This window comes from Staurois parvus, unplaced genomic scaffold (assembly GCF_062004578.1).
Source record: "Staurois parvus isolate SC_StPar_1 unplaced genomic scaffold, SC_StPar_1.0 ptg000476l, whole genome shotgun sequence".
Taxonomy (NCBI): domain Eukaryota; kingdom Metazoa; phylum Chordata; class Amphibia; order Anura; family Ranidae; genus Staurois; species Staurois parvus.
Window position 1 is genome coordinate 3,248,038 of NW_028318272.1, and position 109,561 is coordinate 3,357,598.

The window sequence follows — 109,561 nt, forward strand, 5'->3', positions numbered from 1 at the left end:
TCTACACAGGCTTGTTTATTTGGTGAGGAGATTTGCAAACTGACATGTTAAGTCCAGGAACTGTGTGTGTAAATTCAGTAACACCGGAACCAGTGCCCAAGGTTAATCTACCTGATTAAAAAAATATATAAAGAAATGCGCTAAATACCAAATCACATGAAAATGCAGATAAATACATAAAATAAAAAATATATTTATAAATGTCCGTAATTCATATATAAGTCCAAATACCAAAATAAGTAATTAAAAAATCTGTTAAACAAGAAAAAACACTGTGTAGCAAAATCCACCACCAAATGAAATGGGTAAACTCACCAAAGCTATTTGCTTATCAAATTATAAATCAGCAAAAATAGCAATTGCTCTGGGAGCGATGATCTGTTGGAGTATCCAGGAGCAACAGACTGCAATCAGCCAAATCAGCACACATGGAACAGCCTTAACTGCAAGTGGACATCATGCCTTCATAACTTTGGGAATGCTCGGGGAATCAAAGAAGAGTATCATGGTGCAGTATATTAAAACAAGGATAATTTTTATTGTATCCTTAAATATGCACTCATGCCGCCGCTTGAAGACGTCGGATGATGAAACGCGTAGGGCGGGGCTTAGTGGATGGGACGTCAGGACGCTCCTCGAGACTGTCGGCTGTAATCGCGGTGAGCGAGGCTCGTCCCTGCTTTAGCTTTTTGAGACTGATATTGCTGGTGTCGGTTGGACACCTTTCTTGTGAGTGCATATTTAAGGCTACAATAAAAATTATCCTTGTTTTAATATACTGCACCATGATACTCTTCTTTGATTCCCCAAGCATTTCCAAAGTTATGAAGGCATGATGACCACTTGCAGTTAAGGCTGTTCCTTGTGTGCTGATTTGGCTGATTGCAGTCTATTTTTCCTGGATACTCCAACAGATCATCGCTCCCAGAGCAATTGCTATTTTTGCTGATTTATAATTTGATCAGCAAATAGCTCTGGTGAGTTTACCCATTTCATTTGGTGGTGGATTTTGCCAGACGGTGTTTTTTTCTTGTTTAAGAGATTTTTTAAATCACTTATTTTGGTGTTTGGACTTCTATATGAATTATGGACATTTATAAATATATTTTTTATTTTATTTATGTATTTATCTGCATTTTCATGCGATTTGGTATTTAGCGCATTCCTTTATATATTTTTTGTCACTTTCCTTTTCTTTGGTTAGGTTTGGAGCTTTATATATAATGTATTGGCGCTGTTTCTATATATTGTACACTAATCTACCTGATTGTTTTTCTGGTGACCCACATATGTTTTCCAGCTTTAAAAACAGTTGTATACTATACTGTACTGTACGCCAAACTCTTTTGGTTCTGAAGCACATCAGGCTGATTTGATTATTACATTGTTGCAGGGGGACCCCCAGTCTTGGGCTTTTAGTCTCCCTGCAGATGACCCGATGGTCAATCAAAGCATTTTTCAAGGCAATGGGTTTACTCTATGATGATCCTGACCGTGCCCTTTCAGCAGAAACTAACCTTAGGTCAATACGTCAGGGTGAACGCACTGCTGAGCAACACTGTTTTGATTTCCACCTCTGGTCACCTGAATCTGAGTGGAATGACCCAGCTCTAAGAAGCCAATTCAGGTTAGGCTTATCAGACTCCATCATAGACTCCTTAGTACACTACCCTGAACCAAAGACATTGGATGAAACCATGCAAGTAGCCATCCATATAGCCAGGTGTTTACAGGAAAGGCATACAGAGAGGTTTATTCCTCTTCCGCCTAGTACGCTGCCCACTTCTTCTCCATCAGACCTTCCTGGGTCCTCTAAACCTCTCCAAGAGGAGCCCATTGAAATTGGCGGTTCTCGCTTATGCTCTAGGGAAAACACAAGAAGAAGATCCCAGGGACTCTGCTTATACTGTGGGGACCATGGCCACTTTGTGACCAGCTGCGCCAATAAGCTGGGAAATGCCAAGAGTCTAGTGTGGGTGGAATCTGTTCTCTAGACTATACGATGACATGTTCCCACACACCCCACCAAGACAAACTATTTGTTCCTGCGCAACTTGGTTCTAGCAAGTTCATTGTTGGTGACCTAGCGCACAGTCTGCTTGATAACATCTCCTGCTTATCCCCTTATGTTAGGTTATCCTTGGCTTAAACTTCATAACCCGCACATAGATTGGGCTACAGGGGAGATAAGGTCCTGGTCCCATACCTGCCACTATAACTGCATTAAGTGTGACTCTACATAACCATTTGCCTTTATACAATTCTGTTGTAGAAGATACAAGTTTATCGAATCCTCTAAAGAGTACCTGTCCAGTCCATTGTCACAGTTTGAATCTTTTCCTCCTAGAGGCCAAACTTACCCTCTGTCTTGCAGCTTTGAGTCCTGTTTAGAAATTTCTTCTAAGTTTCACAATATCTTTCCTCCAGCATAACTAATGAGTGCCATTTCCCCTGACCATTTCGACTTTATTTTTAGAGTTAGTTTGTTCCCCTCAACCTTAGCATCATGTGCTTCTGAAAGAACTCTAAGCCTAAGATGGCTAGGCACCAAGGGATTACTAAAACTTTTTTTTTCTCGTGGGCTTTAGTGGCCCTTCCTCCATAAAGGACTCCTGTTCCTATGTAAAAGCTTGCCAAACCTGTACTTGCTCTAAGTCACCAAAGTAAAGCCTTCTGCCTTACCCCTACCTTTGCCTGTCCCTAGACGCCCTTGGACGCACATCCAAGCTAACTTGTCCTCCGGTTCTGCTGCCTCTACACTTGCCAACTTGTTTCTGTCTGCCATTACACTAGCTATTCCAGTCCAATCTATTCCACTTGAGCCTCCTGCTTTTTCAAATTTTGGGACTTTCAGTATCCTGGCCTCACCCTACTGCCACTACATCTGCTCAAACCTGTCTAAGAAGTTCCATCCATCCTTTGGATAGACTGCCCCATTTGGCCAGATGGGGCTCCCAACTTTTTCTTCAAGCCACTCTGCATCTAGCCTGTGTTCCAGCTATCCAGCTTGACTCCTGTGACATATCACCTGCTATTCAGCCTGACGTTACTGGTTCTCTATCTGCTGTCCAGTTTGGCTCCATAGACTCCCTGCCTGCTAACCAACCTGACCTTGCTGATCCCCTGACCATTACCCAACCTGAAGGTCTGGTACCTGATGTTCACCATGCCTTTTAAGGGTCTGTGAGCCCCTTCTAAGAGGGGGAGCAATGTCAGGAACACTAGTGCTCCTGCTCCATCACAACTACTGGTCTCATTCCAGCATCATGGCTTTGGCTGTGATGTTTCTTCCTGTCTGTCCACCTGTGAGGTGATTGATGTGGCCAGATTCTGTGTTGAGACCAAACCTGATTTTAAGCCAGCCAAGCATGCAGTCTCCTGCTTGTGATAGCATGTGTAATTTTATGCTCAACCTCCCTGTCTGTTTGTCCTGCTCTGCTGTTTGGATTCACGTTTATGACCTTTGATCAGATATTGACTATTCTCTGAACTCTGCCTGCCATTGACTAAGGATTTGACCCTGACTACTCTGAACTTTACCTGCTTGTACCAGGACTGTTATTGAACTACTCTGCCTGTCTGCAAACCACAAGTACCTGTTTGCTCTGCTCAATTTGCGCCTGCTTCTACGTGGTGGCCAAACACTATAGCATTGTGTATAGGGCCTGGGGGCAACTGAGTACCAGAAGGGCCTGCTTGACGTATAGGGAAAGGGGCTGCTATAGGTGAAGAACACAGAAGCCAGCTATAGTGCCTGATCACCTGAGTTAGGGGTAAGCGTGATAGTCCTCCATATTATGACACATGAAGATGCTTCTGGTTAGTTGAGCTTTGAAAACTTGTCATGTTTTTGTGACAGTCACTACCTTCTTAACTAAAAACAAATTATTGTTGGTTGTTATTGATTAGACAGGTTATGTTGCTATATCAAAAGCCTATTTCTGTTCACTTTAAATATCCAGTTGTGCATGGATGTTTTTCACGCATTTGTATAATTGAAGTGAATAATCACACAATTGTATTTTTTTTTTTTTATTTTGATGTCACAAAAAAGATACTGATTCTAGCATAATCACAGTATCGCACAGCGACATTTTCCAATATGAACAAGTAAGGCTCCATGCACACTAGCATTTTTTAATTTTTTTTTTTTTTCTTAACCACTTGAGCTCCTGAGGATTTACCCCCCTTAATGACCAGGCCTTTTTTTGCTGTTTAGCGCTGCACTAATTCAAATGATAATTGCGCGGTCATGCAATGCTGTACCCAAGCGAAATTTACGTCCTTTTTTTCCACACAAATAGAGCTTTCTTTTGGTGGTATTTTATCACCTGTGCGCTTTTTTTTTTTTTTTTTTGCGCTATAAACAAAAAAAACACGAACATTTTGAAAAAAAAACAATATAAAAAATATATCGTAAACTCAAAGTTAGTCATAAATTTAAGCCAAAATGTATTCTGCTACATGTTTTTGGTAAAAAAAATCCTGTGCATTAGCGGGCAAACTGGCGCTATATGGGAGGGGCGCTAACACTATCGGAAGTCACCAGTGACACTAATACAGTGATCAGTAAAAATCTGTTTACTGTAATCAATGACACTGGTGACAGGGCAGTGAAGGGGTTAACTGGGGGGGGGCGATCAAGGGGTTAGATGGGATTACTGGTGTATTAGCGGGAAATCTGGCGCTCTCTGGGAGGGGCGCTAACACTATCGGAAGTCACCAGCGACACTGATACAGTGATCAGTAAAAATCGGTTCACTGATCAGTGACACTGGTGACAGGGCAGTGAAGGGGTTAACGGGGGGGAGGGATTAAGGGGTTAAACGGGATTACTGGTGTACTGGCAGGCAAACTGGCGCTATCTGGGAGGGGCACTAACACTATCGGAAGTCGCCAGCGACACTGATACAGTGATCAGTAAAAATCGATTCACTGATTGGTGACAGGGCAGTGAAGGGGTTAACTGGGGGGGGGGGGTGATCAGGGGGTTAAATGTGTCCTAGGTGTGTTCTAACTGTGGGTATGTACTGTTTTACTCACTGTTTGGATGTCTTCTTCTCTGTCTGGAACGGAATGTGTCCAGGCAGAGAAGAATGACATCATATCCTGTCCTGTGTAAATGTCAGGACAGGATAGGACAGGGACCGATCATCTGATTTCAGCCAGACATCACTGGCTGAAATCGAATGATTGATCCCTCCGGGATCAAATGGTGTCACCCGCGGGTCGGCGGGAGCGCGCGTGCGCCCCCTGCCGGCGAAAACGTCGAGAGAGCGGAACCCCTTTTAAAACGTGGTTTTGCGCCCCAGTGCTGCCCTGCACACGTATATATACAGTGGCAGGGCGGCAAGTGGTTAAAGCTCAAAATGCCAGATCAAAAATGCTGATAATAGTGTTTTTTAGTAGCTTTGATAAGTATTTAGGAGCATTAGTGTTTTTTATTAGCATTTTGCAGTATATGTAGAGGAAAAAAATTTAAAAAGCTAGAAAAAAGTTGTTAGGGTAGTTTTAAGGAGCATGGAAGAACACTCCAAAAAAACTCTACAAAAACATTTTTTTTTCTACTCCTAGACGCTGAAGCTCAAAACATGTTCATAGCCTAAAGTAGTGTGCATCGTCACAAAGGATAACACTATTTAGCTTCAACAGCAGGAGCAAAAATATGTTGATAATCGCTTCTAGGAGCTTAAAAAAATTCTTGTGTGCATGGAGCCTAAAATAGTCAGAATTACGACAGACTTGGCATAGGCAAAGAGATCAACAATATAGTTTATGAGAAGTAAAATAAAGATAAATGTGTTTGTTTTATCTGATTTCATTACAAACTTTGAAAGAAAAGCTGGCCATAGATGGATCAAAATTTGGCTGGTTCAGCAGGGACTAGCAGAATTTGGATCTATCTGGAGCCATCAGGGAGAGGTGGAGGCTGACTATGGCGTGGAGCGAGAGCCTGATGTGAGGGCTCTCGGCTCTCAATACCTCCGTGTGCCCTGCCCTTAGAGTGAGACTTACCGGTGGGAGCGGTGGTCCCGGTGGAGAAGTGTGGGCCCTGTGGAGTGGTGGAGGGGATCCTCGGTCTGGCCAGCGGTGAAGAGAGAAGGGACTGGGGATCTCCCAGAGAGGCGGCTGCTGCTGCTGGACTACCGCGCTCCTGGTCTGGTGCCGTGCATGCCTTGGAACATGGAGAACGGAGGGGCGGTCATGTGTCCCGCCGCAAGGAATCATTGGGAGGTGGGGAAGCCGGCCAGCGTTCTCTGAGGGAAGAAGATGCCAGATCCCCCCCTTGCACATGAGACTGTGGCTGCCAGAACTCCATGGAAGTTTGGAGAACCCCCCTTCTCCCTGAAAACTGCCCAAATAAAAAGGGCCTACTGGAACCCCCAACCGAGGAAAATCGGCTCTGCTCACCCAGGAGAAAGTGAACGGTGAGTGAGAGCTGCAGAATGTTATGATGGAAGAAATGTGGGGGAATGGAATTGAAATGTGAAACTAAGGGGGGGTTTCACCCAGCGGGTCTAAAGGAGGAGAGAGGAAGGAGAAGGAAATAAAAGAAGAGTGGAAAGAGCATAAGGAGAGAGAGAGAAGGAAGAGAAAAGAAAAATAATAAAATAAAGCCTTTGAAAAAGTGGATCCTGGTGGGAGAGAGCAGGAGAGAGAAATCCCCCTGGAAGAGAGAAAATAGAGCATAATTTGGATACTTCGCTCAAAAGGAAAAGGGAAGAAAATAATAAATCCCCAAAATCTGGGAAAATTTGAAAATATTACAGACAATATGAAAAACAAAGTACCTAAAGGAGGTGGGACTAAGCCTTCCCAAACAGGATCAATTAATTATATACCCTCACAGGAGAAACAGACCCCAGAAAGACAACAAGAAATATCAAGGAGCAATATGGAAAACAGTGTTGGAGAAAACTCCAGACTATCCCTAGGAATAACCAATAGTAGTCAACAAGTTGAAGAAGAAGTGGGGATGGAAAATGTGGAAGAACAAGATAAGATGACACGCCAAATAGAAATAGCAGAAATGTTCAAAAGACTGGAGAAATCCATAAAACAAGAAATGGTTAAAATACACAAAGATCTGGGGGCAAATATTGTCCAGAGTGGAGGAGATGGAAGAAAAGGTGGACAAACATGCTCAAATTATCCAGAAGTTAGAAAAAAGGATGATAGACATAAGAAATGAACAAATAAATCTGCTATATAAAATAGATCAGGAGAACAGGGATAGGAGAAGTAACCTAAGGATACGAGGTCTACCAGAGATCTCTCAAAAAGAAGATCTGATGGGAATAGTAAGGAAAATGCTGAACACTATAATGGACAGATCTATATTAGAGACTCTCAAAATGGACAGAGTATATAGAATAGGAAGACCTTAACAAGAAGGTAGAAAAGAAAATATGAGAGATGTAATTGCGCAATTTCATAATTATCGAGATAAAGAAGAAATCTGGAAGAAGATAAAAGGAAGAACTGTGATAAAATATGGAGAAATAAATATACAGATCTTTGCTGACTTAGCAGCAGAAACATTGACAAGAAGGAGATCTCTGAAACCATTGTTAAGAACAGATGAGAAAACAAAATATTCGATACAGCTGGGGATTCCCGGCATGTTTAAATGGATGGAAAAACGGTCCTTCAGCAAGATTGAGACACCCGGAAGACTTAAGTGACTTTTGTGAGAGACTTGATTTACAAAAAGTAGATATTCCTGCGTGGGAAGTAGAAGGGGAGATATGGGCTAAAGGAAAAGATGGGTGGCAGGTGGTGTCAAGAAGGAATAGGGAACAGAGAGATGGTAAATAGGACCTAATTCTGCCTCCCTTTTAGGATTTTGGTGTTCCTCTTTTTTTCTCCCCTTCTCTTCTGCTTTTTTGAGTTAGGCGGGACATGGAGGTTTAGGTAGAATACTAGAGGGATGTACATGGTCAGAGCTTCACTCTAAAGTTGAATCAAAGGTGGGGTTAGGACCACAAATGATTTATAGGCAAGAAAGTAGCCTAAAAGGGGACAGGGGGGAAGAGGTGAGGGCGGGATGGGTGAGTGGGGGGTTGGGACATAGGCTCACTAAAGGCCTAAATGGGGGGGGGGGTGGGGGGGAGATAGGATGGGGAGGGGATGTGGGCGGCCTGATATTATGCAGGATAATAAGGGGTAAATCGGTATGGAGAAGTTTTAGAGAACAAAGGGGAAGAGATGGGGAAGAAAGAGAGAGAAAGGAGAAGGGAAAAGGATGAGAGGTGGTGAGAAAAGAATGGAAGAGATTCATTTTGTGACCTATAATGTCAAAGGTTTAAATAGTCCGGGGAAGAGATTTAGGATACTGAAAGAATTTCAGCACAGATTCTCTTCAGTGGTGTTCCTACAAGAAACACATTTAGTACAGGAAAATAATGTAAAGTTACAATCTAGATATTATCCTGAGTGGTTCTATGCAGATTCCCCAATTAAACGTGCTAAGGGTGTGGCAATAGGATTCGCGAAAAATATTAGATTTAAGTTGGAGGAGAGATTGGATCCAGAAGGGAGATTCCTGTTTTTGAAAGGAAGACTGCAGGAAGTAGAATGTATATTAGCAAATATTTACTGCCCGAATAAGAAACCGGAGGTATATTTAAAAAATGTTTTGAGGAAATTAATGGATTTTTAAAAAGGTAATTTGATTGTGGCAGGGGATTTTAACTTGTGTATGGATCCCCAGATGGATGTGGCCTCTCCGGAGCAGAGAGAGAGTAGTAGGACTTTGAAAAGGTTAAAAAAGATGCTATTTCAATGCCAGCTGGTGGATATATGGAGAATTGAGCACATGAAGGACAGAGACTATACGTTTTACTCTCCTGCACATGGGATGTATTCAAAACTGGACTATATAATGTTGAACCATAGACTTATTGAGTCTCTGGTTAAAGTGAGTATTGAAGTTATGTCGATTTCTGATCATGCTCCTGTCACAATGCAATTACTATGGGGAAATGAGCAGAGGAGTGGAAAATTATGGAGGCTAAATGAGACACTTCTACAGGATCAGGAGATTGATCAGAGGGTGAAGAAGGAAATTGAGCAATTTTTTGAGGAAAACGAATCTGAGGAAGTGACTGTAGCCACAGTGTGGGAAGCTCATCAGGCCTATATTAGAGGAATTCTAATGGACGATAAAAGCAAAAAAGAAGAGAGAAGAGATAAAATAAACATGCTTTTAGGTGAACTCTGTGATCTAGAGCAGATACATAAAAATAGAGTAACAAAGGAGACTATGCGGAAGATAATATATAAAAGAGAAGAACTAAATAAGTTCCTGGAAGAGGATAAGAGGAGAGTGTACCATAGAATGACAACTGAGAGGTATAGATGGGGGGACAGACCAGGAAAGTATTTGAGGGCTCAGAGGAAGAAAGAAATCTAGGAATTCTATAGAGAAAATAAGTGATCATAAAGGAGAATTAGTATATTCAACTAAATATATAGTAAAAGTGTTTAAAGAATACGATAACAAGCTATATAATATTGAGCCTTATGGTAATATAGTAGAGGAGGAAGAAAAATAGAAATAAGACAGACATATATAAAAAAGGTGGGATTGCCAAAATTAAATGAAGAACAATTAAAATCCCTTGAAATACCAATAACTCGGGAAGAAATACATATAGCATTAAAAAGTACTGCTGTTGGGAAAAGTCCAGGCCCCGATGGATACACAGTGAGATATAAAAAATATGAAGAAATACTATTACCCAAACTGAGGACATATATGAATGCTTTAGGAGGAGAGATGGAAATGAGAAGGGATCCCTACAAGCTCATGTGGTACTCATACATAAGGAAGGTAAAGATGATACTCACTGTTCAAGCTGTAGACCGATTTCCTTACTAAATACAAATACTAAACTATATACAAAAGTTTTGGCAAATAGACTGAAAAACCTAATTCCAGAATGGATACATATAGATCAAGTAGGGTTTGTCACAGGGAGGAAGGGTAGAGACAACGGATTAAGATCATTGTTTCTTATACAAAAAAGTAGGAAGGAGAAAACCCCTGTGGTGGTTCTTTCGATAGACACCGAAAAGGCATTTGATAGAGTAAATTGGAAATTCATGTTAGATACTTTGGAAGTATTGGAAATGGGACGTAGAATGAGAGAATGGATAGGGAAATTATACAGTCAACCATCTGCAGCAATCGTGGTTAATAGGGAGTTATCAGAATACATCGGGATGCAGAATAGAACTAGACAGGGATGCCCGCTGGCTCCATTGTTATATGTATTATCTCTGGAATCGCTTTTGGCTACCATCAGGAATAATATAGATATACAGAAGGAATTTGGGTAGGAGAGATGGAGCATAAGGTGGCAGCTTATGCAGATGATATGTTTTATGTAGCAAACCCAAGGATAACATTGCCAAATTTAATGAAATCTTTCAAAGAATATGGCAAGGTGTCAAATTTAAAAATTAACCCACCTAAAACAGAGATTTTAAATATAAACCTTTTACAGACAGAGAAAAAAAAGTTACAGGAGGAATTCCCCTTTGTTTGGAGAGAAAGAGAATTAAAATATCTTGGTATAAAATTAACTGTATCTTTAAAAAACCTATACAGAATAAATTACATCCTGTTATTAAACGGGATTAAGGATGAAATAAAGAAACTAGGATGGGGATTTCAGTCATGGGTGGGACGGATAAACCTGATAAAAATGATAATTGTTCCAAAAATTTTATACAAATTTCAAATGATACCTTTCAAAATACCAGAGGAGTATTTTAGAACAATTAAAAAATTTTTAACAAGATTTATATGGAGGAGTAAGAAGCTTAGAATAAGTTATGAAATTTTGAGTAGAGATAAAGAGAAAGGAGGCTTGGGAGTACCAGACCTGAAAAGATATTATAACGCAGTAATTTTGGCGAGAATTTATGACTGGACATTTAATGCACAGGAGAAAAGTTGGGTAAAAATAGAAAATACACTAAGTTATATGAATTTAAGTAGAATTATTTGGATACCCCTCAGTATCGCGGATTAACAGAAAACAAAAGTTTATTTACACGTAATGTTTTAAGAGTTTGGGATGCTTTACCTAAACAAGTAGGATGGGAATATAATTCACTGTTAATGCCCCTAGGATCCACAGAGTTTTTTCCACCGGGTAAAGAAAGTATCACAGGGAAATGGATAAAGAAGAAAGATGTCCAATTAAGAGATATAATGAAGGGGGAGGAAATAAGCACACTTAGTGATTTAGGAAGTAAGAGGGAAATATTCTCCAGAATGGATGAATGGCGATATGGTCAACTAAAACACTTTTTATAGGGAACCTCCCAAAGCCAATAAGAAATAAAGAAGATTGGAACCCCTTTGAGCACTTAGTAGATTCACGGGGAGATGGGACGCATGGGAGTTCAAAAATCTATAAGATTCTCACAGGATTAGTCATGGTTAAAGACCCACCATTTATAGAGAAATGGGAAAGGGACATAGCAGTAAAAATAGATGAGGGAAAGCAAAAGAAAATATACAGTTTAATTCAATATATGAATATGAAAGAGGTTGAAATGAATTATAAGTGTTTGGTAAGATGGTATATAACACCGAGTGTAGTACACAGGATAAGTGGGGACAATTCACCTTTGTGTTGGCGTGTCCCTGTTGTGCACACCGACCAACCGTGTCCTGAACTGTCCCTGTTGTGCGCACAGACCACCCGTGTCCTGAACTGTCCCTGTTGTGCGCACAGACCACCCGTGTCCTGAACTGTCCCTATTGTGCGCACCGACCACCCGTGTCCTGAACTGTCCCTGTTGTGCGCACCGACCAGCCGTGTCCTGAACTGTCCCTCTTGTGTGCACCGACCACCCAGGTCATGAACTGCCCCTACTACACGCCTAGACTACCCGTACTTGAACCGCCCCATGGCGTGCCCGGAGTATAGCTACCTGTGAGTGCTTGAGCCATCGCTACCCTTTGAGTCCCAGTGAGCCCGATGTCCCTAGAAAGCTGAGTGGGAGCTGTGCTAGGCCAGACTCCACAGCTAGAGTTCCCATGAGCCCGATGTCCCTAGAAAGCTGGGTGGGAGCTGTGTTAGGCCAGACTCCACAGCTAGAGTCCCGTTGAGCGTTTTATTCAAAATACAAAGCCATTATTTATCACTCCTTTATCCTAAACAATTAAACCTTCTACATTATATTATTACTTTGATCATGCAATCTTTATATCAAGTTACAACTGAGTTAAATAAAAAATTGGATTTTTTTTCTATATACCTATCTGTAAAAACCATTTCTTGTAGCACACCATGGGACACAGACCAGGCTATAATCATGACTATGATTATAGTCATGATTATAGTTATCTTTAATGTGGGGCAAAAGGGGCAGCTGCCCCGGGCCCATTCATTGTTGTGGGGCCCAAAGCAGCTGCCCCTTGAGCTCTTTGTCTTGGAGGGTCCTGGTGGCGGTGGGAGCAAGGGTAAGGGGAGCATCAAGGGCAGATAGGATTGAGAGCCTGTGAGTCGGAAGACTTCCACTGACACCTGGAAAGGCGAGCAGCAGCACGCGCTGCATCCTTGATGGTGGTGCCTCCCAGGGCTTGGACTCCTCTAACCTCAAAGCTCGCAGCTCCGAAAACTGGAGGATAGGCTGACCAGGGGCCTGGAGGACAAGGACGGGCGGGAGTGCAGATAGCCAGGGACTGCAGAGCAGAGGAAGGAGCAGATCAACCAGAATGAGAATGGACTCAGCCAACTGCTGTTATGCCAGGTACCAAGCATCACATACATCTACTGGCAGACAGGGACAGGGAGGCACAGGCGGAACTGCAGACAGGGCTAGGGGTCTCTTTCTCATCCTTTCTCTATCTCTCTCACACTCCTTTCCCACCTTTCTACCCCCTCTCTACCCCCCTTCTCCCCCTCTCTCACCCCCCTCTCCACCTCCCCCCTCTCTCTCACCCCTCACTCTCTCACAACCCTCTCTCCTCACCTTCTCCGCCCTCTCTCACTCCCCGTCTTCCCTCTCTCTCTGTCACCCCCCACCTCTCTCTCACTTCCCTCTCCCCCCTTCCCCCCCTCTTTTTCTCTATCACCCCTCTCTCACCTCCCTCTCTCTCTCAACCCCCTTCTCTCCCCCTCACCCCACTCCTCTCTCCCCCCACCTCTCTGCCTTCCCACCCCTCTGCCTTCCCACCCCTCTCTCCCCTCCTTCTCCCTCCTCTCCACCCTTTCTCTCACCCCTCTCTCTTTCCCTTTTCTCTCACCCCCCTTTCCCACTACCCACCTCTCTCACCCCCTCCCCCTCCCTCTCTCTCCCCTTCAACCCTCTCTCGTCTCCCTTTCTCTCTCACCTCCCTATCTTTTTCTCACCCCTGCTCTCACCCAACTCTCTCTTTTACCCCTCTCTTTCACTCCTCTCTTATACTCCCCCTCACTCACCCCCCTACCGCTCTCTCTCTCACCCCCACCCCCCCTCTCTCTCTCACCCCCTTCTTTCACCTCCTCTCTCTCTTTCACCCCCTCTTTCTTATACTCCCCCTCACTCACCCCCCCACCCCTCTCTCCCCCTTTTGTCTTTTACCCCCTTTCTCTAATCCCCTCTCTCTCTTTCCCTCACCCCACTCTCTCTCTCATTCCCTCTCTATCTCACACACCCTCTCTCTTTCTCTTCCCCCCTCCCATACAGGAGTGGACACTAACCGACAGATGACAACAAGTGAATGTCGCTGATCCCATCCCCGAAGCACTACCACTGATCCCACTTCCCCTCCCCCAGCACTGTCACTGATGTCATCAACACCCCAGCACTGTCACTGATCACACCCTCCCCAACTCTGCCGCTCATCCCATCCCCCCAGCACTTCCGCTCATCCCATCATTCCCATCCCATCATCCCCCACCACCATCATTGCCACCGATCACACTCTACCCCCTAGCCCCAGCATCCAATGGGTGAGTGGTAATGATGTGCAGTAACCTCTAGCAACTAATCAGTGAGCAGTAATGATATGCTGTAACCTCTGGCAACCAATCACAATTACTGCCTGATCTGCTGCAGTAAACTGATTTTGAGTCTAGCTGCTATTTATTGTATGTCTCAGGGCAGGTGGAGACTGCATGTGGGGGGAGTAAGAAAATGTTTGCCCAGGGTCCAATCAATATTAAAGACGGCCCTGACAATGTGGGTTATATGCCACCTATAGGTAAATGGACACCAGCCGACCAATCAGAGAGGAAGTCCTCCCTTATATAACCCCTCCTACACAGGAAGTACTTCAGTTTTGTAGCAAGCAATAAAATTCCAGAAAGAGGAGAGGGACCTCTATGTCCCATGATATACTCCAAGAAATGGATTTTACAGGTAAGTATGTAGGGAAAATTCAATTTTCTTTATCGTATATCAGGGGACACAGAGAAGGCTATAATCATGAGTATGTGGGATGTCCTAAAGCAATAGAAAAATCTAAGGGATGGGTGACAACATACTAAGCACCACCATCAATCCCAAAGGACCTACCCAGCTGTTCATAATACACTGCAGCCAAAGGCACAATCCTTTGCGGCTCTGACATCCACCTGGTAAAACTTTGTGAATGTACAGTATGTACCAAAGACCATGTAGCAGTCTTGCAAACTTGAGCAAGTGACGCCTGATGGCGGACAGCTCAAAATGCCCCCACACTCATGGTAGAGTGTGCTCTCACTCAAAAGGCTGGGACTTCACCTGTTAAACCATAGGCTTGAAGGATTCGATGAGAAATAGTTGCTTTGGATGCCCTTTCCTGGGCTCATCTGGTAGAAAAAACAAGAATCCAATTTTCTGATTTGTGTCGTTATTTTCAAGAAGACCCTTACAGCCCATACCACATCTAGGGCATGCAAAGATCTTTCTCTTGCTGACTGAGGCCTAGGAAAAAATTAAGGCAGTACAATGTCCTGATTTAAATGAAAACTAGAAACCACCTTTGGCAAAAAAGATGGATGAGGCCTCAATACCACCTTATCCTGATGCAAAACCAAAAACGGCTCTCTACAAGAAAGAGCTGCCGGCTCTGACACTCATCTTGCAGAAATGATTGCCACCAAAATCAGAACCTTCTGAGTCAACAGAAATAACAGAATCTCCCTAATAGCGTCAAATGGTGGTTTCTGTAATACTGTCAAGACCAAGTTTAAGTTCCAAGGACATAGGTGCTGTCTAACAGGAGGAACTATACACATTATTCCTTGCAAACAAGTATGAACCAAAGAGACGCAATGGGTCTCTGGAGAAAAAATGGCCAATAGTACCAACAGCCAACTAATTTTCCAGCCCCGATTTGGAGAAAAGACAAAATCCTACCCAATCACATATTTCCGCTGATGCCATTTCCAGGCCTCACACCAGGAAATCTAAGCCTTCCAAGACCTGTAATAAATGTTCCTAGAAACTAGCTTTCTAGCATTCAGCATCATGGCCACGACTAAATCTAACACCCCCTATCCCTCAGGATTTGGGTCTCAATAGTCATGCCGTCAAATTCAGAGACCGTAAAGCTGGGTGCAATATTGGTTCCCGAGACAGCGGGTCTGGCCAGTACGGCAGAGGACATAAACTGTCCACTACTAGTTTCACTATGTCCGCGTACCAAGCCAGGGGGATCACGCTGGGGCAATCAATATCACTGGAATTAACTCTTCTTGAATCCTGGCCATGAGACGCAGCAGCAGCTGAATCTGGGGAAAAGCGTAAATGAGGGAAAACCAGTCCCAAGGTATTACCAAGGCACCCTACTGCAAGAGGGTCCCGCATCCTGGACTCAAACCTGTCCAACTTGCTGTTGAACTTGGATGTCAGTAGATCTATGTACGGCTCCCCCAATGCTGGCAAATTTAGTCAAAAACCTCAGGATGCAAGGCCCATTCCCCCAGAACTAACTGCTGGCGACAGAGATAATACGCCTGCAAATTCTTCACCCTCAGAATGTACACGGCTGGGTTGGGTCATGCCTTTCTGCCCAAGTAAGAATGTGGTGCACTTCCTCTTGAGCCATCTGGCTGCTGGTACCGCCTTGGTGGTTGATGTATGCAACCGTTGTGGTATTGTTGGACTGAATCCTGACTGGCCAACCATAAAGCTTGGTTGTCCAATACCTCAGGTCAATCTGCACTCTCTGAAGCTCTAAGATAGTGATTGGTACTAGAACTCTTTTATGTGGAAACCAACCCCCCAACCCGAGAGGCTGGCATTGGTGGTTACCAACTTCCATACCACTGGCAGAAAAGATCTCCCTTTCTCCAAATTTCGATCTTCCAACCTCCATTTCAAGCTCCGCAGTACCCCGGGGGACAGAGATTGTGCAGCAATCCAGTGCTAGAATTTTCTTGTTCCAAACAGACAGAATGTTCCTCTGCAAAGGTCTGGAGTGAAATTGCTCATAAGGAACAGCCTAAAAGGAGGACACCATTTTACCCAGTAATCTCATGCAGAGACGTATCGAAAGATAATTTCTGTTTCTTAAATTTGGAACCTGATCTCTCAAGACGCTACTCTTTTCTGGAGGCAGAAACACTTTTGCCTGATCCGTGTCTAGGACCATCCCCAAATATTCCAGGCTTTGTACTGGCTACAGGGCCGACTTCTCAAAGTTGAGCACCCAGCCCAGGTGTTCCACAGTGTGGACCACAAGGGTCATATTTTGTCTCAAGCTTGGAGCAAACTGTATATTAGTAGGTCATCCAGATAACCCACGACCGATACTCCCTGAGTTCTGAACAGCCCCAACACTGGAGCAATAACCTTCAAAAATACTCGAGAGGTTGTGGCCAGTTCGAAAGGTAGTGCCACGTACAGAAAATGCCAAGCTTCTACTGCAACTAAACTTTTTGATGAGAGACAAATATCGGCACATGCAGGTATGTGTCCTTGATGTCTATGGATGCTAAAAAATATCCCTCTTATAATGAGGCCACTATTGACCAGACAGATTCCAACCGAAAAGAACAAACATTTAGAAACTAATTCAGCCCCTTAAGATCTAGAATAGGCCTTACGTCCCTATTTGGCTTTGAAACTGTGAACAGGTTTGGATTGAAACCTTGGACTTTTTTTGTCTGCTGGAACTTCCACAATCACCCCCTGGGACAACAGTTGGTCCAGTGCTTGCAAAAGAGACTTTGTTTAATGGATTCGTGGGCACATTTGACTTTATAAAATGGGGAGGGGGGAATACTTGAAATTCTGACTGGCTGCCCTTCCCCAGGGAAGTACGCACGTGCCCTCCGGAATAGCCTGCTCTGTGTTCCGGCTGCCTCATAGGAGCTCAGCAGCAGCCCATGAGCGCCCAGGAAGCCTCACACCTACATAACATGGCCAACTTCCTCTTCCGGCACCCACTGCTCATGCACATACGTTGTGCGAGCTCCTGCTGTATGTGCGCAGCCAAGGGCTGGATACATAGAAAACCATAGGAGCTGACTCAGTGCTCCCTCTAGTGGAAAAAACTAAGAATATCAGGCAGGCACAGGTGACACTGAGTACTTCATTTGGTGGCCATTATTGGCCATCAGACTACAAACAAACTCCTCTTTTTTCCCCTCCATTTTTTTTTTAAAGAAAAAAAAAAAGGCAAACTTACCAATCCTGCCACAGGCCCCTGACCTCAGCCAGGCACCAACCTTCACCCACCACAGCAGGCTTTGTCATGCAGACCTTCAAGGACTCTGTCCCCTCTGAACTGGGTCCACTGACTCGGACCTGTACAGCACCCTGCCGGAAAGTGCCTTGGTCAGTACTTTACTGCACAGAGTTCTCTTACGCAGGGTCCAGCGCTATAAGACTGCATTACATCCACCTTACAAACATTGGCAAAAAAAAAAAACTGAAGTACTTCCTGTATAGGAAGGCTTATATAGGGGAGGACGTTCTCTCTGATTGGTCAACCAGTGTCTATTCACCAATAGGTGGCATATAACCCACATAGTCATAATTATAGCCTGCTCCGTGTCCCATGATGTACAATAAAGAAACTCCATTTAATTCCTGTATTCATCTTTGACATTAGGTGCATAAGATAGGATGTGCACTTTTGCTTATTTTGCTTAGATGCCCATTATCAACAGCCCCCAAAAACTATATACTTTTCCCCACTGTACTGAGATCTACTATGTACAGTCTGCTTGGCAATTCACTGCCTTTACTTAAGTCTACACTATTGGGTTTGGCACCTGCACCACATGCAAGCTGCAATCTTCATTTATTCCAAAATAAAGTTCAACTAGTGTGATTGAAACACATGAAATCACAGTTAGTCCTCATGCACACTGGATGTTTTTACAGCTGCTGTTTTTGGCTTTTGACTTTTTTTTCTACAGCCAGTAAATTCCCCAGCATGTTATCCTATGTGTCCATGCACACATAGGCTTTACTCAGTGTTTTTTGGCTGGGAAAAACCCCCAGAACAAGTGAGTTTCTAGAGCAGTAAAAAATGCTCTAATGCTGGTAAATGCGGAAATACGCAGTAAACGCAGTAAAACACCGCAAACCTGCATTTTTAGAAAAAATGCTAAAAACCGCAAACGTGGAAAAACGCAGCTAAACGCTAATGCAAAAAACATAGAAAAACCTCACATTTTTAACGTGACTTTATACAGCTAACGCTACCAGTGTTTTTAAAACGTCCAGTGTGCATGAGGACCTAAATTGAAGGCATTCTTTGTTTATTCTAATACTCAACACTGGGGAACACAAATCTTCCTTCTTCATTAAATCTTTAGATGCATTGCTCATCAAAGAAACGGAAATTGAAAATGTGAACCCCTGGCATTTTAAGTGTTTCATACCCTTGTGTAAGATCAAATAGAAATAAAATGCACACCAAATCATGAACGTCCTGCTCTGGCACGTGTCTTAGGAGAAGAATACAAGGTAGAAGACAGCAATGATGCTCTAGCAGAGAAAACCAAGGTCCTATGTCTCATTAGATTAAATAGCTGTAGCCTAAAAGCCTATTCTGCTACCAGTATTCATGTTCTAAAAAAGGTAAAAAAAGCCTTCTCTCAGGCAAATGTCAATTTGCTAAGCTGCCGAGTAGAGAGCGGCAATGTTCAAGACTAGAATTCAGTTTACTATGACTGTAATCTTGGTTAAGAAGACTTTTGCATGTAGAAACAGCAAACGGATGTATATGATGATGTGTTTAAGCAAATAAAATTGATACTGCTCAAATGCCCCAATCTGTTATCCTACTGACTGGCCACAATGTTGGCAGATGCTGACTGAGTTGAATGCTGGCTTGGCAGAACATCAAGGACTACAACAAAATGGTGCCTGTCTACACACTGCCAAAGCTCCTCTTAGTAAAAAAATGGTGTCAGCCTGGTCTCCTACCCCCTACTAGCAGATTTAGATGGACTTGACTAACTAATTAAAGTCGAACTCCTGCTTACATTTTTAACCATATACAGCAACAGTTTTCTTTTTCCGTTTGATATAAAGGTTTTACACAAATTAATAAAAGCTGACCAATGTAAGTAACCCTGTCATTGATAAATGGTTTGCATCTACCCTTTAGCTGCCACTTTTGCTAGGCAGCCTGGTCTGTTAAAATAAGTTTATTTGTAGGAAAGGAAGTTTTTATATTTCTTGGGGTGAGGGGTTAATATACTCTATTTTAATGACACAGAGACCAGCCAAAATCTTTTTTCAGCTTCTGTGCTGTAGAAAAATGTTACAGAAACAATGGGGATGTGAATGCATACATCCAGTACATTTAATTCTTTCCTTCTGAGCCAAGAGAATTGATTTTCACAATTCTCTAGAGTGAACCTCTCTACATGGGAATGGCACCTCAATTGTCAAAGTATTTACTGAAGCTTCCTCTGGCTCACACCTCAATGAAATGTGGTAGAACCTTCGACCATGTGTATCCCACAGTAAAACACACGGTCAAACGAAAAGGGAGCCTGAATTATCTTGGGAAAAAAACTGGTGTCAGCTGTTTACTCAGTGGAGCTGGAAGAATTCACAAACATGATAGGCCGTGAGAATTGAAGTCTGTCTACAGTTGCAAGTTTATGGAAAATGAACCATAATGCAGCTAAATGTTTCTTGTCTGTGTTTTAATAATATACTGTCTTGGTAATTGTTTTGTTCTTTATTAAATTTAGATGCTTAAGTATTTCTACAGGGACAATAGATTAAGAATACATATCTGCAAGTTCATGCTGCAAAACAATAGGCTGTACTACAAGTATTATATGCACCTGTCATTTAGCTATAGACTTGCAAACTTATTTAGTAAATAGGGCAAGGAAAAACTGTGATAAACCATAATTACTAATGAAACTGTACTTTCCTGGACTCGATCTTGTCAAAGTGTCCGCCAGACTTTGACAAGATTGAGTCTTTCACCTGGTATTATTGCACTTTACTTAAATAGTATTACTTATACTTTTATTCTTTTACTAAATAAGACTGATTAATCTGTAAAAGACAAGGGTAAAGAAAGTAGTCCTTTTGGAACTCCCTTCTTCTGTTAAAATAAAACCCAAGTGAAGCATGGGCCTGCCTGTGAAAGTATGGCATACACGCTCCTTTTGTCAGTTTCAATATGGCACATGGAACTTGCTATGTATGAACAGACAAGGACATCAAATACAACATCTCCTCCAGCCCTCTTCACTGGCAACAATGCTTCCTCCTACATTTAAGTGAAACTTTACTCATAACAGTTTGATAATGATTTAACAAAAGAACATACATTCCACATTAATAATTATGCTATTAAATGAGTGCTGTAGATTGCCCCCAGCATTGCTTCTTTTTCTTCTTGTTGGAGGCTGCCATTTTGTTGAAGCTCAGACCAGTCATTTCTTTATTGGGAACTTTCTTCTTCATATCAAAAAATATATGTTACTATGTGTACATTTGTAGCCTTGAATCTATGTCTTGGTTCAGATACAGAGGAAGGCTGGCAGAAGCTTTACAGTGCTAAAGGTCACTGGGTGTTAATGAGAGAGAAAGGAGATAATATTAAGGAGTAAGTGTAACTCTTTTGTGTCACCTCTCCTTCTTTTCTTGCTCCTTATTCTGTGTTCCCTTAGCACAGTATGTCATTGGTGTTGTTTTCTTCTCCCTTCAGCAACAGTAAATCTTAAAGCAGTCAGCTGATCGGCCTCTAGTGGCTCTGATTGTAGGCACAGTGCTGAGAAAAGAGAGCAACTGTGCATGTGCGGAGCAGGGGTGGACTGACAACTCATGGGACCCCCGAGCAATAGGGGATAATGGGGTCCTGTGTCCTTGCCCAAACTCAAAAAAGATACCAGGGGCATCTCATGGGGCCCCCTACTGACCCCGGGCCCTCGGGCAGTGCCCGAGTTTCCAAATGGTCAGTCCACCCCTGGTGCTGAGCATGGTGAGACAGTGTATTACTGGGTTTTAAACAGTACAGGTACTTATTTTTAATGTTTTACATAACTATAATCTGCAAAAGGGACCAGCAACTGATCAATCAGGACTTACTTTTCTGACTAAAGTTCCACTTTAACTCTCTACTCAATGGCAAACTATTCACTTGCAATATAATGATCACACTTAGTTATCTCGCACTATTCTTGTTAAACTATGAACTAATTTCAGTCATTAATAGTACTGGTTGCTTGTAACTGAAATAGCTTGTTCCAGCATCCTTCCAAATCAGTCTTTCCAATCTCAGAACTTGACACGCTTTGTAAAAGATACAGTACCACTCTTGTGTAACCAATCAACATGCACATAACTATATCCCAGTAATCTCTCCATTCCCTTACTATGCTGTATTAACTGGTTCCCACCTGGCCTATAGCAGAATGATGGCCGGACGGGACCATTCTCATTCTCAGAGAACGTCATTTAACATCTTCTCAGACTTGCTGCTCATGGACACAGCACATCACTGATCATGGTACAGAGCCAATGACAACAGCTCTTTACCACACGATCACTGTGTCCAATCACAGCCGATCACAAATGTAAACAAAGAGCAGTAACTCACTGTTACCAGCCTCTTCTCCTCAGACAGATCCCAGGAACATGTGAGACTGAGTTACCAATCTAAATGTACTGTGCACACCATCCTAGAATAAAGTGAACCTGTCACACACTGCCCATCAGCAGTGTACCTTTTGACCCACCAGTGCCCATCACCAGTGTACCTGTCACCCATCAGTGTCCATCAGCAGTGTAAAAAATAGAAGAATGCCACAAAATTGGTGGATCACCCTATGTACTTATTCTCTGACTCATCAATCATATAGATGTGGGTTAATAGCAAAAATTTAAAGCATATAAATAAACAGCCCTAAAGAAATCCTGTAAAGTAATGGTTTACATTAAACCCCAGCAGAGTAGTTAATGGTACACAAATTGCTTTATTGTGAATCTCGCATAAAAAAATGTATGAAACCTTGCAAGGTGAAAAATACCCATCAAAATAATAAAACCTTAAGCAATTTGGATTGCAGAAGCCTAAAGCAGGTAAATGGGATCATATGGACCCCACAGAACAAAAAGTAATCATATAGGCCCATGTGCAAGCATTATACCACTTATAAAAAAAAAATCCACAATGAAATATGGCACTATATAATCACAAGGGGTAACAAAATTGACCATACTGTATATTATACATATAACTAATAGGCCTGGTCCCATTGATAAATTAACAGACTGACAATAAATCATGTGTGTAATTTTATGGCCTGGTATAGAATAAAGCATAGCATTTGTATGAAATAGTACCAATCATCCCCAAGTAGAAGGGTAGTTAGACAGGTACAAAGTCCAAATGCCAATCTGCAATTCAAACTGACCAGCATAAATGAATATAAGTAATGAACATCTGCTGTAGTGAAAATTTTTAAAAGATATTGCAGGGATTGACCCCATAAATTTCACTGACATGTAGGCCTTAATGCTGGTATGGAAAGTCAAATATTGTGGGGATTGACACCGTGAATTTCACTGACACGTAGGCCTTAATAATGGTATCAAAAGTTGCAGGGATTGACCCCGTAGGTATCACTGACATGCAGGTCTTAATGATGTATACAGAGTCAGATGTTGCAGGGATTAACCCCGTAGATAATACTAACATGTAGACCTTAATTGCTTCAGATGACCCAGAAATATAAGTGTGCCAGCCTGTAGAAAATGTGGAGTAAGGCATAAATCATATGTTGGAAGTCAGATGTTGCAGGGAAGGATCCCATGAACTCCCATGGTGGTGCTTCAGATCACACAGGGATATGGATACTTCAGCGTGATAAAGGCATGGAAGACACTCCAATAAGGAATGTGCGTTGCGAGATCGTGATGGCGTCACTCACCAATGATCTATCCAAAATAGCGGGACTTAGCAGTGAAGGTGAACAATCTTGGGTATGTCCTATTACAGCCTTAGTTGCTGATCCAATCCCCGTTGAGGTCTGGGAGAGATCTAGGAGCGACCTTGTGGATGCTATGGTGCAGCAGAATGGTTATTGTGGAGCTGTGTGAAGTCGCAAGTGAGCAGTTTCACTTCCAGTGCGGTATACTCACATGGTGTGAGAACGCCTTTGGGCATCGCACCTGGAAGCGATGCCCTAAACTGAGTCCAAATGCAGCGAAAGTAGTGGATCAGCAACTGAACTGAATGCAGAAACAGTTCCCCCTAAAAAAGATAAGGTGCTCTGAAAACCAGGCAGCCACTAGTAGTGTCATATACTCCAATGGTGAATTGGCAAACACCAACAACGCTAGACATCTCTGGGGCATTTGTATGGACCCTAGTTCTTGGGGTCTGATGTGATACCCCAGTACTAACTAGTACTGGGGTATCACATCAGACCCCAAGAACTAGGGTTCATACAAATCCCCCAGACGCACTTGCGAACCCATTATTGCTGCCCTCCATCTCGGGATCAGCGATTAAATCACTTTCACTGTACAGCCAGGTGTTCAGGCTAATGCTGAAAATTTTTCATAACTTGATTTTTTACATTTTATTTTTGCCTAACAGTTTACTTCAGTTCATTGTGGACCAGACCAATCTTTTTGCCCAGCAAATATATTAAAAACAACCCCAATTCATCCTATGCCTGTCCTTTTGAATGGAGAAGTCAGACAGTGGAGGAGTTGAAATTATTTTTGGGCCTCACAATTACCATGGGGCTTACAAAAAAAAAATTAAGGACATGCTTACTGGTCCACCCACCCCTTCCATCACATGTTGTGAAATGATCATGCATTTCCTCCATAGTGCCCTCCCCAAGATCAGCCTGGCTATGATAAGCTCTACAAAATTTACCCACTACTTTTTTTTCCCCCAGAGATTCGCTGAATTGTATGTCCCTGACAAAGAAATCTGTGTAGATGAGTCCCTTGTCCACTTCACTGGCTGGCTGGGAATCAAGCAGTACATTCCCAATAAAAGGATCAGATATGGAGTAAAGTTCTACAATCTGTGTGAAAGAGTCACGGGGTATTTGTATGCATTCCGCATGCACAAAGGCAAAGATTCCCAGCTCCAGCCCCGAGTACCCAACCTACATCTGATATCTCCATGGAAATTCACAAATGACCTGGCCCCATCCAAAAGCCTGCGTGCATCCAAGATTATAATCTCTACATGGGGGGGGGGGTTTGATTGCAACGATAAGATGCTACAGCCCTATTTAGCAACAAGAAGATCCTGTTTTTGGTATAGAAATGATTTTTTGCCTTTTTCATTTGGCCATTTATAATCTGTATGTCACCTATCAGAAATCCACTAAAAGACCCAACACCTTTCTCAAGTTTATAGAAAATATTGTTACTTCCCTTATCTAACAACAAGGATCTCAAACACAAAACATTTGCTCTGATCTTGTGAGCAGACTTCATGAGCTACATTTTCCAGAGAACATTCCACCAACAAAAGCAGCCAAAGACACAAAAAAAAAAAATGTGTATGCAGCAACGGAGGAGTTAGGAGAGACACCAGTTGGCCCCAATGTCTCTAAGATATTAGTGAAGATATAGTGCCCAGATTTTTAACAGCCTGACATTTTCCCATTTCTAATATCTATACTGATCATTTGCCTGCTGCCTTGACTGACTATACCTCTGCCTTCCACCTTAACTAACCCTGGCTTGTTTATCGACTCAACCTCTGCCTGCCGTCTGCCCTGTTTATCAACCACATTTCTGCCTTCTGCCTGGGCTGACCTCAGTCTGTTAATCGACTATGTTTTTTGCCTGCTCTTGGACTGATCTTTTGCCCTGCTACTGTAGTAGTGAGATTCAAGACTACATAGGGGTCTCACATATGTGTGGGGTTTCAGAGTAGTGTTCCGAGTAGAGAAAACCAGTGTTTGTTTTGTCATTCCTGGATCAGGGTCTAGAGTCCAAAGGCTTCAAAAAGATTTGCTTGGGAAGAAGCCTCTCCCCTTGTACCCAGGTCTTACCTGACCGAGGCCCTAAGCATGATGCTCCTGCTTGCTGCCCGGACCAATACTTTGGCTGTGCTGACCATATCTGTGCCTACTGCCTGTAATGACCCAGGACTTCTTATGGACCATGTTCTTGCCTGCTGCGTGGACCAATAGTTTGGCTGTGCTGAGCTTATGTCTGCCTGCTGCCTGTAATGACCCAGGACTTTTTATGGACCATGTTCCTGCCTGCTGTCTGGACCAATATTTTGGCTGTGTTGACCATATCTCTGCCTGCTGCCTGTACTGACACAAGAGTGTTTATGGATCATGTTCCTGCCTGCTTCATGGATGTCAGCCTGCTGCCTGTAATGACCCTGGCCTGTTTATGGACCATATTCCTGCCTTCTGCCTGGACAATTCCTTTGGCTGTTACTTACCATGTCTCTGTGAACAACTGCTCTACTAAAACCACAGGTAATCTTTTGTTTACCCTTTGTTTAGCCTCCTATACTTTCTAGCCAATGAACATAGCATTGTGTTATAGGGGCAGCCGCATATCAGTAGGTTAGGCTAGCTTGGGTTCTAGGAACAGGAACTGCTATAGGTAAAGATACAGTATGCTCTATTCACTGACCACTCTTACAGAGGTGACCATTACAGTACATTGTTTTCTAAACAGTGTTGATTTTTGTGTTACACAGGTTGCATAGTTGGGTGCATAATCTGTTCAGACACTAAAAAGGTCTTACACATGTGATATCCTCATAATCAGGAGGAGTAGAAGAATGTATTTTGGGATGTAATTCTAAGTATGTCCAACTTTGTGTTAAAAAAAAATACATTTTCATATTTTTTCCACAAAAACGTCAATGTTCAAAAGACTAATTATGCCTCTTAGTAAATAGGTTGCGGTGTTTGCTTTTCATACTGGGGTAATTTGATGGGTGTTTCCACTGTCTTGATGCTCTAGGGCCTTTAAAAATGTGATAGGTTGTCAGGAAATTAGATGTGTAATTTATGCCCCTAGAACGTCTGAAGGTGCTACTTGGATGTTGGGCCCCTCTATGTGGCTAGGCTGTGGAAAAGTCTCACACATGTGGTATCCCCATACTCAGGAGGAGTAGCAGAATGTATTTTGCGGTGTAATTATTGTTGTGTAAATGCTGTGTGCTAGAAATATCTTATAAATTGACAGCTTTGTGTAAAAAAATTCATTTTCTTCTCATATTTTCCAAAAACTTGTGGGAAAAAAATGACATGTTCAAAAGACTTATTATGCCTTATAGAAAACATGTTAGGTAATTTGCTTTCCAAAATAGGGTCATTTTGTGGGTAATTCCATTGTCCTGGTATTCAAGGATCTTCAAAAATGTGATAGGTAGTCAGGAAATTAGATGTGTAATATATGCCCCTAGAATGCCTGAAGGTGCTGCTTGGATGTTGGGCCTCTCAATCTAAGAGATGAGTTGTTTGGACATCTGAGCTCATCTCTATATCTCTAAATGTCTCAAAAAACAAATGGTTAAAAGCCTTATTAATCGAGTGTAGGGACAGGAGGATATGCCCTGCTGCCAATGCTTCAAAGCTTTATTGGTCATACTTCTTATCTTGGTCACGAGTGCACTTACTTTTGCTAAAGGCTGCTGTCAGCTCAGATCTCAGAGTAGCTCCATGCTCTGGATGGATCCTGACCATAGTGTCAGGATCCACCCAGCTGCCTGCTCTCAGCAGCTCTACCTACCCCCTCTCCAGCCTGGCGCTCTAGTGAGCATTGAAGGAGCGGACCGCAGATTGGTAATTGACAGTCTGCTCAGAGGTGACTGAGAAATGAGCAATCAGCAGGCATGTGATTGCTCAGTTCTCAGGCTTATTGCCAGCAGGCGACGGCGACAGCTGCAGCATAGAGGTATGTACTAAATGTTTGTTTTTTTGGAACTCCAAATCTTTCATCCTTGGTGTATATTTATTGCTAGATTTCACAGTTCTGTCACTAGAAAGATATGTAATTTGAGACACGTTCACTTGAGCCCAGCTCCTGTGTGTTCCTGCTTCTCTCACTACTCCTGTCAGCATTCTCAGCACTAGTGACTACTTATCCTCCCTTCTATTGCTTGGCTTTTGGTGTTTGGCTATCACTCTTGGATCCCCAGCACTCCTGCTGACACAAATTGCCTCCTCTTGTACTTATTGCTACAATCTTCCTCCGGGGTGGGGATTGTGATAAAATAAAAATGGAAGCATGGCATCTCCTGCCATCCCTACATTGTGAACTTATCAATTCTTATGGCTGTTAAGCTTTTGTTCTTTTGGGACACATTCTTTGAGGAGTGTAAAGGGATGGGGTATAGTTGTGTGTTTATTGATCAGTTACACAGGAGTGGTACTGTATCTTATACAAAGTGTATCATGGTCTGAGTGGGGAGAGACTGATTTGGAAGGACACTTGAATAAGCCATCTCTTCTACAAGCAACTGGTATTGCTAAGTGCTCATTCACATGAAAACTTGGCCCTGAACAGCACAAGACCCATTTGTTTACTCTCCTGCTGATTTACTCTTGTATCTAGGGTTCAAACATGTACGGAGCAGGGGCGGACTGACCATTGGGAAACTTGGGCACTGCCCGAGGGCCCGGGGTCAGTAGGGGGCCCCATGAGATGCCCCTGGTACCTTTTTCATAGGCTTTTTTGAGTTTGGGCAAGGACACAGGGGCCCCATGATCCCCTATTGCCCGGGGGCCCCATGAGTTGTCAGTCCGCCCCTGGTTCACTCACATCAGTCCCTGCCCTCAAAGAACTTACAGTCTACGATCTCTAAATCAAATGCATACACCCACATACTAGGGCCAGTTTAGACAGGAACCTAATAACTTACCAGCATGTCATTGAATTATGGGAGGAAACCAGTTTACCTGTAGGAAACTCACACAAGCACAGGGAGAACATGCAAACTCTAGGCAGGTGTCACGTACCTGGTTGGGGAGCCTGACATGGAGAGGAGGCGTCCTCTTACTACTCCCGCTCGGAGCCCCTGATAGTAGGAACAGAGGGCGCAGAGCCAGGAGTGATACAAGTGCCGGGTGGGTCTGGAGCTGGTGGCAGGCAGGTGAAGACCCAGGAGATCCGGATGCAGGCCTGGTGTGGATGCAGGAACATGAGTTGCCCCCTATTGCCCAGGGGCCTCATGAGTTGTCAGTCCGCCCCTGGTACGGAGAATGGTTTTAATAGAAGAGGCATCAGCACAAGGGACTCATCCTTCTGACTAAAAGTCCCTTGTGCTGATGCTTCTTCTGTTAGTTAAAACCATTCTCCATCCATGCCCAGCCTTGCCGTTGTAATCTTCCCAGGTGGCAGGAGTTAATTAAACTAACAGGTTGCCACTGGTTCTCTAAACACACAGCAGTGACTTGAGAATAGGAAGGCAAAAAAGAGCACGCCTGATGATACATGGGCTACAAACAAGCAACTGTTCAAATACAAGGGCAACAAATAGGTAGTGCTGACAATGTGCAGACAGCAATCAGCCAATCATGACAATAGGAGAGCAACAAATGGATAATCATGACATATGCTGGCAATAAATGGGCAATCATGACACTATAAGGGCAACAAATGAGTAATCATGACATATGGGCCCTGATTTACTAAGAATTGAGTCTACCAGCAGACACTGAATATTCAGGCATACTCAATTCAATCAATTAAGACCTTTCAGTGTTCAGAAAAGTGCCTAGCTAGCTGATTGGAAAGAGTCTACTTTATAGACACTATCCTGTTCGTAAATACTAAACCAGCTTGGGCGTATTTCTAGAAGCAATGCCGGATATGGCTGCTAGGTGGCGCACAAATGCGGGCTTTGTCCAGTTGGCATTTATCTGTCTGCATATGAGAATACTTATAAGTGTGCTTTTTATTTTAAATTATATTACAATTTTTTATTTTATTATTTTTTTGTTGCTATTATGGTTGCCTTTTTAATTAAATTAAATTAATTTTCTTACCTTTTTTTCTCCAAAAATGATCGGCCAACTAATGCATTTCCTAATGAATGTTACAGTCATACATCCTATTTTCAAATGTCAAACATTTTCAAACATATCTCAAATAATTTGAATGTCTAGTTCTAATTTCCCAATATAATTATATATCTTCATTCTCTTTATTCATGTAACTATTCTACATTCCAAATCTGTCTGTTACAGTGGCTTAGTGGTTAGCATTCAGGACTTGCAGCACTTGGGTCATGGGTTCTAATCCAAGTCATGGCCACACCTGTCTGGAGTTTGCATGCTTTCTCTGTATGGGTGTGTTTCTGCCAACACTCCAAAGACATGCTGTTAGGTTAATTGGGCCTAGTATATGTCTGAGTTTCTGGCCTTAGATTGTAAGCTCCTTGACATTACAGACTATTGTGAATGGCCAAAATATGGAGATTAATTTCCAGGGTTCTGTCAGTGTCAGGAATATTAATCAATCAATTAAGATTTTGGCTACTGACTAGAAAGTGGAGAGGGAGTGAATCTTACTTGCGTCCTGTTCTTCTGACAAGTTTGAAACTTTCAATTTTCCTTCTGTTTATATTTGATTGCAACTTTGTTTCACTTCTCTTAAACCTGTCTCCTTATACAACTTGACCCCCTCCCCCACCCCACCTGTCATCACCTCTTCCATCTGCAAACCTAAGTATCACCGCCCCACTCTATTTACTAATCTTGTTGATGTATCTCATTTCCTATCAGCTACAGCTCAGATCTAGCATTATTATAAGATTCATAATTGTATCTCACCACTAGTCCGATTGAATTCACAATTCCTGGTCAGTCTCGTTCCCCTACCTACAATAACCTTTAGGGCCAGTTCACACTACATGTGTTTCAGTTGCTTTTCTGCATCCAAAACGCACAGAAAGAAGGTTATATGGTTGTCCTAGTTCACATCAGTGCTTGTGTTTCCACTGTGTTGCAGGTGCTGCCAAAAAAGTCGATTGTTTATGCACAGAACTGTACTGGAACGCGGTAATGCGCACTAAAACGCACATGTCCCTAATTAAATTGAAGAAAAAGGGGGAAAAATTAACTGGAATGCATAAAAAAATGCACTGGAATGCGTCAAAAACGCATCCAAAATGCACTGGAACATGCTATACATGTATCAAAAAAGTGCATGCAAAAACGCATCTGAAACACATCTAGACTGTTTATATAGTGTGAACTGGCCCTTAGGACTAGTTCACACCATTTGTGGTTCAGAAACGCATGCACGAGCATGCATTTTCCTGCACAGCAAAGAAACGCAATGCCCTTTGCAGATGTACGCAGGTGCCATGATGCAAACTTAATTGCACCTCCACATGTCTAGTAAACAGACGCATTCACAGCCACCAAAATGCATGGCACCACAATACTGTGCAGTTAGGTGCAACACACTTTTAAAATAATATGCCTGCAGTATTTTTGCATGTTCCCACACGTTAGGCAGCCCATTGAAATTAATCAGCCGAGGAAAAAAAAGTTAAAAATGCCACATTCGCACAGGTCCTCTGGCCTGTACAGCATGAATGAGGGGGTTGTTTATGTGGCTGGAGCCACCTGTTACACTATGGGGACACAGCAGCTGTATGAACACAGGTTTTAATCTGACAGGTGTGAAGGCGTGGGGAAGTGGCCCTGAATGCTCACTGTCTGTGTTCAGGGCTGTACACCTGCACCCATATGCCTGTCAAATTAGGACCTGCAGCATTTCCATAGTGTAACATAGGTTGCCTGCAAACAGCGACAGCTACAAAAACAAACCACTGATTCCCACTCTACAGGCCACAGCACCCATGTGAATGAGCCCCAAGACCTCAATTACACACACAGCTTTATTTATGAATTCAGTACAGTTTTATAATTTAGATTTAACAGGAATTTGGTTGGGATTGTGTCCATTAATAATGTTTTCAGTGTATTTTTACCATAAATATAATTTTGATATTTTCTCTGGTGCTGTGGAGCCTGTCAGGTAGGCTATATGGGGCCCAGTGATATCTAACAGTGGCCCTGGGTGTATGCTTGTGTTTGTGCCACCTGTATAGTTAGGAAGAACAATAACTTCTATGGAATACCTTGAACCTCTGCTATGTACCTCAATGTATCTAGGAATCAGACACGTTTTCAACTGAAAATACAACAATTATTAGTAATGTTTCCCCTGAAGCAAGCATGAACGAACCCCTTAGTATTATAAAGCATCCCAAATTCTCATTTTCCAGAATGTACCCAATTATGCATAGGCCAGATCTGTGTGCCCAGATAGGACCTCCCAGTGGCTATTCTATGGACAAGGTACACTTTTCTTTATGCCTGATCCATGTTGAGTTGCATTAGTCAATACATTGCAATGGCCAGAAATATTTGGATCCAAACCGCATGAGCTCAGGTATCCAAATGTGAAAGTTCCTTCATAGCAAACCTACATTATGTACCGTATGGGCCTGGCCCACTCTAAATGAATGCATTGTTCTGGTAGGTCCTCCTATTACAGACTTTAGATACAGGTTGAGCCTCAGTGCAAGCTAGCTAGAGCATCTTTTTCATTTGTTACCATTTCAGGAGTTGAAGTAAACATTCTTGGAGCATTTACTGTGTTTGGAAAGGCACAAGGTCCCCCCTCCCCTAGGCACACTAATGCTTACTTGAAGTTGAACCCCATCCTGATCCCCTGATGTGCTTGAAAAGCTTGGCTCTCTGGGCTCCATGGCTCATGAGTGAGAATTCTTGGGTTCACACCAGAACAAGGTTCTTGTTCTGGGGGCACTGGACAGGAGAGAGGGACCAAGGAATGCTGGCGGGGGAGCAATGAAATGAAGGATCTGAGCTGCTCTGTGGCAAACTGCTGTGCAGAGCAGGTAAGTCTTACATGTTTATTACTTTATTTTGGAACAATTATTAAGATCACTTTTCCAAACGCATTGTGCACTAACACAGGGCTTGAAATATCAAGTCCTGAGCTACTAGCCAGGCCTTAAGAGTTACTCGCCACCAACAAACACACACAGAGACACCTGTACACACAGACATGTACATACACACATACACACACAGAGACACATGTACACAGACGCACAGAGACACATGTATACACACACAGACATGTACATACACACAGAGACACATGTACACACACACCTACAGACACATGTATACACACACAGGCACATATAGACACGCATACACACAGATACATGTACACACGCACAGATACATGTACATACATACACAGACACATGTACATCATTGGTGTCAGTGTGTGGGGGGAGGGGAATAGTGCCCCATCATTGATGTCAGTGGGGGGGGGGGGGGTAGTGTCCCATCATTGGTGTCAGTGGGGGGAGGAATACTGCCCCATCGTTGGTGTCAGTGGGGGGAGGAATACTGCCCCATCGTTGGTGTCAGTGGGGGGAGGAATAGTGCCCCATCGTTGGTGTCAGTGGGGGGAGGAATAGTGCCCCATCGTTGGTGTCAGTGGAGGGGAAATAGTGCTCCATCATTGGTTTTAGTAGGAGGAATAGTGCCCCATCATTGGTATCAGTGACACCAAAGATGGGGCACTATTCCTCCCACTGACACCAATGATACTTACATTGCTGACCCCTGCTTCAGCCTGGGCTCGCTCCCTCCCTCTCCCATCTACAGCCAGCATACCTGGCTGCAGCAGCACCGTCTGCACGGCACAGCCACTTACCGGTCAGCTGTATTCCTTCTCCAGCCGCTCTCTTCACTTGCGCCGGATGCTCCCTCGCTTCTTTGATCTTCACGCTACTGCTCGGCTCCTCCTCTCCAAGCTCCTCGCCGGTGATTGGCCGCGTGTGTGCCTTTCCTGAGCTACAGTTCTGGCGGCCAATCATCGGCGAGGAGGCAGACCTTGCAGAGGGAGGGACAAGCTGCCATAGGCTGTTGAGTGATCCCGGGGGTGTGGTAAGATGACAGGGGCAGCATGTCATCCCGCCCACAGATTGCGATCCAGAGATATGAAGACACTGGACCCCCTGACAACCTCCCTACCCCTCCTCCAGCAGCGCCTCGTAGACCGGATCGACATGGGACTGGGACACGGAGTTGCGGACCCAGGAAAGACACAGCAGCCCGCCCCTGTACTAACTGTCCCCTCCGTATTAAAAAGGGGTGCGGCGTTGCCGCTGCGCAGTCCCCCTAAAAAGTGCCGCCCTAGGCAAACGCCTTTTTTGCCTCGCGGCAAATACGCCCCTGGGGGATACACTCGCCCCCACCATAATTTCCACTCGCCATTGGCAAGCAGGCGAGTGGAAATTTCAAGACCTGCACTAACGCATTGTACACTATTGCACTATACACTCTAATGCATTGTACACTAACGCATTATGCACTCTAACGCATTGTACACTAATGCACTGTACACTAACACATTGTACTCTAACGCATTGTGCACTCTAATGCATATCACACTAACGCTTGTGCACTAACGCATTGTACACTAATGCACTGTACACTAACCCACTGTACACTAACGCACTTTACACTCTAATGCATTGTATATTAACGCATTGTACACTTACACACTGTACACTAATGCATTGTACACTAACGCATTGTACACTAACGCATCGTGCACTAACGCATCGTGCACTAACACAATGTACAGTAACGCACTGTAGACGCTAACGCAATGTACATTAAAGTAGTGTACACTAACACGTTGTACACTCTAAGGCATTGTGCACTCTAATGCATATCACACTAACGCATTGTACACTAATGCACTGTACACTCTAACGCATTGTACACTAACGCATTATGCACTAACGCAATGTACCGTAACATACTGTACACTAACGCATTGTGCACTAACGCAATGTACAGTAATGCACTGCACACTAATGCATTGTGCACTCTAACCCATTTTACACTAATGCACTGTACACTTTAATGCACTGTAAACTCTAACGCATTTTGCACTAAAGCAGTAAAATGCGTTAGGGTGTACAGGGCCTTACAGTGTACAGTGCATTAGTGTAAAATGCATTAGACTACAATGCGTTGGTGTACAATGTGTTTGTGTATAATGCGTTAGTGTACAATGCACTGTACACCATCGCATTGTACTCCAACACATTTTACACTAATGCACTGTACACGCTAATGCATTGTACCTAACACACTGTACACTAAGGCATGGTATGCAGTATACATGTACACATATACAAAGATTAAACATGAAGGCCTAGCTGCTGGGATGGTTAATATCGGTGACACATCAATACCCGCAAGCTAATGTGCAGATAAACAGGAAGTAGCATGTGTAGGCACATGTGCGCTAAGTGACATGCTACTAGCCCCCCAAAAGCTGCACATTACCTGTTAAGCAAAATAAAGCATCAAACTATCACATAAACCCCACCCCCCCATGCTATAAACATAGTTGCAATGGTCATACTTACTTTGCAAATGAGTATCAGCTCCTCGGTCAAGAACAGTGATCTTACCATGTCCAGATGTGATCTGGAATTCCACAAAAGAACGATCAGTGCTGCCTGACAGTGCCATATATGAGTGCTGCCTTTCAGTGCCCATCAGTGATGACTGTCAATGCCCATCAGTGCCACCTATCAGTGTCCATCACTGCAGCCTCATTAGCGCACATCATTGAAGGAGATGCTGCCAGCACATCTATGTTAGGGCAGCTGCCCAGGAAGAACACGCAACTTCATTGCCGTGGTTCGGATTCAAACCGACAACCCTAGTGCTGTGAGGCAGCAGTGCTAACCACTTATCCACTATGCTGTGACACCCATCCAGCCTGCATTTCTGTGGTGTGAACAGGGGCGGACTGACAACTCATGGGGCCCCCAGGCAATAGGGGATCATGGGGCCCCTGTGTCCTTGCCCAAACTCAAAAAAGCCTAAAAAAAAAAAAAAGCCTCGGTTTACAAATATTTAATGATTTTTTTTCACAATACAAAGTGTATGTCGGTGCTGATTTTTAAATGTAAATGCCAGCTTTTTTTCTCTTCACTATAGCTCACAGAATTAGCTGTCACTTTCCCGGAGTTACAGGAAACTTTGTTTCTTTTTAAGAAACTAAAAGTAAACATTGTTTCTTTTAGGGTAAATAAACTCAAAAGAAAACATTCTCTTTTAGCTGGGGCAAAGTGACAGCTGAATTTCTAAGTTATAGCAAAGAAAAAAAAAGCAATAATTACATTTAAAAACCAGCACCATAATAAATAAAAAAAACGGCGTGGGGTCCCCCCTCCCATCCATAACAAGCCCTTTGGGTCTGGTATGGATTTTAAGGAAAACTCCCACGCCAAAATTAAAAAAAAAATGGCATGGGGGTCCCCCCATAATCGCTACCAGACCCTTATCCGAGTGAGCGCCCCCCCTCCTGAACCATATCAGGCCACATGCCCACAACATGGGGGGTGCTTTGGGGCAGGGGGGCTCCCCCCAAAGCACCTTGTCCCCATGTTGATGAGGACAAGGGCCTCTTCCCCACAACCCTTGGCTGTGGTTGTGGGGGTCAGCGGGCTAGGGCCTTATCAGAATCTGGAAGCCGGGACAAGGGGAACCCCAGATCCCGCCCCCCCCCCTCTGTGGATGAGTATGGGATACATGGTACCCCATACTCATTCACAAGAAAACAAAACAAATAGTGTAGTTTGAAAAAAGACAGGACACGGTCTTTGACAAGTCCTTCATTAAAAGAAAAAAACTCAAAGAATGTCCCCCGCAGTAGATCCAACTTCAATCACGATGTCCGCCGACCCGAAAAAACAAAAAAAGTTCAGTTCCCGACAATGGCTCCCGCTGCGTGACAGCTCTGGTGATTTGACAGTTCTTAAATATGTAAGGGGTGGGGCCAACCAGGGACATCACACATGTGATGCGGGGTTACTCAGATGATGTCCCCAGGTGGCCCCGCCTGTTACATATTTAAGAACTGTCAAACCACCGGAATAGTCAAATGGTGGGAGCCATTGTTGGGAACGGAACCCTTTTTTTTTTTTCCCTTTCTTTTTTCGGGTCGGCGGTGATTGACGTTGGATCTACTGTGGGGGACATTCTTTTAGATTTTTCTTTTAATAAAGGACTTGTCAAAGACCATGTCCTGTCTCTTTTTACACTACACTTTTTGTTTTTCATGAATGAGTAGTGGTACCATGTACCCCATACTCATTCACATGGGGGGGGGGCCGGGATCTGGGGGCCTGCTTGTTAAAGGGGGCTTCCAGATTCCAATAAGCCCCCCGCCCGCAGACCCCCACAACCACAGCCCAGGGTTGTGGGGAAGAGACCCTTGTCCCCATCAACATGAGGACAAGGTGCTTTGGGGGGAGCCCCCCTTCCCCAAAGCACTCCCCCATGTTGAGGGCAAGTGGCCTGGTATGGTTCGGGAGGGGGGGGCGCGATCACTCGTCCCCCCCCTTCCTGTACCAGATGTCATCAATTACAAGAGGTGTGCAGAGATTTGTAGTCATACAGGTATTATGTGTCATTATAACATGCGATGTATAAAGGTCTAAGTGTTCGGACTTCGGCATTCTGTTCCCAGATCTATCCTTGCACTGATCTCCTCCATCTGTAGCATGTTCTTACAATTGTTGATAAAGTTCTTTGGAAAAAAAAAAGTGGTCGGCTGCCATGACGTTGTACGTTGAATGAAGTTGTCGGCCCCGCCCTTTCGCAGTGAACATGGGGAAGAGCCGGGCTCGGAGGTTTAAGCCGGTGGGCTATGCTCCGACTCCCGCTGTCAAACAATCGGCAGAGCCCGAGGATCAGGCGGAGGGGGAGTCCATGCTCTCTGAGGATCTTCTACATAAAGTGAGTGATCCGGATAGATCGTCCTCCGGGGTGACATGTCCGCCGTGTGCGGGGTCCATGTGTGATCGGAGGGGTCCATTGTCCAGGGCTCCGCAGCTGTGTCTGTACGAGGCAGGATTACATACATGTTGTGGACGGTGTACAGGTCGCTACGTAGAAGACTTGGAACAACTACACATGTGATCGATGTTAAATCGCAGACTAGCAAATAAAGCTTGATTTAGAAAAAAAATGAGTGGGCTGATCTAGGGAAATAGGAGGGTCGAAGATCTGCGCTCACCGGGTATTGGCAGCTGATTGTTCTAGATGTGTAGAAATGTGTGAGCAGTCTGGTAGATGAAAGTAGAAGAGAGGGCAACACTTTGTCATTTTACATTAAGGGAGACTGATAAACCTGTTTGTTTATATTTGTGTCCCTTTGGAGAGATTTCCCATCACTTCCTGTCCCAAAGCCAAAACAGGAAGTCAGAGGAAATCCCCTCAAAGAAGGAATCCCTGGCTGTCACAGGAGTTAGTGACCCCACTGGAAGACTTCCCCTCTGTTATTGATTTAGAGACCACTCAAAATGTTGGATTTGCTTTCACTTTCAATAAAAACCATAAACAAGACTAATAGGGTGAATCTCTAGGGGGCAGTGAAAACTGACAGGGGTTCTAATCCCCATCCACTCCATCAAAAAATACCTTTAATAATACTTCAACCCATTTTCTCCAGAGTATGTTTTTGAGCAGATTAGTGGCCCTTTATTCACCCAGTGCTGATCCGAAATGACACTGAATAGCCAGCCATAAGGTGTTCCGTCCTGTAATCACTGTGCACCCAACTCTACATTCTACAGCTTGGCACACAGATACAACGTACCCACCAATCCAAGGATTCGGGTAATGTCATGGCTGTGATTGGTCATCACTAAGATCACATGGTACTATTTACAGGGTTGACTCCTCCCCTTACAACTGGGGGAGGAAGAGGGATGGGGTATCTGGAAACAGAGACAGAATAAAAAGCTCAGCAGCTGCCGGCTGATTCATTCTGTTCAGTGACTCAGGGTCCTCTTTAGGCTACGTTCACACTAGCTTTGTCAGCAGGTGTCAGACAGGCAGTTGGAAAGCGTTTTTAACTCTTCTCAAACGCCTCTGAAAATTCTGCACATGGCAGCACAGGGTGCTGTTCACACGGACGTGTTAGCGACGCAGCAAAACTGACGCCTCTGGTCGAGTCAGGAGGAGTTGAAGCTTCCCATTCAAGTCTATGGTGCCGCTCCTCAAATGCCTGGCCGGCATTTGCGACGCGGTTGTGAAGTGTTTGCAGAGAGTTAATACCATTTAACTACTTGTCAACCGCAGATAGCCGAATGATGGCTACACTGCGGCCGGCCAGTTCTGGGAGGGCATCATATGACGTCCTCCCAGAACGCACTCTCCTGCGGGCCCCCAGCGATCTCCGTGATCGCTGTGTCCTACGTGATGTGGTAAAAGGCCAATCACAGTGGCCTTTTACCACGTGATCAGCCGTGTCCAATGACACACTGATCACCAGGAAATGCAATTGCCGGTTCTTGGCTGCACTTTCCTCACGCTGTCAGAGCATGAGGAAAGTAATGCAGAGAACTGGTAGTTGTCAGAGCAGGGATCGGCATCGATCATCAGAGCACTGATCAGTGCCCTGATGATTGGTGCCCAGCAGTGCCACCCACAAATTCCGCCCACCTGTGCCCACCAGTGCCACCCACCTGTGCCCACCAGTGCAGCCCAGCAGTTGTGCCAGTCAGTGCCCAGCAGTTGCGCCAGTCAGTGTCCAGCAGTGCCGCCTATCCGTGCCGCCTCATTAGGGCTGCCTATCAGTGCCGCCTATTAGTGCCCATCAGTGCTGCCTCATCAGCGCACATCAGTGAAGGAGAAAAATTACCTGTTTGAAAAATTTTATAATAGAAACAAAGAAACTTTTTTTTTTTTTTTAAATGTTTTGCATTTTTTTGTTTATAGCGCAAAAAGTAAAGTGCCCAGCAGCGATTAAATACCACCAAAAGAAAGCTCTATTTGTGCGAAAAAAATGATAAAAATTTCATATGGGTACAATTTTGCATGAGCGCGCAATTGTCAAAGTGCGACAGCGCTGAAAGCTGAAAATTGGTCTGGCAAAGAAGGGGGTATAAGTGCCCGGTAGGCAAGTGGTCAAACTTCATTATAGGCGTTTGTGGTGCTGTTTTAACGCTTGGCAAACGCCTATCAACAGTCTCAAAACCGCGCATTGGGCTTTTTGGGAGCGTTTGAGGAGCGTTAAAAACGCTTCACAAACGCCTGTCTAACGCTTGTCAAATGCTATAGGGGCATTTGGCAAGAGTTAAAAATATAGTCAAGTGTGAACGAGCCCTTATAAAACTGTTCATGCCCCTCCCCTTATATATATATATATATATATATATATGTGTAATTAGTGTCTCCTTGTGACCTGTGTAATAACCCTTTCACCTTACTCTGCACATCTTCACATTAACCCTTTCATCTCCATCCTGCCACTGTGTGTGACCAGTACATTAGCCTCTTCACTTCCTCCTTCCTCTGTGTATGACCTGTACATATAGGTCTGGTTCACACCACAATGCATTGTGGCAGAACAGCATTAGTGCGCATGTCCCGCACTGCATTCAAAACGTACTGCAGTTGCGATCTGTAGCAGGTGTCAGTGTCAAAGTGATACACCTGCTCTGTGTAGTGGTTTTGCACAGAGCAGCCCAGATCTTTCTCTTCTCGGGTCCCCCTCCAGCACTCCTGTCCCCTCCCTCCTGTCCAGTGCCCCCACAGCAAGCAGCTTGCTGTGGGGACACCCGAGCAGGCATGTTCCCAAGCTGCTGCTCGGTGTGTCCATTCATCCATGGAGCCTTGGTTCAGGCCTGCCCCCCCTCTCTCTTGGCCCACTGGCTGTGATTGACAGCAACGGGAGCCAATGGCTCCCACTGCTGTCTCAGTCGATGAGAAGAGGGGGTCCCGGGATAGCTGAGACTCCAGTGCACATCGCTAGCTTGAGAGGGGGCTTAGGTGAGTATTGGGGGGGGCTGCTGCACAGAAAATAGAATGCATGAAGGTAAAAAACCTTGAATCTTTACAACTATTTTAAGTTAATGACACCCCAAAGGGAGGATGTAAATGCAATGCATTTGCCTGCACCAGGTCACATATGCCCCGCTTACTTACCTCTTTGGGTGATGAGCTGTGTGCCCATGCAGCCAGTGTAGTGGTCCACGGTTTTGAAATCCCCTCTGTTCCTCTTCTTTCTGAAAGACTTCAGGAACAGATTAGAGCGTTTCTCTGTACCTGCATTGCCCAATCAGAATTTCTCTGATCTGTCTCAAAATCACTGCAGAAAGAATGGAGAGAAGAATGGGGATACAGATTCTCAGACCACTGCACTAGCTGTGTGTGCACTGACAGCTCATCACTCATGGAGGTAAGTACAATGGGGACGGATGGGAAAGGAAATTACACTTCAAGTTCACATTTTCTGATATTTGTTGTCATTTTCCACCCTGCAGGGAGTTCTGATTTCTCTGTTTTCTTTCAGTTGCAGAGCCCCTGTCCAGAAGTCAGAGAATTTGCTTGTGCCAACATCTCCAAGCTTGTCCAGCAAAAGCAAGTCATCCCTTCTTTTCTACAGAAAGATGCCGTTCGATGTCTTGGACCATTGCTACTTGATAAGTGTATGGCTGTGCGTGAAACAGCAGCTGGTGCTCTACGGTAAGGACATTGGCTTGCTAGCTTTTACTAAGAGGGCAGTGTGGTCGAAATTGATATTTAAAGCTTTATTAAACCCAAAAGCCAACATGTATTATAGTGCAGCTTACCATTTCATAGATGTGATGGCTGCATTTGTTTCAGTTTATAGGCTTTCTTGCCATTATTTTCATCTGGTGATCCAGCCAGTAGGTCTGTTGTTTTTCAACAGAAGTGCTTTCTCGCAGTGACCATTTAACACTAGCAAGGGTGTTGAAAATGAACATCTTTTATTTTTTATGTAAAATTTTTATCCCAAAAGGGAAAAAAAACTGCTTGCTGTAACTTATTATTATGTATTCGCTGGAGTTCAGCTTTAATTTGTTACTTTTTGCAAATCTGTTAGTACATATAACGCTCCCCTCCAACACAAGACTGACAGTGCTGCTGTCCACTGGTGCCCCTGTGCTCCTTACTCCAGAGTGGAGGCGCTTTAATACAGGAGGTTTGTTACTGGCCAGATCAACAGATGTATGACTTTTGTGGTTTTGGGGTTAATACTGCTTTGATTTGCTGAAGAAAGTTGTAACTTTGCATTTGTTTCTTTGGTTTATGTTTCCTAAAGGAACCTAAGCACATGCGGAGGATTTGAAGTGTGTGATGACATGGTGACCAGAGATATCATGACCCCGTTGGTGGCTCTTTTAAGAGAGGTTTGTAACTGAGAATTGCACTTGCAGGCTTAATGGATAATTTTCCATAGCTTTGATTTGTTGCTGGGCTTGGAGTTTCAAAGGTGGAGGCCTTTGGATCACATAGTGTTTGGTGGTTAAAAGATCAAACCTTCAGATAAAAAATTCTGTTTTGAATTAACAAAGACAGATCTGTTTTATTTTCTAGATGTGGGAGATATTTATGTAAGGTTAATGTAATGATGTGCTTTAGAATTTCAGTTCTTGGGGTTAGGGAGAATACTAGGTAGTGGGAGTGCAGTAGAAGAGCCAAACCTTTTAAAACAGGCTATTCCTTGAATTGGCATTTGATGAAAAAATGCTTTAAGGATTGGTTCACTTTTTAATGACATTTCTTTATCGTACATCATGGGACACAGCAGGCTTTTGATGACTGTGGGTTATATGCCACCTATAGATGAATGGACACTGGGCGACCAATCATAGAGGAGGTCCACCCCAAATAACCCCCTCCTACACAGGAAGTATTTCAGTTTTTTGCCAGTGTCTGTAAGGTGGATGGTCACTGAAAGTGTTGCTTGTGCTCCTGGAGCATACCTAAGGTCTGGTATGGTTCCCTTGAGAATCATGGACTTGAATTGGAGCCATTCAGAAAGCTGTGAACCAAAATGGATGTTACCCGAGCCTCACTGGATAAGGAGAAGAACCCTTGGGTTTTTGCCTGTAATTCAGCTTTATGGAGCTGGACCCTGCACCCTGTGCAGTTTTAAATCTGGCCAAGGCGCTTTCCAGCGGGGTGCTATACAGGTCCGAGGCTGTGGCCCCACATTATGGGGACCGGCCCTTGAAAGTTGGTGCCTGGCGGAAGTGAGGGACCTGCGGCGGAACTGGTAAGCTCTTTTTTCTTTTCTCTCTCTGTAAAGAAAAAAATAAAACAACAAAGCTCAAACTCTGAGGGAAAAGGAGAGGGATTCCTTGTTTGGCAAAGTTTCCACCAGGGGGAGTGATCACAACATTTTAGCCCGGGACATGCTTGCCTGTTGTTTCTTTTGGGGCCACTAGAGGGAACATTTTGGTAAGAGTGCGACCGGGCATCGGGTGCGTGAACGGCGTGGTGTGCGTGCACGAGGATCACATGTGCATTAGCGTCTGGAAATGGAAGTTGGAAGGAGGCCTGGGCAAATGTGGCCTTTTCCCTGTGCCTCTGAGGGATTCATGTGGCCGGGACATAGAACTGGCTATTCAGTGGGGCACGTGAGTACTTGGGTCAGCCTTAGCTGGTTTAGAGGATAAGATTGCAGGGATGATTGCATTAGTTTCTCAAGAATAAGAAGTGGGAGAGAACCCCGTCACTAGAATCATCAAACCTGGAGCAGGAATTGGTGGAACCTGAGGAGAGGAAGAACTGGGGAAAGGTCAGGCAGTAGAGTCTTTGAGGAGTCACAGCCTGAGGAGAAGCAGGCGGACTCCTAATCTTAGAGGTTATTAGTCCAAGACCTCACTGATATGGTACGATCTAGATTCCGACAGAAATCTATGAGATTACTTATTTTTCTCTGGACTCTCTGAGGGCTCCACAGAGAGAAAATGATGTATGCTGACAGGGATCACCCAGACAGGGTTTTTGTTCCACCAAAGAGATTTTCTTTTTTGTACCCTATGGAAGAGAAGTTTAAGAAATGGGGGTATGCTTGTAGTGGATGCAGCTGTTTCATCCCTGAATAAGTCTTCCACATGTACTGTGGATAATGTACAGCTCTTCAAAGATCCAGCGGATAAGAAACTGGAGTCCTCCTTAAGGCCTCCTTCTCTCTGGCAGGCTCTGCCACACAGCCAGTGTTGGCTGCTATTGGCATTTGCCAGAGTCTTTCTGACCGTGTCAAACGACTGCTTGGAAGACCATTGGTGCAGGGGTAATACTAGGCCAAGGATTTGGAGGATGTTCCATGTAGTTTGTTTTGGGGATGAGGCTCCTAAGGATTCAATTCAGCAAATTTCTTCCTTGGCCCTCTTTATCCAGTACACATGCGCAGGGTTGTGTGCCTAAAGAGTTTGTCGCAGAACTGCCATGCAAACGATTATTGGCAGGTTTTCCTTTTCATGGAGAGTGGCTGTTTGGGGAAGATTTGGATAGATAAATCCAAAAGATTTCAGTTGGAAAGAGTTCTCTTCTACCCTTTAAAAGGAGATTCAAGCGTCCTTCTTTTTAGATGTCAGGGGCTTTGGTTGCTGGCCCCTCATCTACTCGGCAGTGGTTTCGCTGCACACAAGTCCCAGCCTCCCAGAGTAGAATTTGGAATCAAAACCCGAGGAGGCCCTGGGTGCAAAAGTCATCCAAGGCAGAACCAAAGTACGCCTCCTTATGAAGGGGCGCCCCCACTCCTTCGGGTGGGGGGGAAGGCTTTTGGATTTTATTTCTGCCTGGAGGGCTCTAATCCAAGACAAGTGAGTCATTTCCATGATTTCTCTGGGGTACAGACTAGAATTTCAATTCTTTCCCCCTCCCCGGTTTCTAAAATCAAATGTACCAATGAATCCAGAGAAGAGCTTTATTATAGACTCTCGATCGCCTATTGTCTCTGGGTGATCATGGAGGTTCCAGTGGATGAATGGTTTCAGGGGTTTTCTTCAAACCTGTTCACAGTCCCAGCCAAATGGGGATGTAAGGCTCATTTTTGACCTCAAGGGGCTAAATCGGTTTCTAAATGTCAGGTCTTTTCATATGCAATCGTTTCGGTTAGTAATGACCTCTTTACAGGAAGGAGATTTTTTAGCGTCCATAGACATCAATGAATATCTACATGTGCTGATATTCATTCCTCAACAACGATTTCTGGGGTGTTCAGTAGGGGCTTAGCAACCGCAGTTCACAGCACTACTGTTTGTGTTGGCCACTGCTTCCAGAGTTTTCACAAAAGTTCTTGCTCCAGTGTTGGGGCTACTCAGAACTCAGGGGGATGTATCTGTCATAGGGTTATCTAGACGATGTGTTGCTCAGAGGTCAGTCGTTGGTGGGTCTGAAGCAAAATGTGGTCCTTACACGTTGCGCTCTGGGGAACGAGGTTTGCAGTTTTAAAGCCAAGAAGTATCCTTCAATTTGCCTCTCTATGAGGTTGCTGAGGAAAATGGTGTCCTCGTTTTGAGGCTGTTCCTATGCCCAATTCCACTCCACACCGCTGAAAAGGAACATTCTGACTGTTTGGAACAAGAAGGTTCCAGCCCTGGATTACGTATGTCTCTGTCTTTTGAAGTACTGCGAAGCCTGAATTGGTGGTTGATGACTCACAGTTTGGAGAGAGGGAGATCCTTTTGGCCAGTGGTGTGGAAATTGGTAACCACCGATGCTAGCCTCTCAGGTTGGGGGGCTGTCCCGGAGGAGTCCACAGTTCAGGGGACGTGGCTTCCACAGGAAATGGTTCTACCCATCAGTCTCCTGGAACTTCGGGCAGTGAGGCTGACTCTTGAGGTATTGGACATCCAGGCTTCAGGGTTGGCTTTTAAGAATTCAGTCTGACAATGCCACAGCAGTGGCATACATCAACCACCAGGGTGTTACCAGGAGTCGAAGGCCTCTGGAGGAGTTGAATTACTTTCTGACCTGGACAGAGGGAAATGTTCCAAGTTTGTCAGCAGTGTTCATTTTGGGGGTGGAAAATTGGCAGGCGGAATATCTCAGTTTCTGGCGGTTAATTCCAGGGGGATGGGCTTTGTATCCTGAGGTTTTCGAGGGAATCTGCCAGCGATGGGATTGCCCAGACGTAGATCCAGGTTCAACAACGTCTGTTTTTTGTGTCCAGGGTAAGGGACCCTCGCGCGACAGGGGTGGCTGCCTTAGTGAGTCCTTGGAACCTGTTTTCAATGATTTATGCCTTTCCTCCGATTCAGTTGCTGCCACATCTCTTACGCAGGATTCGGGAGGAGACTATTCCGGTAATATTCATTGCTTCGGCCTGGCCCAGGAGGGCCTGATACGCGGGCATAGTGAAGAGGTAATTAGACAGGCCGTGGTCTCTGTCATGTCAGCCAGACTTGCTGTCTCAAGGTCCTATATTGCAGCCAGCTTTACGGTCGCTAAATTTGACGGCATGGCTATTGAAACCCAGATCCTAAAGGATAGGGGAGTATTGGATTCTGTCATCCCATCATGTTGGGTGCTAGAAAGGTAGTCTCTAGAAAACTTTATTACAGAACGTGGAAGGCTTACATTTCCTGGTGTGAGCTCCGGTAATGGCACCCACCAAAGTGATTGGCAGGATTTTGGTTTTTTTTCAAACAGGGCTGGAGAAGAAATTGGCTATTGGTACCATTTAAGGGCCAGGTTTCAGCATCAGCTGTTTTTTTTCCAGAGGTCCATTGCGTCTCACTCTTTGGTTCCCACTCTTTTACAGGGAGCAATGCGTATTGTTCCTCTTGTCAGGTTGCCTTTGTGTCCTTGGGACCTGAACTAGGTTTTGCAAAAACCCCCATTTGAACCTATTCAAGAGATTTCACTGGTCCTGTTGACTCATAAGGTTTTTTTCCTAGTGGCAATCACTTCTGCAACAAGCGCGTTAGAGCTGGCAGCTTTCTCTTGCAGAGAACCATTTCCGGTTTACATCATAAGGTGGTGTTGTGACCTTAACCGATTTTTTTTTTTTACCAAAGGTTGCTTCTAGTTTTCATCTCAATCAGGACATCGTTCTGCCTTCATTCTTTCCTAGGCCTCAGCAAGAGAAAAATCTCTGCTTACCTTGGATGTGGTACGTGCTGTAAGGGTCTTCATGAAGGTGACAGCCCAGGTCAGGATGTCAGATACCCTGTTCGTGCTACCAGAGGGGCCTAGGAAGGGGCAGGTGGCATCCAAGGTGACTATTTCACTTTGGATCCACCAATTGATCATTCAAGCCTGTGGTTTGAAAGCTACGGTCCCACCCTTTCAGGTGAAGGCACACACTTCCAGGAGTGTGTGACATCTTTGGCAATCTGCCATCAGGCAACAGTGGCTCAGGTTTGCAAGGCCACTACATGGTCTTCGGTTCACACATTCACAAGGTTCTACCGGGTAGTGTCAGACCTGCAGAGGATTTTGTCTTTGGCCACAGTGTTTTACGGGCAGATGAGTAGGTCCTGAGGGATTATTGATGATGGCTATCATGGTGTTACCCGCCCCTCAAATTTCTTTATTGCTTTGGAACATCCCACATAGTCATGAATAGCCTGCTCTGTGTCCCGTGATGTACGCCTAGAAATGTATTTTGCAGTTAAGTATGTAGAAAAAAAAATCCAGTTTTTGAAAGGATGCCATATGCATTACAGCTTTAGGTGTGCAATAAAATGCTGTCCTGAATTTTAAAAATGATCCTTACTTTTGAACTGCTTCTACTGTGGGCTCCCCCTCTCCATCCAACCATTGTAAATATTGCCCCAGAACCTCCCAAACAAGAACTTGGCTTGCTCAACCATGTATGTTTAGTCTCTCTCTTTTTCGCAGCGCCCTGAGCTCAGCTCCTGCAAGAGAGTGCAGACTGCATGCGCATGGTTGGGCAAGCTGAGTTCTCATAGCCCAGGGCTTGCTTGTGGAGGAGCAATGGGAAGCCCGTGTTAGAAGTAGCTTCAAAAGTGAGAATCGTTTTTAAAAATTGATGACAGCATTTTAATGTAAGCTCAAGGCTGTAATACATATAATTTGATAAAGGTGAACTAACCCTTTAGGCTGAAGTTATCACTGGCAAACTTTAATCAAAATGATCAGTAGGTCCAGAGAGAGAGCAGCTAAAGTAAAATGCAAGTCTCAACATTTTCAGTAAAAGTAAAGTAAAACTAAAGGCAAAACCTTTTTTCTTTTGTTTTAAACCCCTGTTGGTTATTTTGCGATCTTTTTTCCACTAAGGAGATTTCTCTTCACTTCCTGTCCAGTAGCCATAACAGGAAGTGAGAAGAAATACCTCCAAAGTAAGGAAATCCCAGGGTGTCACCAGAGCTACCAGAACTAGGTATATTCTTAGATAACCAGAAAAACGGTTCATGAGGTGGGTATGAATTATGCAGGATTTGGATGGGTTTTCCTTCAAAGATAAACCATTCAAAGGAAAAACAGTAAGGATGACATTGTTGACCCTCTTGTAGAGATGCAAGTAGCCATGTGAGGCTGATGCTTCTACCTGAATATCTTCAGACAGTATGTAAATAAAGGCTTGAGACTGTCCTAATCTGCGTGTTTTGTAATGATTGGTGACTTGCTTGTTCATGGTTTTGTGATTTGAAAGGTTTTGAAGAACACAGCACAGGCAATTAGCAGTTCCAGAAGGAATTCAGTATCAGCTGCTGCATTGGGTAGATGATCAGAAACAAGTTTACAAATCTGATGTCCTAGCAAGGTTATCCTACAGAGGTGGATGGCCAATGTTTCAGAAAGGCAATTCTCCACACCTGCCACAGATTGCCCCTCTGAAATGTTTGCAATCCACATCTGATGTTTACTTCTGTTTTCTTGAATTAAACAGTGGGATTTTGTCCCTGTATTAAAGTGTTTATAAAGGCAAATATGTTTTATGGTGCATTCAAGCGGAGCTCCACCAAAAGGGGACGTTCCGCTTTAAAGACTGGTCCCTCGCTCCCCATTAAAGATTGGCACCTTTGGGCAGCCGGTACCCACTCCCACTGCCATCGCCTAGGCCAGTGGTGGGCAACCTTTTTTTTCAACTGAGCCAAATCTCGCCAAAACCACGATTGAAATTTATTTTGAGAGCCACATTTTTAAAACTGAAAATACATCTCCCATATAGTAATTCATCCCCCATAGTAATTCATCCCCCATATAGTAATTCATCCCCCATATAGTAATTCATCCCCCATATAGTAATTCATCCCCCATATAGTAATTCATCCCCCATATAGTAATTCATCCCCCATATAGTAATTCATCCCCCATATAGTAATTCATCCCCCATATAGTAATTCATCCCCCATATAGTAATTCATCCCCCATAGTAATTCATCCCCCATATAGCAATTCATCCCCCATAGCAATTCATCCCCCATATAGCAATTCATCCCCCATATAGCAATTCATCCCCCATATAGTAATTCATCCCCCATATAGTAATTCATCCCCCATATAGTAATTCATCCCTCATATAGTAATTCATCCCCCATATAGTAATTCATCCCCCATATAGTAATTCATCCCCCATATAGTAATTCATCCCCCCATAGTAATTCATCCCCCCCATAGTAATTCATCCCCCCCATAGTAATTCATCCCCCCCATAGTAATTCATCCCCCCCATAGTAATTCATCCCCCATATAGTAATTCATCCCCCCCATAGTAATTCATCCCCCATATAGTAATTCATCCCCCATATAGTAAGTCCCCCCCCCATATAGTAAGTCCCCCCCCCATATAGTAAGTCCCCCCCCATATAGTAAGTCCCCCCCCCATATAGTAATTCATCCCCCATATAGTAAGTCCCCCCCATATAGTAAGTCCCCCATATAGTAATTCATCCCCCATATAGTAAGTCCCCCCTGTGTCAATTCACTTACCTTTGCTCCGCGCGTTCCTCTCGTCGTGCTTCCCGCGCCGTTCTGGTCTTCAGGGCGGACTGTGAGAGGAGAGGAGTTCGTCACTCTGCCCCGCCTACATCCTGGCTGCCCCGCCTACATCCTGACAGCTGCAGAGTCCTGACTTTTGGGGCGGCCGCCCGAGAGGAGGGAGGGGAGCGGGCGGCCGTCCGAGAGGAGGGAGGGGAGGTGAGGGGGCGGCCGCCCGGCACACGCCCGTCCGAGAGGGAGGAGGGAGAGGAGGGAGGGGAGGGAGAGGAGCGGGCGCCCGGCACACAGAAGAGCCGCATTTAAGCTTGTAAAGAGCCGCATGTGGCTCGCGAGCCGCGGCTTGCCGACCACTGGCCTAGGCGATCTGAAGCAGAAGTTATCCTTCCTCCCCATAGTTTTTTGGGACACGTGACAGGTCCCAGAAGACTACGGGACCATTCAGGAAGCGCAGCGCTACTCGCGTATGCGCAGTGGGCACCCGGCTGTGAAGCCGGAAGCTGTTACAGCCGGGTGCCCACGCTGAAGATGCTGGCGCCTGGAACACCAGACAGCTGGCTGTTTTTTAAAAGTTAGCAGCTACAGTTTTTGTACCTGCTGACTATTTTTTGACAGTGTAAGTGGAACTCCGCTTTAACATGATTTTTCCTTTTAGGGGGATATAGTTTAATTAAACTATATTAGATGATCAGATTACCAATGATGTCATAAATTATAGAAAAAAGGTAGCGCCGCGCTCCTATATAATATATACAACTTATGCTTCTAAAGTGTATCAAATATCAATATACCACAAAATGCATATAAAATATTACATATAGATAACATGCATGGTGAATAAACCTAAACTTATATTGCCTTAATGGGTGCCATGATAAAATCCTGTGTTGCACCCATGTAAAGCTATGTGTGCTCTATATTAATAGTGCAAAAACATATGTGCACGTGCTAAAAATATAAAAATAAAAATACAGTCTTTAAGATAAATGTGCAAGTAGATATTCTGTTCCTTGTCTCCGAGTGCTAGATGGTCTCCTTATATGCTCACCTCTATATTTGCCTGAATGAATCCAGGCAAATACGCTTTATATCCTTCCAGGATAGATGAAATGGGATAATGCCTTTGCTCTAGCCGTCCTATGAGGTGGATATGTATATGGATGGATCCTCCTGTTGTGTACTTTATCTCCCTGTGTACCTGTGAGTACACTGAGTAGCTCTCTTGGGGTCTCCCAATTCCCCTCCTGGGGTTGTTTCCTCGTTCACTCCTCCTAATATCAGCTCATGGGATGTTTGGTCAAAGAAAAGGAAAAGCAGACCATAGTGTCTTATCCTTATACAAAATGGGTTTATTTTTGCCAGTAACAAGTATAACTTGATAGTATGCAGCTCATAAATAATCCAGTCAGGCTTAGATGGCAATCAGCAGGTAAAAAGTAGATACAAAGAAAACCTCTCTGCAGCTGCCTCTGCAGTGCTGTCTGCCTGTGTTTGTACTCGGATCTGCTCGCTTCTCCAGTGCAATGTCGTGACGTCAGAGCCCCTCCCCTACGCGTTGCGTCACAGGGTCACGTGACTTCATCAGGGGGAATTTGATTGGATCTAAATTAGCTATGGGCCTGGTTAAATCCTCTATGGGGCATGACTAACCAAGTGAAGTCACGGTGATAGATTTAGTTTTTAGTGGATTGATAGGATGCTCTCTTGTAAATATTGATTTTATCCAGAGTACAGATACATTATTTGACTGTTGTATTTTAAGGGATCATTCATCAATGAAAAAAGGAAAAAAAAAAACAACTTCTCTGTCTTGTGTAATTTCTTTCTCTGTACAGTGTTCCACTGGTTTAGATTCCAGCTTGGTGCCATCGATGAATGGCAAAGACTTACCAAAGAACTATGTTGAAGATATTGTGAACCAGGCTATTAATGTGTTGTGGAATATGTGGTAAGTTTGTATCTTTATTCTGACACGTAGTGAATATTTATTTGTCATTGCAGGCAAACGTGTGAGATGCTTTAAAAATGAAAATAAACCATGGTACAGGGTTCATATAATATTAAGAGATGATAGAAATGTAAAAGGTTTTTCTAAAAGAGTTTCTCACTGAATGTTTCTAGTCTAGAGAAAAAAAGAACGTTTGGGAATTTAAAATAATTAAAAATTGTTTGCTTTTCATGATATTTGAGTGCCCACTGCCTCACCCCAAATATATTTTTGTCCTTTTATGTGGAACAATTTGTTACAAAGGTAATAGTAAAAGTTAAACATTTATAGATGCATGGATGTGTATTTGTTGAAATAGTGATAATAGTGGTCCTCTAGTGGTTTTCAGTTTAAAAAAAAATACAATTAGTGAATTTATATAAAAGCAAACTCTGCACTCCAACTCTAATCCACTCTAGCAAATATATTTCCTGAAAAAAAAGCAGATCCTACAATGAATCCATAAGTAAAACTTGATATAAATAATACTGTATGTTATCTGCCATGTAGTGCTAAAAAAAATGATGCTTTGAATCAGTGGTGCCCAACATGTAGCCCACCACCTATTGGGCACCAGAGTGGCAGCAGGATGCCAGGTGCTGGAATGTTCTCTGCGTTCAGCGCTATGCACTGAAAGAAAGAGACTCTTCTGTTAGGTGGAGTGATATTCCTCCACAGTGCAAGTAAAGTCCAGTCCTCGTATAGAGTGCTGTGAGGTTTTATTATACTGCCACTGACCACCAATGTGGGGGTAAGGATGGGGTTATAAAGTATCTGAACAGACTCAATTGTCTCCCTTTGAGAATCGGTAGTTTCTTGCCCACTGAATCAGTCTTCCATTTCTAGGTTTTGGAATTTCCAGTTATTGGCGAATTCTCATCTGGTCTGCATCCTAGAGTTCCAGAAAATGTGGTTCCTCCTACATCCCCCTGGCAGGTCACCTGAATTAATCTAGTTCAACAATGTCATGGTGATAAAAAGAACTCAAAGATCAGCGCTTGGTGTCAAAAAAACAGCAGCTAGCACAAAAGGTCAATAAAAAATAACCTTCACAATGCACAAATCAACACAGCGCAGCACTCTAACACAGTGAATGAAATAATATGTGGAAAGTCAAATTTATATGTGAACAGTTATAAGTCCATATACATCACCCAATATGCATCTAGAAGTAAATATTCATAATGTACAATACAGGTTTAGAAGATTTAGTCACTATCCCTTTAAGTGGAAGAAATCCTACCATGAAACTGTGATCACGGTCTCTTTAAATACAGTAACCATATATGGAGCAATGAATCTTCGAAATATGGATAAATATGTGTACGAATAGAAATAAAAATCAAAGCAATTTCAACCAAAATAAAGTGTTCATATGGATTCTGATCCAGTGATATACTATTCCACTGTGTGAACTGCCACCAAACACACTGCACTCATCAGAGGGTATGGCTGCTTAAATTACAGGTAGTACAACCACATTATGTTAATTCCTCAGGACACAGATCGTGTCCTCCATCAGGATGGAATGGACCCTTTAAGGATAACAATGATCTGGTAACCACATGAAAGGTGTTCTCTTTATCCTACAGCCAGCGAAGGTGTGGTGGAACTATAATGACAAGTGTGGTGACCCAGGAAGCCAGGGAGGACTGCATTTCCTGGACTGTGATTATCCATGGGATCTACACATCCAGATTGTTTTTTCTTTTTTTTTTTTTCCTGTTTGTTTCACAAACCTTGAGAGGAAGGCTTTTCTGCTCCACAGACTCCAACGCTCTTCAAAGCTTAGGGGTAATACGTATATTCCGGCAAGGTTTTATCTTAGATCTTTTCCCCAAGGATGTTTTACTTCTTTTTAAATAGGTGGGAGTTGATCTTGAACCTCAGCTTTATTAAGTCTGCATTCTTTCTTGCTAATTTTTGGTGAAGAGCTCAACCTTCTATCCCTTGCCTAATGCTTGTACATGTAGCTTACTCTGTTTAAACATGTTGACTCCATGTTATCTGCCCATGGCTCTCCATGAGGAACCACTGTAATTCTGTACTAAGTCACCTTAAAACAGAGTTCCACTCACCCTGTCAAAAAATATGTGTCAGCGGCTACAAAAATTGTAGCTGCTGACTTTTAAAAAACAGCCACTTACCTGTCCCTCGGTCCCGTGGTGTGTCCCCCGCAGCCTGTTTCACCGGCCGTCTTGTATTCCAGGAGGCCGGCATCTTCATTGTGGGCACCCGGCTGTGATAGCTTGCAGCTTCCCAGCCAGGTACCCACTGCGCATGTGCAAGTAGCCCTGCACTTTGTGAATGGTCCTGTAGTTTTCTGGGACCTGTCATTTGTCCCAAAAGACTACAGGGAGGGAGGGAGGGAGGACACCTTCCGCTTCCGATCGCCTAGGCGATCAGACCGGAAGTGGGAGTGGGTACCTATCAAATTCATGTACCCGCTCCCCTCCCACCCCCAAAGGTGCCAATCCTTAATGGGGAGCGGAGGAGTAGTCGTCCTTAAAGCGGAACTCCCCTTTTGGGTGGAGCTCCGCTTTAAGGGGCCTTAGTGAGATAAATGTCTGCCCTGACAGCCATTCCATTCATGGAACCCTATTTCTTTTGGACGTTTAAAGGGATCAGGTGGGATGATGCCTAGGACCTTTTTCTAACTTAGTGGCTTTGCTCTTCCTCCAGTAGGATATCAATTTCAGATCCTTCTGTCTTGCCATTTCTCTTTTGAAGGAGCTCCTTTTTGACCATAGTTTAGGCTGTGAGTTTTTCCTTGTGTTGCCACCCAATTCCACTTTCTGGTTTATCCTGGTAGGATTGTTTTTTTTGTTTTACCCTTCTGCTTAGATCAGGTAGACCAGTTTCCATGCATATAACCTACAGTTCTATCTTTTTTGTCAAGACATTACCCTCTAGTTAGATATACCCCTTTGTTCTTGTTTCCTTATACTTGTTACCAAATGGGGGTTGCAGCCTCATCCGGTGCCTGATTCACGTGTATGGACCTTCAGGTGGCTCTTGAGCAGCCGCCAGCCCCCAGTTTTAACTTTGTTCATGTTGGGTATGTTAGGTGTTTGCCCAGCCCTTGGAATGCCTTTGGACATCTGAAAGGTGAAATACTTCCTGTGTCCTTCATTTAATGAGAATGAAAAAACAATTTTTGTACTCGCCGTAAAATCCTCTTTTGGAGTCAGTTGAAAGACATGGGTCACACTCCCCTACACTGTGACACAAAGGTTTACATGTCTCAGAATTAAATGGATGCTCAACAAAATTTTTGTACTTCTAAAATTGCTTTCTAGTAGTCCATTGTGGGACATAATCTTTCACACCTGGAGGATTTGACACTGGCCAACAAATGTGGGCCAGCCTGGAATTACCCCTCCTACTACCAGCATTCTTCAGTTTTCTTAAAAGCAGTACTGAAAGCATGATCATGGGAGGCATGGGACTTATGTCCCTCAATGGACTCCATGAAGAGGATTTTATGGGGAGGACAGAAATGCTGTTTTCTCCCATTTAATTCCAGCAGTTGTACCCTTGTGTGAATAAAGAGTTGCTATAATGTAAAATACAAGAATTGTCAAAATAAAGAAGGTTTAGGAGGCAGCATCCACTCTTCAAGCCCCATCCTCACATGTACAGAATGGGGCTCAAATCTTGTTCACAGAATCAGATAGTGTTTTTGGCAGAACAACATGGTTCCCCATTCCTTGGCACTGCATAGCTCCATACTGATTAACTTTGGTAAATCGTTTCAGCTTCTTAGTTGAAGTGTGGCCCAGAAAAGGCTAAAACTATGCAAATGATGGATGTTTTCCTTCATTGACTGTCTATGTGGATTTACCTTAATCCATATAATAATTCATGGTACTGTATTATAATACTGTTACAAAAAAAAAATTAATTCTTGCAGCCATTAAGAAATAATGTGAGAGCTGTGATTGGTCCAGCTTGTCACATGGTACAAGGCTGTTCTAAATAGCCTTGTACCATGTGACCTCTGTGATCATTCACAGATTTCACTAGTAGTAAGCAATGATGTCAGAAGTGACATCTTGCTCACTACTATTCATGTGATCACTGATTGGCCAATCAGTGATCACATGATCGGGACCTCACACAGAGGTCCCATACAGCAATCAGTGTTCGCGCTCCAAGGCTGTAAATGCGGGCGCCGTTTATGAACGGAAACCCGCTCCTGCACTGCTCCCTTCCGGCTGTTTATGTACATGGGCTGGACGGGAAGTGGTTATTCCTAGCAGTTTCTGCAAGACAGTGTATTATGCATTTGTGAGCAGGTATAGTTTTATAGTCACAGATTGCTTAGAGAAGATTTCTTCCTCTTTTGATCCTTTTCTTGAACCCAGTACCTAACAGTACAAGCTCACCTTTAAGAAAAGAAAAAATGCCTGCACATGAACATTCTTTAGACTTGAACAGGTTGTTGCTGCTGCAAAACGGATGGCCATTCAAGGTTATAAGACATTATTGCACAAGCAGCCCTGCATTAGATATTTAGCAGCTGAACTGCAGACAGTGAGGGAGGCAGCAACTGTTTAGGTGTGTAAGGATCTGCTGGGGACTAGACTGGGGGAAAAAGAGGACAGCTGGGGTCTGGGGGGATTTTGTGTAAAGTTGAAGTTTTTACTTTCATGCTGCAGCCATAGCTAGGAAGGAAGGATTGCTGACATAAAATGACCAGCAGCCTAGGAATTCTATTTATTATAGAGATGCACTGTATGGACTGAGCATTCTGTCTTTTTGTGGAGGGGGAAAAAAGCAAGGGAGTTTCCTTTAGGAACCAGTGATTTTATGTATTTATTTTGGCTCCCTGTCAGCTTAATTTGTTAATCCTCGTTGCATGACCCAATTAGTACTTATGCAGGAGGATAAGTCACTAAAATATTTCATATTTACCTGAAAAATATTTTAAATGTACAAAGCCTGCTCGGATTGGCTGAGGTTGTGACATCATCAGCCCACCTCTCTGGCAGGCTTTGTATTCTTTAGTAGAATACATCATTTGCCATGATTGGCCCAGTGTATACTGTATGTAGCCGCAGCTACCGTACATACACGCATCCAGCGGGCTGATTACAGTAGGGACGTACCGGTACGTTTTGAAAACCCTTGGCTCAGCGCAGTATACTGTATATACCACACATCCAGCGGGCTGACAGATTAATCTGTCATAGGGACATTTGTTTTGAGCCAGCTTGGCTCAGCACAGTATACTGTATGTACAGTATTACCACACAACCAGCCAGCCTGACCCAAACAAACTCAAGGTTCACATTTTATACCCCGCGTATAAGACGACCCCCAATTTTTGGGGTATATTTTTAAGTATAAAAAGTAGTCTTATACACCAGAAAATACTGTATTTTGTGCTCAGCTGTAACACTGTATGCTTAACTAGATGGAGGAATTCTGGCATACAGAAAATCAGTGCCTAGCCATTGTCCAACACTCCAAAAATTTCTAAAACCGAATGGGGTTGATTTACTAAAGGTAAATATACTGTACACTGCATGTGCTGTTTCTTTATATGTTTTTTGTTTTGTTTTTTTCTTTGCATGTCCCCTCCAGATCTAGAGCAACTGCACTTTCAGTGCACTTCCATGTGCGCAGCCTATTTGCCTTTAGTAAATCAATTCCAAAGTCTGTAAAAAGCTGTAGATGGTAGTGTTGGGGGCGAGGACGCCCTGTGCACACTAGGAAGTCCTCCTCAACCAGCATGAAACGCACGGGCGAAAGTGACATCACCATGGCGAGGGAGGCCGGGAAGATGATGGGCTACACACTTGGAAACCACTGCTCCTTCTACAGGCCTCTAGAAGCAGCAGTGGGCTTCGAGCATGTAGTCTGTCATCTTCCCAGTCTCCCTATCTCTAGTAATGTAATGTCCGCCCATGAATTCCACGCTTGTTGGGGAGGACTTTCTCGTGTACAAAGGGTGTCCTTGCCCCAACAACCATCTACAGCTTTGGATTGTGGCGGCGGTTGTCCAGGATGGGGATGAGCTGCCAATACTGATATGTTTGTGGAGCGATACCTTCACTTTTTTTAACCTCATGCTAATAAATGGTGTAATATAATACATGTAAATGGTGTAATATAATACACGTAGGTGGTACTTCCCTTTTTTCTCTCTTAACACTGTACAACTACTGTCAGCCTAATTGCCTGAAAATTGGCCACTCTAATGTATGAATATTACTGCTTGAACTCTTCCAGTTTGTGCATTTTGTTGTAATGTCCTTAATTAATAATTGTAACAGGCATATTCAGTGTGCATTAGTTCATAGAGAACAATAAGAATAATCTTTGTTTGGATGTCTTCTCTTTAAATACATATAGCTGATCACTGATCATTCCTCACCCCCCCAGGCGTTGAACTATTTGAAGAAATGCAAGTGTGGGAGGGAAAGAGGTTTATATAGGCTCCTTTGTATTGCATATAGGCCTAAGTTGGCATAGTTTGAAATTCAGTCAGTTCAGCAGGAACCATCCGAATTTCGATCCATGTACCGTCCATATAGTTTCGATCCATGGCCGTTCCTGTTCATGATCTATCTTATGAACTGGCTTGTAAGACTTTGCTTTGATCAACCAAGCAGGAATTCAGTGGGGAGGGGAGGAGTACCCTTTCAATCTCAAATGTGTGGATGGGGGAACCTGTTCAGTTCCTTTTGCAAGCAGGGGAGCTCGGAGGGACCCAAGAAGAGGAGGATTGGGGCTCCTCTGTGCAAAATCACTGCACACAAAAGATAAGTATGACATTTTTGTTATTTAAAATAAATTAAAAAAAAAAAAAAATATATATAAATATATATATATATATATATATATATATATATATATATATATGTGTGTGTTTAGATACATTTGAAGTGTTTTTAGGAATGCCTGCCTATAAATATTGTTAACATATTTACTTGAAGATAAGCAATATTATATTCTTTTATGGTTCTTTTTGATGTAACTGTTTTCTCACTCTTGTATCCCTATAGTGAAAGCAACAGTAAAGCCTTATCTGTCTTTAATAAGGAAAATTGTGTAGACATTGTTATCCAGTGCTTAAGCAAGTTCCCAACAAACATGGAGCTAGCAATTTCTGCAGGTAGCATCCTTTTATTTTATTTATTTATTTTTTTATAGTTAAATTTCTTCATCTGAAAAGGAAAAATTGCACAATATTTTGCTTTGTATTGACAGCTTACTGTCTACAGACAGTCACCGAAGACAACTCCGACTTGTTGGCCTCCTTGGATGCTGCTTCCCTGCAGATATTGGAAAATGTTCTTGGAAACACTGCAATTACAATGGAGATGCAGCTTTTAAAAACTTTGGTTGCAGGTAAACAGATGACCACTTCAGGTTCTAAAAATTGCTTATCTGCCACAGGTTGGAACTGAATTAGAGTAAGAAAATAATGAAGTCAGGTGTTTATTATTAATAATCATCAGAAAAATTACATCTAGAATCTGATTGTTTTGGTTAGCATCTAGAATTGGATCCCTAAGCGTAACTTCCTTATTTGTCTGGTTCTGTAATTTTATATACAACTCCCTATGCCACCATTGGCCCATTTGTTTGGAACCGCATCACATTATATTTTTTAATCTAAACCAGCCTTTAATTGGGGTGCCGCGGCCGTCACGTGAGACCGAGTTCCATGTTCCCCAGCTAAACTGTAAATTGGCACTGACTGTAATTACACCTAGGAAAGTGAAAGCCATAGAGAGCTGTCTTGTGAGTGTTTGCTCTGCTCTCTGCCGCCCCTATAGTGCAGTTACCGGCAGGAAGAAAAAAGGTACAGTACTGCCGATTTTTAAAAGGGGGTGTGTGTGTGTGTAAAAAAAAAAAATATATGTGTGTGTGTACGTACATGCGTGTTTATATGCTCATGTATGTACATTATTTTTAATCCTGACCCCCATGTTCCTGTATGATCAGAACTGGTTTTTTTTTAGGGCTTGTATATAATACTCCTCTGAAAAGCAATCTATGCTCAAATCACTTTTCAGAGGCATTTGACAGGCACTGGAGAGGCAATATGTTGCCTACTCACTGCCTGTTTTAACCCCTAAATGCAGCATCCCCACACCATTGCAGCACGGTTGCAGCACAGCCCCATTCACCTAGGGGTAGATTTACAGTCGGAGCCACAGCCTGTGTACACTCCCAGCAGCTGCCTCTACAAAGGGGGAGTAGTTGGGAATGGTAAAAATGCAGCTGAAGTGTGTGGTTTTACCACTCTCCAACCTTACATGTGATCAAGCCCTTGGTTCACATCTGTGTGGCTGTCTGTAGGGCAGCACATTCTTTTCAATGAGTTGTCCCACAGAAACACAGGAAAAGAATTCCCTGACCCTTTAAATCACTCTGAAAACTCACCATGTTTGCCAATGCATGGGGCTAACATTAAGAATTAATGACACCCCTGCATGCATGTCTGCTAAAGAACAATGCGTTTGTCTGCATGTTAGGAACGTGCATGATTTTTCAATCATTCCACGATTCGCTGTGATGTGAACCAAGCTTTATACTGGGTTGCCTCAGGACTTGAAAATACTTTTCAAGGGTGCCCCGGCTGGAAAAAAGGTTGAAAAACACTGATTTAAACACATACCTACATACATAAAAGAATGGTATACATACTTGTTTTTCCTGCTGCCCATGCTGCTCAAATTTTCTGTTGCAGAGAAATGGTCCCCTGAAGTTTCACATTACTACAGTCACACGTCATATTAGAAATTCTTATACACCCTATATACTGTATTTTTAGGCCCCTTTTAGCGGATCCACTTGCTCAGCAAGGAATCTCTCTGCTGATCGCCGCTGAGCAAGCAGATGACAAGTTTATGTCTGCTGCACTAATGCAGAACAGACACAGCCTGCTGTTTTCTATGGTGTGTTCGGATGGAAAGGAACCGCCTGTTCGTTTCCATCCGACCATCATCAGATCCGCCAGACGGATGAGTAACGGATCCCCATCCATCTGTTTTTAGCATACGGGATCGGCTCAGATGCTGGAGGGTGTCAATGGACACATGTCTGCTGACACCTGCTGCTCCATAGAATGCTATGGATGGTCCAATCGGGTCCTCCTGAAAAACTGACAGGCAGGCCTGATTGGACTGTCACTATGAAAGGGTAACTCCTGCTCGCTGCATGTCTTTGTGATTTTTCTAGTGTCCAACTTATTTTCTAAAGTTCTTCTGGGAAAAGGTTACCCATTTTTTGCTAGTTTTTTTCCAAATACTTTCGCTGCGTTGTTGCTTGGTCTTGACTGTTTGGCAGCTGTCTGGATCGGCCTTGATTTTGGAGTGCTGTACCCTGACCCCACTGGACTGGACATAGCAGGGATATCCTGGAATATGATCGGCTTGCACTGGGCACTGCTTGTGTTGCTTTCCAGACTTGGTACAGGTAAAAGTTAATTACGTAGCACTATACAGATCCATTGGCATTGCCTCAGCTCTTGCCCTGTCTCTGAATTTTCACTGAGTAGGCAGTTCAGGCTGAGCATTAGGAACAGTCTCATTATTTGCACTCTTGGGTGCCTCGTAAATTTCCTACTGCCATTGAATTACAATGGAAGGGTTCAAGGGATTGAGCACTGACGTTGCCACCTATTGGGTGGAGTTTGATGCGTGCTTTTTTTACTGCCATTCTGCATTGAAGAAGCACCTTCATGCTGCTGCCCCTATGAAGCCTTTTCTTGTATCCTGCCAGCCTGAAATCTTCTTGACCCTGTTCCTAGAGCCTATGCCATCTTTGTAGCCTTCTCTAGCATTTTAGGCACCGCTGCCTCTTTGCTATATCCAGTGTGGACTTCACTGCATTCATGCAGGACTTTATGGGCCAAATAGTGAATAGGTTTCATGACTGCAGAGGCCCCATCCATGCTCCTGCACCTTCCCTTGCAGATTCTCTAACTGGTCTGCCCATGGGCTCAGGGTCATCAGCCACTGAGACTTTGAGTCTCTCCAGTTATTGATGGATGAACCTGCTTCTGAGAAGCATACCAAACACAGAGACTCTTTTGGCTGTTATTGTATTGTTTTGGTTTTTACCACTTTGAATATAGAGGATAAGCCTGTCTCCTCTACCAGCACTATCACCAGTCTGGGATCCTTTTAGAACTCCTAAGACCACCAAGCTCTTCCTAGCGCACCTACTGTTTTCAGTCTCTTCGTGTAAACTGGACACACATTACCCCCCTCCCCCAAGTGCTTAACAGCTCTTTTTCCATTTGAAGGGGTCTTTTTAATGTGTCCCACATTAACAAAGTATCTACCATCCTAGCACAGGATACGCCTTCCTTTTAGCACCCTATTGATAAGCAGCTGCAAGGCCCTGGACTGCAGAACCTGCACTTAAACTGCTTAGGGTCTCATCAGGAATGCCAGAGATGACAGGAGTACCTGTCTTCCTTGGCCAAAGAAGCCATGGGCTCAGTCTTGAAAAGCTTGCCCCTCGCTGAAGGCAAGGAAAAGTATTTTTCATTAATTTCGCCCTCAAACTCAAAGCTCAGACTGAATTATAGCCACCATTCCACCAAAAATTTTTGGAATTCCAAGTCTTCCAAATGGGGGTAACTTTTGTTAGCCTTTGTTTACTATGAGACACCATCTAAAATTCTTGGATGTGGCAGATGTGGTTTTAAGGGGCTACACGCTAGAGTTTTTCTCCCAATACACACTTCTGAGCAGGCAGTTACACACAGGAGGCAGGAAGCATCCATGATCTACCTAAAGCGCTCATTGAAAACTACAAGGTGACAGCCGCAAAGGCTATCGGTACTTGTAGTTCATTCATTCATTAAATGATGCAGCCGTGTGGGCAGAGCCTTGCATGGCCACGCTCTTTTCAAATAGTGACAGCAGGTACAGGAAGAAAATCCCTTGCCTGCTGTCACAGGGAGTGAGGGGATTGGGAAGCAGCTGCAGGAGCGAGAACATGTTCAATGTTTATTTATTTCAGGTACTTGTATAGCGCCGTCAATGTTCCCAAAGGTGAACTTATCCTTTTAAGTTGCTTAAGCTGTATTATGAAAAGACTGATAGGTACTTTATATGTATCAAGCAGTAATTGGTTCGACGATTGTTTGCTGTAAGATGCCCATCAAATCTTTGTCCCCATTTACTAAAGCTGCATTATGACTGAATTTGCCCATGCATCTGTTAGATGTAGACTGTTCTGCTTCTGTTAGACAAACATCTGGATTTCCCACTCTTCAGTGGAAAATCGGGCCTCTGTAATGTTTCTAGTACTCATGATCCCTAAATGCTGTCTTTCCTCCATATGCTTGACATCACATGTGCTGGCTCCTTGTCCAAGTAAATAAAGCACAGGAAGAATGTACTATGCAGGCCAGTGTGAGGCAATCTAGCTGCAACAAGCTTTCTTTACAGTTGGTCTTTTCAGATGGTAAATCCTTGATTTTATCAGAGATTCACAAAGGAAAACCAATCTGGTTACTGAACCACAACATTCAACATTCTGTAAATACAATTTTTTTTTTTTTTTTTAGAGAAAATGGAGAGGGGTTAGAACACCTTTTTAAGCTTTTATTGCTATATGTGCTCCCATGAGGGAAATTCAGCCTCTTTATTTGTCTTGTATACTGTTATCAACAAGAGAAAAACAGGTGTGGAAAACTACTTGTCCAAGGTACTAAATCGGGGTTCCAATGTACTTGTCCCTCATGATAATCTACTCGATAGAAAAAAAAATAGTTTTAACCAAAGCCATATTTAAATCTGAGATGCTATTAAGAATGGGGCTTTCAAAAACGAAAGGGGCTTTATGGCGACTTTTAATATTTTTAACATTGCGCTGTTTATCTTCTACTTACCTCCCTGCCTTTCTCCGTCACCGCACTCGGGGACTAGCAGGGAGGGGAGACACCTTGCAATGGGACGAGAACCGATTGGGTGCTCATCAAGAAAGGGGAGTGTCAGGCTTTCCTAATGCTCGCAGAAGCTCATCTGCTGAATGAGTAAATGAGGCGCTGACCCCAATGAAGAAAAATTATTCCTTCAGGTTACTCTCGCACTGGAAGCACTTGGGTACTCAGTACAAGCGCATGCTGAGCAGCCAAATCATGCTCTGGTGTCCACTCTTTTGAAGGATAAGTTCACCTTTTAAAAAAATTAATAAATGCACATTTTTTTGCAGGTAAAAAAAAATGTGAATTTAAATTTTTTTTTTTCTTTCAGGAGCCTGAACGGCATTGCACCAGCGATCAGCAGATCGTGGGTGTACTGCAGGACTCCTGCAGACTGTCAGTATAATCTGTCTTTCCGCACCTCATGCGGGCAAGCAGTTTCACACTGACAGGAAGAAACAGTGAACTACCAGAGCACGGAACAGCAGCCGTGGTAGTTTGAGAACTACAAGTCGACAGTCGCAAAGGATGTCAGTACTTGTAGTTGATTTTCAAAAAGTGACAGCCAGGTGCAAGGAACTTCTACCCTTACTGCTGTCACACAGAGGGCTTGGATAGCTGAGCTGCTGCAGGAGCAGGAACATGTTACATGTTCCATCCTAAAAGTGGGTGGAACATGTAACGTGTTCCCAAAGGTGAACTCATCCTTTATCCCTTTTGCTGGAAGAACCCTTTTGTGTTTTTTTGCAGACTACTGCAAACTACTTTTGAAGATTACATAAAGCCCAGAAAACATTGTATATTTTCTGAAAGCTGAAACCCTAGATAAAATAAATAAAATAGTGGTAGTTCAAATATTTTTTGTCACATGGTAATACTGCAAAGGTCTAGGAAACACAAAATTTCTGTAAAAAAAACACACTTAAGTTAATTTTAGGGCACAAGAAGGCAATAAATTACCCAATTTTTGGTAAAATATAAACGATGAAGTTACACCAAGTAAATAGATACCCATCATGTCAAACCTTAAACCTTAGTCAACACTTTTAAAGCCACCTCTAGGTCATCAGTTTAGCATTGTGGAGTAGGTCTAAAGCTAGAATTATTGCTCTCATTCTGGCTTGCACAGCGATATGTAATGTTTATCGCAATTGATGTTTTCACGCATAGGTGCCCTGACGTGTGTTTGTATGTGGGGTCCTCAAATTTTTTTTAGTGGAGCAGGGGTTATGTGTTTTGGGTGTTACTTTTTTTATTTTTTTTTATAATTTAAACAATTTTTTTTTTTACTTAACTTTTTTTTTCCATTACATAGGGACAGAAAGTCCTCTATATGATGATCTTTTAGTGACAGGTTCTCTGAGACATCCAGGGTCTAAAAGACCCTGTATGTCTCTCCTGTGCTCCATTGAATGTGATGCACCACACCTGATTTCTTTGACTGGAAAAACTGTCAACGGGCCCCAGAAGTGACGTCATTCACGTCACCTCAAGGTCAGAACAAGAGGGGAGGAGAGCAGACGCTCTCGTCCCTCCCCTCTACCAGCCGGCACGCCACTTCACTGGTTCCGTGCCCGCAGATGGGAAAGCGGAGCCTGGCATACAGAGCTGAAGGAGGTGTGTGCACGGGTGAAGAGGGGGGGGGGGGCACTTTAGCGTAGTGTGTGGAAGCAATCGGGTGGCAGCACGGACGCCTGATGCTTTCACCTGTCAAGCAAGCCCTGCTGCTTCCTCACAACAGGGCTAAATGTTAAAAGGAAACAACCTGCCCGGCACATGTAGTTCCAGGCGTCAGGCAATATAAATTGCACATCTCCGGTGAAAGTTAAAGTAGTATTAAAGGTTTACGTTTAAATAAAAACAAACATGTCATACTTACCTGCTCTGTGCAGTGGTTTTGCACAGAGCAGCCCCGATGCTCCTCTTCTCGGATCCCCGCAGTGGTGCTCCTGGCTCCTCAGAAGGTTTTTTTTTTTTACCTTTACCGTGCATAGAAGGTTAATGCATGAAGGTAAAAACCACCTGCCTTTAGAGCCACTTTAAAGAAAATCACAAATTTTGGGTTTGTCACTAGAAAAGGAATGATGGGAAAATCTTCTAATCTGGATACTTTCTCATGACTCTGGCGACAACTAAGGATTCCCCCAGTTTGGAAGGAGTTCCTCTCGCTTTCTGTTTAAGAACAGGAAGTGAAGAGAAATGTTTGCAATGGAACAATGTTGGATTTTTTTTTCGCCTTCTGATGGGTTAGGCAAGCCCAAACCTTGAAAAACAACCCCACAACATAATCCCCCCACCACCAAACTTTACACTTGGCTCAGTGCAGTCAGGCAAGTACCGTTCTCCTAGAAACTGCCAAACCCAGACATGTCCATCGGATTGCCAGATAGAGAAGCTGATGATTTACCCCAGAGAACAGGTCTACACTGCTCTGGAGTCCAGTGGTGGCATGCTTTACACCACTGCATCCGACGCGTTGCATTGCACTAGGTGATGTAAGGCTTGGATGCAGCTGCTTGGCCATGGAAACCAATTCCATGAAACTCTCTACGCATTGTTGTTGTGCTAATCTGAAGGCCACATGAAGTTTGGAGGTCTTTAGCTATGGATTTTGGCTTCTGTGCACCGTGCGCTTCAGCATGCGCTGACTGTAATTTTACGTGGCCTACCACTTTATGGCTGAGTTGCTGTTGTGTCCAGTTGCTTCCACTTTGTTATACTACTACTAACAATTGACCGTGAAATATTTGGTAGCTAGGAATTTTCATGGATGACTTCTTGTACAGGTGGCAACCTATCACGGTACCACGCTTGAATTCACTGAGCTCCTGAGAGCAACCCATTCTTTCACAAATATTTGTAGAAGCAGTCTACATACCTAGGTGTGTGATTTTATACACCTGTGGCCATGGAGGTGATTGGAACACCTGAATCCAATGCTTTGGAGGGGTGTCCCATATATATATATATATATATATATTTACAATTTCCAAATTTTGACAAAACTGAGTTTTATAGAACATTTGTTTAGCTCATTACATGAAAGAAAGGTAAATAATATAACTTGGATTGCAAAAATCTTCAGTTTTTCTCAAATTAGTTGATGCAAAAATTAATACACCCTACAACAAAAACTACTACATCTAGTATTTTGTATGACCTCCATGATTTGCAAGGACAGCCCCAAGTCTTCAAGACATGGAATGAACAAGTTGGAGACATATTGCAACATCTATAGTCTTCCATTTTTCAAGAACAACCTCTTTTAGAGCCTGGATGCTGTATGGATAATGATGCTCAACTTGTCTCTTCAGAATTCCCCATAGGTGTTCGATTGTGTTCAGATCAGGAGACAGGAGACATACTTGGCCACTTGAATCACTTTCACCCTGTTCTTCAGAAATGCAACAGTGTCCTTAGATGTGTGTTTTGGATCATTATCATGTTGGAAAAGTGCACGATGACCAAAGGCACAGAGTGATGGTAACATCTTCTTTTTCAATATAGAGCAGAACATCTGTGAATTCATGTTACCATCAATGAAATGCAGTTCCCCGACACCAGCAGCCCTCATGTAGCCCCACAGAATAACACTGCCACCACCATGTTTCACTGTAGGCACCATGCATTTTTCTTTGTACTCTTCACCTTTGCGATCCCATACAGTTTTGAAGCCATCAGTTCCAAAAACATTTATCTTGGTCTCATCACTCCAGAGTACAGAGTCCCAGTAGTCTTCTTCTTTTTCAGTGTGGTCCCTGGCAAATCCTAGGCGGGTTTTTTTGTGCATGTACTTCAGGAGAGGCTTCCTTCGTGGACGACACCCATGTATGCCATTCCTCTGCAGTATATGCCGTGTTGTGTCACAGGAAACAATCACTCCAGTTTGGCTTTCTACTTCTCTAGCTAACTGCAGTGAACTTGCTTGGCGATTTTCTTCCACCCTTCTCATCAGAAAATGCTCCTGTCAAGGTGTTAACTTCCGTGGATGGCCTGGTCGTCTCTGTGAGATGGTTGCACTTCCATCTTTGTTAAATTTTTGTTTCACTTTTGCTACAGTATACTGACTGATAAGTAAAGCTTTGCTGATATTCTTGTAGCCTTCACCTTTCATGTATAAAGAACTTATTTTTTTCTCAGGCCTTGCGACATTTCTCTTCTATGTGGTGCCATTGTTGACAGCATGAAATGGGAAGGGGTTTTCTTTAAGTAATGCCCTTTTTATAATCAACTGTCTGCTGGACACCTGCTTAATGAGTAATTGGACTCACCTGTAGTTGAATTCTTGTTAATTAGGGTTTTGTTGTCTAAAATTTAGCTTTGCTCCTAAGACTTTCATTGGGGTGTATTCATTTTTGCAACATCTTGAATGAATTTGTTAGGAAAAATACTTTAACAAATCTTGTTTGCAATCAATGGCTTACATTTGTGGGAGCATTTTGTAGTATAGTGTTTCATAGAAAATGTTGATTCTGAAAGAAAAGTAAAGTAAATCTGTTGGGGTGTACTCATTTATGCAGATAGATAGATGGATGGATGATATATATGCATGGTGCCTACAGTGAAACATGGTGGTGGAAGTGTCGTCCCTGTGGGGCTGCTGGTGTCAGGAAGCTGCATTTCATTGATAGCATGAATTCACAGATGTACTGATTTATATTGAAAGAGAAAATGCTGCAAAACACACATCTAAGGCCACTGTTGCATTTTTGTACTCATTTATGCTGAGCACTGTATGTACACTATGTTGACAAAAGTATTGGGACACCCCACCAAATCATTGGATTGAGGTGTGCCAATTACCTCCATGGCCACAGGTGTATAAATTCAAGCACCTAGGCATGCAGACTGCTTCTACAAATATTTGTGAAAGAATAGGTCGCTTTCAGGTGGTCAGTGAATTCAGGCGTGGTACAGTGGTAGTTTGCCACCTGTGCAATAAGTCCATCCATGAAACTTCCCTGTTATGAAATATTCCACAGTCAACTGTTCATGTATTATAACAAAGTGGAAGCAACTGGGAACAATAGCAACTCAGCCACGAAAATGACAGAGTGGGTCATCACATGCTGAAGCGCACAGTGTGCAGAAGTCTGCAACTGCTTGCAGAGTCAATAGCTAAAGACCTCCAAACTTCATGTGGTCTTCAGATTAGCACAACAGTGCGTAGAGAGCTGCATGGAATGGGTTTCCATGGCCGAACAGCTGCATCCAAGCCTTACATCACCAAGTGCAATGCAAAACGTCAAATGCAGAGGTGTAAAGCATGCTGCCTCTGGACTCTAGAGCAGCAGAGACATGTTCTCTGGAATGACTAATCATACTTCTCTGTTGGCAATCTGATGGACGTGTCTAGATTTGGCAGTTGCCAGGAGAATGGTACTTGCCTGACTGCATTGTGTAATGTGTGGTGGAGGGGGGATTATGGTGCGGGGTTGTCTATCAGGGGTTGGGCTTGGCCCCTTCGTTCCACTGAAGGGAACTCTTACCCCACAGGCTATATCCTGCTGTCTCCCCACTCTGGGATTCCTTCCTCGATTGCTCTAAATGTTCTCGGTGAAAACCATACATGCTCTAAACGAAAAATAATGAGAAGGGCCGCTCATAGTGTAGTACTAAAAACGTATTTTTAATTATAAAAGAATGCCACTCACATTGACAGAATACATGCAAGCTCATCTGTGTTTCAGCACTGTGAAAAATCTCTCCTTCCATTCTTGGCCACAAATCTGGTGTGGGGTTTTTTACACACTTGCATTTGTACACATTGTCAATATTGTTTGCTATTTGTATACACATACACATATCACCTACCACACAGGCTAGTAGCACTTACTGTACGTGTCTGCCAGGTTATAAACCACATGCATTTTGGGGCTATGTTTTTATTTTTCAGTTGTTTACTTAATATATTATTTGTCTTTCTACACACCCACTTGTTTGGAGTTTTTACAATTGGGTTGAGTGCTTGGGAAAGTTTTTTTACTTTTCTTTTTTGTAATGGCGCTCCCTGTCTCTAGGGGGCTGGCAATGCCAGGATACTATACCAACAATGTTAAAAGGAAACTAGAGCGCCACCTGTTGGCTAGGTGGAAAACTGGTATGTAAATACAAAAGCTATTTTCTTTGTATACATGTGACTTAATCATTTATTTATTTCAGGTACTTATATAGTGCCGTCAATTTACGCAGAGCTTTACAAATATATTGTACATTCACATCAGTCCCTAACCCTCAAGGAGCGTACAATCTAAGGTCCCTAACTCACATTCATATACAAGGGCCAATTTAGACAGGATCCAATTAACCTAATCAATCCAATATGGAGCCTGTGCTATTGACAGTAGCAGGAGACAAAAGAAATGTTACTCTTTGGATTAAACATGTGTATAGCTTATTGAAACGCATTCTATGGATTTACTTTTTCTGCTTATGGCATTTTTATTACATTTCATAAATCTGTTCCACAGGTACTGTTTGGAACTTGAAAGAAAGGATTCCTCCTCATAGCCAGGCTGACTCTATAAATGCTATAATGAGGATACTGTCAGAAATCCTCTCTCTGGATGCTGGGAAATTCATTGTGAAGATGAAGGAGGTTGAAACTCTGCGTTTAAAGACAGCCGAGTCAGAGGCAGAAGAAGTGTCAGCAAGTCTTGAAGAAAGTGCCTTAAATGAAGATGATGGTATTGCAGATGGTGTGATTAAAGGCTCCAGTCCTACAGATTTCTCTGATTTGAACCCAGTAGGTTAAACAAAATTTTTTTTCCCCTTTCAACTGCCATCATTTCTTTATAGATACAGGTGAAACTCGAAAAATTAGAATATCGTGCAAAAGTTCATTTATTTCAGTAATGCAACTTAAAAGGTGAAACTAATCTATGAGAGAGACTCATTACATGCAAAGCAAGATAGTTCAAGCCGTGATTTGTCATAATTGTGATGATTATGGCTTACAGCTCATGAAAACCCCAAATCCACAATCTCAGAAAATTAGAATATTACATGCAATCAATAAAACAAGGATTGTACATAGAACAATATCGGACCTCTGAAAAGTATAAGCATGCATATGTACTCAGTACTTGGTTTGGGCCCCTTTTGCAGCAATTACTGCCTCAATGCGGCATGGTATGGAAGCTATCAGCCTGTGGCACTGCTGAGGTGTTATGGAAGACCAGGATGCTTCAATAGCGGCCTTCAGCTCTTCTGCATTGTTCGGTCTCATGTCTCTCATCTTTCTCTTGGTAATGCCCCATAGATTTTCTATGGGGTTCAGGTCAGGCAAATTTGCTGGCCAATCAAGCACAGTAATCCCACAGTCATTGAACCAGGTGTTGGTGCTTTTGGCAGTGTGGGCAGGTGCCAAGTCCTGCTGGAAATGAAGTCCGCATCCCCATAAAGCTCGTCTGCAGAAGGAAACATGAAGTGCTCCAAAATCTCCGGGTAGACGGCTGTGTTGACCCTGGACTTAATGAAGCACAGTGGACCAACACCAGCAGATGACATGGCTCCCCAAATCAACACAGACTGGAAACTTCACACTGGACTTCAAGCATCTTGCAGTGTGTGTCTCTCCATTCTTCCTCCATACTCTGGGTCCTTGGTTTCCAAATGAGATGCAAAAGTTGCTCTCATCAGAAAAGAGGACTTTGGAACACTGAGCAACAGACCAGGTCTGTTTTTCTTTAGCCCAGGTAAGACGCTTCTGACGTTGTTTGTTGTTCAGGAGTGGCTTGACAAGAGGAATATGGCACTTGAAGCCCCTGTCTAGGATCCGTCTGTGTGTGGTGGCTCTTGATGCACTGACTCTAGCCTCAGTCCACGCCTTGTGAAAGTCCCCAACACTTTTGGCCTTTTCCTGACAATCCTCTCCAGGCTGCAGTCATCAATGTTGCTTGTGCACCTTTTTCTTCCACACATTTCCCTTCCACATAACTTTCTATTAATGTGCTTTGATACAGCACTTTGAGAACATCCAACTTCTTTTACAATTACCTTTTGAGGCTTTCCCTCCTTATGGAGGGTGTCAATGATGGTTTTCTGCACAACTGTGAAGTCAGCAGTCTTTACCATGATTGTGATTCCTACTGAACTAGACTGATAGTCCATTTAAAGGCTCAGGAACCCTTTGCAGGTGTTATGGCTTAATTAGCTGATTAGAGTGGGACACTTTGAGCCTAGAATATTGCACCTTTTCACAATATTCTCATTTTCTGAGATTGTGGATTTGGGGTTTTCATGAGATTGTGGATTTGGGGTTTTCATAATCATCCCTATTATGACAAATCACAGCTTGAACTATCTTGCTTTGCATGTAATGAGTCTATCTAATATATTAGTTTCACCTTTTAAGTTGCATCACTGAAATAAACGAACTGTTGCACAATATTCTAATATTTCGAGCTTCACCTGTAAAATCCAGGTACGTGACCTGTTTAGACAAACCTTGAACATTGGCTTTTTTCTCTGCAGTCCAAATTTTGTATGGACTCATGCAGCATTTCTTCTTTACATCTACTGACCTAACTTTGCAGGTTCTAATTTCAAAACTTAAATCTTACCGGCTTTGCAGTGACAAAATACAGGTGTAACAGCTATTTGAAATCAAGTCAACTTCGTGACTGCTGCTAAAATAGAAGATAGAAATATTCAACCCCAATTCCAAAAAAGTTGGTACTTGTAAAATCTACATTAAAACAGAGTGCAATGATATGCAAATCTCATAAACTCATAGTTTATTCACAGTAGAAAATAGAAAACATCAAATGTATAAAGTGAGAAAATGTACCATTTTAAGAAAAAAATAAGGTCATTTTGAAATCGATGGCAGCAACATGTCTCAAAAAAGGTTGGGACAGGGCAACAAAAAGCTGGCATAGTAAGTGGTGCTAACATGGAAGAGCTGAAAGAACATTTTTCAACTAGTTAATTTGGCAACAGGTCAGTAACATGATTATATATAAAAATAGCGTCTCAAGTAAAGATTAACATGGTTTACCACAAGCAGTGCAAATAATTGTATTCTGTTTTTTTGTAGATTTGTAGTAATGTTCCCTGTTAAGGGGATTATGTTACATGTGATTTTACCTTTTTTTGTTAAATCAGATTTCCAGGCAAATTTTTAAAGTCCTTCATTGACTTAAAAAGTTAAAATCTGTATCACAAGGAAATGTCTTTCTGTTCATTTTAGGTAATTTACTTAGCTGGACTACAGGCATACTGTTAAATGCACATATGAAATACAAATTGGAGTTGTTTACCTGCTAAGTGTTGCTCTCTCCTCCTATTAGTTAGCACATTACATTTATTGATGTATTAATGAATACAGAATGGCATTCATTTGTGTATTTTAAACCTGCCTGGAGTTGAGCTTTAAAGCTCAACTCCGGTAGGCCCTCATTTTCCTCACTTACAATGCAAGACTGATGGTCCTCTATTGCATGTGATGACATCACAGCTGCGACCACCGGAAAGGGGGCTGTTGAGAAGAGACTGAAGAAATGGTCAAGTGGAAGGAGGAGCCTGCTTGAGTGAGGATAAGTAAATGTACTGGTATCTTAGGCAGAAATGAGGATTTAACATTTACAGTGTGGGATGAGCCCCACTGCAAGGTTTTTTTTAATTTTTATTGCAAAGTAGAGGCTTTTCAATTTTTGACTTTTTTGATGTTGGTGACTGAATTGTGTACATACCCGTTTGTTTTGTGCATTTGTGTCATTCATGTTTTAATCACGTGACGGCCAATGATGCTTTCAAACCACCCCCCTCCCCTTGCTCAGAACTCCCATTCTTAAAATGACTTTCTGCACAATTGTAGTACCAGTGTGGTTAAATTGAAAAAAGTGTGAATTCAGAATCTGTAGCGGTACACACAAAACAATGCTCATTGGATTGGAGAAATATACCCCACTGCACAGTCTATTACACGAGGTGGCCAATAGTAACTGTGTGTTCATTTTTATTAACTTTGTTCAAGGTATCAAATGAAGAGCTCAAGCAAGCATCCTGTTTATTGGTGGCTCAGAAATCTGCACTGGAAATGATTGTTAACTTGTGCTGCAGTGATGGTTTGTACATTTCTAAACAATATATTTTTTAGCTTTTCAAATGATTGATTTATCCAGAACTGATATCTGCTGCAACACTGTACAAATTAAGCCATGGTTGTTATGGTCTTCCCGTCAGCAGGGATGGAAACCATTTCATAATGATGCCTTGATGTCTAAAATTAATTCACTTTTAGCACTTGTCTTTTTATTGCTTTAGGGCTTGTTTACACCGTGTGCAGTCAAACACGCTTTAAATGCAGTGTGAATGCATATGCAAGAAACATGAAAGTATTTCAATAAGTCTAGTTTACCCCATTGTGGTGATTTCATGTGCATTAAATAAAAAATAAAAATAAAGCCTGTTTCATCTTTTTGCACCGGAATGCACTTGAACGGAATGCAACCACATGTAAATGCACCTCATTATTAACCCCTTGCCCTCCAGAGGATTTACCTCCCTTCCTGACCAGGCCATTTTTCACTACACGGCGCTGCGTTACTTTAACTGACAATTGCGTGGTCATGCAACACTGCAGCTAAATGAAATTTAGGTCCTTTTTTCCCATAAATAGAGCTTTCTTTCGGTGGCATTTGATCACCTGTGCGGTTTTTATTTTTTGCACTATAAAGACCTACAATTTTGAGAAAAAAAACAATATTTTTGACTGTTTGCTATTAAACATGTCCAGTAAAATCCCAATACATGTACTTTAACTGGTTTATGTGAAAGTTATAATGTCTAAAAATGTGTGTGTGTGTGTGTGTGTATATCAGCAACTTATTGCGGGACTGCGGCGGGCATTCTGACACTGGGGTGAACTAACTGTCAGTGCATTTTATTAGCACTGATCACTGTATTAGTGTCACTGACACTGTACTAATGGCACCGGGCAGGAAGGGGTTAACATCTGGGGCAAACAAAGGGTTAACAGTGTGCTGTTTTACTGTGTGCGTTTCACTGTGTCAGCACATTGCTTTGTATTGCTCTGCTATGCAGAGCAATACAAGCAATGTGCAGGAGCTGACAGGAGAGAGATCTGTTTTGTTTACATAAATATCGTCAGTGATACTCGGCGATTGCCGGATGCCAGTGGGGAATCACCAGTTGAGACCCGGTGATTGACAACTGAGGCCGCCAGTGGCAGCGAGGGTAGGGTGTGCGCATGCCCCTACCCGAAACTGAAAAATCATGTGTATATATACGTGATCTAATATCTATCTATATCTAATATATATATATATCCGTATTTCTGCTATAGGGCGGCAGGAAAGCGGTTAAAAAAAGAAAATGCCTAAACACACTGCAAATGTATGTAGACACACATGCGGGCATGCAGAACCACACACTAAATGGAGAGATTGTGATTTACATCCCCACAAGGAGGATCTTCACCCCAAATTTGTGTGCACATGTTTTTATTTATTCTTTTTTAATGCCCTCTTACCTTGCTTATTAGGTTATTCTCAAAACAAACCTGTTCAGTTACTACAGGGTTGCCCTGTTGCAGTCTGATGCCACTTACCTGGTTTCATGCTGCTCTTTTCTGTACCTATGTCATCAGGGGGTTGGCTGTTGGGTTCTTGCAGCAGCACATGCGATTTAGAGTATGCCAATGCCATCTGGGAAGCGTGACATCTATAATGCAGTAAATTGTGGGCAACCGGACTGCCAGTCTCCCCTAGGTGAGAATTCTAGTAGTGCTAGGAGGGGTCCAAAAAAAAAGTATTAGGGAAAATTAATTTGAAGTTTGGCTAGAGAAGGGGAGGTAACAGTGCAATGATGGAAAGTGCATGAGGAATGTCTGCTTTAACTTCAGTTCAAGAATTGTTGGCCATTTTTGTGTTTGACTAGAAATAATCTTTGTAATTGCTTGTGTTTTTCAAGTAGTTGTGATTGGGACTTGCTACTTTTTTTTCCATTGTTTGCTTTTTGTTTTTACCTATTGCAATAAATTGATTAAATAATCATTTGTATCCCCAGAACCATCTGATGATGAATGGGAAGAGCTCTCTAGCAGCGATGAGAGTGAATTTAGCTTAGAGAAGTCTGTGGCTGATGGAGGCCAGCTTCTTACTCCACTGTGCTTGTCTGCTGAAGTTCACTCAGCTCTCCTTGATCACTTCATCCCAAAAAAGGTACAGATCAACATGGCATGTTTTTCATTTGTGGCCATATGATGTAGTATATTGTGTGGGCAAAATAAAAATCGTATCACTATTTATTTAGGGCACAGAAATTAATTTAGTGGAACTACAGTCAGACTGCAAATTATACAGTTAAAGTGTAAATTTACATTTTCACAAATAACACACTACATCTCCCCCCACTCCCCTGTCCCTGCTGCATTCGCCTCAATGGTTGCAGTGGTTGGGGGATTTTAATTTTCTTCTGTGACAAGTCAAAGTGAATCCAATTGGTCAAAGTGGTCACATGCCAGCACATGAGAAATAAGAGCCACTCTGATCTGTCCCAGAAGCCCTAAGGAAAGAAGGGGAAGAAGAGTGAGCCTTCAAATCCCTGGAATGATGCACCGGTTACGTGGGCAGTAACTGCTAATCACCCAAATGCAGCAGGGACCAGGGTTGTGGGGGCAGCGCACTTTTAAATACATATGCATGAACGATTTTACCTTCCAGAGGATTGTTCATTTTCAGCCAGTCTTATAATGCAGGCATCTGTGGCAGCTTAATTTCTGGGGCAATCACAGAGAGCTCTGCTTATTTATTTTTTCTTAAAAATGTACCTATGACAGCAATTTGTAATATATTAAGATGGCAATGGAGGAATAAATCCTACACTGAAGATCAGTCGGCATCACGAAGATTTCTATAGAAAAAGTATAATTTTTAAAGTTGTAGTCTGAGGAGTTTTATCAGTTGAAAAAGCCAGTCAGAGAATAGTCTCATCTACTGCACAATGCATATTGTTGACAAGGTTATAACAAGGTGTGTGTGTTATAATAGAAATGTTTTTGCTGTGAGTGCAGAAAGGGAGCACATTGAGGCTCGCCACACCACACACAGCACCTGATGGTTTTAACAACCAGTAGGACAAATAAGGGCCAGGATGGAGGGCACAAATATAATAGCATGGGTCAGAGTTCCAGCATTTAACAAAATCACAATCCAAGTGTACCAACTGTTATTCTGACGCTAGCAACAATCGCACTCCATGTCAGCGTAACACTAGAAGTCGCAGCAATCTCCGTATCCACATAACAGCCACACTCCCAGTGTGGAACTACAGGTCCCAGTGTCCAAATGGCAGCTCCCAGACAATGAGGAACTGCAAGTCTCAGCAGTCCCTATTGCAGCATACACAAGTGCAGAACTATGTCCCAGCATCTCCTTCTGGACTCCCTCTAGTGAGACCTTACAGTCATTAGTTCCTCTCTGTCTGACACAGAAGCAAACTCTGACTGCTTTCTCTGAGCACAGGGATGTTGTATTGAATCTGGAGTTCAGCAATCAGAGACCGGAGCCCAGATTTCTGGTGCTGAGGTGTCTGGCTATATCAGGGTATTCTAAATCCTGTTCTCCCTGCTGTGTTTCCAGATCCTGTGTTAGCGCAGGACCCCATTGGTCATTGATGCAGATCAGCTGACTGATTTACACATGGACTAATTGTTCATGTAACAAATCGCAAATAGTGGCCCCACTGGACTGGGCTTTTTTCCGTGGAGCCACTAATTTGCCTACCTGCCTTTGTGCTGGGAGCGCGCCACATGGCATGCTTTCAGCACAAAGATCAGGGTGTCACTGAGTGCCCTGCGTTCTGTTCTAATGACAAATGTTGATCAAACAATCAACTTTTGTCGATTAGAGTGATGCCCGCAAGACCATACACTGCTATAACTTTGGCTGAAATGTGAACATTGTATGGGCAACGTAAGCAACAAGCTTGCAGTAACCTCTTCTTTTTTGCAAAATTTTAAAAGTTCCTAAGAAGAGTGTGTTTATAGTACCATTGGAATAGAAACAAGAGGAACAAAAAGGAACGAAGGGTTGTTAGAGTATTATATTGTAGTTCTAGAAGAGAGGGAAGGGGTGGTTACTAAGCTGGAGTTCCACTTTTATGTTGCAGTTTATTGATTTTTTTTTTTTTTTATTTCCCTTTAGGTATTTGATAAGACTTGGTTCCCTGATGGTAACGCATTGCAGATTTGTACACAGAATGCAACATGGAAGCCGTTAATTACAAAGTATTTTCTTCGTTGTCGTGCTTTATTTCTGGCTTCATATAAGAGTGATTACAACTGGTGCTAACACTACATTTATTTTTTTGCTGTGTTACAGGATGTACAGTGTGCAGTGCAGGGCACTGACTTGTTTACATAATGTTTTGTCAGCATTGGACATTGAGAGTCTAGGCGGAGCCTCCGCATTACAGGAACTTTCTCAGCACCTTTCACAATTAGTCTTCACACAATTGGGTAGGTATTTTGAATTGGAGTGCAAAAGTCTGCCTTTTTGTCTCTGCCCATAACCTGCCCAATAGCAGCATTTTTCTGCTGTTTCTTCAGGGGTGCCTTGGAAAATGTTTAAAAATTGGCCAAACATTGTATAAAGGCAGCTGGGTGGATCAAGACTATCTTTTTAGTCTGCATTTACACCGGCGATTAGGGCCAGTGCAAATTGTAGTGGCAGGAATCAGATTCCTGCTGTGGGTCTCTGCAGGTAGGTGCGACCGACGTCCCTGTTCACTGTAAGGACAGGTTGCCAGCAGCTGCAGCTATTCAAGGCTCTCTTCACAGCCAACGATTACCTGCAATGATTGCTGTTGGACGCACTTTGTGTGCATCCAGCAGCAATTGCCGCAGGTAATTGCAGTCTGTGCAGACACCCACAAATAGTTTCAACCTATCACAGTGACATGGGGCCAGCAGCCTCAGCAGGGATATGATTCCTGTGGCAACGGTTCGTATCAGCCTTAATTGCCAGTGTAGACTTAGTTGCAAAAAGCCACAGGTTTTCATTGTGCACCATTACAGTCTTCCAGCCATCTGTGTCCTAACAGCCTCAGGATTTTGCATGATTTTAAAGGATACCTTGGCTGAGAACAGGTTGAGAAACTTTGGTTTAGAATCTTTCTTGTCTCAAACGTGCACAATTGACTTTTGAACCCAGCAAAAAAGCAACACGTTTCTTAAACTAAAGCGGAGTTCCAGCTGGAAAAAAAATAAATAAAAGTCAGCAGCTACAAAAACTGTAGCCGCTGACTTTTAAAATACAGTCATTTACCTGTCCCTCAGTCCAGTGGTGTCCTCACCACGGCTGGTTTCACTGGCCATCTTCTCTCCCTGGCACCGGAATCTTCAGTGTGGGCACCCAGCTGTGACAGCTTGCGGCTTCACAGCCTGGTGCCTGCTGCGCATGCGCGAGAAGTGCTGTGTTTTTTGAATGGCCCCGTAGTCTTCTGGGACCTGTCACGTGTCCCAGAAGACTATAGGGAGGGAGGACAACTTCCGCTTCCGATCGTTTTAGGCGATCGCAGCAGAAGTGGGAGCGAGTACCCAGTCAAATTCGGATACCCGCTCCCCAAAGGTGCCAATCCTTAATGGGGACAAAGACTTAAAGCGGAACTTCACCTTTTGGGTGGAGCTCTACTTTAATTGTTTTTTATTTGCGTTATATCAACCATATAAAATATAAAACCAATTTTTGTTATTGTAAACATTGCTTCTAGTTGCACATTCAGTATCGCAGTGAGCAGACTGCCAAAACCTTAATTACACCCAAAAACAGAAATAATATTTATTTGAACCTAACATTCCTTAGTTGTGGTGGATGTCTTTTTTTAGGTCTTTTTATTTTTATTTACACCTGAAAATCTAGCATGTAACACTCTTTCTGTCTTATGATGTCTCCACTGCACTGGAGGAGCAATAGGGACACCTTTGCACTGCAGTGCTGTCAACTGTAGAGAGGGTAAGGTTAGACTCTCCAGCAGATTTAGATGGACCTGGCTAACTAACGCCGAAATCCTGCTAACACTTTTTAGAAAGAACAGAAAGTTTAGTTTTTTGTTTTTTTTTGCTTTTGGATTCAAGTTTTTAGATAACTAAATTTATAACATATGTCTATATGTCTATATATGTATATGGTTTGTTTCAACCCTTTAACAGCCACTTTTTCTGGACAGCTTGGTCTCTTAAAGGAAATTTAAGATCACCAGGTGAAAATAAAATTACACTAAAAAAAAAAAGAAAATGCAGCCACCGCATGTGAGAGTTAGTAAGCTGCAATATAATACATTTTTGTTTTTGGGTTTAATAACAATTAAAGCATTAGTCAAACTTAGCAAGTGTATAGATGTGGTGAAGTAGAGTGTACTAAAATGCATACATCCTAATGAATGAATGAGCAGTGTGTTTTTCTGTGTTGTGTAGAAGAGCAAATCTGTGCACTTTTTTTTTTTTTCTTACAGGACACGTTCACTAATAAAACATGCACATCATAAGTTTCATGGACACTTGCCAAAATGTGGGTTTATTTGTCAGTACTTATAGTTCAAAAACTAGCAAGCAAAATGAAAGATGTAAATGTGTTTTAATGCAGTCATAAAGCATTCAAGTTATGTATTTTCTGCAGATAAAGGGGTTCTTTTTTTTTTTTTCATTTCTGAAACAATGGAACCTGTTTGAGTGCCTTCATCACATTGTACAACCATAGAACAGCTGGACAAAGCTGTACACATGCCATAGCCATGATGCTTTGCTTCACAGTCGTAGTAGTTTTTAACACTGGGTGCACAGTTTGACAGGCAGAAACCCCTGTCAAACTCGCCAATAGATTTCAGTGGGGCTGCACCACAACCGTGAGCCAAATGCTCTGCTCAAAGTTGCGGCGTGGTCTTGCAATGGAAAATTGCCATTCGGCAAATTAAAAAAAAAAGCATTCAGGAAACAAGAGTAACACCACCCCAGTGCCTGTCAGCTGTTGCTATACTGTTCTCTAAACAGTGATCCACTACAGATTAGATTTCAGAGGGCAGTAGGCAGTACTACAGCACTACATTCTTAGTGAAGAAACTTTTCTAATAGTCTCTGGCAATGAGCGGTCTTGCCTGCAAGTTAACAGTACCTATAAGCTTTAGAGCACTGTTTTTCCTAGAGATAAATATAAAAGTCTTGCTTTTGTGCATAGACCTACATACGTCTCTTAGCAGGTGTCTGCACTAGTCTTATTACAATCACAAACCTTTTCTAGTCAGGGTATTGAGCAGACTGCAGCCAACGGAGGTGTTTGCATTCTGTAGAATAAAGGATTGAGGAACAACTCTCTATTTTCATGATAATACTGTAGGAGAGGATCCCTCAACTATGATAAGTTGCGGAATTGTTTGACTTCTGTCAATGATTCAATCCGCTTTATTTTTGATGGCTAGCTCTTTAACTGGCATCATTACTGGAAATAGTTCTGTATTGAAATGTGTTTTTAATGTGTACCTACATTCCACTAGGAAGAGTAAACAGCTCAGAGAAAAAAAAAAGAAAAAGAAAAGATAAATACTTCAAGGTCATACCATTATGTACAGCTGCTCCAGCACCCTTGAGTCTCAAGCTCTGCAAGACCGGGTTAGTGTTGTGTAACATCTGTGTACCTCTAGGCTGTACCTTTCTTAAGTTTTTGATAGTGGGGAAGATTTGGACTGTCAGGTTTTTATTTCTGTCCGTGTCCCATTGGGGAGCTTTATCCCTCTATTTGCACTGGTGCCCATTGTCGCTGAGAAAGTGAACGGAAATTCTAAATTTTAGAGGTACCCCCAGGCAAGAGGTAAGGCAAGAACTTCCAAGGAGGGCACCTATTCAGGGAGAACTGATGGCAATTTTCCTCACTTTGGGAAATTTTCTTTAACCACTTGCCTACCAGGCACTTTTACCCCCTTATTTACCAGGCCAATTTTCAGCTTTCAGCGCTGCCGCACTTTGATTGACAATTGCGCGGTCATGCAACATTGTACCCATATGAAATTTTGATCATTTTTTTCTCACAAATAGAGCTTTCTTTTGGTGGTATTTAATCGCCACTGGGCGCTTTACTTTTTGCGCTTTAAATAAAAAAATTGCCAAAAATTTGAAAAAAAAAAAAAAGTTTCTTTGTTTCTATTATAAAATTTTTCAAACAGGTAAATTTTCTCCTTCACTGATGTGCGTTGATGAGGCAGCACTGATGGACACTGATAGGCGGCACTGATGGGCACTGATAGGCAGCACTAAAGGGCACTGATAGGCAGTACTAATGAGGTGGCACGGATAGGCGGCACTGATAGACAGCACTAATGAGGTGTCACGGATAGGCGGCACTAATATGCAGCACTGATAGGCGGCACTGATGATGGGTACTGATAGACGGCACTGACTGGCATCACTGCTGGGCACTGACTGGCGGCACTGACTGGCACAACCGCTGGGCACTGGTGGGTGGCACTGGTGGGTGGCACTGGTGGGCAGCACTGGTGGGTGGCACTGGTGGGTGGCACTGGTGGGCACAGGTGGGTGGCACTGGTGGGCACAGGTTGGTGGCACTTCTGGGCACAGGTGTGTGACATTGCAGAGTGGCACAGGTGGGTGCACTGCTGGGCACAGGTGGGTGCACTGCTGGGCACAGGTGGGTGATCTGCTGGGCACAGGTGGGCGGAGCTAGTGGGCGCACTGCTGGGCACAGGTGGGCGGAACTTGCGGGTGGCACTGCTGGGCACCGATCATCAGGGCACTGATCATCGGTGCCCTGATGATCGGTGCCGATCCCCGCTCTGACAACTGCCGGTTCTCGGCAGTACTTTCCTCACGATCTGACAGCGTGAGGAAAGTGCAGCCGAGAACCGGCACTTGCATTTCCCTCTGATCAGCGTGTCATTGGACACCGCTGATCAGGTGGTAAAAGGCCGCTGTGATTGGCCTTTTACCACATCACGTGATCAGCTGTGTCCGTAGGACACAGCGATCACGGAGATCGCCGGGTGCGCGCCCCCTGGGGCGCGCAGGAGAGCGCGTTCTGGGGGGACGTCATATGACGTCCACTCAGAACTGGCCGGCCGCAGTGCAGCCGTCATTCGGCTATCTGCGGTCGGCAACAAGTTAATGTTCTATTGTGTTTATGCAACAGGAAAGAAGGGGAAATTTTCCCAATGATACGCAATCAGTAAAATGTAAACTTGGGGAGAAGGGATAATTGAGTTGAACAAACATTTCATACTTACCTGCTCTTATCGGGTCCCCCACCAGCGTTCCAAGCCCTCCCCCCTGCTGAGTGCTACAAGAGCAAGCTGCTTGCTCTGGGGGCACTCGCTCCAAAACCACCTCTGTATATCTATAAGACACTCAGAGCACTGCTCAGCCCCGCACACTCCGCACTGGCTGTGATTGACAACAGCGGCAGCCAATGAGGAGGGAGAGACCTAGGAGAGCCGCTGCTTTCATGCACATCGCTGGATCAAGATTGGGCTCAGGTAAGTATTAGGTGGGCTGAGTGGGAGCTATATACTGAAGGGTTTTTTTTCCTTCATTATTCTTTAGATCCACTTAAAAGAAAAAAACGTTTGTCTATAAATACTGTAAATGGACAAATATAGACTTCCAAAAAAGGGTACATGGGTACATGTTGCTTATCTACAGGAGATGTTGACACTATTGTATGGTAGTTGTATTCTGTGTGCATAGGGAATGAATGTGGCAGACAAATCTTTGATGAATAACCTATTTGTTTTTAGTTCCCATTATTGGTCATTATAACTTTGGTAATCATGTGAAAGTACCCTACACAGATAATAGTTTTTTCCAAAGCTGGGTTCCTTTTGAGTATATTTCCTATGGTAATAACCCCAACCCTGCTAGTGTGTGTAGACAAATTTTCTTTGCATCTTACTTTTTCTACACATTTCACTTGTGTTTGAGATCGATTTAAGACACTTCTGAAAAATTTAAATTCAAAGAAGCCCCTTAATGGTAAATTACTTTAGAACCAAAAACTCTCCATAAGACAAGAATTAACTTATGACACACATAACAAACCCTATAGAATCTTATACACAGATCAGCCATAACATTATGACTATCCACTATAACCTGTCGATGCATGGACTCTATTAGACCCCTGGAGGTATCTGGCATCAAGCCATCAGTACTAGATACAGTGCCTTGAAAAAGTATTCATACCCCTTGACTTTTTCCACATTTTGTCATGCTACAACCAAAAACATGAATGTATTATATTGGGATTTTATGTGATAGACCAACACAAAGTGGCACATAATTGTGATGTGGAAGGAAGATGATAAATGGTTTTCAAAATATTTTACAAATAAATATCTGAAAAGTGTGGCGTGCATTTGTATTTAGCCCCCCTGAGTCATTACTTTTATAGAACCACCTTTCTCTGCAATTACAGCTGTGAGTCTTTTTGGGTATATCTCTACCAACTTTCCACATCTAGAGAGTTACATTTTTGCCCATTCATCTTTGAAAAATAGCTCAAGCTCTGCCAGAATGGATGGAGAGCATCTGTGAACAGCAATTTTCCAGTCTTGCCACAGATTCTCAATTGGATTTAGGTCTGGACTTTGACTGGGCCATTCTAGCACACTAATGTGATTTGATCTAAACCATTCCATTGTAGCTCTGGCTGTATGTTTAGCATTGTTGTCCTGCTGGAAGGTGAACCTCCGCCACAGTCTCAAGTCTTTTGCAGACTCTAACAGGTTTGCTTTGTATTTGGCTTCAACCATCTTCCCATCAACTCTAAGCAGCTTCCCTGTCCCTACTGAAGAAAAGCATTCTCACACCGTGGTGATGCTGCTGCCACCATGTTTCACAGTGGAGATGGCGTGTTCAGGGTGATGTGCAGTGTTAGTTTTCTGCCACACATAGCTTTTTGTTTTTAGGCCAAAGTTCAATTTTGGTCTCATCCGACCAGAGCACCTTTTTCCGTTTGCAAACTGCAAACGGGACTTCTTATGGATTTTATCAACAATGGCTTTCTTCTTGTCACTCTTCCATAAAGGCCAGATTTGTGGAGTGCACGACTAATCGTTGTCCTGTGGACAGTTTCTCTCACCTGAGCTGTTGATCAAGCAGCTCCTCCTCTGATTAATGCTCTTCTTGTCCAGCCTGTCAGTTTAGGTGGACGGCCATGTCTCGGTAGGTTTGCAGTTGTGTTAGGAGTATCAGAGTAAAGGGGGCTGAATACAAATGACACCGCACAGATATGTTTATTTGTAAAAAAATTTTGAAAACCATTTATCATTTTCCTTCCACTTCACAATTATGTGCCAGTTTGTGTTAGTCTATCACATAAAATCCCAATAAAATACATTTACATTTTTGGTTGTAACATGACAAAATGTGGAAAATTCCAAGGGGAATGAAGTCCTGTAAGTTCTAAGGTTGGACCTCTAGAGATTGGACTTGCTTTTCCAGCACATACCACAGATGATAGATTGTATCGAGATCTGGAGTATTTGGGGGCCAAGTCAACACCTTGAACCTCGTGTTCTTCAAACCATTTTTGGAGTTCATCAGAACAGGCCACGTTCTTTTATTGCTCTGTGGTCCAGTTCTGATGCTCATGTGGCAATTGTAGGCTTTTTTGGTTGTGGATACAGGTCATCATAGGCACCCTGACTGGTCTGCAGTTACACAGCCTCATACGCAACAAACTACGTAGCACAGTGTGTTCTGAACTTTCAGAACCAGCATGAACTTTTCCAGCAATTTGCATTAATGTAGCTCTTCTGTTAGATTGGACAACATGGGCTAGCCTTTGCTCCCCGCTTGCATCAGGAAGCTTTGGCTGCTCATAACCCTGTCACCGGTTCACTGGTTTTTCTTCCTTGGACCACTTTTGGTAGGTCCTGACTACTGCAGACCATGAACATCCCAAAAGAGCTTCAGTTTTGTAGATGTTCTGTGCCAGTCGTCTAACCACTACAATTTGGATCTTGTTAAAGTTGCTCAAATCATTTTTTTTTCTGTCTTCAACACACCTTCATAACTTCAGGGACATGTTCACTTGCTACCTAAAAATATCCCACCCACTTTTCAGGTGCCATTATCATGAGATCCATGTTGTTCACCTTACCTATGAGTGGTCATAATGTTGTGGCTGATCAGTGTATGTACTGTACAGTACATTATGGTGATGTTTCAGGACAATATTCTATAAAGTTAGTGATTGGTAAGATAAAAAGCTTCCATGTTTAAATTCTTTTTGTATGTATTTTTATTAACATGACTTGATGACTGTGTGTGTGTATGTGTGTATATGTATGATCTGTGTGTTGTTGGATGTACAGTCCCTGTCTTATGGCGAGTTTTCTGTGTCTGAGATGCTTCAGAGATTTATGGGTGCATTTGACCTACAGCTGATCTCCTTCCAACCTACATTTGCCCTTCTTTGAAGTTGCATTTACCTGCTTCAGGTTGCTTTGCTTCCTCTTGGCTTGTGTGGGAGGAGAAGCTGTTCTGGCACAAACAAGAGCTCATATACACTGCCCTACAGAAAGCACAACTGTGTTGCTTAGTACTTCAACCTTGCATCCATTCATTGATGTATTGCACCTGTCCACCCTTTTTCATCCTTCCCAGGATGGAAATATTGGGTAGCGCATAAGTTATTTAGGCTCACTGCTTGCTGAACAAATTAACGAACAGCGGTATGTTTTGGCACTTTGTAGTGTCAGACGTATATGCAAATGTTTGTTTTTCAGTGTAGTCATACTATAATTTTTCCTGGGTTTGTATGACATTTTTTTTTTCTCCCAGAAGTTTTGAGTAGCTACCGCCGTAAAAAATTGAGTTAATCACAAACTAAACTATTTAGAGAGCTACAGAAACATTCAAATATGTATTGCTGCATCATTTTTTTTCTGGAATGTATTTATTTTAGATTTTCTTCAGCCATAGTCTGCTTCTTTGTCCCAATAACAACAAGTGCATAAAATATGTAAAATGTGTAACCTCAAAAGGAAACAAGGAGAGAAAAGCAAAGTAGACATTTGACATCACCAGCCAAGGGCATGTCAAGTATCTGTCACTGGCTAAAAACATGATGGCAAACATATGATTGGTTGTAATGTGACTTTTGCATTTTCCTTTGTGTGTGTGTTTTTGTTTTTTTTTTGTTTTTTTTAACTATGGACCCTTTTGTCTTTTATTCCTCCTTATGTGTAAAAAGTACAGGAAAGTAAAAATGCATTGCTCAGTACACTATAGCAGTATGGCCATATTGGTCCTGATGTCTCCTTTCTTTGTTGATCACTGAGGAACACTGAAAGTCTCACCTTTGCGTTGTATTGCCACCTACAGAAGGATTGGACTCCCTAAAAAAAAAACCCTATAGGCCAGCCCAGGATGACCCCTCCTACTATCAGCATGTCTCAGTTTTTTTTTTTTCCTTTTTTTTAGTGCCCTGGGAGGATGGACGTCTTTTCTTCAGCTCTTCTGTGTAAAAGACCAACCTATTTTTTGCTATCACCATTTTTTCCAGTCAAGACTCCTTTCTGAGGCCTTGCCTTGTATTGTTGCCTTACTGACACATGGTCGCAACATTGCCCATGCTCAAAGTTCTTTTAAAAGAAAGCTTTGGGTTGGACTGCTATAGGCTTCTGGTCTCATCTCCCACATAGGTCTCCTGTCAATAAATGTGCAGGGGACGCTTTTTGGTTAAAGTGCTAGACTGTGGAATCCATCATCTAAGTCTCTAGCTCTCTGATCTCAGATTCAAAATAATACCAAAGGGCATCCACTTAAGTGTAGCATTAAAAAGACTTTAATGATGGAAAGGAAATAAACAACTCACAAAAGTAGCAGAATGTGGTATCTGTCATAAACACAACCTGGTACAGATACCATGTGTACAGATGGTAAAGCACTCCATTCCAGCATATGCCTCATCACCACTGGCCAGGTGGAATAAACCAGGAACTAGGTTCCAAACCGGGGACTGGGAAGTCAAAGATCTCGGTGGAGTGTAAGGCTGGACTGGAAGTGACCACATAATTCACTGGAATGCAAAAGGGGTCATGGGTATGTGTTTGAGTCTATTAGGCTCCTTTTTCAAACCTATGGAACCTATTGTGAGGGGGGGCTTTTGTAAACAGCCAGGACTACATTTCTCAGCATTCAGAAGGTGACAAAGGAACTACTACTGGGATTGGATTTATAGCAAGTAGTTACATGGAAGGCAACTACAAATATCTACTAAAATAGGAACATTCTAGTAATAAGTAATTTAAAAAAACAATCCGTGTAAGAATGCAAGTATAAATGAAATGAAAATTCGTATACAAAATGTGTAGTTGCTCCTTGTGATTGCTTTCAAGATAAAGATTTTAAAAACAACTATACAGATTTACCAACTGCCAACAAGGTTAAAAATAATGAAATTAATAAAAAAAAATTAAAACTTTATTTCTATTAATTTGGTTATATTAACTAAATTTCTGCTCTTACCCATGATGTGAAATTCCTAGTTTCCATCATATATGAGAGGCAAATATCTCAACAGGCTGCCTTATGCTGCATTTAACCCTTCTCTGATTTTGCATATGAACAGTTGTGTTGAGTCCTAGGACTTCCTTCTTATCTAAGGTACAGTTGTGTCCAAAATTATTCAACCCCCAATGCTGTAAAGGGGTTTAGGGACTATAGTGTACATTTGGAATTGTATTCAGAATCAAATCCTACAAGGACGTTGTAACTACCCAAATGCAACTAAAATGACATCAATTGTTTATGTAATACAGTAGTAAATGGTTCTTATGTGGTTTCTTCATTGCCACAATTATTCAACCCCTTAAAGACTACCACTCTGAAGAACAGAGGTTCATACAGGTGCTTTCCATCAGGTATTGAAAACACCTGTGGATGTCACCGAGCAGCAATCAAGCATAATAAGCACCAATTAGGCAGCTTTAAAATGACTGTGATACTCAGCTCCTTCTAGACATTTACTGGTGTGGTTACAAACATGGTGAAGGCAAGAGAATGGTCCAGGAAGACAAGAGAAGAGGTGATTTCTCTTCACAGGAAGGGCAATGGCTATAAGAAGATTGCAAAGATGTTAAACATACCAAGAGACACCTTAGGAAGCATCATTCGCAAATTCAAGGCAAAGGGCACTGTTGAAACGCTACCTGGTCGTGGCAGAAAGAAGATGCTGACTTCGACTGCTGTGCGCTACCTGAAGCGTAGAGTGGAGAGAAGTCCCCGTGTGACTGCTGAGGAACTGAGAAAAGATTTGTCAGATGTGGGTACAGAAGTTTCAGCCCAGACAATAAGACGCACACTGCGTAATGAAGGCCTCCGTGCCAGAACTCCCAGGCGTACCCCCTTGCTGTCTCCAAAGAATAAGAAGAGTCGACTGCAGTATGCCAAAAGCCATGTGGACAAACCACAAAAGTTGTGGGATAGTGTTCTGTGGACTGATGAAACAAAATTAGAACTGTTTGGGCCCATGGATCAACGCTATGTTTGGAGGAGGAAGAACAAGGCCTATGATGAAAAGAACACCTTGCCTACTGTGAAGCATGGTGGAGGGTCAATCATGCTTTGGGGCTGTTTTGCTTCTGCAGGTACAGGGAAGCTTCAGCGTGTGCAAGGTACCATGAATTCTCTTCAGTACCAGGAGATATTGGATGGAAACGTGATGCAGTCCGTCACACACCTGAGGCTTGGGAGACGTTGGACCTTTCAACAGGACAATGATCCCAAGCATACCTCCAAGTCCACTAGAGCATGGTTGCAGAGGAAAGGCTGGAACATTTTGGAGTGGCCATCGCAGTCACCAGACTTAAATCCGATTGAGAACCTCTGGTGGGACTTAAAGAAAGCAGTTGCAGTGCGCAAGCCTAAGAATGTGACTGAACTGGAGGCCTTTGCCCATGAAGAATGGGCGAAGATACCCGTAGATCGCTGCAAGACACTTGTGTCAAGCTATGCTTCACGTTTAAAAGCTGTTATAACTGTAAAAGGATGCTGTACTAAGTACTAAGATTGAATGTCACTTGGGGGTTGAATAAAACTGATAATGCTGTGAGCACAGAAAAGACATTTGTGGTTATTTCATTATAACTGTTATGTTATATTTGTCTGACCTACAAGTGCCTCTTTAATGTAAATGTAAGCAAGATGACTGAATGATCAAAAGCAATGTCAAACTGGCCAAAACACTCAATTTCAGTGGGGGTTGAATAATTTTGGACACAACTGTAGTTTCTGCCTTTCTCCTAAACCCAAGGCTTAATTCTTCCATCATTTTTTATACTCTAGTTCACACAAAGGATATTTCCCTCCATTGTTTGGATGTGGTTCAGGCTGTGAATGTCTGCTTCTCAGCCACTGCGTCTTTCAGGAAGACGGATTCAGTTCTTGTTATTCTGAAGAGTGGAACAAGATCTCGATCCACCATTTGTAGGTGGCCAAGGCAGACCTTGATCCAAGCCTATGATTGTATGGATTAAGTTTAAGCCTTTCCTGGCAAGGTTCACTCTGCTAGCTTCTCTGAGCACTTCCTGGGCCACATCAAGCAACTATTTCTCAGATTTGCAGGGCTGCCACCTCCATCCTCTATTCACACTTTCCAAGATGGAAATTTGTGCCTCAGCTGATACCAACTTTGGGGTGTAAAGTCCTTTGGGTGACTGAGCTACTTCTCATCATTTTTTGGGGGCCTTTTGGTTTTTTTGTTTGCTGTGTTTCCCACCCCTCAGGTGGACTGCTTTTGGACTTCTCAGAGGTGAAAGATTTCCCGTTACCTCAATGTACAAGGAAGAAAATAGGATTTTTGTACTTTTAAATCTCCATTGAGGGACACAGGTCCCATCTCTGATTATGAACATGCTCCTGTTACTACTTTGCTACTAAATTGAGGCATAATGATAGTAGAAGGGGTTTATCCAGGACTAGCCTACCATTTTTGTTTTGCCAGTGTCAAATCCTAGGTGGCATTTTAACCCAAAGGTGTTCCTCAATAGACTTTATGAAAAGGATTTTACAGGGAATACAAAAATCCTTTTTTTTTTTCTATTATATTTTTAGGTTTTATTTGGGTTTTTCACATTTCTGTTTTGTTCATCAGATATTCCAAAACAGGATGAATTTTTAGAAGCTGCAAGCAGTGCTCTGCGAGCATTGCTAGAGACAATGGCCTCCAAAGGAATACCACAGGTATTGATGCAAAATGTATTATAAATGTAATTTTTTGTGTTGCATTAGAATTTTTTTTATATTTAAAATGTAATTGGACATTTTGGTCGTGTGTGTTTTTTTTTTTTGTTTGTTTTTATATACTGGAAGATTAATTATCCTCAGTTATTTCTGCTGTCTGCTTTTCTTTTACAGTGTATGACCCCAGAGCAAGTTATAAAATTTGGCGAGGGTTGTGTCGCTAGCAGTAACAGCAGCACAAGGGTGAATGCTGTCAGTATTATTGGGATTACAGGAAGTGTGCTGGCCAAGAGTGAAAACACTGCAGAAACACTGAAGGTACAAACTTTATTTACTTACTATTACCACAAAACCTTTTTCAAGTACTGGACTACTACCTGAGTAGGTGTTTTACTCCTAGCTGTAGATCTGAATCTTGTGGAAAATCTAGTTACTTTTATGGGAAACTATGTTTTTGACTTTTTTTCTATTTTGTGTGTTCTGTGTATAGTTTTTAAGCTGTGTTTGCTGATATTTTTTATTTTAATTCATAAATAATACATAATAAAGGGTTCCAAAGCACTATAGGTTGGTAAAAGAGTAAGTGCCACATAAGCAGGATCTAATGAGGACTTGCTTTGATTTGAACTTAAGGCTGAACTTTGACTGAATGTTTGTTTTTTTTATTTTTATTTTTTTTTATAGAATCCATTTTTCTTCCCTTTGACGAAATGCAATAGCTGCTGATGAGAGCTGTTATGATGTTTGTTATGATTTTTTTTCTTTTATGCAAATGAGAAGGTACTTGCAGCACCCTTTTGAGTTTAGGTTATTTATATGAGAGTCATGCAAGTCTCCATCAAGCAGCAGTAGAAAATTAGATCAATAATGTGATTTTTTTTTTTTTGTTCTTTCTTTCTTTCCCCATTGAGGGACCTAGGAATTCGGTTACTGGTGTGTTATACTCTTGTCTAGAGGCGGATTGGACAGTGGCAAACAGAAAAATTGTGGATAATCTCTCCTTTACCCCCCATGCATCAGTTTTTTTTTGTAGGAGGAACATCTTCTCTTCAGCTCTGCTGAGAAAAGTCTCACCAATTTTTGCTAGCCTGTTCAGTTTTATTTTTTATTTTATATATTTCTTTCATTGACTTCTGTCAACCATCCTCACTATTATATCCCTGAATGAGCTTAATTCCTATGTGGCAGCTAGTTGGATCAGCCTCTAATCATCCTGATATTTAAAGTGCTGTACCTGGATAAGCAGTACAAGTAAAAAAATGTGACCTTCAGGCACTGGCTTCCACTTGTGGGTCTTTCCATACCTTCTTGTCTTTATGAAATTTAGTCGCAGAGCATTTTTCAGGTCCCAAGCCGTAGTATTGCTCAGTGCTTGCCCGTCTCTGAAAACTCACTCTGTTTAACCCCTTCGTGCCTAAGGGTAAAACAAATCTAAATGCCTAAGCACAATTTTGCAACGTTGACCTGTGATAGTAAAATCGTACATATCATCACAACTATTTTGTACATCCAGGTGGATTATACCGCGTTTTTTTCAGGACAATATGGGCTTTCATTTCGTGGTAAATGATAATGGATATCTCCTGATGTTTTTTATTATCAAAGTAAAACTGGCCCAAAATAGTAAATAAAAAATTTTTTTTTCTATATTTAGCTGTGTTTCTTATTACCATAACCTACAACCAAAGAACAACCCAAAATAAATTCTCCGGCTCTTGACGATCACAGCGATTACCATATATGTGTATGTTACTTGTTGTTTGTACCCGTAGTACAGCTCTGAAACAATAGTGCGCATTTTGGGGGTTTTTTTTACCTAAAACACACTGACATTGACATTGACACTGACACTGATATCAATTTTTTTTTTAAATCCTGACCTTTGACTCTGACCTTGACTTTTGACCCTGACCTTGACCCAAACAATAACCCTGGCACTGAACTAGATCAAACCTTGATCTAGGTATTTTTTCTTTTATTTTTTAATATTTATTTATCTTTTTTTTTTTGTTTACAAAATGTTTTTTCTCTCTATGCCAGGAGTTCTCCATTCTTAGAGAGAGAAAACAAGGGGGCTGGGCTGCACAGTGACTGATCACTGTGATAGCCAATCAGAGGCTATCACAGCGATCATGTGACCCGGAATCGGGAGTCCCAGGTCCCGATCATTAGAATGGGACCTGGGGCTCTCAGTGACACCGCGGTCTTTGTGCTGGGAGTGCAGTGCGGCGCGCTCCCAGCACAAAGACAGGTATGCAAATATGCGGACCCACAGAAAAAAGCCCAGTTCCGTGAGGCCGCATATTTGTGTGACGTTGGCGTCAAGGGGTTAACGGGCTGACTGACCATTTGGAAACTCGGGCACTGCCCGAGGGCCCGGGGTCAGTAGGGGGCCCCATGAGATGCCCCTGGTACCTTTTTCATAGGCTTTTTTGAGTTTGGGCAAGGACACAGGGGCCCCATGATCCCCTATTGCCCGGGGGCCCCATGAGTTGTCAGTCCGCCCCTGGGGGTTAATAAGGTTATTTGGCTTTCAATGCCAGGGTAGCTAGCAAAATACTTTCATGCATTAAAATGCGCATACATTCAAGAGACAAAGTAAGAATTCTAAACCTTTACAAAACACTGATTGGACCTCACTTGAATATGAAGTTCAGTTTTGGTCACCAGTTCCCAGGAAAGATGTTGAATTAGAAAGAGTTCAGTAAAGTGCAGGGAAATTAATAAGGGCAGTGGAAGATCTTGGCTATGAAGAGCGATTACAGAGATTACTAATTCACTCTGAAGAAAAGGTGGTTAAGAGGAGGGGTATGATTACAATGTGCAAATATATCAAAGGAGACTACAGTAGTTGTAGTAAACGGTTTACTTTAAGGTCCCTGAAAAGGTTAGAAGAAAACCAGTTTAAATTTTAATTGCGGAACGAGTTCTTTAGGCCCCTTTCACACCAGTGCGTTTTTAGTGCTTTCTACAGAAACGCACTACAGTCCTTTTTAACATGGTTTCCTATGGAACATGTTCACATCTATGCTTATTTGGGCTGCTGCATTTTTGGAAAGGGTCAGGGACTTTTTTAAAATCAAAAAGCAGCGTATTTGCTATGATAGATTTCAGTGGAAAATCTGCTGAAATGCATGGTAGTACGTTTTTGCCACTTTTTGCAGTTTGCATTTTTATTCTGCCCAGCAGCAAAAAAAAATTCCACTTTAAAAAAACAAAAACTGAACAAAACGTGTCAAAAACACATGTAGAGAACCGCAAAACGAACTACAAAAAGCACTGCAAAATGGACAAAAAGCAAATGGCATAGGTGGGAATGGAGCCTTACTGTTAGAGCAGTAAAAATGTGAAGCTCCCTCACCTAGGAAGTGGAATTAGCTGATCATATTGACAACCCTTAGATGTCTTGTAGGAATTGTTAGAGAATAAAAATCACACAATTAACAACATGGAACAGAGCAAGTGGCTCTGCACTTAACGCCAGGCAACTCTAGCCACATAAGCATTATACGGGCCACAGCACCCATGTAAATGAGGCCTAAATAAAATAAAGGGGGTGGGGGTTCTGTGCTTACTGGTATGTTGAAACATCAAAGATCATTGTTTTTGAATTTTACTTAAAATTTGTGACACTTAAAACAAAGTTTGTGTACTGCAGCACAGTGATACTTTATCATCTTTATATACAATGTATAACTATGATGTACATTTTTGTTGTACAGTTTAACCACATGCCGCCCAGCCACTGTAGAAATACGTTGGCAGGGCGGCACGGCTGGGCAAAACCGCGTTTTAAAACGTGTGTTTGCAAAACAGGTAGGGGGCACGCGCCCGCCCTACCTGTCCCGCCGATCACGGCTGCAGATTTCAGTCGCCGGGTCACGGCTGGTTGTTACCGGCTGTGTTTCGCCGATTAGCAGCAATCACTGACAGAGAGCACGGCTGCAGTAGCTCTGCTTTCTGTCAGTTCCCTGTCAGCTCCTGACATGCTGAGCCGGAGAGAAGAGTTTATCTCTCCAGATCAGCGTGTCCCCCATGCAGTACACACTCCCGCCCCCTAGTAAAACACTCCCCTCACACAGTTAACCCTTTCAGAAAATAAAGTTAACCCCTTCCTCCCCAGTGCCATTAGTACAGTGTCAGTGTTTTTTTTGCACTGATCACTGTATTGGTGTCACTGGGGATGTCAGTGACCCCAAGTCAGTTCCCCCCCCCCAGTATCAGAATGTCCGCTGCAGTCCCGCCATAAGTCACTGATCGCCGCCATTATTAGTATAAAAAAAAATTAAAAATCCCAGTATCTTTACCGCTATTTGTAAACGCTATAACTTTAACGTAAACCAATTAATTTACACGTATTGGGGTTTTTTTTTAGCAATGACATGTTGCAGAATGCATTTTGGCTGAAATTTTATGACGAAATTAGATTTTTAAATTTTTTTTACTTGACATGTTTTATAGCAAAAAGTCCAAAATATTTTTTTTTTCTCAAAATTGTCAGCCTTTGGTTTTTTTATAGCGCAAAAAATAAAAATGCACAGGCGATCGAATACCACCGAAAGAAAGCTCTATTTGTGTGAAAAAAAAGGACGTAAATTTAATTTGGGTGCGGCATTGCATGACTGCGCAATTATCAGTTGAATTAGTGCAGAGCCGAGTAGCAAAAAGAGGCCTGGTCATTAAGGGGGGTAAATCCTCAGGAGGGCAAGTGGTTAAAAAAATGTGATTTAAACTTTCAGCAGAAGTAGAATACCCTTCCTCTTGTGCCCTTACGTGGACCATGAAGAACTCTCCCTGCTTGAAGCTGCTGATGGCCGGTATCTTCAAGGAAGCTAGAGCTTTGGAATATTTGGGTTTGTTCTTTAGGAGCACCCACTGCTGAGAAACCCAAATTAAGGAACAGATGGAGAAATTTTCTAGATGGGTAAAAATGTCACAAACCATTTTGTTCTTCATTTTTAAACTTTATCTCCTTCAGTTAATAGGAAGCTTCCTTCTTGGAGTTGCCAGTCACGATTCTTCCCTGGTGGTTTCCGGTGGAGCACTGGATGCCATTTTTGATGTATTTGCTGATGGTGATGAAGCGGAGAAGGCTGCTACGGAGCTAAAGTTACTTCAAGCCGTAAAGAAAATTCAGCCAGCTTTCAAATCGAAGGTAAACACTTGTCATCTAGTTTAATTATGCAGTAAAACAGCTAAAACAGTTTATCCTCTACCCTGGAGAAAACAAGCTATTAACCCTTGTAGTGTGGGCACAGACCCATTGCAAAGGATATTTTTTTTATTTCTCCCTGGAGTTGGGCTTTAAGCAGTGCACAGAAAGGAGCTAATAAAATGTAGTAATCTATAACTCACCCCACCAGAGCAAAAGGTGTTTTTCCTCAGAACTGGAAGAATTAATGGCATTTCTCTGAGAGTGCTAGTTACAGAAGTTTATAACCGCATATCCGCCACAGGATATTAGTATTAGAATTACAAGGAATTATTCTGCCATTCAGTGGAACATTTTCTGAAGTGCAGCCAGCTATCATGTGTGATCAAGTGTAGAAATGAGTAAACCAGTTAACTTAATTGTACAGTACAGGACACAGGCAAAATTTTCATACACATGGGGGTTGATTTACTAAAGGCAAATAGTCTGTGCACTGCAAATGCAGTTGCTTTATATCCAAGGGGAAGTTCTGGAAAGAGGCGAAGCTCTGCTGATTTCTTTCATCCAATCATGTGCAAGCAAAAATCCTTTTTTTTTTTTTTTTTTTTCTTTGCATTTTCCCCCTCAGATCTAGAGAAAATGCACTTGCAGTGCGCAGCCTATTTACCTTTAGTAAATCAACCCCTATGGGTTATTGACATGTACTTTCAGGTCACTGGCAAAGCTTTAGAGGACACTCCTCCTGGGTACCTCTCCTATAACCCTACCTCACTGTGGAAATCATCAGTTTTGTGCTGGTGTTTGAAAGGTAGAATTTTTTTTTAAAGTTCAGCTTTGTGGACAGGTAATACAGGGTCACCCTGTGTTTCTGACTGTTAACCTAAAAAATGGGGCTGCGTTTGGAATATTTTGGTTCTAAAATTCAACCATTCAGAGCTCAGTCTCAGGTGGATGCCCAGGTGTTAAAGCACACCACTGGTTTCACTAGAGCCCTTATAAGGTACTTAGGCTTTTTCTTCCGCCTTCACTACTGGGATTCGTTACAGGATGGTCTATACCTGGATTACCATGTACTTGTTACGAGCACGTTTATACTGTGCACCCTATTCCATGAGTACCCTACAGGGGAATACACTTGTAGCTATGGCTGAGACCAGGAAAAGGGAATCCATGTAAAATCACAGGCAAACATTTGCTCTGCCAAAGGCCTGCACAACACACTTTAGAGTGACGATGTGTCCCTTGCACTGGTATAATTCTAGCTCTGTCTCAGGCACACAACAAGCAACCTATTGCAGAATTCTTTGCATCTATGTCACATTTTCTCAGATTAAGCCCTGGACACAGAAGGAAATTGAGGAAATCTTGGAGGAAGCTGCAAAAGATTTTTCTCCCTCAGATTGTTACTGTATTGAAGAGGAGGTTTCAAGCGACATGCTTGCGAATGTTGAACAGTTCATTGTCTGTCTGCTGAAGCCTTATGCAAGCTGACTGTCCTTCATCTTACCATGCCCCTTTAGATACAAAGAGGCCTACAAAACCCTGCAAAACATTCCCCTATTCATGTAGTTAGTCCTTCCATTGCTATCCTAAACAAACATTTCCCTGTTCCTATTGAATATGTTCCTTCTTTCAAAGATTCAGCAGGTAGAGCTTTTAGGAGCGTTTCTTTCTCTTTAAGCTTGCAGGCCTAGCCATGTAACCAGTTCTTGCTGCAGTTTCAGTTTCAGACTGCAGCTAACGACAATGAACAACCAAAATAACCATGTCTTTCAGGATTGTGCTGTAACGCAGCCAGTACAGCAATTGCCTTCTGCTCTACTTTAATAGGTGCCCTAGCCTAGAGCTTGTCATGAGACAAATTTCCAGAATGGTTCTAATCTCCATTCACATGCATAGTATCTTATGGCTAAAAGCTTGGAGAGCTGAAGCTGCCTGCAAAAGGCACCTCACACGTATGCCTTTCCGAGGAAGATGTCTGTTCAGTGAGCCATTTGACCAATTTACCGAAGAGGTTACTGGTGGAAAGGTTCTACTTCTATAGTGAAAGGTCCCAAATCCACCTTCTTCAGAAGCCCCTAGTTCCTCAAAATGCAGAGCACCTGTATGCTCCAATCAGGCTTCAACTTCAAAACCTAAGTCCAGCCCTTCCTTTCGGCGAAAGGCTTGGCCCACCAAGGCCATCAAGCCTTCCCCACAGCCCTCTTCACTCTAAAGAGTGTGGGGACACCTGTTTATAGTTTGCTTCTCTCTGGTTCATAGATGTCCCAGACCTGTGGGTTTAATCAGTCGATTCTAAATGGTACAAAATGGAGTTCAACACTCTATCAACTCACTGCTTGCTTTCAAATCAACCATAAACTGCCCAAGAAGAGTTAGATTTGCAAAATGCCTTGAGCCACCCCTTGCTCAGGGAGTCATCATGCCAGTACTGCAACAAAACCGGTTCAAAGGATTCTACTCAAACCTGTTTGTGGTATAAACCCATTGAGGGTGTTCATCTTATTCTTGATTTAAAATCCTTCAAATTCTAAAGTTCCACATGGAATTTGCAAGGTCAGTAACTGCCTTTCTGAGACTAAAACAATACAGGGCATTTGCGGACATCCAGGATGGATCTATATGTTCTTATTTACCCCTACCTCATCAGTGCTTTCTGCATTTAGCATTGATGGACAACCACTTTCTGTTTGTTACACTACCCTTTGGCCTATCCTTTGCTCCCAGATTATTCACCAAGGTCTTAGCACTTCTGCTTGCCCTGCTCAGAGCATCCAAATCACAGGCTATCTAGATAAACTTCTTCTGAACAACTCCTCTCCCTTGCAGCTATCTGAAAATGTCCACAAGAATAGTCAAATGCTTCCTTGGCTGGGTTGTTGATTGCAACACATCTGCTCTCCAGCCTTCTGTTTGCCTGAAATACAGGCATACGGGTATATTGCTCACATGCACGCCCCCCCACCTCATCTGTGCTGTGATTTGCTATAGCACATGTTTGGCAGCAGGTCCCCAGCAAAAGATTTGTGGCTGGGACCTGCTGATTGGCCTTGTCCAATCACAATACCGAGCCCTGTGTTTTTACTATTAGTGCAGGGCTCTGGCACAGAGCAGCAATGTGGTTGTTGCTTCTTCCTACCAAGCAGGGAGAAAAAACAGCTACATCTATTAGTAAAAGCAGCACATATAATACATGTTGTTAGGCACACAATTAACCCTTTGATTGCCCCTAGATGTTAACCCTTTCCCAGCCGGTGTCATTAGTACAGTGACCATGTTCAATATTAGCATTTATCATTGTATTAGTGTTACTATTGATGTCACTGTCCATGTATCTCCCAGCCAGCCTTGACTAGCACCAGATTGCCTGCAACACCTATCACAGTCCCTCTATAAGTTGCTGATCCCCGCCATCACTAGAAATTTCCAGCATATGTACCATAGTCTGTAGAAACCAATTAATATACACTTTTACTGGGTTTTTTTTTTTTTACCAAAGACATGTAGACATACCTTTCTGGCCTAAATTTAACAGAAAGTAGAATAAATTTATTATTATTATACAGTATTTTTATAGCGCCAATAGTTCGCTCAGCGCTGTACATTACAATGGGAAACAATACATGAGACAGTACAATGACCATACAGTGTGATACACGAGGGGTACGAGGGCCCTGCTCCTTGGAGCTTACAATCTAGGAGGGAGGGGATAGTGGTACGGGAGGAAAAGCTGTGGTGGGAAGAGAGGAGAAGATTAGCAGTTAGTAGGGGGCGGGGTAGGCTTCCCTGAAGAGGTGGGTTTTCAGGGTGCGCCTAAAGGAGAGTAGAGTAGGTGATAGTCTGATGGATTGGGGTAGGGAGTTTCAGAGGATGGGTGATGTCCTGCAGATATATATATATATATATATATATATATATATATATATATATATATATATATATATATATATATATAAAATATTTTTTTTTCTTTAATTTGTCTTTTTTTTCATATCTACAATAAAAAATCCAGTGGTGATGAAATACCAAAAAAACTCTATTTGTTTCGAAAAAATTTGATAAATTTAATTTGGGTACAGTGTTGCATGACTGTGCAATTGCCATTTAAAGTAGCGCAGTGTTGAATAGCAAAAAATGCTGTGGTCATGAAGGGGGTAAAACCTTCTGGAGCTCAGGTGGTTAAAGTGCAACTTCAGTGTGGTAGGTGACCTTGAAGGACGTCAATCATTCCATACTACTTAGTATTGAGATGTGTGTATCATTTTCCAAAAATCAAATTCAAATGCACATTTCTAAACTGCATAGGTAAAAAACAGTTTTGAACAGATGATACATTGTTAGATTGGCCATACACCCATATTTCTTTCGTTCAACCTGTGGGCTGAATAAACAAATCTGACAGTTTTTTCACCATCCAAACTAAACAACACAAATGGATAAACCTTCTGCCGAGGCTATTGTATTCTGACAGCCACTACCACCAGCTGTCAGAATACCTGAACAGTGCCCACATTTCAGCCCAGCCCCTTCAATTGTTCAATAGAAACATGTTAGGTGGAGTGGGGTTGTCAGGGCGACCCACTGATCGAATTTTATTAGGAAACAGCTGACCTTCACTTGCTGAATGGCCAGCTTTGGCAAAGAATTGTTGCACATTGGTTAAGAATAAAGCCAGATGAGATACGTTTATAGATATGTGTACACTATTCTCCCAGGAATTTGTAAGAAGCTAAAGGATATCAAAACTCGCTGGCATCTAATACCCAAAACTGAAATCCGATATGTATTGACTCCCCTTTTTAGAAGTAGAGCAAAGTATTTTAATTTGTAACAGGTGCATCAGATTTAGCTATTTTTCTGTAACATCTGTGCTAATTTCACTATTTTTTCTTTTTAACAGTTAAGGAAAGAAGGCAGAGAAAAATACAGTACAGACCAGTTGTGCGTCCTGGACAATGTCAGAACAAACCTCAGACGTTTCATTTCTTACCTGCAAACTGTGGAGAAAAAACCCTCAAAGGCTAAATGAAAACTAGCTGTATTTTCACCCCAAAAAAGTTTGGGATCTTCCAGCCTTTTACATGCTTTCCTTTTGGGACTATTGGGAAGTGCATTTTTCCCTTTTAAAATCCATGAAAGCTTAATAAATTATATTGTTCTGGACTTCAACAAATATACATATTTTCTAATGTTTTGCAGCATTGCCCACCATTTTTATATAAGGTTTATTTGGTATACGTATTTTTGATTAACTGATATATTTGATTCAAAATACTGTAAAAAGTATATCCTTTAATTGTGATCATTTCATATGATCCAGCTTGTGGAACAGAAACCAAATTGAATTGCAACTCATTTAAGTTGTAAAAAAGAAACCTTATCAGACGTTTTAAAATGGTTATGATGGCTACTGTCTACCTATAAAATTGTGATGTATCTGTGCAGCCAATCCTTGGTTAATCTGTATCTCCCTATACCAGTGAAAAGCAAGCAGTGTTGTTCAGCTCTCGTGGAACTACAAGAGCCAGAATTGTTTGCCAGCTAAACAGTATACTAGATCTGGCAGGGCATGCTGGTGCCTAATTTCACACCTCATCAATGTTGTTTGCAATTTACAGTGGCACATGCCATTTGCCAGTTTGTTACCCTTGCCTTTGGCCTGTTCACAGCTCCATGGGTCTTTCCCAAGATGCTCGCCCTTATCCTTGCCCTGCTTTGAGATCAGTGTTTCCTCATTGTGGGCTAAGTGAATGTTTGCCTGTTGAAGATCAGTCATTCCAGGCTCTGTCAGCCAATACCCATCAGGATCCTCAATTTCTATACATCAGCTTTGCAACTGATTATTTGCGTTTGTATAGCTGGGCCTGATATTGGACACAGCCCTGTCCACGATTCTCCTACCTCAGGACAAATTAATTTTACAAATCAAAATTTAAATCTTCCTCTTTATTGAGGTACAGTATTTCTTTTGGCACAATTTCATAGTTTGCTCTCGTTACCTCAGCCTGTGTGTATCTCCCTCTTTTGGGAGGCCCTTGTTGTCCAGTCTGTAGTATGGGGTAGGAGACTTCTGTGCATCTCAGGTTTTAAAAAATTGGCTGATGTTTGTCTATGGGGTTTGCAAGTGCACCTTATAAATGCATACACTGCTGAAAGCAATTTTTGCAAGGTAACCTTTGGCTATGTGCTTTCTATGGACTTACTCTGATATGATCGTATTATAGATTTGATCTACTCTTCAACCCCTAAAAAAGAATAATCGAAACATGGTTATTTCCCATCGTCAGACACTCACTGTTCAAGTTTTGAATAAAAATGTTACTATAAACCCTCCTGGGTTTAGATGAATGGGTATCCTTGTTGAATTTAAAGCACTTGTATGTTTTTATGTAATCAGCCATGTCATCACGTTTTTATGGATTTGATTATGTAATTTTAGTGCGTATGAATAGAGACAAACATTTTATGTATATGAATTATAATGTTTTGCCTATAAAGTCCCATGAGAGTTTCTTCTTTTTGTTTATGTGGAACTCATCTTGTCCTTTCTTCATTCTGATCTAGACCATCATCTGGTCTTGAGTACCATTAACATACTCTCATTCCCTGTTTAAGGCCTTTGTGCAGAGTGTTGCACATATTGCTCCTTATGTTTGATCCATGTTAGCACCTATGGACCTTAACCTGGTTCTTCCAGTTTTTCAGTCTTTAGACTACCTGATGTCCTTTCTGTTCATCCCGATCTCCTGCCACAAGATCCAATCTTCCCACCTTTATGGTAGTTGGCTTTAATAACATGGCTATTGAAGCCAGGGTCTTGAGAGACAAGGGAGTCTGATTCTGCTATTCTTTTTCTTTTAATAGCCAGGATGGCCAGTCTGAGATAGATTCATAGCAGGACCGGAAAATCTTATAATGCTTGGTGTGAGACTAGCAATTTTAAGCCTTGCAAGTATGCGGTGGGTCATATTTTGGCCTTTGTCAAAAGATTGTTGATATTTGTCTGACCTAGAAAACCACCAAGGATCAGATCACAGCCTTGGCAGTCTCTTTTCTGAGGCCAATTGATTTTTATTCTTTGGCGCATGCCTTGGTACAGGGTGCCACGAGTATTGCCATCTTTTCCCCCATAGAATTTCAATTTACTTCTACCTGTCTTACAAAAACATCCATTTTGACCCCATTCGAGACCTTTTTTTTTTTAGTAGTTTTGATGTTGAAGGCTGTGTTTTTGGTTGACATTACTTCAACTTGTAGGGTCTCAGCTCTGGCTGTCCTTTCCTGCAAGCAGTCGTTCTTGATACTCGAACTGTGACAAGGTGGTTCTTCAACCTCAGCTGGTTGGGGAGAAAGTCGCTTCACACATTAAATGTGGTTAATGCGATCAGGATTTGCCTAAGGCTAGTGCTGCAGTTCGGCAATTGGATTCCCTCTTTGCATTTCACGAGGGCCCAAAGAAAGGTCATGCAGCTCCATTGGATTTGTCAGCTTATTTCTCAAACTTATGGCTTGAAAGGATAGGTTCCACTTTTCTACATGACGACTTTTTCAACCAGGAGTGTAGGTGCAGCCTGAGCTTTCCGTCATCAAATTTCAGTAGCTTAAGTTTGCAAGCCACTACCCGGTCTTTGTTACACACTTTTACAAGGTTTTACCAGGAGGATGTTGGAACCACTTAGGATGCTACCTTTTGGTTGCAGTGTTTTGCGTGATGTTTCTTTTTGTTTATGGGGCCTGTTGGCTTGCGCCTGTTGTGCCCTCCCTTCATATTCGGTGCTTTTGGACGTTCCTGTTTATAAGCATGAAAAAACTTGGTCTGTGTCCCTTGATGTGCAATAAAGAAATTTAGATTTTTGGCTTACCTGTAAATCGTGTTTTACGGCTTCCTGCAAAATTGAAGCCATTTCTACAGGTAACAGGTTATGCCTAGGAGGGGACTTCCTGTTTTTTTTTTGCCACTGTCCACTTACCTGTAGGTGTCACATAGCCTCTTTGTAAGGATTGCTGAAGCTGCTCTGTGTTTCTTGATATAATCCAAGAAATGGATTTTACAAGTAAGCCAAAAATCAAATATTTTCATAGACTACTGGCTACTCATTCCCTAGTAAAGGCCTTTGTTCAAGGTGTGACGTACATCACTTCTCGAATGCGTTCACCTGACACACCTTGGGATCTGAATGTGGTTCTGTCTGCTCTACAGAAATGTCCCTTTTGAGCCTATTCTGAATATTTCCTTGGCTGATCTTGCTGGTATGGTGTTTTATTGCAGTTATCCTGTCAGTGAGATGAGTTTTAGAACTTGAGGCCTTATCCTGTAAGGAACCCTTCTTCATGAAGACAAGGTGATTTTGAGGCCTCAGGCCTCCTTCCTTCCTAGAATGATTTCCCTTCTTAATCAGGACATTGTCCTACCATCTCTATGCCCTGCTTCTAAGCACCCCAAGAAAAGTCATTACATAGGGAACACACAGTGTGAGTTTACCTTTCTGCCACTGTCTCCATCCTTTGGATTCTGTTTTCATGCCTGAAGGCCCTCTCAAAGGCTGCCACCTGGTCCTCTGTTTACACATTTTTTTAAGTTTTATTAGCTGGATGTTCAGGACTCTACTGACACCAGCCTTGGCTGTAAAGTGCTTCAAGCTGCTCTTTGAGTTGGGAATCTGGTTCCCTTGATTTTGCCTTGTTGGCAGTGTTTGATATGGTGCCCACCCCTCCGTTGTATTTCTTGGGTAAGTCCCATGGTCAAGACTTGAGAATCCTGTGTCCTGTATTATACAATGAAGAAATAAGGTTTTTTGACTTGCTCTGAAATCCTTCTCTTGAAGTACTATATAGGGCACACCCCTCTTTTTTTCCTTTGCTTGCTTAAAAATTGAGGATTGCTTGGAGCCAGAGGTTTTGTTATATGAGCTATTCAACAGCTTTTATTAACCGTTTGCCAGTGTCCTCACCTGAAGGTAGTAGTATCTAACTCAGGCCTTGAAATTTCCACTCGCCTGCTCGCCAATGGCGAGTGGAAATTATGGTGGGGGCGAGTGTGTCCCCCAGGGCCATCTTGCTGAGCAGGCTCGGAGCTCAGGCCAGATTTGTCATTGGCACTGGGAACCGTCAGACTGCTCAATAGCTGAGCACAGTGAAAGCAAAGGAAGGAGTGTGTGCTATGTTCTCTGACTCCCCCTAGAGTGCAGTACCCGACTCTGTGAGTGAACAACAAAGTACTGCAACTTTTTATGTGTGTGTGCCTACCTAATTTCAGCTCACTCTGGTCACATGATCCTCTGTCAGCCAGTGGTGGCTACAGGGGAGGGGAGAGGAGAGAGCACTTAACAGCGCGTGTGTGTGTGTCTGTGTATGCATGTACATGTGTGTATCTGTACATTTGTCTGCATGTATGTGTGTGTACATATACGTGTGTGTGTTTTGTGTATGTACGTACATGTGTCTGTGTGTATGTACATGTGTCTGTGCATGTGTATATCTGTGTATGTACATGTATCTGTATGTATACATGTGTCTGTATGTGTGTGTGTGTAGATGTGTCTCTGTGCGTGTGTATGTACATGTCTGTGTGTGTGTACAGGTGCCTCTGTTTGTGTGTGTTTGTTGGTGGCAAGTAACTCTTAAGGCCTGGCTAGTAGCTCAGGACTTGAAATTTTAAGCCCTGATCTAAACCATGGTCAAAACTTAAAGGAGCCTATGTCCTGTACTGTGCTCCAAGAAAAGAGACAAAATCTTTATTTTTGAGTTTCCTGTAAAATCGTTTTCTTGGACTACAGTACAGGAACGCAGGACCCTCCCCTCTGTTTTTTAGGATCTCTCTATTGCTTGTTACAGAGCTGAGGCTAGCTTAGGGAGAGGCTTCTCTTCTCTCCTCTACTTCTAATACCTCAGAAACCAATATGTTTCTGAATTGCAGCAGTAAGCTGTTGTTTTTCTGTACTAGACCTCAGATGGGCATTTATTTTTCCTTTTACTATTCAGTACAGCTTGTTTATTCTTCCTCACCTCTCCCAAAACCCATTTGCCAGAACTTGTCTGCGCTCTGCCTGCATGGACTACAGAACAACGCAATTACACCATCGGGTCATGTGGTACATTCAACCTGTAACTGTAGACAATCAATGTCACCAGTACTGTCTATTACCTCCTAATCGCACCAACAAATTCAGATTCAGCCCATCAAATTTCAATTTTGGTCAGCACTATCATTTCCCTTGGGTGTTTGGTAGCACATATAAAACATCACTCCCACATGGATTACCCCTGCAGGAAGTGATTTCTAAGACTCACGGGAGATGTCGTTTTTAAATCTATACTGTAGCATTTTTTAAAAATGTGTATGCAGTTTATTAGTTCTGCTGTAGGATGCTCTGCAGACACATATAGGAAGACATGAAGTCCTTAGCTGTCTACTACGTTTTCATCAATGATTGCAGTTTTGCTTTTGGTGCATTTAAAAAAAAAATGTAACATTTGTGTTTTGGGGTTGTTGCAATACAGATATGTTTAATAATAATAATGGAAAAATTAAAAAAAAAATAAAGATTTATTTGTCCATTTATCTGTTTCATGATGTTTCTCTGGCATGTAACATGGCAAGAACAAAAATATACTGTGTTGCTGCCTGAAAAATGATGTAGTAAAATATGAACATTGTAGTCATGTTAAGGTTTAGAAATTAATTGGGATGAGCCAAGTAATTTTAACAAAATTGATTTTGCAGCAGAATTACCAATTTCTCTATAGAGTAAACCTTTCTTATTTTGCAGCTTACCAATTCTTTGATGTGATGACTGCATTCATTTTCTTTTTTGGCTTTCTTTCATTTATTTTCACCTGGTGATCCTGCCAGTAAATTTGGTATTTTTCAAAAGAACAAGCTCTCCAGTAGAATGTATCCTTTACAGAGATGAGACAAACCATTAAACTCTAGCAGAGGTGATTACAATGATCAGCTTTTAAAAACCTTTATCCCAAAAGGGAAAAAACATAGGTTGATAGCCTTTTCTTCAGTTCTGCTGAAAAATGGCTAATTGTTGTTGGTGCCTTCATTTGGGCGGCACAGTGGCTTAATGGTTAGCATGTCTGCCTTGCAGTAAATGGGTCATGGGTTCGATTCCCGACCATGGCAACTCCTGCATGTAATTTGCATGTTCTCCCTGTGCCTGCGTGGGTTTCCTCTGCGTACTGCGGTTTCCTCCCACACTCCAAAGACATGCTGGTAGGTGAATTGATTCCTGTCCAAATTGTCCCTAGTATGTGTATGTATGAATGTGAGTTAGGGACCTTAGATTGTACACCCCTTGAGGGTTAGGGACTGATGTGAATGTACAATATATATGTAAAGCGCTGCGTAAATTGACAGCGCTATTTAAGTACCTGAAATAAATAAATAAAATTTAGAACTCCTTACATATGACTACTTGAGCTGGTCTCTATATAGCTATCCAGATTGTCAGCTCCTTTTGCACTAGCTTTGGCGACTGTACCCAGACACCGATGGATGAGTGCAGGAATAAGAATGTGACCATTGAGCACTGGACTATGAATTTAGTGGCTTCAAGACCAGTGTTTATTAGTCAGCTGCAGAACTCATTGAGGGTCCAGAGCCATGGCACATCTCCAGATATGACTCCCTCTGAAAAACACTTTGGGTGTACAGCTGGTCGGACTGAAGCACTAGGAGCTATCTAAAAATGTAGCACTAATTACAGACACAAATAGTGTAACAGTAGTAAGACTCTCACAATAAAATGCTTATATATTAAATTGTGAAACTCTTCCATGGATAATTGAAAACCACATACACTATACAGTAAAGTACAACAATAAATTTCAAATCTGGGAAATGAAAGCCTTTATATAAAAGTGCAAACAATAATAATACAGATCTTCCACAGAGTAAGATAGTCTTCCACCACAATGATCAAAAAGTCCCAAGATGTGACTATTGCTTAATTTCCAAAGAAATTCCAAAGCATGGTTGAGGCTTCAATAATCACACCAGTAAACCAGAGCACCATAATCAAATGCTAGGCATACCAGAATGCTGGGCCTTGAAGCCTAGAGTTCAATCTAAATATGAGTATGGTAAAATCCCTATACAGGATGACAAATGGATTGCTGTCACCTCATCTTCTGAGATCACATTTGACTATCATCGGAAAGAAAAAAGCTCCAATAGTGTGGATCAACCAATATTTTTATTTTTTTTTTATATTGCAAGAAGCCAAAAAAAAGAAAACTGCATATAGCAGGAATGCTAATATTTTAAATATCCTGCCACCACTGATTTACCACTGTAAGGGTTGAGGCTGTGAGGGATCAAGGGCTGCCATCATCCATTGGGGTGCTGCATGCACACACTCAGCTGCTCCTGCCTCTAAACACTATGTGGATCTCTGGTTGATTTCCACTGCTCATCTACAATAACTGGTCACTTCTTCCCATCTGAAGCCCTCATCGGCACCTGCTGACCGGGTTCGTGAGTGTTTAGGTCTACTTTGCCTTACTTTGGGCCTAGTTTCACTACTGCTGAGTAGACCCGATTTCCCTAAAACACGCAGATTATAGTCCATCTGCTACATCCTTTACTTCCCTAGTAGTTATATGGGTGTTTAACTTATCTCCAGAAAGAACCAAAGTCTGCAATCTAGAACTGAAGACTCCTATAGTTTTTGGGTCCATTTTGTTTCCTGCTGGTCAGGTCTGAGGCCTCCCTTATATCCAAAAGGACCTCCATGTCCACTCTGGACTTCCTGTCTGTTCTGTAGAGGTTCTAAGCATGCTTTGGTGCCATCTTCAGCAGGTCTGCCTATGTTTCTCCTGAGTCCCAAGGAGGGATTAATTCTGAATCCCAACAGTCCACTCCTAAGGAGCTTTTTGAGCCACCCACTGATAACTCTGATTTACAAGGGGTTGTCCCAAACCTGATTGGAGAAGTAAGGCCAAAGCTCTATTGGTCATACTTCTCATGTGGGTAACTGGAGTGCCCTTAGTTCTGCACTCTTGAGACACATTTTCAGCTGACCATGAGCTAAAGTCCACTGTTGGCTGATGTCACAGATCCAGTCCAGGCTCTGGGAAGATTCCAACACTAATGTCGGGATTCACCCAGAAGCTGAACCAGCCACTCTTGCCCGCTCTGCAGCCTGTGCTCCAGTGAGTACTGGAGGGGGAAGAGTAGAAAGCAGGTGACTGGCTCTCTGCACACTAAAGACCCAGAACTGAGCAAAAAGCAGTCTTTAACCACTTCCAGACCGGACACTTTTACCCCCTTCCTGACCAGGGCAATTTTCAGCTTTTAGCGCTATCACACTTTGAATGACAATTGCGCGGTCATGCAACACTGTACCCAAATGAATTTTTTACCATTTTTTTGAGATAGATAAAGCTTTATTTTGGTGGTATTTATTCACCACTGGGATTTGTATTTTTTTTGCTATGTAAATGAAATGTCCAAAAATTTTGAAAAAAAGTGTTTTTTTTATAAAATTTTGCAAATAAATAATATTTCATCATAAATCTTAGCCAAAATTTATTCCGTTATCTTTTTAGTAAAAAAAAAAAAAATCCAAATTAGTTTATAAGCAAAAATTATAATTTTTAAACATTTTTTTTACATTTTTATTTTATTTTTTTATATTTTTATTTTTTATTTATTTTTTTTTTTTTTACATACTGTCACCCTAGCAGTACAGTGTCACCATGCCCAGGGAGCGCGCACAAGCAGGGTGCGGGAAGGCCGTTTATAGACGGCCACCCGACCCTGCAGTGCCACCGTCCGGCCGTTTATATACAACGGCCGGTCGGGAAGTGGTTAATCATTCAGTTCTCATTGTGGAGTCAGTGGGGGACAGCTGCAGCTAGGATTGGTGCTGCAGCCATCTAGGCGAGTATGTTTCCCCCAAACTCTTCTTTTAATGCAATTTGTACCAGCCTGCCTTTTGAGGTTCGGCCTGCTGTTCCAGACCTAGAGTGGTTTTCGAGCTCCTACACCTGATAAGACCTTCTTCTTACACCTGCTGTTTGAATAACTCACCTATGAAAACTGGAAACACCCTGAAGATTCTGGGGACACCTCATAATGTACAGTTGTGTTCAAAATAATAGCAGTCCA

At 42.6% G+C, this 109,561-nt stretch overlaps 1 protein-coding gene across 1 annotated transcript; it reads left to right on the forward strand.

Moving 5' to 3' along the window:
• The first annotated feature begins 37,092 nt into the window (after positions 1-37,092).
• Positions 37,093-106,001, forward strand: HEATR3 (HEAT repeat containing 3). The gene is made up of 15 exons (XM_089689478.1): positions 37,093-37,253; positions 40,816-40,988; positions 41,590-41,677; positions 51,023-51,135; positions 58,188-58,297; positions 58,393-58,533; positions 69,544-69,818; positions 73,053-73,143; positions 75,107-75,261; positions 77,245-77,327; positions 77,422-77,558; positions 90,202-90,290; positions 90,465-90,608; positions 95,269-95,445; positions 100,343-106,001. Exons 1-15 carry the CDS (start codon positions 37,125-37,127, stop codon positions 100,469-100,471), a joined length of 2,034 nt encoding a protein of 677 aa, XP_089545604.1. The 5' UTR covers positions 37,093-37,124; the 3' UTR covers positions 100,472-106,001.
• Positions 106,002-109,561: the final 3,560 nt, after the last annotated feature.

Bases quoted from the DNA above. Each gene is read 5' to 3' on its own strand.
- HEATR3 (XM_089689478.1), top strand. From the start codon at position 37,125: ATGGGGAAGAGCCGGGCTCGGAGGTTTAAGCCGGTGGGCTATGCTCCG. The intron at 77,559-90,201 runs GTAGGTATTTTG...TTTGTTCATCAG, and splicing joins ATTAGTCTTCACACAATTGG to ATATTCCAAAACAGGATGAA. The intron at 95,446-100,342 runs GTAAACACTTGT...TCTTTTTAACAG, and splicing joins AGCCAGCTTTCAAATCGAAG to TTAAGGAAAGAAGGCAGAGA.